Raw genomic sequence first — 117864 nt, forward strand, 5'->3', positions numbered from 1 at the left:
TGGTTACAAGATTCGGTGCTCTTTTTGAGCTCTGTCAAAGAAAGTGAAAGTGACATGATGTGTCTTTTACCCATCCAACACATGCACAGAGCTAGTGTGCAATGCCCGGGGAGCGATTGGTGCCTTGCACCTCAATTGCAGGTAATAAAAGTGGAATAGAACACTGTTCATTCACTCCCCCACCTACATTTTCCTGCCATTAGGTTACAACTAGGCCACACAAAAGCAGGCATGTGACCTATCAAAGCAATGGGCATCAGAAGTCTGCTGTATTAAATTAAGTCTGAGCATCCTTATATAACAAGCCACGTGATAAGTGGCCTTACAATGGCAGTCAAATTAAATGTAACTCAATCAATCTGAAAAGGTCAACTACAGTGCATCCGGAAAGTATTCACAGCACTTCTCTTTTTCCACATTTTATGTTATGTTACAGCCTTATTCCAAAATGGATCACATTTTTTCCCTCAATTCTACAAACAATATACCATAATGACAACATTAAAGAAGTGTATTTGAAATATTTGCAAATTTATACAAAATAAAAAACTGACTAAACTTTGTTGCACCTTTGGCACCAACTACAGCCTCAAATCTTTTTGAGTATGATGCTACAAGCTTGGCACACCTATTATTGGGCAATTTCTTCCATTCTTCTTTGCAGAACTTCTAAAGCTCCATCAGGTTGGGTGGGGAACGTCAGTGCACAGCCATTTTCAGATCTCTACAGAGCTGTTCAGTCGTTTTCAAGTCTGGGCTCTGGCTGGGCCACTCAAGCACATTGGAAGATGAACCTTCACCCTAGTCTGAGGTCCAGCGAGCTCTAGAGCAGGTTTTCATCAAGGATGTCTCTGTACATTGATGCATTCATCTTTCCCTTGATCCTGACCAGTCTCCCAGTTCCTGCTGCTGAAAAACATCCCCACAGCATGATGCTGCCACCACCATCCTTCACTGTATGGATGGTATTGGCCAGGTGATGAGCGGTGCCTGGTTTCTTCCAGACATGATGCTTGCCATTCAGGCCAAAAAGTTCAATCTTTGTTTCATCAGACCAGAGAATTATTTTTTTTTCATGATCTCAGTCCATTAGACCTTATATAGACAGGAGTGTGCCTTTCCAAATGATGTCCAATCAACTGAACTTACCACAGGTGGACTCCAAACAAGTTGTAGAAACATCTCAACGGTAATCAGTGGAAACAGGATGCACCTGAGCTCATGTCGCCTGAGTTCATGGGAAAGGCTGTGAATACGTATGTACATGTGATTTTTTTGTTTTTTGTGTGTTTTTTATTATTTATAAATTTGCAAAGATTTCAAGCAAACTTCTTTCACAATGTCATTATCAAGTATTGTTTGTAGAATTGAGGGAAACAATTAGGAACAATCTATTTTAGGATGCTGTAACAACAAAATGTGGAAAAAGTGAAGCGCTGTGAATTCTTTCCTGATGCTTTGTATAATACCAATTCTGTTACAGTAAACTGATCGTGAACTTTTCCCAGAAAAAAATTCTGCCATTTATGCAGTACAAAATGCATTACTGTTTATACATTACTACAGTAAATACTTGCTTCACAATTCTTACAGTATCATTTAAAGAGCTGACTCTGTTATAAGCTGCGTTTCCACCACAGGAACTTTCCCCAGGAACTAGGAGCTTTGGGGTGGTACTCAGTGTGTTTCGACTGCAGGAACTAGGGTCTGAATGAAGTTCCAGGTAAATATTTCCCCCTCCAACCGGCCCTGCTCGCGAGGTAGTACTTTTTCAAAGTTTAGGAACTTTCGAGGGTGGGACTTGGCCGCTGAACATGCTGATTGGTTTAGCTCATGCAGCATTTTATTTCAACCAGCAATTTTAAAAGTCTTTTGCGAGGTTTGTTCTGCGTTCAATAAAAATCAGTCTTGCTCTTTCTTTCTGATGGTACACGTTCGACTCCATCTCACGGTCAATGTCCATACAGCTGATAATAACACATTGTCAATTTACATCTAGCTTTACAAGCTTTCAGAATATGCTTTAGTATCAGTTTTATTTAAATTTGCTTGGGTAAGTGTATGTGATTGTTGTAGAAATCACTGTTACTGTTCACAGTAACAAAGCTAAATAGACTGTAATAGCAGGGTTTAAAGACAGTATATTCCTGGAACATTGCCAGGTCGCCTTCTGTGTGAAAGCAACCACGTCCCGGAATTGATTACCAAATTGAACCCGGGTCGGGGACCTAGTAACATTGCGGGATTCAACCCGGGGCGAGTGCTGTGTGAACAAAAGCCAAAACTAATGCCGCAACGTGTACGTAGTTATCGTGCGACTCCTAGAGCTTGTTTTTTCAATACTACAACCCTGCAGTGCCAGAAGAGCTAGTCGGTGTTTTAAACGCAGAGAGTGTTCGTATACAAAAGACACTAAAATTAAACAAACAGAAATGTGCGCAAACTGGACACAAGTCGAGACCACGGAGCTCCTTACTATCCGCGCTGAAGCTGAGATCGCTCGCCGTTATACGTCACATCCGGGACCGTTACGGGTTGTGTGTGAAAGCGCACATATTACGATATTTCGCTGGCAGTGTGAATGGACCAAATCTAGCGGCCCGGGAACAAATGCCGGGTCGCATTATCCGTGTATTTGTCGGAATCGCTGTGTGAAAGGGGCTTCTGAAATGGAAATTGTGATAGTCTTTTCTTCTCTATTCCTAAATGTACTCCAGTGAAACGGCTTCTAACTACAATTGTAGAGTGGTACTTGATTTTGTCCATCATTGGTTTTGCTATTGCTGTAACCTCATGTGAGTGACAGGTGGCCTCTCCCCCACACCAGTATACACATCATCAGAGAAGAGATGTTGCGATTACGGAGCGCATGAATTAAAAAATTGGGCACATGAATAATAATGATTGATTTAAAAGACTGCAATATTCCATTAAAATTTGTAATGGTCAATTTTGATTTCATTTTGAAATAAATGGCTAGAAATGCAATCAGTTCGTCATTAATTTAGTGAACCCAGGATCTGGGTCTCACCAATCCTGTCAGCAGTTCTCCACCCACCTTATACAGTTGTAGTGCTTGAATGTGCTGGCGGCCTTTTGGCATTCTAAACACAGCTGGATAGCGCCTGGATAGTCCTCCTCCTGTAAAGTTAAATGCTGCATTTTACCTGAATATCTTTATCTAGACAATTTTTACAGGACCAAAATAGAAAAACTAAGCCAAGAGTTGACGTTTGATTTCTATCATTACCCTCACGCTGACAGAAAAAAGCTAATATTACATGTGAAATTTACATTAAGAGGACATAAACAGACTAGACACTTCAATTAGAGGGTGTAAGAGACAATCTTATAGCAAAGCATCTAATACCTGCTCAGTTGTTTATGAGTTCTCTTTCAAATATGAGGTGTATTTGTGCATTGCACATTTGGACACATTATTGTGCCAACTTACCTCCAGCATTTCACTCAGTCGAACATCGGTTCTTTGCTGTAAGAAAAGCAAAAAGAAGAAGGAAAGTGTGTCTGTGAAACTGAGCACCTGGAAATGAACATGCAGCATATAGAAACTCTCTATTTAGCCATTAGCTATGTTGATGAAGTGATTACCAGAGTCTTTATGGTCCTTAAAGACTTCAGCAATCCTGTTAACAACTGTCTGCGTCTCTGATTGGCCAACAGCCCAAGACTGGCTTCGGTGAAGCCTTCTTTAGCAGAACGAAGCTGCCTGGAAGCACAATTAAAACATTTGCGACAACTCTAGTTTCAGCTCATAAAAACTTAAAAGTAACAGTTGGCCTAAAACATTTAAGTTAATTTTCACCATTTAGTCATTTTAAACTAGTTTTGACACTTTCTTTTAAGGAATAAAAAAATAAAGTTATCCATGTTCTTTTTTAAACAACTACAATGTGTAAATGAACAAAAAAAATATTAATAATGTAATTGTACATTTAAAGTAGTCCGTACAACTTGTGTGCTGTATTCCATGATTCATGAAGTCATATGATAGATATTTGAGCAGAGAGAGAGAAATGCAAGTTGTTATTCATCAAAGAACTTAAAATCATTTCTAACTCTAATGGAGTCTATGCAGGTCTATATTTTCCACCAAAATCTCAGTGGTACAGCATTCACCCATAGCAAACTCTTTCTATCATTTTACAATAATTAGAGCTAATTTTATTATAATATAATATATTACACATATTTTTATAAGAAACATTTCTTTCAAAAATGAAAAGTTCTTAATAAAAATTCTTAATAAATCCAATAATTCCAAATTCCATTAGAGTTTTTCTATGAAAACAACAGCAAAAAAAAACAACAACAACTTATATATAGCCAACAGAAGTTGCGTATAAGATTTATTCAGCAACCACAATAGCAAACAATATTGAGATCCATGTTTGGATTTATTACGCATCAGTCTGATGCAGATATGCGCATACAACGTTGTTATTTTTTGTACGAGAAGACAATGCGGAAGGCAGTCACAGCGCTCGCAGGATTTTTCAGGCCTTCTAAGAAGTCCAAATCTGAGGTATGGTCATATTCTGGCTTTTACAAAAGTCCTGAGGATAATTTAATCTGCAGAACAGGCAGTCGTCTTCATGTATTTTGTGTTGTGAACGCAAAACTAAGATGGGAAAATAATTGGACAAAATATTGTTTTGAGTAGAAATGTTTTATCATCTCACTTGCAATTAACGCGACGCTTGCACAAAGAACAGTTTGCAGCAAGTGACTTTGAGCCAAGACAAATTAAGTTAAAAAAAGACTATTACGGGTGACATTTAAAGGGGTGGTTGCATGCGATTTCACTTTTTTAACTTTAGTTAGTGTTTAATGTCGCTGCTTGAGCATAAACAGTATCTGCACAGTTACAGTGCTGAATGCTCAATGCAAACGGAGATATTGTCTTTTAAAGTTATGTCAGTTTGCCTACAAAAAAATGGCCAGTTTGGACTACATCGAGGTTCTTCCCGGGTCGTGACATCATATACCCTTGCTAGTCTCCGCAGATGTGACTTCTGCCTGTAATGGTAAGGGGCGTGGCGTTTCCGGACAACCTGTGCTTGGCACGTCAGCCAATAAAAATACAGGAAACTACATTTGGCCATGTAACCAATCGAAGACCATTGCATTTTTCAGAGGGATGGGCTTCATAGAAGCAGGAAGCAAACGAGCCATACAAAGGACAGTGGAGACAGCGGTGTGGAATAAAGGTCAAATATAAGAAAAATATGGCGTTTTTATAAAAAACAAAAGTATTAAGACATGTTATACTGCACCCCATAAAAACAAACAAGCCTAAAAAAAAAAAACACAGAACCACCCCTTTAAGAGATAATGTATATTCGTTGTACACTTATTAGACAGATTTTCTTTCTGAATTTAGATTATTGTTTTAAAATCTTACCCATTTATAAATACATTTTGTACAGTGTAAAAAAAAAAAATCATCCAGACAAGATGATCGCTACAACAATATTATTAGTAGTATAATTACTCTTAATTTTCAATAAAATAACAAACAGATACAAGACCTCAAGTTGCATTTAAACGAAAGAGCGTTACCATTGACAACGGTCATATAATTTAATATTTATGCTTAAAGTGCATAGAGCTGCTAATTTTTTTATTTTTGAACATTTTATCTCATATTAACAAAACTGTGATAATATTGATAATCGTGATAATTTTGGTCACTATGATAGTGATATGAAATGTTCATACCGTTTCATGTCTAGTATAAATGAAGACATAAGATTTTAGTAATGAGTTCCAGTTAGGGATGCACGATATTATCGGCACGACATCGGAATCGGCCGATAAACGCTTAAAATATAAAAATCGGCATCGGTCGATATGAAAACATTATGCCGATATGCCTTGCCGATATGATAACGTGTTGATATGCGCCTGCAATAACTCACGTGTGCAAGGAGTGCTACAGCGATAAGACCATGTCAGCACTGCGGTCATTCTTCAAGTGAAAACAAGAAAATACATTGCATGTACAGTGATTTATATTGACTGTTTTTAAATGCTGCCTTGAATTTCTGAATGCACGTACAGAAGGACGTGACCGTCAGCAGCAGATTTGCCACGTTTTCACAACAAAACTAGCCCAAAACAAGCCCAATCGCGTCTCCCCAGTCCCACTCTCTAGCGCGTGCGGCAGCCTCCACAGCAGCAGAAGCTCCTCCAGGTCCTAGTGCCCTCCCCAGCCCGCTATATATTTATACATGTAGTGGGGGCGCTGTTGTTACACTAATACAATGAAAAGTAGAATACACAAATAAATTGAAGTTACTTCTTGTTCTGAATAAAAAAATCAGTAATGATGTAATAAATCACAAGCATGACACTTGTAAATTAAATACTTTTATATACAGTGTATTAATCTGTAATAAAATTTTACGAAATGGATGATGAAAAATAATCCAAGGAGCTCTACAATAATTGTAGAATTAAAAGACAGCATCAACGGATGTCATGCCACCCCCACTTCATGTGCACAAACGTTAAATCCAAAAATACAATATTTAGGTTACAGCTGCATCTGGGGTGAAAAATTACTGACTTTATTATTGTTATTTTCAGAGCTTTTAATAGACTCTTATCATAAAAAGAACTTTATTAACATTTATTTATCTTCAACAAGAATCCTTTTAGTAAGGATACCTCAGAAATCTGAAACCAGAATGAAAAAAAATAGTTTTTGCTCAAAATGGTGTTGTTTCCAAACAAAGGGAAAAAATAAACATATATCGGCATCGGTATCGGCATCGGCCAAAATGAGCTGAAAAATATCGGCATATCGGATATCGGCAAAAATCCAATATCGTGCATCCCTAGTTCCAGTGGCTTTAAAAACCTTTAGCGTAAACGTGGATCATATCCATATTGCTTTGTCCGGTTGTAGGATTCTTCCTCATTCTCAATGTGTTTAATTTTCTTACAGGTTCCATACACATACTGCACCAGAATTTGCAATAAAAGGCTAAATGGAGAAACGATCGTGCATTGGTGGCTTTTTGAGCATTCATGAGGGAAGTGAAGATGTTACGTTCACAGAGAAACTCTTTTACCAAGCCAGTCTGAAAGATTTGTTCTGGCTGATCCACTTCTCAAGATCAACTCCCCGATAGAACTGGAGTGAATAATGATGTAAATCTCTTGCATGCCTGTTTTTCACACAAAGCTATCGTGCAACTTCAGACATCTTGGAATATTGTGCATGGGTTGTATGGAAGATTTTTTGAGACTTTTATAGACCTTTTTAAAACTTGGAAACTTTAATCCCAATTCTAGACATTTGTTTCTCTTTTTTTAGTTCCACTAAAGAAAGAAAGTCATTTTGGAACAACATATGGGTGAGAACATAACATAACTTCATTATATTAGGTGTACCATTCCATAAACTTGATTTTCAACACTTCACAGCAATAAAAGCTCTCTGACCTTCGTGCATTGGTGCAGATGACTGCCGCCAGCTGTAGGTTGGTCTGCAGAGATGTCACTCTCTCGAGCTCCTACAAAAACAATGATTTTCAAGTTTTTTGACAGGGTTTATCCAGAACATTAGGCAACCATTACTTTAGCATCCTTTGAAGTAGACGAGACAATTGAGACAATGGCTATGACCTTCCTTTCATATAGCTGGATATTACCTCTCTCTGATAACTGTGATTCTAACCTCTGTGCTTAATGGGTTCAGGCCAGAAACACTCTTCTATTAGGCATGTTTTTCAGGCCCGTTATGAACAATAAAGCAAGAGAGATGATAATGGCGACAAGCTTCCATTATGAGAATGAGAATAGCAGCACAATGAGAAAGAATGTGCTCCTTTAACCCACACCGGCATGTCCACAAACTAATAGACAGTTGAAGTTCATGGCTTTTCGCAAGGTTTTTTCTTCCCCCCTCATACAATCACGGTTTTGAAGAGCGCAGCTGTCACAGCCTGAGGTGAGCTCACACTGAGTAGCCCAGTCTTTCGACGCACATTAGGTCTGGCCAACAGAGCCAGCCTTCAGCGCTGAAACATCATCCCACTGTCACGTTAAAGATAATTATTTGACCAAAGAATACGAAGTGGAAAAAATCGATTCCACAGAGAGGGAACAGAGGCTCCTTATGCAAAGCATCACAAGGAGAACAGTTCATTCTTCGAAAGGCTATCAGTAGCAAATACCCTGAAGAGCGCTGGAAGGTTTCTGGGAGATGAACAGGCCGTATTGAACTTGTGCCTTGAGACGTTCCTGCAGACTCAAAAATTCAGTTGAATAAATGACAGCACAAATAGGAATAAAACAAAAGTGTAGTGTTTAATTTGTTCTGCCGTTCGGTCTACTGACAAACACATGGAAGGCGTGAGGTTAGCGGAGTGTCTGTGCCGAGGAAACACAGGCTGGTGGTTTAGCCAGACATGTGCAGAATATATCGGAGCAATTTATTCTGCGGAATCGCTGTCTCTGTGAGACAGAGAGCTTTTGAAGTGCCCTTGGAGCTGCCCTCCCTAGAACAGGAAGCTGAACTCAGCCATATCCCTACTGAGTCATAGGGTCCTTAAGGGATCCAGTGGGCTTCGGAGCTCAAACAAGAGTGACTCACTGTCTCCGCATACACACCGCACCTAAACACACTTGTTACTCCTCTTCTGAGCGATAAATCCTGCTGAGTTTGTTAAATCTCAAAGATTTTGGCACTTAAAACACCCATTACAATTAAATTCACTCCCTGATGCAATTAAATATAACCAATAGATACAACTGTCAAATACAACTAAAATCAAACAGCTTAAACTGCTGGCATAAACCTTGCTTATTGGCACCTGCAATGAACCAAATGTTGCCTCAATCACTGTAATTTCGGAATTTAATCATGCACTGCAAAAAGATCATCTTGTTAATCATTACATTCCCAGAATTACACAAGCAATTTCATCTGAATTTGTCATGTTTATACAAATATATGGTTCCATGGCTTTGAGTGACAAGTTAAAAATAATTAAACATCTCGAGTTCTAATACATTTTTCCACCATCAGGCCAACCCACTCGTTGCTTAACTGTTCCATTCCGTACCAATCCGTTACAGATATTATGTATATGGTTTTGCTCCAGCACCAAAAATGAAAGAATCCTGTTGTCATTTTTGTGTAAATGCATTTATGCCACCTCTGAGCAGCATTAAAACATGTAAAGCAACATATAAAGACGCCTAAACACTGCTTCAGTAACACTTCTGTACCAACTTTTCAACTTAAATGCTATTGTTAAAGGGTTAGTTCACCCAAATAATGAATAATTACTTACCCTAATGTCGTTCGACACCCGTAAGACCTCCGTTATCTTCAGAACACAAATGAAGATATTTTTATTGAAATCCGATGGCTCAGACAGGCCTTCACTGACACCAATGTCATTTCCTCTCTCAAGACCCATAAAGGCACTAAAGACGTCGTTACAAAGCCCATCTCACTACAGCGGCTCTACAATCATTTTATGAAGCGACAAGAATTGTTTTTGTATGAAAAAAACCCCGAAATAACTTATATGACTTATATCATGATGGGCCAAATTCAAAACAAGGATTCGAATGGTTATGAATCAGTTTATCGATTCATGTTTCAGATCACCAATGTCACGTGATTTCAGCAGTTTGGCACACTATTCGAATCATGAATCGATGCGCTGATTCATGACTGTTTAAAACTTTGTTTTGAAATCGGCCATCACTAAATAAGTCGTTATTTAGTTTTTTTCAAAAACGAATTCTCGTCCCTTCATGAAATTAGAAACACTGTAGTGAGATGGGCTTTGTAACGACGTCTTTAGTGCCTTTATGGGTCTTGAGAGAGGAAATGACATTGATGTCAATGAAGGCCTTTCTGAGCCATCGGATTTCAACAAAAATATCTTCATTTGTGTTCCGAAGACGAAGGTCTTACAGGTGTCGAACGGCATTAGAGTAAGTAATTATTGACAGAATTTTAATTTGGGTGAACTAACCCTTTAAGTATGAATTGTAACATCAACATTATTGAAATCAACTGTGAACAGTTACGGCCTAAAGGTTTTATTTCAGTCAGGACGCGGTCTTAGAAGTTGACATATGCTGCCAGTGTATGCTGTACATCAAGGTTTTAGAAAAAATCCCAAGTGATGTGATACACCACTCTTTGACTATTTGTGTGATAGGCACAACAAAATGTATCAAGATATCTAAAAGCATGGGCAGCCTTTAATACACCACAAAAGCATGGCTGAAATCCCATCTTATCTCTAAAAGGCCTGGGACAAATGCAGGCTGCTGAGGTGTAAAATGGCTTGTAGCAAAGCACCAGCAGACTTAAAAGCTCTTCAAATGGAGGAACACAAATAACCATACTTCTCTCTACATCCATCTGCCGCATTGTTGTCCGTTGTTTAAGACATCAAGCGTTTAGCGCTTTCTATTCACATGTGTGCGTATGAGACCCACTGACTCCTAGTCTTTGACTATGTATGAGTGGGTATCCAGAAGCGTTTTCTTGTTAAGGTTACAAGACTAAGTCTATACTTAGAACTTCAAAACATCAACTTCAGCTATAAATAGGTAAAAGGATTTATTCCAGTGATGTGAATGTTTTTTTGACGGTGTGTCTATTTACACCAAGTGCAAACAACATGTCTTGTTGGCAATTGCTATTCGCACTAGCTCAGCCTAACAATGCCTGGTTGGCCCAAACAAGATAGCTATATATATATAGCTATATATATATATATATATATATATATATATATATATATATATATATATATATATATATATATATATATATATATATATATATATATATATATAACAAAATATATATATATATATATATATATATATATATATATATATATAAATATATATATCCTATATCGCTAAGAACATATGCTATTTTCACTTAGTGTAAATAGAATCTAGTTGCTGCTTACATTTAGTGTAGACAGCATATATTGTTATTTGCACAGTGCAAATAGCTACTGCCTTTTTTTTATTAAACGTGCAGTCTCAATGTTGTATAAAAACATCTGAGAAAGTATAAAATGTGTTAATGTCCACTTCAAGGACTGCTGCAAGACGAATATCTAATGTTTATGCTGGTTTGGTAGAGGCGTGTTTCGTCGCGCAGTCACGTCAGTATGAAGCACAGGACCGTTTGCTGAGCCTGGTGTCTATAAAAGCTTTTCTTTGACTAACAAGGAAGTTTCCAACTCTGAAACCAAGAGGATATTATTATATCACCATGACTTTTTAAATATCAAAAGCTCAAGGGAAAGTTGATTTCTCAATTCATCCCCCCTTTAATGTGGCGTTTTACGTCTTTAGCAGGATATACAAGCAATGCGTGTGGAGCAGAAATGGCTTGAATCAAGCGTGTTTGGCGCTAGATAAAAATATTAGATCATGCATCACCGAAAGATCATTACCATAAACAACCCAGAGCGCTTGTGGCGTGAACCGCTGCCTTGTTTTGATGCTTTGCTCGCTTTAAACAGTAGAAACTGTAAAATGGGACAATTATGTTCCCGGATGGAACCAAGCCAGGGCCCGGAAATGGACTGCGGCCTGCCATTGGAATACCACTGACTAAAGAATAATTGTATATCTCCCATTGTATGGACAAACTATTCAACTCACAGTAAACAGCAAAACCAGAACTTGAGCTATTTTACAGTATGACAAACATTTGAACTGCAAGTGGACCAAATAGAAAAATGAATCTGTAGTTTCTTAAGGACAGTTGAGAAAAGAAGTCGCATTAAAAGTCTTTCCTCCACCAACTTCTTAGAGAATGTAAAACATCCTTCAAGTTTAAATGATGATTTAAAACATTAAAAGGATCACATATTCTTTAGGCTTTTGTCCAATCCAATATTTGTAAAACAAAAGCATGGACTCAATTTGACCCTCTGATGTTATAATTAAATTATTAAATCAAGAAACAAAATTGACTATTGCCTCAATCAATGAACACGATACATTATTCAGTCAATCAGGCTTCATCAAGAAGGATTCGAAACACGCCACACAATTCCACACAACGGCTGAGAGTGAAAATCCTGGCACAGGATCAAAGCAGAGCATTTCAGGATGTGAATATCTTTAAGAGAAATTTCAAAAGGGTCCAAAGTGATCCATTTTCAAAGGGATTCACAGTGATTAAAAATGTAAGAGAAATATGACCGCAGGCCATAGAGGACATGGTGCGTTGACTCTTCCTTTTACTTCCACTTTGATCCCAAATTGTGATAGTGATAAAAAGCACACATTATTCTCAGCCTATCTGTCAGTATCATCTGCTAAGTGCACTGCACAAATATTATTTTAAGAAATATATATTTAGAGAGTTTAATGGTTCAACAAGCAAGTTAACAAGGACGCAGTTACAGTCATCATAAAACAAAAATCAAGGTTAAAGCGTGGCAATTACAGTGGGAGCAAATGGGGCACATTTTTGGATGAATTAAAAGCAGTAATAGGAAGATTATAATTTTATGAATGCACTCTTCTTAAAAACTCCCCCCACTAAATAATGCACTAAAATGTATTAACATACACCGATCAGGCAACAATGACCATTGATAGGTCAAATGAATAACACTGATTATCTCTTCATTACAGCACCTGTTAGTGGGTGGGATATATTTGGCAGCAAGTTAATATTTTGTCCTCAAAGTTGATGTGTTAGAAGCAGGAAAAATGGGCAAGTGTAAGGATTTGGGCAAGTTTGACAAAAGCCAAATTGTGATGGCTAGATGACTGGGTCAGAGCATCTCCAAAACTGCAGCTCTTGTGGGGTGTTCCCGGTCTGCAGTGGTCAGTATCTATCAAAAGTGCTCCATGGAAGGAACAGTGGTGAACGGGCCACAGGGTTATGGGCGACTAAGGCTCAATGATGCACATGGGGAGTGAAGGCTGGCCCGTGTGGTCCCATCAAACAGGCGAGCTACTGTAGCTCAAATTGCTCAAGAAGTTAATTCTGGTACTTATAGAACGGTTTCAGAATACAAGGTCCATCGCAGATGGTTGTGTATGGAGCTGCATAGCGGCAGACCAGTCAGGTTGACAAGGCTGACCCCTGTCCACTGCTGAAAATGGCAAAAGTGGGCACATGAACATCAGAACTGGACCACGAAGCAATGGAAGAAGGTGGCAAGCCGGCGGAGTCAATGTGATGACCTTGGGTCCTGCCATGTTACTTTGACACGCACCCCCTACTTAAGCATTTTTGAAGACCATTTACACACTTTCATGGAATCCCTGGTGGCTTCCCTGGATAATGCGTCCTGCCACAAAGCAAAACAACATTCCTGAACCATTTGTGCTTCTCAAATCAAGTTTGAGGTGTTGACTTGACCTCCAAATTCGCCAGATCTCAATCCAACCGAGCATCTGTGGGATGCGCTGAACAAACAAGTCAAATCCATGGAGGCCACCTCGCAACTTACAGGACTTAAAGGATCTACTCCTAACATCTTGGTGCCAGATAACACACCAGAGCACACCTTCAGTTACTAGTGGAGTCCATGCCTTGACGGCTTTGGCACCAAAAGGTGGACCAACACAATATTAGGACAAAATGTTATGCCTGATTGGTGTCCATATTGTTTTTGTCTTGTGAATATACTATTGAAAACACATGTACGGATTGGCTCCATTCACTTATATCCTAAATTCTGTGAAAAAGGAACAAGCCAGCAGTCATAGTTCATTGAACCCATCCTACAGACCCAATTTTCCCGGATGTGACAGACTGCTTACCTTAACATAGGAAGGCTGTTTCTCCAAAATGAGGTCTGCCACTCTTTTAGATACCTGTAAGATGAGAACACAAGCTAAAGGTTAACATCTGTTCAACATGTCCAAGCTTCACAAGACTACATAATCTGTTTGTGCATTTAACGGCTCTTTTTTTAATCATTTCTGGCATTAGCTGAGGCTTTAAAAGGAGGAAAAGGAAAAACAACATAAAATGTGAGGCTTCTAATTGAATTTAACTATTTTATGCTTTTCATCTCTTCCACATCTGCAACAATTAGTCTGTAATAATAAAATAAATAATGTTTTCTTGGCACATTCAGTGGGTAATAATGGCTCTGTGGAAGGTCAGGCCATAAATATAAGGCATACTGTGGCACGCTCCAATCGATATGTGCGTCACACGGTGGGGCTGTCAGGAACGAGAGGGAGGAGCGGCTGTGAAGTGTTAGCGTGTCGATGAGAGCCGAACAGATGGCAGACTCAGCTGAGCAGCGGCGTATGTTAGCAGATCTCACTGTGCGAAAAGCTGAGACCGACTGGCAGGAGAGCGCTGGGATGTGTGTATGTGTATGTGTGATAAAGACAACTGAAAGAGACATTTTCAAGAGCACCTCAACTTCTCTCCTGGCTCTTAAAGGGATAGTTCACCCAAAAATTACAATTCTGTCATCAATACCTTCATGCCGTTCTTAAACTGCATGATTTTCATAAAAGAAAACGTGTTGCATTTGTTGCTTGAAATAAAATATATGTTAACTGAAATAAAATATTTTTTAAACATTTTTAAATTATATTTCAAATAGATTTTCTCATTTAGATCAAATTGATGTACTAAAAAACATACTAAAAGTGAAAAAAATGCTTTGATAAAAACTGTATAGACTAAAGACTCAATTATACTAAAATAACACTCATAAAGGTTTAACAGGAACCTATTATGTCCTTTTTTTAAAGTTTTGATTTTGTTTTTGGGGTCTGCTGCAATATATTTTCATGCTTGAATGTAAAAAAAATATATATATATTGTTGCAGCACCTCTCTTCCCAGTCTGTCAGTAACGCTCTGTTTAGTTCCTGTCTCAATTAAGCCCCTCCATCTGAAAAGCGATGTGTGCTTTGATTGGCCGGCTGGACCAGTGTTTCGTGATTGGTCAACTGCTTTGAGCGTGTTAGGGAAATGTCACGCCCCTTACCAGAACTACTATGAGGCAACCTCCCCCAGTTTCTGTTGAAGCCAATACAGAAGTAACTTAAACTGTAATTCCTCGACTGGCCACTAGGGACAGACTCCAGAATGGAGCAGAATCTCATTGAGCCCAATGTTAAAATGCCCAACTTTACAGCAGAAAATAACATGTTTACAGACTGGTACAAATTGTGGTCTTGGTCTATATGGCTAATTTTCCCTTCATGACAACTGTGAGCGGGTGAATTTTTGTATAACTCATTTGTTTATATTATATAAAGACTTACAGTTCTGCATAATTAAAGGCGTGGCCACTTTGAGTGACTAGGTAAATGGTAAATGGTAGCTAGCCATTTATCAGTTGTCTGTCAGTTATCATGTCACCTCAGCTCCGCCCACATCTTTGCCCATTTTCTGTTATCCGTGACACATTGCCAAGATGACAACGGCCAGCTCGTCTCTACTTTACGCTTCAGAACTGCTCTTCAGAACTCTATGGGTGACGTCACGGACACTACATCCATTTTTTTTTTTTTTTTTACAGTCTATGGTTTCAACACACTACTAAAGCAACTCAAGCAACTCAATCCCGTGGGCAAGAATTATTTAAATGAGGAATACTGTTTGTTCCCAGAAGAAAACTCTAGCCTACAGTGCTCACTGATATAGTGAATAACAACCTTTAGAGTGACTTGTCGATTTGTAACTTCAACATTACACACTAAGAAAAGTTGAAAACGTAAAAAAAAGCATAATAGGTCCTCTTTGAAACAACATTATTGTGAGTAAATTATGCTAGAAGTGTCATTTTTGGGTATCCTTTTAAGCCAAATTTTACAAACTGATTATTAAAATCACAAGCAATAAAAAATAAGATATAGTTTTAGTAACATCAAGTGAACCTGCAATTTACTTATGGAATGAATATTTTCACATTGTGCAAATATGACCAAAGAAGACCTCGACTCAGGAGGAGAACATGATTTTCACAAATCTCATTGCTCCACCTATTGGTCATTTATTTCAGTTAAAGACCCCACAGAACGGATCGACGGCAGAATGAGAAAACAAGCTGTGAGGGGCCATCCGGTGTGCTATTTCCAAAACCGAAAAGACAGAGCCTTTCAAAACAGGTGGCCAAAACACTCTCTCTGACTTCAACAGACCGAACACGATGACAACCGGCAAAGCTGTCTGTCAGCGAGGCACAAGACTCGCTCTCTATGCCTTCCGGCAGCCAACTGTGAGTGATTCCTGCATGGGTAATAACTCTAATTAGAAATCTATTAACCAGTGCCTGCACCAGAGCAGTAAACAGCCTGCAATTTTCTCTACCGCTGGTTCCACAAATCCAAATAGACTAACTTACAATTCCACGTTATTTTCCAATTATGGCAATCTCTCTTACAATGACAAACAAATATTACTCAATTAATAAAATTCTTTATTAATATGGTTCATTTTAGCTAATGACTACAAGCAAAGCCTTTCCCACTCATCTAATCAGCTAAAACAGCACCACATTAAATTAGGACGGGAAAGAAAAACTTCATTACAGAGAAGAGTGAACACAAAGGCCTGCCGTAAACAAGATATTTGTTGGGCCTGGTCAATACAGATTTATTCATATTACAAGTGAATCAATTGACTTTCATTGCCAGATGTAACAAGACAATGAAAGGCTCATTTAAAAGCATGCTTTTAAGAATTCATCATCTGATGAATTGCCCTATCGTGTTCTTTAAAGGGTACATAACACACAAAGTTTCAGTCAATCTCACGTTAATCTTGAGTGCCTATAGAGTAGAATTGCATCCTTCATATCTCCGAAGAGTCTTTAGTTTTATTATATTTATAAAAGACATATAAGCTGTACCAATTCTTTCAGAAAACAGCCAAGCTTGTGCAGGCTTGCAGTGGGCGGAGCTAAAGTGTCACAAGCGCACACACACACATACACACAAAATACATGGCATTATCCCTGGATATCTGTCGATTCACTATACGTCTGTTTTGCTTACATATTATACACTTAAGCACCGATTGCCAACAAAACACAGACAAACAAACGCACTTGCAGAACTCCGTTGCCGCACCAGAAAAACAAACTGCATCCACTGTTCCCTTAATGCTGGATTATTTGGAACAATGTTTTTATTTAGTGTAAAAACTGTCGCTTTCAAAACATTTATCTTTAGAAAACTTTATCCTAGCCACAACCTATAGTGTGTGTGTGTGTGTGTGTGTGGGGGGGGGGGGGGTGTCACAAAAAAAGTATTGTTTTTTTTTCTTCCCCAAAATATTTTCATTAAATATCTTAAAGGTCCCGTTCTTCGCGTGTTTTCGAAGCTTTGATTATGTTTACAGTGTGCAATATAACATGAGTTCATGTTTCGCGTGTAAAAAAAATTATTTTTCACACAATTGACTTATCTGTACAGCGCTGTTTCCTCTGTCCTAAAAACGGCCTGATGATTTCCTTGTTCTATGAAGTCCCTCCTTCAGAAACACGTAACGAGTTCTGATTAGGCCAGCGCTTACCGTGTTGTGATTGGACAGCAGCTTAGCGCACTTTGCCCGGAAAGGTCCCGCCTCTTACCATAAAGGGGAGATGCAAGCGCTGAATGTGCGCTCTTCTCCACGTGGGAGAGCAACAAGACCACGCCCCCTATTTTGCGTGTTCTTGTGGGCGGAGGGTTAGTCAACAAACGGGTCTAGTGACGTCATACCTGAAGGAAGTGCAGGGCTGTAGCTTAAACCGGCTGTTCGCTGAAGGCTTTGAAAGGGAACTTCTGTTAAATAAAATATCTCGCTTGGCATTGAACTTTGAGCTTTATAATTTTACAGGTATTATTTATGCTCTAACAGCAACATTTCACACTAACTTAAGTTTGAAAGATGGAATCGCGAAGAACGGGACCTTTAATGTGAAGAAAAATAATTACATTTCAAAATGTTGAAGATTTTTTTATGCTTCTTGAAAGAAAGCCTCTTATGCTCACCAAGGCAACATTTTTTTTGTTAAAAAATATAATAAAATGTAAAATAGCTGGTTTCTATGTTAATATACACAGTATTTTAAAATGTAATTTATTCCTTTTAAGTAATGATGCTAAAAACTCAGCTTTGCATCAGTGTCTTTAGCGGAATGTGTTCTGAAGACATTTTGTAAATTTCATATTTCAAATGTAATATTGTCCTATCCTAACAAACCATACATCAATGGAAAGCGTATTTATTCAGCTTTCAGACAATGTATACATCTCCATTTTTAAAAATGTACCCTTATGACCTTAGTTTTGTTGTCCAGGGTGATTTTCTGCTTACGAAACATTTCTTGTAAGTATCAATGTTGAAAACTATGGAAGCTTGTTTCCGCAACGACACAAAATTCAAAAGATAAATGAGACTTCTCATAATTTTGACCTTTTTCTCAGACAGCGAGTTAATATCTCACAATTCTGACTTTGACTTTATAACTCGCAATTGTACGTTTATATCAAGCAATTCTGAGAAAAAGATTCAGAATTTCAAAAACAAGAACAATGTTCAAACTAAATATCTTTACTTTTCAATTTTTTATATGAATTTTTGAATGGGTGCCTTTTTTATGAATAAATTGGACAGGATAGTAGAGTACAGTTTTATGGACACATATCTAAGAAGAAAGTTGATTTAACCTTTATTGTTACCTCCATTTGTAGTACAATTTCATAATTCCAATGACTTATAATTATTGTAAAACCTGTAGTAGTAAAGAATGAGTAGGTGTTTCCAAACCTCCAAAGACTAAAATCACCCTGCTGAGAATGTTATCAGCACTGAAAACTTCTTCCAGCTCCCCAAAAAAGATACAGAAAGGCAAAGGGAAAAGACAGGCTTATTCTGAAACACACTTGCACTGCAGACAAGCAATTAGCTCAGTGATGAGTTAGTGCCAAAGAAGTGTCAGAGCTGCATGTTAGCAGAAGAATAGGCTGCCACCTCCAATAGACCAGATGGATTTCTCTTCCACTGACCCAGCACACCCACAATAACCTACATCTGCCAACGACACATTCAGAGACTGTGCATATGGGCATTCCAGAGGAATCCAAAATAATTGTATTTAAGCTGAGGGAGAAAACGCATCATTACTGTCCATAATGCCACACACTCTTATGTAAATGACACTGGAGGAGCTTGTGTAAATCATGATTAAAATACCACGCCATGTGAGCGTGCAGAGCGAGAAGTAATGGCATTCAGCGGGAAGCTGGCCTCACACAGGGCTCATCCTCTGATGCCTGCAGCTGTCTGTCATGACACGGGATCAGTGTTTGGGGACAGGGCCCCTGTGGTGACCTCAGGGCCACTGCGATGCCGGCGAATGGTCTACTCGTGGCAGACCACAACAGATAGCGTCAGACTGAGTCATCGGGTACCCCCGAGGATCCCGGGGGCCGCAGCTTTCACCCTGAACTGGGCCGATAGGACAGCTGTGTGTAAGCAAGTATCTTAAGCAAGAAACAACAAAGACAGAGGGTGACATTCCTCTTTAAAAATGTGTTTTTAAGGCTGCAGTGAACTGAAGATTACCCCGGATCAAGACAGAATGTACTCACACTTTCACAAGCACGCTACACCATGCACCAAGATTTGGTAAACACGCTAAAATATTATGTTTGCAGCAGGAATTTATATGAGCTCTGAAATGGGTCAAATATGGGAATTAATTATAATTCACTGAACAATTCAAAAAAAAAATATTGTCCCCCCGATATATATTCATCAATTATCTAAAAGTTCAAAAAAAATTACTCAATTTAAAAGAACTGATTTCTGTTTTTATTTTAAATACATTTTTATTAAAATATTAAATATTAAAATATATTAATTTATTCATACATTCCTGCAATTGCAAATCAGCTATTACTCCAGTATAAGTAATAAGGGATTAATAATTTCTTTGGTCATGGAAAACATGAAATATACAAGAAATCCAACAATCATAATTTTATAACCTAACATTAACTTTTTTTAAATGCAACGGTTTGACTCAATATTGGTTCAAATTATTTTATTATTATATTTATTATTATATTTATATTGTATTATTATTGATGTTATCATTATTATTACTCAAATGTACCCCTTTCATCAAGAATATCAATTGTAAGATATTTAGTGATTCTTTTTTTAAGTAATTTATTAGTATAAAGTCATAACAAAAATAATAATAAAATAATTGCAAATTACTCAAAAAACTCAAAGTTTGAAAGAATAAAAAGTGTTTAAAAATTGATGATTTCCCCAACACATTGAAAAAGTTTATTTATCTTTAAAATTCATTTTATGTTCTTTAAAATTTGTGCTACAAAGTTTGATCAAAAACTTTAGTCTGATCAGTTTTTGATAATAATAATTAAATCAATCAATCAAAAGATAAATTGATACTTTACTTATTTATCAGATAAAAGTCAAATAAAATAATGTTAAAAAATAAGATGGATTCCAAGTAAGTTTCGCTTCTTAATAATTTCAACATATACTTACAATCAACTTTAATGAGAGGAAACTAAACTATGACTTGATCTAAAGTTTTGAATTGAGTGAAACATTTGTATTTATCTATGATAAAGCAGTATCAGTTATGATGCAAAAGAAGCAGTGATATCAGTATGTGTCACTGCAAGCAGCCTCTGAGAGAGCAGACCGTTTCTTAGGATTTCTCTGAATGTGATACTTACAGCTGCTTGTTGTCTCTTCAGCTTATCTCTGTACTCCTCAAGCTCCAGAAGGTTCAGGTCCGGAGGGAGTTTCTGTTGGCCAAGAATACACAAATAGAGAAAGATCTGATATTTAAGAATGTCTTTTATATTTTGATGGTACAATGCAAATTCTTGAGTTTGAACATGATGGCATATATCACTCACACAGACGCTAGCATTATCTACAGTTCTTAGAGCACAATAAACAAGCTCAAACTAACTTTTTACTCTGATTAAAATAGCTGACGCAGACCAACTTTATCATAGAGGAATAAACAAATAACACCTAACCAACAAACCAACAAAAACCCAAATGTTTGGATTTGAAAGTAGTTATTTTCCTCTATAAGAAATATAGTCTATAATTCTCATTCCATGCAGCTTTTGAAATGCACACCCAAATCTAATGAGATTTCATAGTATGTGAATAATCCATCAACTGGGGTGGGCTGTAACCTGGCTGTCTGCACGGACCCTGCGCCCTGATTCTCAGTTTCTCAGTCAGAGAAGAACCAGAAGAGGTATCAGAACATACACTGTACAGTGGACAGCAGTGCTGCGGTGTCTGATTCACTGATGCACTGACATTTTTACTCAATTCATAATCAGAATTTTAAATTACTTTGGTTTGAAAAATCATACAAAATACAAAACTATACAGGTAAAGCTGTCCACATTAATAATAAATTTAAAAAAACATCCAGGCCCTATAAAGTCTTTTTTATAAAGCCCAGCATGCTCTGCAATATAGGACTCATACACAACACACACACACAAAACTATTTCTCAAAATACAAATACTAACACTTAAACATGAAATACTACACAAAATAAATTCAGTAAAACCTTTAAAAAAAATTAAAAGATGCCTCTCATGCTCACCACGGCTGCATTTATTTCGTTAAAATAAAAAAATATTTTTTTATTTGAATATATTATAAAATGTACTTTATTCATGTGACCCAAGCTGAATTTCCAGCATCATTACCATAGTTTTCAATGTCAAATGATCCTTCAGATATAATTCTAATATACTGATTTGAAGAAACATTTATTTTAATTATAATTAATCACTACCATTCAAAAGTTTGTTTGATTGTTTTTTAAATAAATGATTTAATTTTCAAGGAATGATGCATTAAATTAATTAAGTGACATTAAAGACGCATGTGTGTCTGCGCGCCCTTGTTCACATTGTGGGGACCAAATGTCCCCATAAGGATAGTAAAACCTTAGATCACCTACATTGTGGGAACCAGCCAGCAGTCCCCACTTTTCCAAAAGGCTAATAAATCATACAGGAGGAGTTTTTTTGAGAAAGTAAAAATGCAGAATGTTTCCTGTGATGGGTAGGTTTTGGGGCAGGGGCAGTGTGTGTGTGTGTCTGTGTATGTGTGTGTGTGATGGGTAGGTTTAGGGGCAGGGGCAGTGTAAGGGGATAGAAAATACGGTTTGTGCGGTATAAAAACCATTACGTCTATGGAGAGTCCCCACAAAGATAGTGAACCAGACCTGTGTGTGTGTGTGTGTGTGCGTGTGTGCGCGCTTGTACTCATTAGGGGTGACCCCTAATAGTCGAAGATTCGATGCATCGATATGCAGGACCGGATTCGACCACTGATCTCATGGTCGAATCTTCGCAGGTGTTATGAAACGAGGATTATACCATTTTGGCAATATGGGTGTGCTCAATATTAGTGTTATAAAGACGTGTCGCGGCGCTGAGCGATCGCCCCTTTATGGGCACTGAGCTTCGCACCGGACGCGCCGCGGCTTTAAAATTCGAACACATATAGCCTACACCAACGGAGGCATTCGATGCCTGTCCGCGGCGATTAAATGTATATTTCCCTCAAATCGTGAATGTACTGATTTCACCGTGTACTACAAGATACACTCATCGTGCAGCTCTTCTGTCAGAAGTCGATTCAAAATTGAGCTTGCGCGCGGCGCGTTATGTTCACCTCTGCCTGGTGTGAGATCCCTGAGACACGGCGCTGAGCTTCAGTCCGGTGTGCGACCTCCTTCAGGCACAATCGGCTTAAGAACGTGCATATAAACGCACTCAAAGTGTTCTTTTCCTCTCTAGGCAGGTATTTTTTTAGGTTTATTTATCAAAATGTTCTTTTATATATTTGTGTGATGTTCTGTGTTTCGATCGCGGCTTTTAAATGTTATGAGAGAACGGTTCATTTACGAATGTGTAGTGTATAGTTTTGATCACTTTATTAAAAGTGGTGGCTGTGTGCCGTGTCTAAAGTAAAATAAAAATAGTCTTAGCCTCCTGCTGACTAGTGTCCTGCCCTTCCCAACCCGTTTATACCGTTTATTTTTTTCTGGTCTGTGGTTTACACAAACACAGATGATTCGACTATCGGTCGACCATAGAGAGATTCGAAAATTCTGATTCGAATGTGTAAATGCTTAGTCAGGGACACCCCTAGTACTTATAATAATAATTTCTTACCATCTGTATATTTTTCATATGCTTAACATCTTACAGATTCTGCAAGTGGTCTGTTGACATATGGGAACATTAAGAATGTTTCTCGTACACACACCTCAAGCTCATATTGCACCATGTCAAAGGAGTCACAGGAGAAGTACACTTCCTCTATGCTGTCAATGATTTCCTGTTGTACCAGTGGATCGGTGGGCTGCTCCCTCAGTTCCCTCAGCTCTTCCTGTAGGGAGAGAAAGAGAAATGAGAATGAGTATCGGCAGGGAAATATCACTGCTTCTGGGACATCATCGTGGGGAAGCTTGCTTCGCACCTAAAAACGGGGTCTGAGCATTGATTATTTCTCCCGTATGACTTCTAGCCAAGCTGAGAGCAAAGATTAAGTGGACTTAGCACCCATCCCTGAGGAACACCCTTCATGAACCTTAACGAGGATCAGCACAGGAACATCAATTTCACTCAAAACAGCTTGAAGAAACAAAGTAGTCCTCTTTTCTTTGAAGAGAGATGCTGAGAGACTAATTATGCATGATTCACAAGACGTGATGCAATGTGTTTAAACCAGCTCTGTGACCAGATAAACTTACTGAGCCATGCAGATGCTGAGGCAACCCTTAAAAACCCTTTAATTACAACCGTCAGACAAATTCACATAAAGCGATCCGCATCAATGAACCACTTATTCATGTTTGACACTACTGAAAGAGCCCAGAGTTGGACACTTGGTAATATATGAAGGATCTTCCTATAAAGACTGCAATTCGATGTCATTGAGATAGAAGCAGAGGAATGATTTGGCCTGAAAGCCTTTAATCTCCTCAAAGACACACGATGCGGCGTGTGCGCGATGCAGGCTGATGTAGGCAGCGCTGTGAGGGAGCGTGGGTGAACTCAGTGAGGGACGGCATCGGCATCAGCATCAGCATCCGCAGGGGTGGGGTGGAATGAGTCACTCCACTGGTACACGCACAGCAAGAACAAAAGACACAATCCTTGGGCTCACTGGTTACCATTAAGCCTTAAAACACTCTGAAATCAAACGGGACTTTTGCAACTTTGAGTCCAAGTCAATTATCTTTGAGGTCATCTATAGACTTTCAAGTGTATTCGTAAGCAATGACAAAATTAACTTTCAGCAGAGGGCCTCTTAATTCAAGGAATTTTTCTGTCCTTTACAGAAATTAAGAACCCATTTTTATTTCCGAATTTAAAAGGAGCTTTAAACACATGCATTGTATCCCCATAATTCACTTTTAACTCTTTCCTTGCCAAACACAATTTTCTGATATTTGTGAGAAAACGCTTCCAGGCCAAAAACTGATTTTTTTATGTGTTTTCACTGTCGGACGCTAGGGGGCGCTATTATGCATCTGCTGAATGAGTACTGAATCTCCTGATCAAAACCAAGGGGGTACTCTAGCACTCGGAAAGCGTTCCACCCATAGGGGCGGCCATTGCTAACCAAGCCATCACCTGCTGTTAGCATCCCATTGACTCCCATTCATTTCTGAGGCGTTTAAAGACTCCATTTGTCCATTGTTTATTTATAAAGAAACACGACAATGCATAAAAGGCTCCATTACCTTGTATCTTACACTATCGCCCCGTAGAAGCTGTTTTTGTAAAAGTAGGCTAACGATTGCGTCAAAACCAACGCGACTGTCGCACAGTTGAGAAATTACCGTATAGACAGGAGGAGACGTTCGGAAGCAATCTTTTACTGTCTATGAGGCAGTCGGGGGGACGTGGAGACAAAGTCTGATAAAGTCAAGGGGGAAGAATGGGGAGAAGCCGATGGTGAGCCAAAAGCAACGGGAGAAAATATTTAAACAACGTGATTCAGATTTCCCTTTCCACAACTACTAGAAGACCTACAACTGTCAGACAGGTTGCTTACGTCACATCTACGTCGTCCAGCTCAGTCTGAGCCTGCGCTCAGCCATCAGGAATTGAGTGCCTGTAATTGACCTCATTTTCCGCCGTTGACGTCTATGGGATCGCTCTGTCCATTTCTTTTACTGTCTATGATCAAAACACACGCAAGTAAGACGCAGTAAAACGAGCGATCGTATGTAATCATATGCATATGTAAAATAACGTGATCATCATTCAACAGCATATGAATCCAAACTGCCTACTGTTAGTGAATGAAACGTGGACCCAAGACGAGCTACAGGACTGTGTAAGCATTAGAAGTGCTGATGGACTCGATCTTCTCCATCTGTGTTTGATCATCGCTCTGAATCTGATCTGGAAACAGTCTTTCACAAAAACGTTATTTTTCTCAGCTTTTTGTTCAAAATGTTGCTTTTTTTAATGAAACTTACCCATATTCAAGTGTTGATAAAAAAGGAATGCATGTTTTTTTTTATTAGAGGGTCAGCTCTTTCTTTTGATATACTGCATGCTCAGATATACATTACATGTTGGTGAAAATGGTCAAAAACCCTGGCGGTGGCTGGCATTTTTCTCTTTTAAATGCTGGGACACAACTAAAGCAAAGTCTGTCCCATTTGCCATTTCCCCCCCTTTAAAATCCGTTTTTAATGTTGTTTATAAGTCTATGTGGTGTTAATATGCTTTAAACAAACCATGTGCAAATTTATAAGTCACCACCATTGCTGAGTATTTTCTACTTAAAACTGCAGTGAGCCAAAGACCTTGTCAAAAACCACTGGTGTCACAAAATATGTCAACGAGTGGATCTCTGAGCTGGTTTGTGTGAGTGGAGGTGGGTAAAATTAGCATATTCATAGAACCGTGTATACTAAATGAGGCAAGGATGTAGCTATTTTAAGGCATGAAGAATTTTTCTTCAAGGAAAAAACATTTAAATATGTAATATTGGTGATCAACAATGAGTTTTAAAGGTGCACTATGCAACTTTTCGTCCACTGGAAGGTGCCTATTCTAAACGGCTCGGCTCGCGAAAACAGCTATTTTTATCATATCAGATACATTCAAGGGGCCAAGGGGCTTCGGCCATCCGTCTGCTCTCTTCCCTGAACTAAAATGAAGTAGTGGGCTGTACTTTCTACAGGATTGACATCAGGTTCAAGTACGCCAGGTTGGCTGGTGTTTAAGTTGCCCGCATACCGCCTCCCATGGCCGAGACTGGTATTACGACAGCTGTCGGGCCGGGGCTAGTAATGCTACTGCTAATTAAGGTTGATCTCTCTGCAGCACTATAACTTGACATTTTTTAATGACATCATCGCCCTTATTTCTTCTCATTCTTTTGATTCGTGTAGGTCATTTTTTGGATCTTTTTACTTCAATTTTTACAGATCGCACCTTTAAGGGATAAAAATTACTACGGGGGACTTTAATAATTTTTGGCTTATAAAGGCCCAAAAAAGTGAATTGAAACCTTTCCCAATGAAAAGTATATTTGCACTGTCTGAATCGTTCCCTATTCCCTATATAGTGCATTCGAAAATAGTGAACATGTCTATGTGTAAAAAAAACCTTTAATTTCTATCACAGGCACAATGAAACAAGGTCTACTTTCCCACTGAATAAAAAGTATAGTGACAAATCAGGTGGGAATGAAGTCCACGATCCGATCGGATGAGACTCAAAACATCAATCAGTTTCCACCCAAACGGTCACTTGGAAAATAAAACAAAAACTCTGCCACACTAATTAAAATGGTCGCCAAGCCTTTGTTCAATTATCTTTCCATCCCATGTAGACTGACAATGTTTACCAAAATTAACACCTCTCGTCCTTTTATTCCCTGCGTGCAGACGAAGACGAACGCGAGTCTATTTGCACATAAAAGTGTGATTTGATGTGCTATACAGCAATCAAAGCTTGGGATGAGTGAACTGAAGGGTTATTGACTGATGCTGATCAAACGCAGGCCAGAGTGTGATTTAGAGGCGTATTATAAATAACAATAAGCATTTGTTCACATGGACCGAGATGAGAGGAAAAAGACGGACAGCTGCTGCAAGATTCAAGCTTTGCCAGAACACTCTTTACCTACACCAGCTTTCATTTGTGACATCCTTACTATCAGACTCCATGAAAAATAAGGATAAATTCAGGATATGGGAGGGAAAGAAAGTTGCTGATTATGAATTGAGATGTGGTTTTAACTTAAAAGCACACCCACGCCTGAGAATGAATCATCTTATGAATAAGATTTCAAATATTACAATATATTCTGCCTAATATGATGAAGGTGATGACGATATTAGACTAATGACGTAAACAATCTGAATAAACGTCCATTAATTTTCACAGCAATTCATCAAGAGGCATTCAAGGCTGTCTGATGTCTTAATTATGTGATTACAGTGCCACCTAGAGGACACGAGAGACTGCTCTGTGCAAGAGAAGTGGGTCCTTTCAATGGTTCTGCCCAAGCAAAACATCCCAAAGCACATTTTACCATATTCAATTGGTAAAACTTCTTCAGTGTAAACCACAAAAAGGCAAAGAAAAATGACAGAGCATTTGTCAGGCACACCAAAAGCTAAATGAGAATACAAAATAGGCAAGAAAATAAAATATAGGCCAGTTAGCCAGACACATTTTTATGAAGCACAAAATAACACACGATTTAAAATCACAATATAAAAGTAACTGCAACGTTTTACGGTCTAATTTCTTAATGTCCACATGAAATCAAAAAAGGAAGTTTTTTGGCTTTTAGTATGAATATTAACTGCAGCTTTACCAAGATCAACGGCTTTGGCTGTTTGATATGTCAAAGATAGTTTGTCCTTTTAGGTAGCTCGTATCCCGCTGATATATATTTAAGAGTTTGTTTATCTAAGTTTGGAGACTCGGGCTCTAAATAACATCAACGGCACAACATATGTTTCAACAGTCTATAGTTTTACAGACTAGAACAAATCAAACAGATAAATGGTCCAATAAATATATAAATATTTGTTGTTGGTCTTGGCAAATAAAACTGAACGTAAGTACTGAAGAAGTAAATCTTTCTTGATGTGTCTTGAAAAATAATGAGGATGAAAATAAATTGTTTCCTCATTAAAAAAAACTGTTAAAAAGCATGCTTCACAGCATGCTCGCCTAGAACTTTCACTTTCAAGAAACTGATAATCTTGGGATAATGAAGGCCAACTTTCAAGTTCAACTTTTCCGACACACAATGCTCATTAACGGCACAGAATCGCTTGGTGGCGATTTGAGAAGCCTAATCCATCATTTTCCTCTACATGCTCTGGTCAGACTGTTCATTTAAATGATCAAACACTTTTACAATGCTCCTGTTGTTTCAGAAAACTGTCAAACTGTCTGTTGAAACAATGCCCACCAGAGATCCAGGCCAGATGGTTCTGAAAAGTATGTCTAAAAGAAAACAAATGATACAGAGTAACATCACTTTCAGATGCTAGGAATGAGTCTGTTTGATTTGGTAGCTAATAACTAGGGACTACAATAAAAGTAAAAAGTCTTGGCAAAAGATACCAGAGCTGAGGTCGAGAGTGCTTAAAATTACCGTAGAAACCTAGAGCTAGAACTTCTGAAAGGGCCAACTGATTTAATGGACCTGTGAGGTAGTGCTAGAATCAGTGCACTGGACCATGACCAACTTCCATTTATCTGACTGAATGAGGGTCATAATACAACTCTGTGGCACTGCTACACTAAAGCTCAGTCGGAGTAACTTTTTTATACTCTCTCCTAGAGCTGCATGAACTTGTTAAAAGATTGATTCCATCGCGATTGAAACACCCATCTTTCATCTGTCTACAAGTACCATCACGACGAACATTCAAATCTGTGTTGGTGCTCCTGCTGAGCCAGAGAGAGCAGTTGGCAAGTAGAAATATAAAACAGCTTCACAAACATTTTTTTCAAACATGCAGTATCATTATTTTTGTCTTATAATAATTCAAACGATCACAGAGGTGCTAGGATATAAGTTTATAGGTCAGATAAACACTGACGTTTACAGTAGCACAAATCTACTTTTGAAAGTAAGGAAGTGTCAAATAAAGATTGTATCAATTACATTTTTACACCAGTAGGTTTAAAAAAAAAGGGATTTATTTGTCATTGAATCATTCCTTCAAGAGGTTCAATCAAAACATGCTGATTCATCCAGATGGATAAAAAAATAATTCAAGTGAAACATTTTTAAATAGACAGCAATTCACATTTTGTCAGAACCTCTAGTAATTATGTTATTTCGCTTAGTTGTCTATTCAGAATCGTGATTTCCATTTTAAAAAATAACTTGTGATTTTCAATTTATCCAGAATCATGCAGCTCTACTTTCTACGTTATTTGTAAATATTTCAGAATCATGGAAGTTGTTACATGTGAATAAAAAGGCATGTCTGGTTGCATGAAAGGTCATCATAAGGTACATTTATTAAAATAGTCTAATATTTTTTTAATCACGCTGTGATTAAAGGGGTCCTATAATGCCCTTTTCATAAAGACGTTATAAGTCTCAGTTGTCCCCAGAATGTGTGAAGTTTCAGCTCAAAATACACCAAGGATTATTTAATATAGGATGTTTTGAAAGTGCCTATTTGGGTTGCATAAGATGAAGCTGTTTTTGCGTGTCTCTTTTAATGCAAATGAGCAGCTGCTACCCGCCCCCTTTTCAGAATAAGGCGGAGCATTTACAAATGACAACTGCAGTGTGAAAAACCTCACACAGTGAGAAGAATTCACAAAGATGGATAAATACCAACTGTTTGACCGAATTCATTTTCAGAACATGTAAGTACCACGCGTTATATTTTGTAAATGTATCGCCTTTGTGAATGAGCTGGCTAGGACACTACACAGTGGCTAAGGTTAACATTGTCTCTGTATACACAGAGATCAGAGCCATGTCATGTTTTATTTTTAAGAAGTAATAAAGGTGCGCTTCTGAATTGTACAGGCGGTGGGCATTTTTGGGTTAAAATATCAAGCACTTGATTTAACCACATTAGCAAATTCAGAAAGGCAATCAGCAAACACATGCTGTATTATGAAGTGTGATACTTGCGTGCTCAGAATATGAGGTTGGATCACGAAGAGTGGGATTTGAGGAGTATCTTTTGTGCAAATTCAGTGTTTACTGATTACAAAGCAGTCCAGTGTACAATGATTCACACAAACATGAATTTAGCTCATTTTTGGGCACATTTCCTTCACAAATTAAATGAATCCACTGCATCCTCAGTGGCTCAGACCCTGGGAGTTTATTATCACAGCCAGAAACAGAACACTTGATTAAATAGATGAGACATTTTATGACTAGCTGCTCTAGCGAGAATGTATAAACATGGCGGACTGTGTAAGAATAGTAACAGCATTTCGATGCCATGCCAGCGACTCAAGGCCTTACCCCCTTTGTTGCGTGTTCCCATGGGGAAGGGTTTATGCACATTTTAGGGTTAGTGATGTCACCAACCCGGGAAGAAGCTTGTTGTAGTCCCTACCAGGCATTTGTTGTAGTCCTTAAAGGGGACATATTATGCCCCTTTTGACTAGATGTTAAATATGTCTCTGATGTCCCCGAGTGTGTATGTGAATATTTAGCTCAAATCAGATCATGTTTTATAGCCACAATTTTGGGGTGAGCAAAAACACTGTTTTGTGTATGTCCTTTTAAATGCAAATGAGCTGCTGCTCCCGGACAGACAATAATGCCTAAAGAGCCAGGGAGTAAATGCTATTATCCACTATCTGTACAAGCCTGTTGTAGCGGACCCTGTCCGAATGATGGCTGAAAATGTACTGATGTATTTAGTTTATAATTCATCACACAAAAGATGAAGCTTCGTTCACTCCAGAAAATCAATGTAAGAGATGAATAAAACACAGTACAAGAATTGCACATTAAAGGGTTAGTTCACCCAAAAATGAAATTTCTTTCATTAATGACTCACCCCGATGTCGTTTCACACCCGTAAGACCTCTGTTCATCCTCGGAACACAGTTTAAGATATTTTAGATTTAGTCCGAGGCCTTTCTGTCCTTTGAATGTGTATGCCCACTTGCTGTCCACGTCCAGAAGGTAGTGAAAACATCATCAAAGTAGTCCATATGTGACATCAGTTGGTTAGTTAGACTCTTTTAAAGCGTCAACAATACATTTAGGTCCAAAAATAACTAAAAATATGACTTTATTCAGCATTGTCTTCTCTTCCGTGTTTGTTTTTGCAGATAATATTGTGCATCCCTAGAAGGAAGCTTATGCAGCGAACTGTGTTCTTCCACAACCAGGAATAGCGCCATATCTTGCTATCTTCTTTGGCATGATTATTGCTGCTGGCTAGCGCGATCCGAACAGCTCCATGAGTCGGTGAGTGGGGCTACTGAATTAGAAGTGCTTATTATTCTGTGGCGGCGTATTGCACAACAGATGACATCAAGGTGTGGCACATTCTGAGATCGATAGATTTCTGGGCCTAGTGTCTATAAAAGCTTTTCTTCTACTAATAAGGAACTTTTCAGCTCTGAAACTTACAGGTTATTCTTATATTACCATACTTTTATATATCAAAAGCTCAAGGGAAAGTTGATTTCTCAATTCATCACCCCTTTAATACCCAGGTGGATAGAACCACTCACACCTTCAGTGCACAGGACAAAATTCAATGAGGTTATCAGATGGTCTTGAGAAGAGCGTTGGAACCCCCAAAATATACAGCGGGATTGGATCATCTAGTCGGTAAAGACATTTTACAGCACTCATTATTCGACAAGCGTCCTCATTGAATGCTGAGACGGGCTGCTGTGATTTTTTTTTTTGGCATAATAAAATCTGTTCACAAATGTGAGGCTTAATTCAGTAACAGTGCAGGTTTGGTTTGAGAACATGAACTGACCTGGCTAGGGCTCCTGAAGCTCTCCACGGGGCTCATGTCAACCACACTCTCCTGGGGGCTTTTCAGACCCTGGCAATGAAAATAAACAATAAGGTATAAATATTAGCCATCAATATATGGGGTGTTTCAAATGCTGCAGAGTGTAGACCTCTAATATGCTCGTCCTCATTAGCAATAACAATACAATTGAGCAATAATCCACCTGAAAATGCTGGGACCAAACTGCACAAAGACACAAAAAAAAGTTTAACGACACATATGTTTGTGGATAAACGTCTATATAGGACAGGTTTAAAAGGAAGTGTGTTTATTGATTTGATTCTTTTAAACTCAATAAAAGTAGGCTAACGTTACATCTTAGCAGCATCTCTGAAGATCTTAAGCTACTGTCCAAGAGCTCGTATTAGATTTTTACATTACTCATTACGTTACTTTCGCTAATGATTCTAGATGCATTGATTGAATGCGTTATGATACTGTGAGGTGCATAAGCTGTTTTTCTGTTTATTTGTATTTGAGCTAGCAGCTAGCTTATTAAAATGCTTCCGGATTTGTCAATGAAATCAAGAAGCAGACTGATGTAAGAGAATAAATAACCCACCTGACGGGACATCAAAGACTTGATTTTCTGCATCGTATGGTTGAAGACACTAGCAGTAAAATCCACAAAAATCCAGTGGTGTTTTTCTGTCAAACGGCGATTCAGTTCCTGCAGTTCTAGACAGGTGCCATGTTTCACTGTTGGGCTCACGTGACAGGTCGCCAGTGCAGCATGGGATATGTAGTTCCTCGGCAGAAATAGTTATTTTGAGTATGGAATGATGGATTAGACTAGATAATTGTTTTTGCCTTATTGTAAACGTTTTGTCATAATTACAACTCTTATGGCATAATTATGTAGACAAAAAAAGTCAACATTATGACAAAAAGTAATAATTATGTCACGAGTTAGACTTTTAGATTGTTTTTACCTAAATGTGAACTTTGTGCGTGCGTGCGTGCGTGCGTGCGTGCGTGTGCGTGTGCGTGTGCGTGTGTGTGTGTGTGTGTGTGTGTGTGTGTGTGTGTGTTGGGGGGGGGGGGGGGTTAGGTGTGTTTTTGTGACATATGAGGAGGTAGGTATTAAAAAGGAGAGGGTGAAATATGAGGACAATATTGTCCACTTTTCACTTTTGGACATTTTTTTTTAGAAAGTAAAAGTGCAGAATGTTTCCTGTGATGGGTAGGTTTAGGGTCAGGGGCAGTACGGGGATATACAATACGGTATTGCGGTACATTATAAAAACCATTAGGCTACGCCTGTGTGTGTGTTCGTGTGTTCTGTTTTTTCAAATGAGCGTTCATGTTAGCCTAGTAGGTTACTATTATTGTGATGTTATTGTCAGCACTTTCTGCAGACAAAACTTGGTTCTCATGCTTATTTGTTTAATACGTTTTAAATTTAAAGCAAATAAAAAAATCTGGCATGCCTCTGAGAAAGCTATTAGGCCTATATTTGTATAATGCTTTGTCACGCTTATTAGAAATGTCCCTATTTTGCAATTCCATTTTTTGAAAGATAAATAGCCTATAAAGACAGTGTTTTCTGACTTTTCTAACCATTTCTACACAAAAATTATTAATGCTGCCTTATATAGAGGTCTGCGTTTGTTGTGCACTTGAGTATCAACAGAGACAGGCTAGGCTAAAATGAATCAAGGATTCTTGGAAAAAGCGACGACCTCATGTTGTTTTGGGTGTTTACATCTCACAGCTCAAAGAATAGTTTACAGCAAATACATGTGCTACCTGAAATAAATATTCTTAGCGTGGGTGTTTGAGTCGAGCCCCTCTAACTGGCAGTTCGTGCTGATATGAGCACACATAAGAGATAAGAGCATAGAGCGGTCTTCCGTCAATAAAACACCTGATATCACTGATGATTTCCCTGTCAAATGAGGGAGTGGCACCTACCCCAGGCTTCAGAGCTGTTGGTATAATACTACTGCTGCTCTTCCCGCGAAATAGAGAAAATAAACACAAAGTCATACTATATCTTCCTTTATGAAACACTACCTGTTTGTTCGGGTAATACTGTATAGCCTACTTATCAGACAGTCGAACTGCCGTAGGCCTACTCACCAAAATTCTAATGATCACATTTTTTTTAACCTAGTTTAGTCTCAGTTTTAACCTAGTTTAGTGTCAGCCTATGTAGGCACACTATACTGTCTCAGCCTACACGCCCACAGACCGCTGGCTGAACGTCTGATGCACTTTTTTCCAGTTTTTTAAAGACATCTTCTGATTGGTTGAATTCTACAGGATTTCTGGGAGACGTTTGTGTGGCGTTCATTCGGTGAAGTTGAACCCCCTCATGGAAGAAGTATGCTGTTTACAACTGTGACAATCAGTGCTTATCAGGATCAACAACACACTTGATTTTCAAATCAAATCATAGACTTTAAAATATGTCTAAGAGTTTTACACACTGGTTAGTTTACCCAAAAATTAAATTGATGTCTCTTGTCGTTCCACACCCGTAAGACCTCCGTTTATCTTTATAACACAGTTTAAGATATTTTATATTTAGTCCGACAGCGTATCTAAGTGTATGCACACTATACTGTCCATGTCCAGAAAGGGAATAAAAACATCATCAGATTAGTCCATATGAGACATCAGTTAGTTCATTAGAATCTCTTGAAGCATCGAAAATACATTTTGGTCCAAAAATAACAAAAACTACGACTTTATTCAGCATTGTCTTTTCTTCCTTGTTTGTGTTCAATCCTCAACTTAAGATTCAAACTGTTGTCAGCGAATCGATCAATGATTCGGATCGCCAATGTCACGTGATTTCTGCAGTTTGGCACACGATACGAATCATTGATCGATGATAAAACGGTACAAACTGTAACTTATCGTGTTACTTTTTATGGCAAGTAATGCATATACATTACTTTTTCTCAACACCTTTGCCTTTACTCCCAATTTCTCTCATCATGAGAATAGGAGAGCTGTCAGTGAATAAATATGAGAACAAAGTGAATTAGATATTTTCTTGTAAATTTAAAAGTAATGCACTACTTTACTAGATACTTGAAAAAAGTAATCTGATTAACTCCCATTACTTGTATTGCGTTACCTCCTTTATCTTATTATATCTTATATGTAATTAAAAACAAAAAGAATGCAAAAATATTTCTAAAAACCTTTATTTTCAAAATACGAAGCATCCATCTGTGTTTAAAATGAACCGGTGCAACACAGAAAACAAAACAGAAGATGACTGTTTTACATTCGAAAACGTGAAATGTGGCATCTTTAAATGAGCAATATCACAGAATACACTGCAGTGTGCAAAAAAATACAGTTTCAAAGTACAAAATGCATACATATTTACATTCATAATGCAAGAAAAACAACATTAGATGATGACTGTATTTATATATAAATACTCTTAGCTTTTCACTAAGCATGTTGCAACATAATAAAATCTCATAGTTCTCTTTCTTATATATTTTTAAGACATAAAACTCAAGTGCTCAGCACAAGCTTATGTTTTTCAGATTTAAGGAAGTATAAAAAGGAAGTATAAAAATGAATAACTGTAAAGCAAAAGAGTGCTTAAATGTGACACAAAAATTGGCAGAAAAACCCAGTAAAATGCCTTTCGTCTTATCATCTGAGCACACGTGACTGTCCACCTCTCTCATTTCAAAAGACTCAGTGTTGGAGTTTCAGGCACATGTTTGATGACATCATAGATGGTGGTATGCAAATCTCTGACTGAATCCAGCCGTGCCAAAGACCTGCAGGATGCCTGGAAAACAGAGGGAAGAAATAATAAACTGTTCTGAGGCAAAACTGCTCATGCAAAATAGTACTTTTTTATACCTGTGTTGACTCCATTTTCCCAGGTACAGAGACAAATTCATAGATGCCAAAGTCTTCAGTTGCATCTTCATGACCTGAAAAAAATTATTCAGATTACCATAATACGTAGCTAAAATTAGTCAAGTAATATATTCAATTGTATTTGTTTACTTCATTTGCCATTAACTTCTATTGAGATCCATATTACATCATGTTTTAAAAGATTTTTGTTTCCATGAATCATTTTATCCATCTTCACTTTTACTTCACTAGACCATAAGTTTACTTTAGACAGTAAGTACTTAGTATATCCTATTTATTTTCGAAAGGGAGTGACTGTGTACGTGGCCAAGTAAAGCCAAACCAGCAAGGTGGAAAGAATATTTAAAGCGTGCTGACAGAAAACAAGCAGATATGATTATAGCTGTAATGTTTAATGGGGCTGGGGAGTTTGTTTGTACAGAGAGGCAGTGTACACATCACTGCTTAACAACAAAGGTATATTATGGTCCGAGGCGTGCAGTAAACGTACCGGAGCGGTGCAGTCCTCGCTGCTCTGTCATAGGCCTGGAGGACAGGATCAGTCCATCAATGATGTCACAGAAATAAATGAAATGTGTTGAAAATGAGAATTATTTTCTTACCGCTTGTAGATGGACTTTATCCCTGTAGAAAAATAAAAAGTAAATTAAAAATTATTTCTGTGTCTCAGTAACTGTGGCTAATTCAAATAAATTAAAGATTAAAAAACCCTTGAAATCATTAGAGCCTGTTTTCTGTCCTGTGCTGACATTTGTTTTTGTTTAAGACCATCTGTATATTTGTAAGCCTTTAGTTTAAATTACAACCATTAATCATGATTTTCTATGTGCTAATTGGTTGATGTTCTATTAGGGGGAGGGGCTCATTCTCAGGATCTTTTGATTGGACAATAATCTGTGTAGTGCAGGATGAGTCATCAATATTTCTTATTTGTATTTTCATAAGATAATGACTTTTTTTTTACACATGTATATCTGCCAAAAGGGATTTTTGACCATTTAAGAGTGCCCTAAAAGCCAAAGATCTCACATTTCTTGGGGACTTTAAACAAATACACTACCCAGCCAAAAAAAGTCACTGTTTGTATTTAAAGAGGCAAATACTCTTTAAAAAATTCATCACAACATTTATTTTCATTAAGAGGTGCATACATTTTTGGTTTAAGATCTTGTATTGAAAAATTGAAAAAATTGAAAATGATTCTTCATGCTCCCTCACAACCATACTTTCACAGTCTGAGCTGATGAATCTTGACATATAACATGCTAGATATAACATAAAAATCCCTCCAATAATGATCCAATCATTGACTTTTAAATATTTATCTATTTAAATTTAAACAGCGACTTTTTTTGGACAGGCAGTGTATTAACCATCAAAGTGATGTCATGAATAATTGACTTAATAATTATTAAAGTGATGCCTGAAAATCGTTAAAAAGCAGCATATCATACTTCGTGGATGGCAGGTCTTCCTTAGGAGCACAAACATCATACACACTATGATGAGGACTGAGAAGATTGTAACGAAAGTCAGTGAAGACAGCACACTCCCTTCCTGGATATATTTCGCTTTTCCTGGAAACAGATCAATATCTCAGTGTTATATTTTATAATAAATCATTTCTGGTGTGTGATCTTCATCTTTAATCAACCAAGAACTTGCATTGCATGCTTGCATTTACAGTACACACTGAAATAAAAAGCAATGATGTAAACAATAAGAACAGGTGCTGGCCCCTATTTACTTTCCAGTGGAACAGCAAGACTTAATCACAGGTGGGACAGATTTACTTAGCAACTGGAGAGAGAAAAAACAGCTTTTCATGACCATGAAGTGTGACAATGGATGGAACAAAGGAATAAAAAAAACCCAGGACAGATTAACTGAAAACACGAAAGCCAGTGACCATTTTTGTAATAGGCTATGTACAAAATATATTATGTATTCATCCATCAGTGTTTAAAAAAAAAAAAGTTGCCAGCTACCGCCTGCGTTTTTGATCATTTATTCACCCCCAAAGAAAGATCACAGCCTCTAAACAAAAAGCTTCATTTGTTCTAGCTTCATGGATTTTTTATCAACAATTCAATGTGGTAAGTTTCACAAAAACAGCAACATTCTGAGTAAAAAAAACCTGAGAAAATCGTGTATTTTTCAAATACTACGTCTGGTTTGGATTCAGAGCGATGATCAACACACAGATGGGGTAGATCGAGTCCATCTGCACCCCCAAAGCTTCACAGTCATATAGCTCGCCCTGGGTCGTCATTTCAGTCGACATTAGGCAGTTTTGATTTATATGTTTATGTTAATGATTGCGGTAGTTTACAAATACATCTGTTTACATATACTAGCGCTTGTTTCTGCTTCTTTTTCGCCTGTGTTTTGATCAGGAGATTCAGTACTTTTTCAGAATATGTGTCATACCGTCCCCTACAGTATAACAGTGAAAGCATGGATAGCTGGACATTTACGTTCATGGTAGGGAAGCACTGTTCATAAATGGCAGAAAGAGTTATTATTCAATTATTCAAAGCTTCAAAAATGTCTGTTTTGGTTTGATTCGGTCATAAGAATAAAAAAAGATATCAAAAGATTAATCAATCAATCGATCAATCGATCATTCGATCAGTCAATCAATCAATCCATCCATCCATCCATCCATCCATCAACCAACCAACCAACCAACCAACCAACCAATCTATCCATCCATCAACCAATCCATCCATCCATCCATCCATCCATCCATCCATCCATCCATCCATCCATCCATCCATCCATCCATCAATCAATCAATCAATCATACACACACTCAGGACATCTGCTGTTGGCGGGTTATTGTACAGTATATTGAATGACACATTTTGACAGTGGTGTGTGCATTAATGTGTGTTAAATGTCTGTTAATTACATTGCTTTTTCCGATCTCTTATTTTTGGCAATTTTTGCACTTAAATTGACTTATTCTTACTGTTGACATTTAAAAAGATGCATGTGTTCTTCTGAGGGATTATCATTTTGACAGTTTCCACCTGAACATTTTAGTAATATTTGCTAATTATCTTTAATGTATTTGCCCTGTTTTGATCTGTTTTCCTGGGAATTTTTGGTTTGTCTTTCATTAACATTATGTTTTAAGGAGATAAAAATGGTATGTATCAACCTAGATTGGTATGGCAATAGCAATATATCACATTATTTTGGCAAATAAAGTTTTTTTTTTTTTTTGGCAGGTTTTAATGAGCTTTTGGGCTGGAAATCGTCGACCCAACCTGGCAACAATGTCTCCAAAGCCATGGCTCTATTAAAACACACAAACGCATACAGCCAAAGCAGCGCAAACCGTCATAAGAGACAAACTTAAAAAACAACCTTATGTCTGAAAGCACATAATATCAGTAATTATAAACGTAAACAGCTTACAAAGCTCTAGTTGCACCACCTGACTGCTGCAGATTCCTTTTGCCGTTTGATAGTGTTGCCAGAGAAATGTATAAATCTGAGTATGAGGACGTGATCAGCTCTGAGTAATGTCACGGGTTGCCATCTCAAAATTACAGTTATGACATGCCATGAACATTGAACACAGCATAAGCTGGTCTTTCGGTTGTGCTGTTCGGTGACTCACGTCTGTCTAATTAGGACCAAATAATTGGACAAACATTTATTGGTCCTGAATCTTCCACAATATATATATATAGTTTTAATATTTAGACAGTTTCTGTTATTCTGTTACAATCATACCTGTGCCAAGTGTGGCCACCACCAGTGTGAACTTGGTCTCGTCCTGCTTCTTCGTCATATTGTTGAATGCTCTACACAAGAACTCTTTACCCTGAGGTAACTCATACGGCTTCACTTCAAACCGTGGTCCCGTCATGAGAACCTCCGTGCCGTTCTTTGTTTTAGAGATCCAGACGCAGGTGTTGGGAGGGTTCGAGTCCGCAATACACTCAAAAAAGACCATTTCCCCAGGGTTCACTGTGAACACGCCTTCAGTCTTCAGACATTGGTCAGAATTTACTGCCAGGTTATATGGCCCATCTGAAAGATTTGGTAAAGTAAAAAAACAACAAAAAAAAAAACATTATTATTAGTGGTCTGTTTTTCAGCATTCAATTTTCTATTATTTAGTTCTAGTACTACTTTTAACTCTTTCCAAGTCTGATTTTTTGTTTTTTTTTGTTTTTTTGTTAAGTTGCCAGCCACTGCCAATGTTTTTCTTGTCTGGCTATATTTAAGATTGAACATTGGTCTGGGGAGTCTGCTCTGTATTTTCTACTGCACAAGAGGAGTGCTCACCGAGCATTATTCAAATGACTCCGTATGCAATTAGATAGTCCTTCAACCAATCAGACCACAAAAGGCGTGATCAACGGGCAATGACCCATCACTTCTCTAGCTGTCATCATGTTAAACCGGCCAATAGCGCGGCAGGTGGATAAGCCAGTCTGCGATTGGTTCCCGCAAAAGTACAGAAGCAGTAGAAATGAATGTACAGGTTTCCAGGCTAAGTTGCAGGGCGAAATCAAATCGCCAGCAGATCAGACTGGGTTTACCCTGTGTAGCGTTTTTCAATAATTTTCACAAAATTCTCATTTATGAATATCAGAACATGCAATATATCAAAAGCAATGCTAACACTATTTCACGGCCAATTCGTACGTGTTTTACTGAATTTGTACGACCTCACTCGTACGAATTCGTACATTTTGTCTAAACCCCAGTGAAGGGTAATATTAGGGGCAGGGTTTGAGGTAGGTAATTCCTACAAATTTGGCAACTTAACAAATACATACAATTTAGCAAAAATCTTATAAATTCGTACGAAATGGCAACCTTGTAAAATATGCACGATTTGCTTGTGAGATTGGGTTGGGACAAAAAAATATGCACGATTTTTTTGTGAGATTGGGTTGGGACAAATAAAATATTCCTGTTTTCTCCTTTAGTACTTGCTTTTGTTTATTGACATATTATTTCTTAAAAAAAGGTAAAACCACTTTTATAATTGACTTTTATATTTATATTACATTTATATTTAATACATAATTAGTTTACTAGATTTTTTTCTGATTGTAAAATATATATATAAATTAACGAAAATAGAATTTAAGTGTCATTAAGTTGTCTCTGGATATACAAATTATGTATCTGAAGTTTGAGAAAAAAACTGTATGACTAATTTGTAATGACTCATTCTTTTTTTAATGTAGTAACATTTATAAAACGTTCCACTAACAATGTAAAAATAACGTTTTATAGCTAACGTTTTTAGAACGTTACTCAATAGCAAATAACGTTGGCACAACGTTCTAATAACGTTACTGCAAGAACGTTTTTTGATAACTTTGAGAGAACGTTCAGAGAACATTCCCTGTTAGCTTCTCTTAGAATATATATGCTCTTTATTTTATTTGTTGTCATAAAATGACTGGTTTCTTGATATGTTGTAGGCTAATTGTAAAATCTTGAAAATGTTTTAATTAGTCATTATTTTCATATTGTAATTTAGAAGAATGCAAATCTGCAAGAAAGTTGTATTACTTCCATATGCCATAAAATATGCTGTTGAAATAGGCTCTAATGTAGGCCTAAGTATCAGAGTTTCCCATACATTTATTTATCTGTGGTGCCCTGCCACAATACCAACACTGACTGCCACAAATTGATATCAGAGCTCGATAAGGTTTGTGTCCTCATTAAATGGAATGTCTTTTTGCGCTGTGCAAAGAGAAGTGCGCGATCAGCTCCGCATCTCAGTTAACCAATATCATCCGACTGCGGCCACAAATGGGCGTTATCGTGCTGGTTGGGGTTACCGTTTTTGCAGAAGCTGTCAACATCCGGATTAATATGTTCAACATTTGCTAGTTAGTTTTTCTCAAACAGAAGCTTCAAAATAAGATCTAGCATCTTGCAACATTTCATCATGACTTTGTGTAAACATATACGTCACTTTCTAAAGCCAAGTGGCGTGTTTTCTGTGCGTATTTTGAGCTATGCGCGTGTAGGCTATGTCTACGCCGTGTGATTCCGCGTGAATCTCTACCAAGCCTGCAGTCTCCCTCTCATTTACTGAAGCTTTCGCGCCTCGATCGCCCCCCGGTGACCGGTCCCAGTATAGCCGCTCCTCTGTGTTTTCTAATGGACGCGAGGCAAACTAAATAATAAAATTACACTTTAAAAAATGTTCCCCAAAGTTAGTTTATGTCACTGAAGGCAGTTATCATCACGATGATTTCATTTCAGGTGTTCGTTTTAAAAATAAGTTTAGTTTGAGTTAGTTATTTGATGCTATAAAACGGGGGGTGTGACGTCATGATTGACAGCTGAGACTGACGGCTTCTCTGAGTGAAGTTGTCACTGAGGCACTAACGGACTTTTTTCGAAATTTTTGGGAGCAGATTAGAGCTTTAGCTTTAATTTCTACATTTCCATAACTGTTTATTTCACACCAACATAATTAATTGTTCTGCATCTGCGAGAGTGTGGGCGGGCTTTTGATATCGCGACTGTACTTCCTGCTCTACTTCCTGCGCTCTACTGCGCAACTCCGGTCCCGAAATCGCTACTGCGCAGACTCGGTCCCAAGATGTCCGCGCCGTGCAAGGCCGCCTGAAAGCTTCAAATATGGCAAGCGGAAACGGATGATGTCGAGTCGTCCATATTTTTTTACGGTCTATGATCTCTACGCCTAAACGAACCATTGTGTGTGTTGGTGTGTGTGTCCACACAATGTAAATGGATTTATAAACGTACTAAATGTTTTTTGAAAATGTAAAAATGCAATTTCATATCTGCACAGTTGTCCATTACCGCATTTTACTGGATTTGTAATGAGCGTTAGTAAACATATTTTCCACCAAAATAAATGCTTGACTGCAGTTTACATCAAAATAAAAGCTCACTCATTTATTTCCAGTGCATTCGTTTTACAATATATTTCTATTGCTCTAATAGGATTTATATTATTTATTATAATTATTACTATTATGTAAGTGTCCCTTTAAAGTTGAGGTTCAAGTTCGAGACTTTTTCTTTGCTCAATTTGCACACTGAATATGTGTTTGAGCTCTGAATTTTGAACTCTTAAAGTTTACCAAATTAATGAATTTAACATTAAAATGCACAACATTTTCCTCCAGGCCGGGGCATGCCCCCCAACCCCCCTAGAGGGACAGAGGTCTACCCACAGTTTCACTAAATCTTCACTAAAAATGTAGAAGATACTTAGATCAATATTTTTTATAAATAGGCCTATTAACAGGCTACCTCTACACGTTTAGCCTACATCCCCCAGTACTTGTTGCAGTGAACGAATATTGGGTTAAGCAAAAGAAAACGTGTATAGTGCATTGTGTGGCACACTTCTTGCTTTCAAAAAAAATAATGAGGGGCCTGTGCCCCGGACCGGCTTCATGACTAGCAACAGTCAATGTAATGACTTCATTACAGCGCAAACAGCAGTTCTTTCTCAGGCTGCAGGAGGAACCTGCTGGACAGTCTGCAATAACGAACGATGCAATGATTTACACATGTGATGATAACACGTAATAAATGAGCTTAGGAAAGAATGACAGATACTCACAGAACACACTGAGGGCAGCCTGTTTGCTTTGACTATTGCTAATGTGGTTTCGGGCTTTACAAATGTAATGGCCGATGTCTTCTTTCTTGACAGGGTTTATTACAAGCGTCCCGTGATCCTGTGAGAATGTATGCCGGTCACTTGGACCAACCAACATGTCGTCCTTTAGCCATTCGAATTGAACATTTGTCCCACGTTCAATAGAGCAAGTCAGCGTCACATTGTCCCTGTCTTCCACAAGTTCTGATTCTGGGGTCATACTAATCACAGGGATGGACACGGGCACTGGAAGCAGACAAGACATCAAAACTGAGTGCTTATTTCACTTAAATTAGCTTAAATTCACTTAACGGCAAGTTTTCATTTTGACTTTTTATCTTATAATTCTGACTTCTTAAATCATCATGTCTGATTTAGTAGGCCTATGTCATGATTAAAACATTTTAAGTCATAATTTTGGTTGGCAATTGATCTTTTAAGTCATGATCGATTCATTTTGACTTTTTAAATCATAATTTAGACTTTTTTTAAGGATTCAGATTTCTTTTTAAATACATTTTTATAATATTGTATATATATATATATATATATATATATATATATATATATATATATATATATATATATATATATATATATATATATTGTATATATATATATATATATATATATATATATATATATATATATATATATTTTTTTTTTTTTTTTTTTTTTAAGTCATAATTTTAATTTAGTATGCCATAATTCTGACTTTTGATGTTAATTAAAAAAAATTCATTTTCATTAAGTGTCAATTTTGACTTTTAAGCCATAATATTGACTTTTTAAGTCAACATTTCGATTTAGTGTGTACATTTTTTCTTAAGTCAAAATATTGATTTGACATTTAAAATCATAATTTTAATTTGGTGTCATAATTTAAACTTTTTTATATCATAATGACAGCTTTTAAAGTCAATTTTGATTAAAAATGTCATCATTTTGACTTTTTAAATATTTTTTTAAATTTATTATGTCATCATTTTGACTTTTTATGTCATAATTTCAATTTAGGTTGTCATAATTCCAACCTTTTAAGTTATAATTTTGATTTATTATGTCATAATTCAGACTTTTTAAGTCATCATTTAGATTTGATGTGTCAATTTTGACTTTTAAGGCAATATTGATTTAAGCCATAATTTTGACTTTTTAAATCATACTTTTGGTTTGTCACAATCCAACTTTGTATCCCTTAATTATGACTTAGGCTACCACAGCATTATTTGTTTTATTATGCAGAAGACATTCTAATAGGAAACATGAGAGACCCAGAAGCACTCAAGCGCTCTTACCGCTGACTGTGACCGTCACTGTTTTAGTGACAGCCACTGGACTGGAGCTTCCTGGGAAGATAAAGTTAATCTGCAGCTCGTATTCCCCCTGTGTGTCCTCATCCAGACGCTCAAAATAAAGTGAGCAATCAGGCAATTTGAGCACTGAATTATTCTTTAGGCGCAGATTTGGAATGAAATTGGTCTCTGTGAAAGTGACCAAATGAGTGAAAACCGGTTTAGTTTTATACCAGCCCCCCTGGAACTTAACACCCTGAACATCAAAATGAGTCTCAACTCTGAGGAGCAGCGAGTCGTTGATTCTCCCATGCTGTGTGCGTGGCAGTGAGATGTATTCAGAGTCTCTACCTGTTCAAAAGAGAGAGTAAAATGCTGTTTAATGACTTGCACTGTCAAAAATATTTAAAATATACACATATAAACAGTTTTATGTAATGTCATTAGAGCTGTTCAGTCATGACCATTGGGCTAAGTCATCATGGATGTAGAATTGCAATATAAACTCGTATTTGCAAGAATGATTAAAATAAGGTCAAGAGGCTTTCATATTTTGTTCTACAGCATAAATGAAAGAGTCACAATTAAAATTTAAAAAAGTTTAAAAGTGTGTGTTCACGTTAATTAGCTACTTAGCATCTTACTTTTCTCTTAGGTTTTTAGTAGTAACAAACTAAACAACTATACTCTCTCTCTTGTGATGAGAACTTGATTTTTGAAACAGAACGTACTGCTTTTAGACACTTAATTGATTGTTGTCCTGTATTATAATTTACATTTAAACACAATTAGTTGAGAAGTTGAACTTTGACCCAAGTACATCTTTATAATGCAAAGATTTTTCTAAAGTCATTTGCACCGCAGAACATTAACATAATGTTTTCAAATAAAACTTTATATGTAAAACTTTTAATTTAGCTTAAGCGTGTTAAGAAACAAAGACATGGATGTGTGCCCTTCATTTCATTAATATTATATTACCCGCACAAGTCTTTATTAGCACATGTTTTTACTAGCACAAGGGGCCTGCAATGTTTCTCATTAACAGTGACATCGCTGATTAAAACATCAGTTGAAATCCGTGGCTAATCTGAGCAGTTTTCCTTCTCCTTTGGTTCACGTGGACACTTCAATGTACAAAAAGAAATCTGCATAATAAGACACAACTCACATGAACTGCAACTCCAGCATTACACTGGATTAATGCATCATTACTTGGTCATACACACTGATCTGCCTTTGCCCTTGCCGCTTGATTGTGCCTACACAAGCAAATATTGACCAGCTTCTCCGAATGATAGTGATCAAACATCAAGTCCTCTCTAATTTGTCTGAACTGGTCCGTGAGCAAACACTCAGGCAGTGAGGAACTATCATGCATTGCATGAAGTCATAGAGACTGCCGTATCACTGAAGGCAATAGCAACGCTCCAGTAATGCTGTAAAGATAACGTCCTGCACTCTACTGAACTCTAAACTCATGTATCTCATTTACTTAAGGATAAGATTTCTTTTGCATGGACGAAGTGTTGGCAGGCTTCAGAGGCCCTGCTTTAACTGACAGCTGTTAATCTGCATTGCGTTGCTAGGCAAGGCCGTGTGACAGCCGGCAGGTAGGCAGTAAGCAGGTAAACAGTCTCGTACTCCTCCCTCGCTGTCGCTCTCAGGCCCCTTAACTACCCGGACACGGCCATCTTCTCCGCCCCCTACTCCTTTATCGGCCTGCTGACAGCCAGTGTTGTGCATTACAATAGATGTCTGTGTGTGGTTTGTGTTGTGCGCTAAATAATAAATAAAGACACCCCTATTGCACGCACAGAGAACCAGAGGGCAGGTTCAATGGAAGTGAAAAGTGTGCATGCATTAAAGCCACACTAATCGCTAAAAAGTGTGCTTGGCCTGTTCTGGTCTTATTGTCTCCAAACAAGGATTATTTCTGGGATAGCAACAGTGCACTTAGACCTCCACGACAATAGGCATTAGGCATTGAGCTATGTTCACACCAACAAGCAAACGATCAACTCCTTATGCATCCCAAAACACAAACACACACTTCTATTTGTAATTCACACCCCGTGATAATCCAGTACAGCCATTTGAGCTGCAACCGAACTGCACAAACAAACATGTGAACAAAAGCCTGACTGTGAAGAATCCACTAAAACTCGAATGTTTCTCCGTGTGTATTTTTAAAGCTCCATGTGACACAAAAAGCAAAATGTAGGAAGCATCTGCCATTAGAGTATGAGTCACATTTATATATATATATATATGTATATATATATATATATATATATATATATATATATATATATATATATATATATATATATATATATATATTAACCTTGAAATATAATATTACATATTTGTAACTATACAATCAGTAAAAATATTGTGAATATTTTAAAAAGTGCATTTAAAAAAGCATGTATATCTTATATCTGTACACTTAAATCTATATTCTTATATCAGATGCTTCCTACATTTTCCTTTTTGTGCCACATGATGCTCTAAAAATACATATGCATATTATAATTAATATACTGTATATTTGTGTATTTATTGAAATGGATTTATAAAAACTATTATAAGACAACAGTAACACATGCCACAAATATTAAGAGTATGATAAGAGAATTTGTGTTTATGTTAAAGTTATGCTAAAATGTTCAAAAATGTACTAAGCACACAATAATAAAACTATAATAACTCATTTAGAAACATTAAAGTCTGTTTGTGTGAAATCATACAGATTTGTTTATATTAAAAAATCTATTTTCTTATCTTAATCTTGAAATATAATATTGTAATTTTATTTTATATATATATATATATATATATATATATATATATATGATGCTCTAAAAATATATATACAGGGCTCGACATTAACGCTTGTCCGCTTGTCAGCTTGTCCGGGACAAGTGGGTTTTTTGAAGGGACAAGTGAAAGAGAATTTTACTTGCCTGGCGGACAAGAGCCGGATTAAAACAAAAAATAACTAGCGAATCACCAAAATGCAAGAATGATTGTGCATTAATTTAGTGTAAGTGGCGATCGATAGTGGTGGATAATAATATAATGAACTGACGATAACAAGGTCGCGCTGTTGACGGTTGTGCAGCCTCTTTTTTAAAAAAAAATATTTTTCCTGAACACCATCACAACTGAAAATGACACTGATTTCATATGACAGCTCCATAAACAATTAATTAACATTCACTAACATTCACTTAACGTCACTTACATTGTAGATGCAATATGAGTGTTTTGTTCTATTTTAGCAGCGAAAATCGTTCATTTGCAGAACCGTAACGCGTCCCACAGCAACAAGTGTGTTACTGAACGATTCAGCGTTTGAATGAATCGTTTACATGAACGACTCAATGACTCGCTCATTAAGACGGCCACCTGCTGCCACCTACTGGAGGTTTAGTTTCATGTTTAAACATTTCTTTCCAACATTTCTTTTTTTGTCTACTCAAAACTACAAATCTCTAAATATTATTTAACGCTGCTGTTATTTTTCAGTGTTAATTATTTAATTTGATTGTTAACAGCCCTTATAATGTCTTATTTTAATTTAATGTATTTATCAAATTTAACAATATAAAATGAAACCAGAAGCCTAACCTATATTTAATAATATTAGCGGGAAATGCCATTTATAAAAGATAAAAATATCACAATTTTGAAATGATAAAAAAATAAATAATAATTTATTATATATATATTTTTTTATACAACATATATATTCACACAAATTTAAAAATAATATAAAAATCAAACTTTTTTCCGGACAAGCACATTTTTTACTTGGACAAGAGAATGAACGATTTGAACACATGCTTAATGTCAAGCCCTGTGTATATATATGCATGTATATATTTATGAAATATAGTATATACTGTATGTTTAATTTATCTTATATATAAATTATTTTTTAATAAAATAAATCTGAAATATATGCATATTTATTTATTACTTTTGTCCTATACTATACTGACAGTCACAGTGGGAATATATTTCAGTGAAAATTTCACAATGGAAGTGAAAACATCTGAATGCAGGAAGTAAAGCCACACTATTTCAGAATAACAGAATTAAAATCAAACCACAGTTTTATTCTTCTAGGTTCTAGGATTTCATATCATAAACTTGACATTGACATAATCCTAATGTGCAGAGAAGGATGGTTTTTGCTGAAAGTCATCAGTCATCATCATAATAAATAATAATAAAAGGTATCCGTCCTTCTTCCTTAAGTATAAATATCATGCATGCACAACTTTGAATGACATTTTAATTAAAATTATAAACATTTAGTACACTGCAAATTTAAATAAAACAAAACAAAACCAAAAACATGTAATTAATTAGATGATGTCCCAACGAATTGTCCTTCTCTTAATGGCTCAGTGTCAAATTTTGGGCCCCCCAAAAAAGTTTTGGTGTGTGACATCACTGCTGCCATAGTCATTGAAACGGCAAAAAAAAAAGTCTTACCTGGAACGATGAGAAATAAGATGCACAGCAGCAGAAACATGTTAACTCCAACACATTCCATCTCTGCTGTATAATCTCTAGAAGCTGTGTGACAAGAAAAGGGAACTGGTGACAGTATTTGCCAGGGAAATGAGAGAAGAGGCCCCGCCCACGTGCCATTAGGACACATACACCTGGCCGAGCTTCCAAAACACTGCCGTCACCCTGAGGGCCAGAGACAGTCTCACCGATACACATTCACTAGAATCACTACACATGTACACACACACACAGCTTAAACACACAGTGTCAGATCACAGAGGAGAACTTATCTTAAACAGTTGTGGTCACACACACACACACACACACACACATTCTGACACGGGTGTGAAACCAGCGCAGGTGACATTCAAGTACGAGACAGACATAGGGACATTCAGTGCAGGGACATGCAAAGTTTCGTCTGAAACCAAGCATGACTCAAGAAGACACAATGTTTTCAAGCACCATCTCACACACGGATAGCCAGAATTGACCTACAAGTCCACAGAAACGATTAAAACAGAGCGTCTCAAGGTCATGTGTGGAAAGTCTACCAAAGAAATAGGTACATAAACCTCAGATTAAGACTATCATTGAATACTTTTGCACAGTTAAGGACAAATTCATTTGAAAGTGTAACTCCAAAATTTCCAAGTCAAATGTATTCTTTATAAGATTCATTATTTTGGTTACTTTCTGAATAACTCGATTCTATTCAACAGAGAATCCTGAGTTACGGTTTCCGCAAAAATATCTGCTTTCTTTGATAATAAAAAAGAGAAAAGTTGCTGTTTGGATTTAAATATGCAAATACTTATAAGAGTCTATGATAGAGGCACACAGTTCAAAGGTTTTTACCAGCCAGAGCCAACTCTTCCTCATTGTTCACTTTGGAAGACCGTTTGAACTCCCAAAACAAACTCAAACCTTCTTTTGGCCTGATTTTGTTGGGAGCTGTCATTGAAAGTCTTTCGGATGTGCTGGACTCTTGTAATGCCAATACAAGACAAAAATGTATACACCTCACATTTATTTCCATCAGTTTTTGGTCAAGATCTTGTATTGACAATGCAAGTTAAATTTACTCCAGCACATCATAAAGACTTCCAATGAATTTAATCTCTGGACTCTCCTTTGTTAATTAGTGTGTGAAAATGATCCTTCATGCTCCATCACAAGTTCACAACCATTCTTTCAGTTTGAGCTGATGAATCTGCACATTGTTATTCTGGAATATGGCCATGATGTTAGAAGAACTGATGCCAAACATAATAGAAACATAAAAAGCACTGCAATAATGATCCAATCATAGACCAATCTTAAGTATTTAAATCTAAAATGTGATTTTTTTTAAATATTTCACACAGCCTTGGTGAGTATGAGACTTTTATGACAGTTCAATGAATAACTGGTATGTTTGTAAGCCTTTTCCAACTACTTATTAAAAGATCTGGCTCATCATTTGTGCCATTTTGCGCAGTATACACACTCTTTATTGTATCTAGGGCTGGGCGATAAAACGATAACGATAATTATCACGATATAATTTTCCTCGATAAAACGATAACAACAGTTCGATAAATTCTCGATATAATGCTTACGCGCTATGCGTAATGCTGGGCATGCGCATTGCAGATCGGGCTTCTGGGTGCTGCATGCTGTAATGTTTACAGTCAGTGAGTGACAGGCTTGGAGGATCGGAGTGAAGTGGAGCAAGAAAAATGAGAGATAGTGAAGAAAACTCAGAGCCCACGACCAGCTCGGCGGACACAGATATCATTGACAAGTTAGTTCGCTCAACTTCAGTGGTTTGCAGATATTTTGGCGATCCCATCCGACATAAAACAGCAACGTAACGTTAGGTGGACTGCATGGTTATCATAGGTTCACGTTCACCACACGGAATTTAATTATTAAATGATCGTGCTTCTTCTAAGTTCTTCCATATAACATTGAGCCCAACACAGAGGTAAATCTACATTAACTACATTCACACACAGGCTTATTACCTTGTTAGTTGCGGTGGGTGACTTACAACAAGCTAACGCTACCAAACTATAATCACTAAAACATCGGACTTGTACATGATCGCTATCATAATTGTTTGTCTTTGGTGATGTATTAATGACTCAGCATCGCCTGTATCAAAAGAGAAATAATTTCATACGATGTTTAAAATGAATAAAAAAGACTAGACAGCCTAGCCTGACAAGCCAGACCCACATCAAGATGTTTGATCATCACACTTGCGGGCAAATTAAATTTGCTGCCGCTAGGGTGCGTCTAGATTTCTAGGCTATAGACAGCCCTTACTGGAGAACTTTGCTCTCTCGCGACCAGCCCACTGTCGGTGAGGTGTGTGTCGTCGAGATGCGCGCGCGCGCGTCGGTGAGGGAGAGAGATGCACAGTGGACCTTTTTTTCTTTTTTTTTCTTTGCGTTTTTAGTGTTTTACTTACACAAGAAGTAATGATATTATTGATATACAGTGTAGAGTAAAAAAATGCTGACCACATTTAAGATTTTAATAAATAAATCTACCTCAGTTTTAATAAATTGCTCACCTGTTTGGGAAATGTTTGTCATGTTTTGACAATAAAGGATAGTTTAAAACTACAGTTAGCTGTCTGTTTTCTACATATTTTACTCAGGAGCAAAAATATGCCTTTAAACTTTAAAGAAATAAAGATTTGACATTTATCGTGATATTTATCGATATCGACTGATATGGAAAATGATATCGTGATTTTTTTGGGGCTATATCGCCCAGCCCTAATTGTACCACAGACTGCAAACTGACATTCACAACCTGTCTAAAATGATTTGTTTATCTGTGCTGCTAAAGATAGGTCCAGGAAACACTGGTTCATTCTGACATCACAGAAAGAAATCAACTGTCAGTTCATAAGGAAAAACAGAAGCAAGAATTTTCTGAAAATATTTAATGCAAATCAAATGCAATCATCCACATCAGCACAAACATACTGTACACAGGGCCGGCGGTAGTGTAAATGACCTTTATTTGGACTGAGAATCCAATCATCTGCTTTAAAAACAAACACAAAGCTAGCATAATGAACCCCAAACCCCTGTCCAGACTCTCACCACTGGATCCTCTTATCAACCTCGGCCACACAGCCGCACGGAGCTAAGAAGCACCGGCATTCACGAGTCACTTGAACAGATATCCAAAGGGTTTTTCCCTCAGTCTGGCAAGAGCTCCGCCTCCATTCATACTCAATTCCTGCCGCGCGTCACGCAGGACGTCACACCAGCCCTTCAGTCCAACTCAGAGCCAGAAGTCTTCCTCTTTTTCTTTTTGCTGTGTTTCTTGTGCTTCTTCTTTTTCTTTTTCTTCTTGGACTTGTCCTATAAATATAAAGGCACAAAACAGTCATCATTAAAGTGCCCCGTTGTGCTTTTGAAACATCCCCTTTCATGCAGTGTGAAATGTCGCCGTTTGTAAATGTAAAAGGTCTGCAAAGTGCGCACCAAATAGTTGTCTCCAAAACAAAAGATCGATTCTGAACTGCTGAAATGAGTCACTTCCTGTTACATACCTGCGTGACAATTTAACACATTTGCATAATGCCAGCCTATGGCCTTCATTGGTGGCCAGTAAATGACAAAGTGAATGACACTTTGCCCTACCCTCTAACTCTGTAGTTGTAGCTGAGACAGGAAGAGTTTGGTTCGTGTTGTTGACACGGTGAGATGATGTTTTCAGTGCTGCAAATCCACTTTGCTGCACTTTAAAAGGATGAGGACTCGCACTAGAACTGATACAGATATACCGACATGATATTTACAGTGCGTATCACTGTGTATCAAGTGCTGAGGAAGCCTCCGCAGCTGAAATTCAGAAATGGTGATGGGGGTATTTCGTTTCTGACACGCGCTGGTTGACCAATCACAACAGACTTTGCGGTCTGACCAATCAGAGCAGAATAGGCTCCCAGAAAAGAGGGGTTTAAAGAGAATCTTTAAACAAACTATTTTCAGAATCTTCTGAGAAAAGAGGTGATGTGCAATGTATATATAATGAGAAAATGTAAGTGTTTTTTGACCTTGGATGCATGTTAACCTAATGTAGTAGACCTTCTGAAACTAAATTAGGAACTTTGAAAACAGCATAATAGGGGTGAAGTTTAAGTTCTGTTTTGCGAATCCACTTTGTATAACATTTCTGTGAGTGATGCGGGTAGCATGTTTCCTCATAAGGGCAAAAACAAGACAAACAAGACAAAACCAAGGCGCTTTACACTGAAGACTTACTGTAATTTTCTCCTTCTCGTCACTACTGTGTTTCTTTTTTTTGTGCTCAGCCTAAAAAAAAAAACATTCACGGATGACTATTCCATGTCACATGGTATTTCCTGCACTAAAACATTTGACTCATTTTAAGAGGGTTTAAAAACACACTTACGTCTCTGTCTGCATCAGACTCGTCTGAAGACTCAGAGTGACTCCTTTCAGCTTTCCTCTTCCTTCGAACATCCTTTTCATCCTTTTAAACAAAACATTTGTTTAAATTGAGTCTGTAAGATTTTTTTAAAGTAAAAAATGAGCCTTAGTTGATCTAAAATACAGTAAATATAGAAATAGTATTACAATTTAAAAAATAATACTTTTCTATATGAATATACACTATATTGGCAAAAGTTTTGGGACATCTGCCTTTATATGCAGACTAATTTGAATGACATCATATTCTTAATCTGTAGGGTTTATTATGGAATTGGCCCACCCTTTGCAGCTCTAACAGCTTCAACTTTTCTGGGCAGGCTTTCCACAAGGTTTAGGAGTTTGTTTATGGGAATTTTTGACCATTCTTCTAGAAGCTCAATTGTGAGGTCCGGCACTGATGTTGGATGAGAAGGCCTGGCTGTCAGTCTCTGCTCTTATTCATCCCAAAGCTGTTCTATCGGGTTGAGATCAGGACTCTGTGCAGGCCAGTTAAGTTCCTCCACACCAAACTCGCTCATCAATGTCTTTATGGACCGACGCTTTGGGCACTGGTGCGCAGTCATGTTGGAAGATGAAGGGGTCATCCCCAAACTATTCTCATAAATTTGAGAGCATGAAATTGTCTAAAATGTCTTGGTATTCATTAAGAGTTTCTTTCACATCAACTAAGGAAAAACAACCCCACACCATAATCCCCCCTCCACTAAACTTTACATTTGGCACAATGGAGTCATGGCAAGTACATTATTTACATTTACATTCATGCATTTGGCAGACACTTTTATCCTAAGTAATTTACAGTGCACTTATTATAGCGGCAATACCCCTGGAGCAACATGGACTAAAGTGCCTTGCTCAAGGACATTTTACATTGCTGTTGTTTCCAACTACTTCCACTTGTTATAATACCAGTAACAGTTGACCATATAATATAAGTAGTAGTGAGGAAATTTCACGAATGGACCTATTGCACAGGTGGCAACCTATCACGGTATCACGCTTGAGTTCACTGAGCTCCTGAGAGCGACCCATTCTTTCACAAATATTTTTAGAAGCGTCTGAATGCCTAGGTGCTTGATTTTATACACCGGTGGCCATGAAGGGATTGGAACATTTGAATTCAATGATTTGGAGGGGTGTCCCAGTCCTTTGGCAATATAGTGCATTTTATATTGTCATTTATTCCTGTGGTAACAAGGCTGAATTTTTAGCATCATTACTCCAGTCTTCAGTGTCACATGCTCATTCAGAAAACATTCTCATCAAATACATATGCTGGATATGGTACTATGAACTGTTGTTTTACTGGAAAAAGTTTTTTTCAGTACCTTGACTTTTTCTCCATCCATTTTCTTCCTTTTTTTCTTGGATGATTCCTAGAGATAAAAGACATCAGGACTCAAGTCTTGACAAATATCTTCATTATCACCAGCAATTTAGCTTCTATGTTATTTCAGCAGTGGAAATTGATATTCATGATGACAAATCAACAGCAATTTCTACAAAGAACTGCCAATCTAGAATAATGTTATACATTGTGGATAGTTAAGGCCCCGATATACTCACTGCAAAGTTATTTCTCGTCCTTCACTTAGATGTAAAAAGAAATTAGAAATACCTTTGACACAGTATACTGTTAGTGAACATCCTGACACCGCCAGCGTTGGGAATGTTACTTTAAAAAAAGTAATTAGTTATAGTTACTCACTACTTGTTCCAAAAAGTAACTGAGTTAGTAACTAAATTACTCTATAATAAAAGTAACTTGTTATCAGGGAAAATAACTATTTGCGTTACTGGAAAAAGAAAAGTTGCTATAAGAAATATATATATATATATATATATATATTATATATATATATATATATATATATATATATATATATATATATATATATATATATATATATATATATATATATATATATATATATATATATATATATATATATATATTAGCCTAACGTACATAACCTAGACTCTTTGTAGTGCACATTAAAATTCTAAAACTGTCACAACTTTACAACTGGTAGACATACTGTAGCCTGCTTGGAGTATTTTCTTCCTCACAAAAGTAAACAGTTTAAGAAGTGCTCTCAAGTCTTGTTTGTATGGCGGGCTTACCTACTCTCTCTCGCGTGGGTATTTTCGCAATGATTGCCTGGAAAAAATCCGACTCAACTGCCGATAACGGCAGCATGTCCTCAACTATTTATCTAAATATTATTTTGTTAAATTCTGTCTGGGTGATAAGAGTTTACGGTGGAGAAAAACCTAGTTTTGGTTGCTTTAATATCGTGGCTCCGTCTCCTTGGTAGCGGAGCTCACGTTATCTTTTTGCGTTCACCGGGAGACTCTTCCTGGGCATAAGTTACACGTTACATAAAAATTTTTACCTTTCACCTCAACGAGGGAAAAGTAGTGCTTAATACTTCCAGTTTGTGAAAGCTACCTTTGCAGTCATTGGACGATATTGCTCGGACTCCTGGACCTGATTGCTGTGTCTCATGCGCGCGCACATGTACGCACATGCACGCACACACACAAAGCTGCAGGTCAGCTGACAGAGCGCACGCCTGTTCAGATGAAAGCCGCTTCAGTGAGCTCAATTATAGTAATGCCGCATTTTATTCTCAGTAACGGTAACGGCGTTGTAACAGGGGAAACAGTAATTTGTTTCATTACTCACTACTGAAAAAATGAACGCAGTTAGTAATGCCGTTTATCTATAACGCCGTTATTCCCATCACTGGACACCGCCCACACTGTTGAGAGCAATGTTTAGAAAGTATATAGTATGGAAATATATGCTGCGCGTTTTCCTCTCAATAACAAAACGAACAACAAAAATGACAACAAAAGTTAAGAAAGCATCTGATAATAGCAATGTGGATGTTTGCACCAAGCAAACTTCTTTTGGCCTGAATTAGTTTGAAATGACAACGTGAACATGACGTTCTTCGATTTAGCTTGAAGTATATCGGGGCCTTTACGGTTATGCCAGACACTTCCATAACTGACAAGAACAATCCTTTTAAACTATGTTTTTCCTTGCAGATATAAACCAACAATACCCTGCTATCAGTCTCCGACTCCGTGTCAGTGTCATCAGATACTCTGCGGGAAGAGGATCTTTTTCTCTTTTTCTTCTTTTTCATATTTTTCTTATCATCCTGAAAAGACAGTAAACAGGAGAATATTCAGGGATAATGCATGGTCATTTGAATTAACAATGCATGCAAATAAACGAGCATATATGAGATCATCTTACATCATCTTCAGAATCTGAAAGGGAACTGGAGGAGGAATCAGAACTCGATGAGGAGGAGGAGGAAGATGAGGAATGCTTGACCAAACACAACAGAAGCAAAATTTGTTAGATTTGAAGTCACTTTTAAACTGACCCTGTGAGAGGTGGACAACAGACCAGATAGATCCTGAATACTCTACAAAAGCAAATGCCTCCCAGTATGGAACATTATAACATTCCACTTTTCCCTTATCAATTCATTACTAGTTTACAGTTGCTCAAGATATTAAAATGGAGAGCTCTCCTCACCCTACTGGACTTTTTCCTCTCCTTCTTCTTCTTCTGGAAATCAAAAAGATAAATATCAGATAATCACTGGCAAGCTTTTTTAAATACAACAAACCAGGGGCCTCATTTATAAAAATGTTCATAGACCGACCCTAAAAACGAACGTACGAGACATTACGAAATGTTCCTCTAAACGATTTATAGAATGTGTGTATGCAAAAAAAGTACCTAAATGCATCCCTGTTTGCAAGTCTCCATGAAATAAACACAGACATTTTTTTTGTTTTTTAGTATATAATAAGCCTTACTGTTATCTATAGGCTAGCAAGCTCTAAAACGATGACAAAATTCACATTTAGAAGATATAAGCATTCAAAAATTTCAGTCTCTCACTTCTGCCATTATGGTTTTTGATTTTTGATTGATCACTCTGCACTTCAGCTTCTCATCAGATTGTCTGTCCAATCAAATGCTCTCTAGAATCTGAAGCATCCCGCCCCTTACATTATAAATAGACGCTGAAGCTGTGACTGAAACTGATCATGTGTTCACACATTTACCGTTTTCTACATGGAGAATGGCATAGTGCAATATATAGGGGATAGGGAATGATTCAGATAGTGTAAATATGCATTCTGTTGGTATGAATGAAATCAGATTTGAACGTTAGGGTTAGTGGCTGTGTGGTGTGTGTTTATTTTAAGCATGTGCTGCAGTGCCCTCTAAGGGCCCAAAGATCACGGGCATCCAGTGTGGTTTACCAGCCTTGATCCTTACGCACAGAGATTGTTCCAGATTCTGTGAATCTTTGGATGACATTACACGCTATACATGATGATAACTTCAAGCTCTTTGCAGTTTTTTTCTGAATTAGTGATTCTCTGCCCATCTTGACTTTTGAGAATATTTTAATGTGATTAGGAGGAGTAATGGTTAGAGATTAGGAGGACACTACGGCTTTACCAAGCTCAACAGCTCTGGCTGAGCTGTGATAGAAACAAAACGCTATTGGCCATTTCGAAAAAAGGGAAGGAGCTGTTCGATACGTCCAGCCCTGTCTTCCTGATGGATGAAATCCATTGAAATTGGGATCAAATCTGACTGTACATTTTATAAAAGAGGTCCCAGTTGACTTCACCAACTCTTACCTCCTTCTTTTCCCTCTCTTTGTCTTTTTCTTTCTTTTCACCTCCACCAAGTACCTTCTCCCTGTTTTTCTCCAGTTCCTTCTTCCATCGCTGAGAAAAGAGAGAGAGAGAGAGAGAGAGAGAGAGAGAGAGAGAGAGAGAGAGAGAGAGAGAGAGAGAGAGAGAGAGAGAGAGAGAGAGAGAGAGATGAATATGATCCAAACAGTAGATCTAGGTCTAATGTAAATCCTCTGACTTATAAAATACAGAAACATAACATAATGTGTCTACCTCATTCATTCTGTCCTCAAAATCAGCTAGGGCTCTGGAGCCTTTCTTCTTCTTTTCCAGTTGTTCTTTTACCTCCTCCCTGATATACAGAACAAACAGATATATGCATTAAGAAATATCACAACAATCAGCTTTGATCATAATTTATGCCTCTGTTTGTACCATGATGGTCGTGGTCTGCTGAGATAATCCTGAATGGTGGTTCCGGTGTTGGGTGCAGGTCCCCTGGCTCTGGCAGCAGCTATTGGATTCAAGTATGCCTGAAACACAATCATATTTTAACATCCATAATCCAGCACACCCTTGAAAATATCAAAACAGAAGCAACAGAGGCACTCTTCAGTAACAACGTCACACTTACAGGCTGCTAAAATAACTGCATACTACATATCATCATTTCACTTTTGATCCATTTAAAGTACGAATTCATTACTTTTCACATGCTCAACAGAAAGACAGCTGTCTAAAAGGACATTTAAGTGGAATATGTGCTAGCTGATTTAGCATTTCTGAGCCAAATAGCCACATACCTTAGCCATAACTAGCCTGCTCCCTAAGCAATAGCCACATTCAAGCGGTGTCAGACTGCAAAATTCAAACACTATATGAACTGTCTAAAGAGCTTGTTCATTCATCTGCCAATGGACATGGCTAATCTGTTTGGCTAAGTGTTTTGACGCGTTAGCATTTCGGCTTAAAGGCCTCTTGATAATTTGACTTTAATTATTAGAAAGTTGCGAGTCCCTAAACTACCTTTACTTACCACTCTGTTATCTCGCTTGCCCATTTCTGCAGATTTTGCCTAAAATCTAAAGGCCAAAATCTATGCAATTCGCCTTCTGTTTACATGTCTCTGGTGCTGGCGGTGGCTCCCAGTGTGAGAGAGAAATTCTGTAATATAGTTGCCCACTAGCGGCTCAGCAACATGATCACTAGAGGGCGCTTTCTCCTCTTATTTGGTAATATAGCTCTGAATCCGAAATCGAGGCTATTGGTGGACTAATGTAGGGAAAAGTGAATCAGGGTTAAGGGGGCGATTTCGGATTCAGCCTGATTTGGTTTTTATGGAATATAAGAGAGCGAGGCAACGTTTACTTTCTCACTGTGAAAGCACTTGGGGTTCAAAATATTTATGGATTTAAGAGATATTTTCTAATGGAATGAGAGATTTTTGTAACATCTGATCTAAGAAATGTTTGTGATGTCATAAGACATTTTAGTCCATAATTATAATTTTATGTCATGTAGTAAAAATACTAGATATAATATGTTGTTAAAATATGATCTGGAAAAATCTTTTTTGAAACAAACACTTTTATTCAGCAAGGATGCACTGAACTAATCATAATACCCTAAATGATGTACTTTCTATCTATTCAAGTCCTGAAAACTTTTTTTAATCATGACTGTTTCAACATCGGTAATAATAATACATGTTTCTTGAGCAGCAAATCATCATATGAGAATGATTTCTGAAGGATCTTGTGACACTGAAGACTGGAGTAATGATGCTGAAAATTCAGCTTTGACATTAACGGAATAATAAAGGAAATCAAAGACAGTTATTTAAAATTGTAATATTTGACAAAAGTAAATTGTTTATCAAATAAATGCAGCCTTAAACCCAAAACTTTTGAACAGTATCATATGTCTGAAAATAAGTTACTCACTCGAATTGTGCTGTGGTATTCTGCTAACACTGAACATCTACAGGAATGGATTCAGTTTCATATACCCCTCAGCCAAAATGACACAGACTCTTCAGACGGTTGATCTTAGTCCTGCTTTCATAAAAGCCCTCAGAGAGGCTTTAAGTTAGCAAAAAAACAAAGTATGAAACCACAAAAGAAAAACTACTGAAGACTGGACAGTCCCTAAACAGCTAGGGCTGTGTATTGCCAAGAATCTGGCGATACAATACGTATCACGATACAGGGGTTACGATGCGATATATTGCAATATATTGCGATATTGTAAGAGAGGCAATATATTGCAATATATTGCGATATTGTAAGAGAGGCAATATATTGCAATATTTCTTTTTTGTGTGTTTTTGTTTTTTATAATTTAAAAGAATAAAGAACACAACCATAAGCCTAAAACACGAGACAAAGTATTTTATTTAATTAATACAGTATCATTTATATCACTAATCATATGCTATGTGCAATCTAAATTAAGGGAAATGTAAAGTGACTGCAGGATTCTTTATGTGTATATGTTTTAAAGGTTCACAGTATAGCAGTGGCTATTTAACAACAGAAAGTGCAGTCCATTCCATGACTGAATGACTGTTTGTTTTATATTTAACACAGTAGCCCCGATCACACAGAATGCGTTTTTGCAGCGAGAAGCCTTTTTTGAATGGATTTCGGTTGGCAGAGAGCGTTATGCGCGCTGCTTATGCGCCCTGGGCGCCTCGCGTTTAAACCGCTTGCTGCGCCTCGCGTTTTTGAAGGAGCGCTCCGAGCGCATGAAGTTGAAAAAAAAGTCAACTCTGAGCAGAAAAGCGTGCAACATAATCGCGCTTATGTTCTGTTGTCCAATCGAATGAATGAAGAGGCGGGCCTTCCGTTGTGTTGACCGTTACATTGATTTGACTGACAGTACAGGTGATTCGGGGGTTGCCTAGAAACATTAAAGCTTACTGCTCATTTTTGAATGAAAAAACGCCGACCAAAAAAGGCAGTGCAGTGCGCCTCGCGTTTTCGAACCTGAAAAACGCGTTCTGTGTGATCGGACCCTAAAGCTGTTTTCTATAAAGCAGTCTATGGTATAAAGTGCTATTTCAAGTAACGTTACTGAGCTGCAGAGCTGGTGCATCCATATCCACATCGCTATTATCTTTCGTTCTCCTGCCACCGCTGTCAGTTTTGGAGTGTGTTTATTTTGTTACTGAGAGGAAAACGTGCGGGACATTCTATCGAAACGCTTCTCAGCAGCGCGGGTGACATCAGGATTCAATGTGTTTCAATGAGTTTCAATGTGTTTCCCGAGTATTAGATTATAACTTGGCCTATTTTGCAAACAAAATGATTCTTGTCGATTTCCTTAGTGGCTTCTTTATAGCTGAAGCCAACGTGAGTCCACACTTCAGCTCTGTATACTGCAAGAGCGGAATAATTCTATCGTCTTGAGAGCTGGGCTTCACCTTGCGCTTCTCCGGCTCCGCGTCCGTTATGCGTTCTGAGATAACACTGCCATCTAGCGGTTGGGTGTTATACAGTCTGTGGTTTAAACCGAACACAAAGCCACGAAACTTGGATGTAAATAAATAAATATATAAATATCGATACAGCGTTTTTGAGAATCGATACAATATCGCCAAACATAATATCGCGATATTCACGTGTATCGATATTTTCTTATACCCCTATAAACAGCCCGACCGCACGGAAAGCCCCATGCTGGACATTCTTCCCACTGCATGAACAATTCTTATAATTACTTATGAATAATGATTTTCACTTTGTAATTGATTGTTGTTTATATCATCATTTAAAGGGACACTTCACCCAAAAATGTAAATTCTGTTATCATTTACTGGCCAAGTTCTTCCAAGAGTGTCTTTTTTCTGCTGAGCACAAAGGAAGATATTTTGAAGAATGTTGGTAATTAAACTGTGGACCATAGCCACTGACTTCCATAGTAGGAAAAACAATACTGGCTATACCGTCAACTGGCTACCAACTTTCTTCAAAATATCTTTTGCGTTCAAAACAAAAACTCATACAGGTTTAGATCTTGAGGATGAATAAATTATGACATTTTTTACTTTTGGGCGAACTATCCCTTTAAGATGATTAATAGACTTGTCCTGGCTGTGAATGATCAAATTGCCTCCCATTTCATTAGAAGAGTTGAAGTAAAATAATAAAACAAGGAATTGTGGGAGATTTAGGGGAGCATTTTGTTTGCTTTCATCACAGAAGTCAATTTTACAACCCAGTTTTAAACACTGTAATATTTATTTTACAAAAATATGAAAACGTCAGGCAGATACAGATATAAAACAAATGCAAAAGCAGCTTTTTTCTCTCTCTCAATGGCAGCAAATTGGAATCTTTAGGTGGGCCAGTTTAATAAAACTCAAAGGAGCCAGAGCCTAAGACGAACATTAGCAGCAGAACCAGTCCAAAAAAAAAAAAAAAACAAAGATACAAAATACTACCATATCTCATTCAATCTTTTGCAAAAACAAAACAACTAATATGCTTCTATAAGGGCACAATGACCAACACTCATTTCAATTTGGTTCTTGCAAAATCATACAATTGTTTGCACTTTACAGACAAGAGTAGCTCAATGAATGAATTCAGCAAACTAAACATTTAAGAATGTGAAATTATTGAAATTGAATTACAGAATTTCATAAAAGGAGATACATTCTACTTATTGTTTGATTAGCCATCATTACTAGACTGATCATGAATACATAACCAGACAAAATCAATGATGCGTCACATGCACGTGATCTAAGGTACGTCCATATGCGGTTTCTCTCACACACACACACACACACACACACACACACACACACACACACACACACACACACACACACACACACACACACACACACACACACACACACACACACACACACACACAAACAAAAAGCAGAATGCAGAACGATTTAGAAATAGAATTACATACAATTGAAACAGACCTTGAAATCAAATTATAGATAAAGAAAGAAAAGTTACAAATATCTCCATGTTTATGCTTTCTAATATGAATAATTTACACCACAAACTGGGTGCGAACAAAAAAAAGGAAACGTCACTCTCCAGCCAATGTAAAGTAAAGAAAACCCTGACCAAAACTTCCCACTTCTAATCAATGTGCACAGTTTAAAGGCTACTTATTTTTTAAAATGATTACATAAATCCATAAAACAGAGAGCAACATATGAGAAATTATAAGATATACTTATGACTATAAAATGAAAGATACATTAGAAATCATTCCACACAGTAAAAAAAGAAAGAAAAAAAGAAAGTAGAATGAGTAGAATGGACTACACGTAGAATAAACTACATGGACTACATAGAATGTAGTCTACAAGATTCGAAATTATCCATTCATAAAATAATGACGCTGCTGATAAAAGAACATTAAAGAGTCGTATTATAATGGTAATAATTTTCATACACATTGACAGTGTCTGTGCAGCAGCGAAATTGTGCACATTGATTAGAATATGAATTCCTTATTGATGATTTAGAATATTAGTTTAAGGTGATTTAATGATTGATTTTCCAGCTTAATGATTTTTAAATTCAAAGTAGGCTATTTCCTGTGTGGGACGCATTATACATAAGTAATGGGAGAACATTTTAGATCAAACTAAATCATGTAAAAACAGTAAAATATAATACATATAAAATACAATAAAAAAAAACCAAAATAAAATATTAGAATATATTTAAAAAGACACTTTTATTGTTGCTTTTCTCTTCAGAACGGGTTTGCCTAATTGATTACAGTTGTTCAAGTCTGGTGTAGCACCATTAGTTCGTCACCGTCCAATCAGATACAAATTTGACGATTAAGCCCTCTTAAACGTCGGCCATCTTAAAAAGACGAAATGTCAATAAATAAGAACGAAATGTATAGGGAGCAAAACATTATGTACCAAACGTCCAGCAATTTAAAAAAAAAAGGAATTCGCTTAAAAGGATATCCGTTAACCAAATGACTAACTAAAGAAAATCATTTCAAACAACAAGACATTTTCTTAAACGTTCCACAACAGATTGTTCCAAAAAAAAGCCTTTTCAACGGGAAAAGCACAGAGATGGGTAAATATCAAAGGTGCTATTTTTTTTCTCAGCATGACAAAATTCAAATTTCATCACTAACAAGAACGGGTCGTACATTCGAACGCCTAACGTTTAATACATTTATAATTGTTAAAACACTATGAATTATTCACCAGACCAACCAAGATAAAAAACAGATTAGTTCTATACAAGACCCACAAACATTTAAGGCATACAGTTACATTGTTTGATATCTAATGCCCTCAGAAATCACCAAAAGCCAATCACAGACCTGTTTAAAAGAGGGTAAAGCTGTGCCAGCGTAACATTAAAAAAATGCTGCTGTTACACACCAGTGATCAATTGAAATCATTTGTTAGATTGAGACCATGAATAGCTGATAACAGAAGATTTGAAAAAGTCAACAGTACAAAAGTCGCCACACAACAGTGATCTAATGCATAAAATATAATATTAATAATAATAATAATAATAATATTATATAAATAAAAAATAATTGCTGAAATTACCACCTGTATGTTTTGTTATCTGCTCAAAAATTAATTTATGGACATGTAAGTTACTGACATAAATAACCCAACACTATTCTATCCAGATACGTAGCTTGGAGACCATAATTGATAAGTATTACTGTGAGATTAATGGTTAAGCTAAAACCTGAACCCTTGTTGAATCTAAAACTAGTCATAAATAGACCTGAGCATGGAATGTGACAGAATGAGTAAACTGATCCTGAGAGAATGAATCGAGCAACCAGTGCTTAAAGGGACAGTTCACCCAAGAATGATCATTCACTCGCCCAAGAGAGTCGTTCCAAACCAGAGTTTCTTTCTTCGCTTGAACACAAAAGAATGTTTGGGAGCCACACATAATATTTTTTCCTACTATGGAAGCCAATGGCTTCCGTCAACTGTTTGATTGCCAATTTTCTTTCAAATATCTTCGTTTGTGTTCAATAGAAGAAACTCATGCAGGTTTGGAACAACCTGAGGGTGAGTAAGTTCGGACTTAATGTTCCATTTTAGGGTAAATTATCCATTTTAAGGGATAGTCCACCCACAAATGATCATTCTGATATCATTTACTTGCCCTCATGTCGCTCCAAACCTGCATGACACACACACACTGTTTGGAGAAATGTCTCAGTGTTTGTTTTTGTCCATACATTGGAAATCGAATGTAACCTGTTTGGTCACCAACATTCTTCAGAATATCTTCTTTTGTGTTTGGTTTGGACCAACATGAGAGTGAGTAAATGATGCGACGGCTGAACTATCCCTTTAACCGTGTGAATGTTTTGTAGTACTACAGTGCCTGCCTATAGCTCCTCATTCCTCATCAAACAGCTTCACCTGAAATCACCAGGCTAAATGCTAAAATCTGAAGCAGCGTCCTTCCTTCCCTCCACTTTTTCACCACATGCTAAACACAAAGGCACTGAATGGGCTACGGTAACCCATCTATTATGCGGATTGGTACATGTTTTGTGATGATCTATCCAGACAATTAAGTGAAATGGGAAACGGAAGGATGTAGCGTGGCGTGGATATATATAAAGGACCTCAATTATAGGATAACACATCACTCTCCGAGCCTCGAACGATTCTCGCAACCTGACCTCGAACGTAACACTCACCAACTCTACAGCTACTTTAACTAGACTTTCATATCTACGTGTTAACGTGTATTTCTGTTACCCATCTCGGCTTATTTCTGCTCTAAACCCTAAAATCGACATGCACGGGTCATCCTTCTACTACGCAAGTCTCAGCGCTAAATCCCTGATGACAGGGTGCAGACTGTTTGGTATTCATCAACGAGTCTTCTACAACAACCTACACCTTCAAGTTCACTAAAATTAAGACGAAACATAACCAAAAAAAATGTCAACAATCAACACTGACATAATAAAATAAGTGAACAGGACGTGGAATTTATGTTGAAGAAAAAAAATACAAGTAGAATAACGTTATAATGTCAAGGAAAGTTTGTGTTAAATAGTGCTTCAAAGCGTTTGGTAGCTCTGTCCTGGCGACAACATTAGGATGCTTATGACAAAATACCATATTAAATAGAGCACTAAACGATTCTGCGTGTCCGTGGTCATAGAGTCACACGAGGAGACGTATCCACACACTCCTGCTTGAACTGCAGAGTAACGACATGGCAGAGGACTCTACAGAAACCTTCAGAGTGAGCTCAAAACTAGGCCGATTGCCGACTGTGTAAAATAAGAGGTTCCGTTCAACGGGCCTGAAATTGCAGTAGTTGTGGTCCTACGTTTGCTCGATCCGAGTGAGACTGACGCGGACCTTGCTGGTTTCGTGGCAGTGATATGCAGCTGAGACTTAGTTACTGTGCATTGCATTCATGCAAACAGACCGATCCCTGGCAGTGTTGAGATGCGGCTTCTAGATCGAGAAGCACGTTTTCCTCTGAGCAGATGAACTTCCTTTGAGGAAGGTGGGTGGGAGATGAGAGCAGCTTCTGATATTGTAAAAAACATAAATCAAGGCAGGATATTGTTGTTTTGTATTAGCTGGCAGTAGTGAGGGCAAAGAAAAACGCGATCGACCAATAGTTGCGGTGATATTTCTAAAAGCAGCACATGAAGTTATGCAATGGAAGACTAGTTCAAAGGGAGGGAGGGGGGCCGGATGGGGGTCTTTCAAGCAGCTCTCTCCTCCAGGGAGGGCTTTTTGCTGGGCAAGGGTTGGGCGTACAGACTCTTGCTGGTGCTGTCGAGACTCTGGAAGTATGGGTGAGACAGTGCATCATAAGCTGATATCCTTCTGGAGGGGTTGAATGACAGGAAACGCTGTGCAGGGGGGAAACGAGAAGAGAAAACATTATGTAAACACACTCAAGGGTCATACGAAAAAAAGTTGTCAATGACATCATGAAATTAAATCTTCAATGACAAGTTAAAGTGGCCCTTTTATGCTATTTTGTTTTGGAGTCTCCTACAATATCTTTACATGCATCCAAGGTCAAAAAACACTTGAATTCTCTCATAACACATTGCAGCTGTTTTCTCACAGTGTCTGAAATGGTTTGATGAAGGATTCAGTCTCTAAACCCTCTTTTCTAAGAGCCTACTCAGCTCTGATTGCTCAGACGGCCCAGTCTGTTGTGATCGGATGCTTTTCTTGGGACAGTGACGTGAGCAGTGGTTTTACCACAAGTATCGGTTTTAGCGCATTTATCCAAGTCAAAACAATGGAAGTAGCAGCTGATCAACCCAAACCACCATTGCAAGAACAAGCAGGTTGTTTGGTTAAAGCTGTAAGATTTCATTTAGTGTAATGACACTGTAGATGAGACATTCATCCGTTCGCAGTACTCAAACACTGAACCAAACTTTTCCACTCTCATCTACAACTACAGTGTTTGAGGGTCAAATCAGATGTTGTTCATGGCAGCCAATGAAGTCCATAGGCTGACATTATGCAAATTCGTTAAAAATCTATATAGGTTTGTGCAGGAAATAAGATTGGAACTACTGAAGACTCATTTCAGGCAGTTCAGAATTGATTCTTTCTTTCGCTTTGGAGTGGCTTTGTGCACCTTATCGGAGCACTTCTAATTATAGTCCTCTTTTTTAACTTTCTTTTATTATAATGATTGTACCCTATAGCAGGTGACTGAAGATTATTTAAAAAATATTAAAAGTCTATTTTCTTGAACGCATAACTGCATTAAAAAAAACTAAAAAGGATTTAAGAAGATTAATATAATATAATATATCATAATATAATATATCTTCTTAAATAATTTCAGTATTTTTGGGGGGATGCAATTATGCCTTCAAGAAAATAATGACTTTTACAGTGTAAATATTACAATATTATATATATATATATATATACACACACACACACACACACACACACACACACACACACACACACACACACACTGTAATAGTCAATATTTTCTTGAAGGCATCATTTCTTGAAGAAATAAGATATCTCCATCTTAAATGAAGATGATATCAACTCAAGCTTTATCAATGACTTACCAGTAAAAGTGACTTGCCCAGCTCCTCCATGTCAGGCACCAGGTCCTCTATGGGCTGGGGAGGTCTAGGGGAAAAGGCACTCTGGGGCAAACCCACCTCCTGTGGCCAGTCCTCTGGAGAAGGGACCCCCACCACACTGCAATATCAGAGTCCAAACAATCACTTACTGCAATCTCAATTACATCTCAAACAAGAACAACAATTATTAAAGCATTATATTATTTTCAATAAATATTACTTACTCAAAAATCTTGCCTAACTGGTCAACATCAGAGCTTCCACGGAAAAGAGGGCTGAAGAAAGAGAAAGGTGAAAGACTGCAATTAATTGCATGATTTTAAACTAAAATAAATAGATAAATCAAAAATAAATCATTTTGAACAAATGAAACTTAATGGAAAAAAAAGAAATAAAGATGTATTAATGAAATTAATAAAACAAAAACCAGAGTAATTATAGTTAAACTTAAACCAAAGCCAATAAATAAAACAGTTATGTTGCTTGGAATAAAAGATGGCTTAATAAGCTTCAACTTATCTTATTTCAGCTAGTTGCAATGGAAACATTTCTCATTTTCTCAACTTGTACTAAACATTTATTAACGCTGAAATGAAAAATAATAAAAAAAACTATATATATATATATATATATATATTATATTTTTTAAACTATATATATATATATATATATATATATATATATATATATATATATATATATATATATAATTAAAATAAAATAAATATGCAAATGAACAGATTAAAACATCATATGCAGGGCTGCAGGCCAGTGACAGTTATAAAACAAACAAAGGTTGTGTTTAGATGTTCGCTCCTAATTCTCCTATAATCATGAACGTCTCCTGCCAGTCTGCCAGAGGCAAAGAGAAAGAAAATCCTTATAGGCTGCACTGTATAAATAAGGTCCTAAAGCCACATAACAGACATTGGTCTACTGTATATGCGTTGTTTCCTGGCCAGCCCGAGGCTGAGAAGATCTGAGGGCTTTTTCAGCACATGCTGGAGTCCACCCGCCTGGACTGCTACTGGTGCCTGAGGCTTCAGGCCAGTTAGGACACCCGTGGGCGGGCATGCTTCCCTTGGCATGCACATAAATTCCAGGAGCCACAAGCACAGGGCTCAGTCTCCAAAACATACCACACCGAATAAAAAAAGAGAGAAAAAAGCTATTCATCCCTGCCGTCTGCTTTCGCTCTCCACAAACCTCTGTATGAGAGAGCAAATATTAAACGTGTGAAAGAACAAAACCAAAGTACAGAAACAAAGACATATGTGAATTATTAACTAAATTTGGCTCACTATTACACCAATCATTTTCATAGTCAAGTCTTTGACCAAGCTGCAAAAACTGAGATTGCAATTTCCCCTGCCACCACCAGATGTCGGCCTACAGCAGGACAAGCGACAAACTGCACAGCCATCAGAGCGTCAACTTGATCGCAACTGTAATCAGACAAAGGGCCAGAACTGAGCACGTGCACAATTTCCTTAGGCCTCCATTTTTGCATGATGAGTCTCAAAAGCCCTCAAGACTTTATTTTAAGATTAGTGTGAAACAGACAGACAAAAGTCTGCCTATCTTTCAGAAATAACGTTACCACAGGTCAGTTCACACCAAGAATGATAAATATAACGACCTGTTTATCCTAAGCATGAAATGCAGTTTTGTCATTCATTATATATATATATATATATATATATGAACACAAAAGAAGATATTTTGAAGAATGTTGGTAACCAGGCAGTTGACGGTAGCTATTGACTTAGAAAGAAAAAAATACTACGAAAGTCAATGGCTACCGTCCCGTCTGGTTACCAAGAAATTATACGGGTTTGGAATGACTTGAGGGCAAGTGAATGACAGATTTCAAATTTTTGGGCGAACTGTCCCTTTAAAGTAGGATGGATTCATTCATCAGCTGGAAAAAAATCTTTAAAAAAAAAAATATCCCAACGATATCGTTCCTCTGTGCTGTTATTGTTATAGTTGTAGTGTGGACTCTGCTATCCTTTAAAGGGTTAGTTCACCCAAAAATGAAAATTCTCTTATTAATTACTTTACCCTCATGTCGTTCGACACCCGTAAGACCCCCGTTCATCTTCAGAACACAAATTAAGATATTTTTGATGAAATCCAATGGCTCAGAAAGGCCTTCATTGACACCAATGTTATGACGTCTTTAGTGTCTTTATGGGTCTTTAGAGGAAATGACATTGTGTCAAACAAGATTAGGGTAAGTAATTAATGAGATAACTTTCATTTTTGGGTGAACTAACCCTTTAAATTTATAATAATTTTTTTAAACTATCATTAGCTAGCTACTACTATAGGGTTAAGATGCTAAAGATTCTTCGCAGGTGAGGCGGATACGTCAGATGCTCGTGTTCCTTTTCACTTTGAACTTGCTTGTTAAAAAGAAAATTGCCTTTATTTGTGCCTTTTTCACATACTGCATCAACTGCTGAAAACCTCAAAGGCAAAGTCAGTCCCGAGCAGATAAATCAGACAAAAGCTGTTCTATTTTCTAACAGGGGGGGGGGGGGGGGGGGGGGGGGGGCATATCCAAAACAAGTATGGCTGATATCTCTAGAGCCAATTCTGCCTTCCCTTGGGCTACTTGGTAGTTTGAACGAATTAGTGGCTTTTTGCACAAGGCAGACATTATGCCGGGGCAGAGGCTTCCTGAGTGAGTGGGCACAGCACACACGGCGCTCACACCAGGACGGTCCGCGGAGTTGGGTCGCGCTCCAAGGGCCAGTCTCGAGCCACATTCCACCCGCGCGACCTCTGGAATGCATCTGTGCATCTGAATCTGTGAAAACTGGTTTGCCAGAAAAGGTGCGAGCCAATTACGAATAAGCGCGTCCATGATGGAGGAAAGGCAAATCTAGTCTAAAGCACACATGCCTGTTTCTTAGAAAAGCACTGCTTTTAAAAAACCTTTATATACAATTTCAAGAAAAGTATCACAAATAAATCTGAAACAAATCTTCTAATCTAATCTGCCGCGTGTGTCATCTAGCAACTCTCAAAACACTTCTGAGCTGTAAAAGCCAAACACTGGTCAGGCCAATCACATTGCGTGGGCGGGGCTTAACATAATGACGTCCGAGTTGCGCTTGTGTGCTTCTAGTAAACACAGAAACTGGCGAACGGCAGTCTTTCGAATCAGCTTTGACTGCGACTCTGGAAGACTTGGAGTTAAGCTTTTCTCTTAAAAGAAAAAAGAGCGGCACTGAAGTCATTCTTAAAAAGGGAAGATGTGTTCTGAGTTTTGCCGACCGGATACAGCGAATGTTTAATCAGTCAGCGAGCTCTGCTTCACCTTCGTTGCTCTGGTTGGTTGTAGCGCTATCCTATCGCGTGCAGAGGGAGTTTGAAAGACAACCCTTTATCCCGCCCCTCGGATTGAGCTGTCGATGGTGAGTTTCCAGACCAAACATCTTGATGTGGGTCTGGCTTGTCAGGCTACCACCCTTCGCCTATCGACCAATCATGAAGTCAGTAGTGTTTCGTCATCTGGGTTGCCAGCTCGGCTCTATTTACCACAGCTGCAGCTACAAACGTTCCTTCTGGATCCCTGGGTTGGGGGGGATACACCACTCTACAGTCATTTGAAAGTGATTGCAGTACCAGTTTTGGCCACAATCTTACATACACTTCCTTAAGTAATCTGCACATCTGCAGGGGTCTCTGTATGGTGTCATTTCCTGTTTTTTTTCATGACCAGTTTCTGATTTGGTGAACCAAATGCTTTCAGATAATATGCCATTGAATTTTTTTTTTTTAAATCAAAAAAATATATTCATCTGAAACACAAAATAAACTAATTTTTATAAGTAATAAATAATGCAATGTATATACTCATATATTTACTAACATTAAAAAAATGAACATTGAATAAATAGTTCAAAATTATGCAATGCAATTCTGCATCCTACGACAAACTAAATATTTAGGGAGGTGTTTGCTGGAATAAATTAAATAATAATAAATGATGCATAGTTGGTAGTTGGTACCTCTATTTTTGAGAGAGCAGCTTTAGGTTGTGAGAGCATAAATAAGGATCTGAAAGCCATTGCATGTTGTTGACTCTTCACGCAATATGTTCAACCTTTGGAAAAGCAGAATTTTATTCAGAAACACACTGACTGATCACTGCATCATCCAGATGCAGACTTACAGGATGCATATCTGACTCCTTGCACATTGTGAGCGTCAGAAAAGTAAACCACACCACAACTGACGCAGAGCAAACAACGTCACACAATCCTCTCCAGGAAAACGCTGTCCCCTCGAACGGTTAAAAGTTCCATCTTAAACAAAGCCATACAATATGTTACTGGCTGAGCTGCACCACATCTTTATAACTCTCAGGTGAATCAAAAACATCCATTACAGGGTTTGGCGCTTACAGCGCGGTGCACTTCTCAGACATCAGAGGAGAAACCTGGTCCCAGGTGCCCTTTAATCTGCAACAGGTGGCCTTTTAAAAAGCATTCTTAATCACCTGCAGGAGGAGAAAAGGTGTGCTGGTAGCAGCAATGAAAGCCCCCCTTTACCCTCCCACCCTCAGGCACTAATGGAGGCATGCCAGGAGCCCAGCACAGTGGCGTTTTATGGCACACGGCCGTAGAGAGTGGAAACCAAACACTTGAATGGATATTACTGATGTTTTAATGTTTCTATATAGCAATTAACAAATGAAAAGCCACTATTTAAACAGATAGTTATGTGCTCGAAACTTAACATAACTTACCTATCTGAACTATAGGATTATTGTATTACGCAATGAGCTAATGTTTATCTACCGTGCCTGCAAAGCAAACACCATCAATTGATGCCGGAAGGGGCGGACAGGTGGGCCCGTTAGAATGTGAAACACAGGATGTGTGTGAAAGTGTGTCCCAGCTCGTGCGTGTCTGATCTTTCCATTAGAAATCTCCCTGTTCATCCGATTATGCACTTGTTATGGCGCGTCAGGAGAGGAAAACATCAGCCCACGCAATCACCCCGAGCGGGTAATTCAACATCACCGACAGGCTGGAATCAAATGGGTCAACAATCTCAAACTAAAACTAATAAAAACCTTTCTGATAATTGAAAGGGAAAAAAGCAGCAGAAATATTAGTTTATTAATAATAATAAATATTAAAGAAATATTAAGACTTCAACTAAACAAAAAATTGAAATGTTGCCAATACACTAAAGTTGAAGCTTTAAAACGATTTCGGAGCGTTTCGCATGGTAATGGATATGACAATGTTAATATGTCTGGTCTTGGCTGAATAAATCTACGCGTAGTGTTGGTAATCGAAAGAAATTCTCTGGTTCCGATTTCGGGTCTATAAAAATAAAAAATAAAATAGTGATAAGGAAAAACGCACAATACTAGGGTATCGTTTTAATTTGAACGATTCTGATTCTGCTTATCGATTCCTAATTTCGATTAGAAAAAGGTAAAGAAACCTTAGATATTTCACATTTATTCTTATTGCAAAACATTGTAGCTGAATACCATGAACAACAGGCTAGAAACTTTCGCCTTTATTCATCATTCATCATTTCGCCTTTATTAGCATCATTAAAGATGAGTAAACACACAAAGAACAAATAAACAAATGAGCGATTACACAAATAGTTGAACATTTTCAGGTATTCAGGGACAGAAACTGTAATCAAATGTAAAATAACACTGCACTTTATTAATAAAATATAGGCTATATATATTACTATAGCCTATGTTATTAATATAGTATTAATTAATTTTATTTAATATAGTAGGGCAAGGCAAGTTTATTTGTATTTCATAGACATTGACAATGGCAATTCAAAGTGCTTTACATAGAAATGAATTAAAATAGTGATAAATTATGCATAAGAAATAGGAATACCATGTGTAGGAATTAAAAATAAAAACAAGGTGATAAATAGATCGCTATCTGCCTGATTCTCTAAATCCGGGTACCCTATCTGAGATGGAAGAGATGGAGAAGGTTCGCAAACTCCTGGACCTTACAAGTCTGTCCAAGTCATAGCAATTTCTTTAGTTAGAAAAGTTATTCTGTCTAGATCAGCGAGTGAATTGAACCATTACACATCCGTTTAGTCTTTTCTTTTAAACATTCTTAAAACATAACTGACTGTGTTTACGAGAATGTTTAGACATTATTTGTGTGTACGTGTCTGTTCATGTGCTGTCCAAAAGGACGAGGAAGAGAACTCATTATAGTGGACTATACAATATGAAGAGCTGTTCTGTGTGCGTGTGTGTGTGTGTGTGTGTCTGCAGCACAGAAAACAGAATGTCTTTTAAGCTTCAATGGTTTAAAAATCACATAAATCAGAAGCGGAACCGGAATGTGCATTTCTTAACGAATCCCCAGTTCTGGGGAAATTTGGAACCGGTTTTAAAACGGAACTGGTTCTCGATACCCTTTCATAGCTACTGCTGTATGGGACTTGCTACTGCCAATACATACATGACATGCTGCTGTGAGCATGTAAAGGCCCTGATATACTTCAACCGAAATCAGAGAGCAAACTGATCAAGTTCTTTGTAGTTTGTTTTGGGAGTTCGAAACAGCTTGCCAAGTGTACTTACTAGGAAAAGTTTGCTATGGCTAGTAAACACCTTTGTACTCCCATTGGTCCGTGGCGATTATTTAATAAATAGGTGTGAGCGGAGGCGCCGCCTTCTTCCACACAGAACATTTTCCCAGTTAATTTCTCCTGTTCAGTCCGTCGAGTTCAGATGTTCACGAACGGAAAAAAATAAACACACTTGGAGAGCTATATAGTAGAAAATGAAGTTGTACTTCCGATGAAACGAGACACTGACACAGTTTTTGATACTTGTTCATGTTGCTATGACGCCAAGATGCTTTTCTTATTAATTTGGTTGTGTTCATTTTGTTATTGAGAGGAAAGCATGCTGCACATATTTACATTTTCATCTAAACTTCGCTCTCCACGGTGTGGCTGGTGTGAGATGTTTGGTAACAGTATATCGCAGGTCACATATTTCGAACTTTGTTTTACCACTAAGTGAAGAACAAAAAATAACTTTGTTGTGAGTATATCGCTAAAATACTAGTAAATAGTAAATATTAAAAGCTCATGAAACTGTCAAATAGTGTACTTAAGTTACAATAACTCTCTCACACACGCGCAGCCTGGCGCACACACACATGCACACACTGTAAACACATTTTTTTATTATTCAATTTTGTTTCGTTAGTGTGAGAAACACGTATGTGATGAATAATGTCAGGGAAACGACAGTAGGCTATAGTCTATTATGGTCTATTATTGCATCAATGCAGAATCGTCGACATCCACACTGCAATGCAACGGAAATTTCAGCACCCATAATATCAGGGTCTGAAAAAAACCCGCTGCAAATGCTACAGAGAATGCTGACCGAGTATTTAAAGATTGAGGAGCGAGCTCATCGGCTACTGATACAGCAGGAACCAATCAGATGTGCCCTATAGAAAATGATGTGATTCAAGTTTGCAGATTGAGTTAAAGGTCCAGTTCTTCGCGATTCCATCTTTCAAACTTTAGTTACTGTGAAATGTTGCTGTTAGAGCATAAATAATACCTGTAAAATTATAAAGCTCAAAGTTCAATGCCAGAAGTTCCCTTTCAAAGCCTACAGCGAACGGCCGGTTTGGACTACAGCAGGAAGTGCAGGGATGTAATGACGTCACTAGAACCGTTTGTTGACTAACCCTCCGCCCACAAGAACACGCAAAATAGGGGGCGTGGTCTTGTTGCTCTCCCACGTGGAGAAGAGCGCGCATTCAGCGCTTGCATCTCCCCGTTATGGTAAGAGGCGGGACCTTTCCGGGCAAAGTGCGCTAAGCTGCTGTCCAATCACAACACGGGAAGCGCTGGCCCAATCAGAACTCGTTACGTGTTTCTGAAGGAGGGACTTCATAGAACAAGGAAATCATCTGGCTGTTTTTAGGACAGAGAAAACAGCGCTGTACAGATAAGTAAATTGTGAGAAAAATACTGTGTTTTTTTACACACGAAACATGAACTCATGTTATATTGCACACTGTAAACAATCAAAGCTTCGAAAACACGCGAAGAACGGGACCTTTAAGATGTGTCAGCCTGTGCCATCTAAAGTTTCATAACACAGAACTTTGTATTAACTAAATAATAATAAATAAAAACTGAAAACAAAGAAATTAAACCTAAATAATCCATCATTTAAAAAGAATGATAAAATGACAAAAAGCACATAACAAAATTAAATGAATTAAACTAAAATATTAACCAAGCTAATTCAAATCAATATTAAATTCACAAGTTTAAATTCATAAGCTACACTGCATACACTTGTTTCAATGCATAACTATATCGATATTGCCTTTCTGTCAGTTTAGATGGGGTTTCTTACATTTGAATTTAATGAGAAATTGCTTCATGAACCTCATTCTAGATATTAGCATCTCATATACAGTATTCTCATTGAAGAAAGAAATCATTTGTAAAACTTAAACTTTATCTCTATCTCTTTTAAAAGCCTAAAGAAAATAGAACCATAAATAATTATAATATGCTACAAGCAGTTAAAGTACATTAGAAGCCACAAAGAAAGAACCGTTGAAGCGTTAAATCCTGCTGTCACTGGATTGAGCAGTTTTAATAAATGTGCCAGCGTTGAGTTGAGCAGTTGGAAAGATTCGTTAAACCGCACACAGATGAACGGATCACTCCAGGTCTGCAGTGTCTGTCACAACCACAGTGACGGTTTTTTATATGTCTGTTTTAATAACCTCAACCTCCTGCAAAAATGTGGTCAGAAGCAGTGTGGCCTTACAAAATCCTATTTATTAGTTTATTTTCAAAATTTAGATTTTTCTTTTCGTTTTGGGGTTTTGATCAAATATAATATAATACCATAAAATACAACATCAAAACAGAAGTTCATAAAACTAAAAAAAGGGGAAAAAAAATCTAATTTCTATCTTGTAAAAAAAAAAAAAAAAAAAAAATTAATTTTACACATTTTTAATTGTATGTGTGTAATAAATAAATAAATTTCAGTGTGAATGGAACCTAGAGGGCCCTGTCACTAAGAAAAAGAAACAAAAAATTGATTGTTACACAAAAAAACGTGTAAAAAGTACAAAAAACATAAATAAAATAAATATTTTGCATTTAGAATATTTTAATGTTAAGCATTATTATTCTTCAAGACACACCCAGGGCAAGATTTACAGACTCAAGGGAAATCATAACTTGTTGCTCCCTGTGTGCCAGACACATGCAAGCAATCAGGTCATCCATGCTTGACTTGTTTAACTGATAATTACTCGCCTGAATCCACCATCTTTCTTCATTTTATAGTCAGCTAGTCAGGATTATTAGTAAGCGAGTTAGACAATGATGATGTGCACTTACCGGCGTCTGAACATCTCAGCAAAGATGCAGCCGACACTCCACAGATCCACGGGAGTAGCATAGCTGGACTGAAGCAGCACCTCGGGAGCTCGATACCATAACGTCACAACCTACACACAAACACAAAAAGAATTAAAGCTGCGAGCAGCATTTAGCGGGGTTCAAGCCATCTAAGGTCTTTAAGTATTTGACACCTTTTGCATGAAAGGCTTTTAAGCACTGAATGAATTTGAGAGATATCAGGTGAAATGAAGTGATTAACTGACAAAATGTGATTTTAAATATTATAATAGTGACTTTAAAAAGTCTAAATATGAATTGATTAGGAGAGTGCAGAGAATCATACTGCTGTGGTTTGGTTCCGATCAGGCAAAAAACCTAGGACTAGTTTGCAAAACGAGGTTTTTAACATAATTGTGTATATTTAAATAAAGATTTGATTGACAGTATTGGTTATAGAGGCAAAGTTGTTCAGTATGAGAAGATCTATCATAATATATGCATATTATGTGGCTGTTTTAACCCCACATGATTACAGAGATGGAAAATACAATTTACAGGCAATTCACCATAGGGAATACATGGTTTTCAAAGCTTTTTAACACTTATAGCGCCCCCTATACTCCGATCTCCATAAAACTTTGCATGTGTCTTCAACATGTTATGCCACATATAACCAACAATTTTCGTGAAGTTTTGAGTTTCCCCTTAGGATTTATAGGCTTTTGAGTGTATTTTGCCACGCCTCTTTTCTAATTGGCCCTTTTATAGCCATCCAAATGCAAAAAATAAACTTTTTTTGATAATTATTGATCTAGAGAGTCCAGAGAATTGTCCTAGACTGGTTTGGTTCTGATTGGGCAAAAAACCAGAGACTAGTTCGCAAAAGTAGGTTTTTAACATAATTGCAAATATTTATTTAACGATTTGATTGACATCAATGGTTCTAGAGGCAAAGTTGTTCAACATGAGGAGATCTATGATATGATATGCATATTTTGGCGATGTGTGCAACAACACGTGATTGCAGAGCCATAAAACTCGTTAGCGCCAACTAGTGGCCGATTTCTTTCAAAATTCTTACAGACTTCTAAGACCATGAGTCAAACATGTCCACTGAGTTTCGTTCCGATCGACCTCCGTTAACCCTGTCTAATAGGTGCTCAAATTTCATTGGCCGATGGCGGCCATGTTTTTTGAGATGCGCCAATGTTCTCATAGACAGACATGGTACCTTGGGCCAAGAAACTGCATACCAATTTTCAAGTCAATCAGACTAGCGGTCGCGTGGTTATAGCCGTTTTTGTGTTTTTTCCATGTTATAGCGCCACCAAGTGGCCAATCGTCGCGATTTTTTTATCGTGACCAAAGACTGAGCCCATAAACATGTGTACCAAGTTTGGTTAAGATATGTCATTTCTTGCTGGAGTTATAGCCTCTTTAGTAAAAAAGGCTCCGCCTTAAATGTACATTTCCACGCCCCTTTTCGTCCTTGAGTCAAAATTTCAACTTTTTTTTGATAATTATTGATGTTCAGACTAGACAGAACATTTTGGCACTGGTTTGGTTCCGATATGTCAAAAAACCAGGGACTAGTTCGCAAAAGTAGGTTTTTGACAAAATTCAAAATGGCGGAAAAATTTTCATGACGGAAATGAAATCGGAGATATACGTTTTGTTCGCCAAGGTCTCAGCTTTCCAATGATATAAGACACTTGAGTGTGGACCAAACGGTTTAGGAGTTATGAGCCCTTTCGCGCAATTGATTGCTATAGCGCCACCTATAGGCCAATCTGGCTCATAATTTGATAACCTTTCCTCGATTTTTGGACTACCTATTGACCAAGTTTCAAGTCTCTAGCCCTTACGGTTTGGTCTGCACGATGAGTTTTACGGCAGAATAATAAACCGGCACAAATACAATAGGTTTTCAAGCACTTCGTGCTTGAACCCCTAATAACAGAGGCGTAAAAGGGCCTAAAAAGGCTTATAAAAAAAAAACTATAGGGTCTCAGCGCCTGATTTTTGAGCTGCTGGTTACAAAAACTTTATCAAGCGTTCTGACATGGCCGGCAGAGAGGAACACGGTAGATTTTTGCATTTTCAGCTCATTTATCTTGGAAATGATTTTTATTTTTTATTTAAATTTTTTCCCTTTTAAACTTTAATACCTCTACCGACGGCCCGATCTCCATAAAAGTTTGCACGCTGCTTTACAATAATAGGGTGCACATGCTCAGCTAATTTGGTGAAGTTCTGCGCAGAACAGACATTTTTTAGTCATTTAAATGTCATTTTGCATAGGATAATGTAGTTGACCTTTCTAACAGTTAAAGCGCCACCAAGAGGCCAGTTGCCACGTCCTTTTTCAGGTGACCACAGAATGAGCTCTTACATAGCTGTGCTGAGTCTGGTGAAAATATCTCGTTCCGTTGACGAGCTATAGCCAATTAAGTCGAAAGGGGCTCCTCCCACCTCAAACTTGGCGGCCCTTAGGAACCCTGAACCCAAATTTCCACTTTTTTTCAATGATTATTGACATTCAGACTCCAGAGAATCTGCCTGCACTGGTTTGGTCCCGGTTTGGCCAAAAACCAGGGACTAGTTCGCAAGAGTAGGTTTTTGGAAAAAGCCAAAATAGCCGGACATTTTCCCAGGTCACGAGCCAACCCGAGGCATGCGTCTGGTCCGTCTCGAGCCAAGGATTCCAACGGTACAAGGCACTTGAGGCTACGGCCAACGGTCTAGGAGTTATGAGCAGTTTTGCGCAATTGATCGCTATAGCGCCACCTATGGGCCAATCTGGCTCATAATTTGATAACCTCTCCTCGATTTTTGTACTACCTATTGGGCAAGTTTCAAGTCTCTAGCCCTTATGGTTTGGTCTGCACGATGCGTTTTACGGCAGAATAATAAACCGGCACAAATACAATAGGTTTTCAAGCACTTCGTGCTTGAACCCCTAATTACACAAATGTGATCTCCTTATTTACAGGACCTCACTAACCACTGAAGTATAATGGCAGTAGATGCTCTTATCTATATAATCAGTGACAATTCGTTTAGATAAAAATAGTCCAAATACAATATAATACCAACATAAAATCAGATTTTAAAATTATACATATCATATTTCGATTTTAGACATTAATAATAATAATTATACATTTTGTTTGTAACTCACTTTATATTAAACAAAATCTCAAAGTACTACAGATTTAAAACAATCAACAACAACAAAATAAATGAATAAATAAAACTGAAAAATTAAGAAGTAACAAATCAAATCAATCAAAAGCTCTGCTAAAAATGTGGGTTTTATGAACACGTTTAAAAGCATCTACACACAGAAAAATAGGATGTCAAAATTGTACCTTTAGGGGTACAACAGCTTGTCGCTGGGGCAGTACCCTTAAAAGAACAACGTTGTACCATTTTTTACCACAAAAAGGTTCATAGTAGTACCTTAAGGTACGTATTTGTACTCAAAGGTACTAATATGCACCTTTTAGGAGTAAAACAGGTACAAAGATGTCCTTTTAAGGGTACTGCCCCAGCAACAAGCTAAAGGTACAATTTTGACACCCTATTTTTTTGTGTGTACAGTCTGTGGGGTCCGCAAGTGGTCAGGGTCAGGTGTAAGTTACTTATACTTACATTCTACTAAGTATAGGTAACCTTGCAACTACATGTTAACTAACCAGTAGAATAAGTTGACGTAGTTACTGAATGTCTGTTGGGGCACATCAAGATAAAGTGTCATTAGTAGATATTAAGCATACAGTCTCTAATGACGGCTAGTTGTCATGTAAGCAATCAGGTACAAGAGGTTGTGCTGTATTGTGAATAAGTCATGGCTGAAGGGCTCTGTTAGGGTACTGATAAAATGGTTACCACACAATACAAATATCAAAGCCAAACAATATGTATCAATGCAACTTTCATGAAGTAAAATCACTAAAAAAATAGGCCTTCCTTCCACTGAAAAAAATAGTCCATGCCCATGAACAGCAACAGAAGTTACGTTATTACGCCATTAGATAGTGGCAAAGACTGAGTTGGTCAGAAGCGAAGACTTTTATATTGAAAGGACTGAAACTGAAACTTGTGAACACGGAGCAAGCCACAACCGACAAATGCTCTGACTAGCGTTGCCGCTGTCAGGAATGGGAAAACCCCTTAACAGTGGACATTCAAAACGATATTTTATTATGAACATAAGACTGAGGGAAAGTGCTCTATATAAATGCAGGTAATACACTTGAATAATACCGTAAGCTTCATTGAACTATCAGTGTTGCTATGAGTGGTGGCGGCTAAGGGTGTTGTGTTGTGATACACATTGGACGAAGTGGGCATATCCGTGTTTTATTGTTAATAATCAGAATCAAGGACTGCAACTACTTATAAAAGGATGTTTTTATAAGTTGCTGCAAAATGACTTATACTTAGTTACTTATGTCTACAGTGGACTATCAAAAATTGTTACCAATTGTTTTTAAAACATCAAAATAAATAAAACACTATTTATATTATATACAATTATTTTGTCTTTTATGGTTTTATTTGGTTACACTATTTTGATGGTACACATTAGACATTCTACTAAGTAACTTAACTAATTCTCAGTGTATTAGTAGACTTAGGGTTTGAGTAAGCAGAATAATTTGACATGTAGTAGCAAAGTTACTTCAAGTTAGTAGAATGTCTAAAGAGGACCATTGAAATAAAGTGTTACCTTATATTTTTTAAATAACATGCTCATTTTACAATTTCTTAATTGTAATGAATAATCGATTGGAATCACGTTAGAATGAAATAACAGTTGGAAATGTCCACACACAAGCATTTGCTCGGGCTATATTGTATCTACCTCTAAACAGACCCCACCGATTAATCGAAGGCCTTATACAGACTGCAGGAGCCCTGAATACTTAGTTTGCAGTTTGATTCTGCTGTTTACAGCTACAGTAGGGACAGCCTCCAGACAAAACTCAGTGACCCTGCTCCAGGGTGGACGGCTTCCAGGTGCTTTCCCTCCTTAGTGCTCTCTCGCTCCCTTCCCTGTAGGCTCTAGGCCCAGAAACCCCCAGGCTTATCAGCCAAATCAGTCAGGCCTGTGTTTGTAAGCAAAGCCTGGAGCGAATATCAGTGACTCGAGGGTATGCCAGAAGAATTAAAGGAAAAAGAAACCGAGGGTCATCCTTACAGCAAAACACACTGACACTGACTTGGGTAATAAATACAAGATGCATCAAGGACTGGTTTAACTGTGGTAACTTGGACAACTAAGTTACCTTTACATACAGTAAAAAACTGTAAATGGTTTAACATTGTATTATACACTGTCTGGCCCAAAAAGAAGTCGTCACTGTTCAGATTTACATAGGTAAATGCTTAAAAGTTAGTGACTGGATCATTATTGCTGCGATAGTTATGTTTCTAGCATGTTATATATTTAGGAACAGTTCGTCAAACACTTATGCTTTTCATCACATAAACATCCATGTAGGAAGACACAGCATGGCCATATTCCAGGATGAAAATGTCAAGATTCATCAGCTCATGCTGTGAAATAATGGTTGTGAGGGAGCATGAAGGATCATTTTCACACATGAATCGGCACCTCTTGAGTCCAGACCTTAAATGTATTTAAAGTCTTTGGGATGTGCTGGAGGAGACTTTACAGAGTGCTGGACTCTTGCATTGTCAATACAAGATCATGACCAAAAAAGATGCACTTCTTGAAGGACATATGTTGTGGTGTTATTTCCATCAAGAGGTGCATAAATTCTCGGTCAAGATATTGACAATTCAAGAGTCAAGTAAGAAGTTGTCTATTTAAATCCAAACAGAAATGTTTTTTTTGGCTGGAAAGTATGTAATTTGACCATAAAACACTGTCGAATTCATTGTTTCGGCAAAAAACAAAAGGACATTCCCAAAAATCCCAGCCTGACAGATCATATAATTATACTTTATATAAATAGATTTTTTTCCTACTTATTTTTGGGATCCTTTATTCATGTGCTACCATGATGATGTTTTGTGACCTTGTGTGTCGTCCCTATAGCAGTATTGGCCGTGTTTTACAGATATGCTACTCACAATAAACTCTGATTCATCATGTGGTTTTCTAGCCAATGCAGAAGTAAGCTATTTTCTGTGTATGTGCAAGACTTCCGATTCATTAGCCGCTACAGGTGAATAAATAGAAGAAAACAAAGTGCAGTAAATGTGACTATTTGAACTACAACTCAGTTTGTTAATGACTGCGCTAAAATAAATATCACAACAAATACTAGATGGCAATGTCAAGCAGCATGACGGACAGTTTTTGTAGAGCTAAAATAACTGGAAGTGGATGATAACGGAAACCCTGCACATTCAAGTTACAAATTCTGGACTGCATTCATTGCTATGTTAAAAATAAGGTGGATTTTACCGTCTGTATTATCATGGTGGTGAAAATATAAGATATTGTTGCCTCCAACTGTTTTCTTTAAATGGCAAAGGCCACCTCTGGTGGCTATCAGTACATTTTAAAGTGAAAAGCAGGTTTTAGTGCTTCAAGTACTATCAAGTGGTATTATTAACATTGTCACTTATTAAAAGCTCCCACTTCAGATTAGGGTCCAATTCTCACTATTAACTACCACTTTAGCCTCAATAAACTTATAATTTCTGCTTGTTAATATTAATTATGGTAGTTAAGTTTATGTATTGGATATAAATTAGTGATGTAGAACATGGTCATGCAGAATAAAGCATTCATATGTTCTTCATAAATACTAATAAACAGCCGGTATCCTAGTAATATGCATACTACTAAGCAATTACTTAACAGTGAGAATTGGACCCAAAACTAGTGTTACATAACATAAATATATGATATACAAGTTGTAAAATACACAGGCAACAATATGCCATCACATAATAAACATTGTCACCATATTTTTTAATGGTAAATTTCTAGCAATTACAAGCTGTCGTTTGTTTTTACCATAAATGTAATGGGTGTATTGTTTAATATTAAGCCTAATCCAGAATTAAAATGTAATTTCAATATAATGTCTTTAGGCATCTAGAAAAATGGCCAACAACCATCAGGACAGTGAATTCATTCTAGATGACAGCTACATCCTCAGCTCCAATTCATTTGAATTGAATGCAAAGCATGGGTCTGTAAATCATTCTTATTATAACAGCAAATGACTTATTCATGTTACAATGGTCATGGTGTGAAAAGCGTTCACGTTTTTCTTATGTATAACAGACTATATTTAGTGAGGGGACCGCATGTGCTGTGTTGACGCTTTCTTGTTTGAGTCTTCCTGGTTTAGTGGAAATGGGGAGGAAGTTGAAGGTGAAATAAAAAGAATGAAACATTTTGGCCTCTTTGTTGTCATGTGACCAAAGCAAAAGCACATAACATACTCTAAATTAGATTCCTCTGTCGAATTTCACTTCAATAAGCAGCGCTTTTTTATTATTTATATGACTTTGAGTCAAACCATTTCAGTCAAACTTGGACTCAAATTTGTTTATTTTTATATATATTTATATATATTATATATAAAAGTTAAACGTGACCAACCATCTCAGAAGACAAGTTTGCAGGGCCACCTGACATGTTGGATATTGAGTTTTTTTTTAACTGCAATGAAACAAACCCTAAGCTGTTGTCTTATCTAAACTTACACTACTAAAGTAGAAAAAATGAGGGTACACATTGCATGACTTCTAGGAAGAACCACATGCTCAAGCTGATGTATATCCGCTTGTATGAGTGTGTTAATAAAAGGCCACACCACAAACATAGGCATGCACTCGATGGCTCACACAGCATCTCGCTAGTTGGCTTGCAGCTCTCTTAGCACCGGTGAAGATACACTGCCGTGATTAAACACTGTAAACCCTCACAGGTACAAGATGAACCAACTGATAGCACTACAGATGAATTATCGTCACAAGAGGCATTATAAAACTTAAATGCACTCTGAAAATGTCAGAATGATACGCAAGAGCTGTGTTTTCTTCGATGTTTCTCTCATGGGTAATGCTCAAAGATGGCAAAAGCCACTGTGACATTTCGAGTTCCTCTGTCAAACTGCACATGCCACAGTTTGCATCACGACACCAATGCAAAATGTGGCAAACTGCGGTGGAAGCGAACACCGCAGGGTCCTCACATTATTCAAGCTCATGTCAAACACTAGATAGACATTTATACTCTATGAACTCAATGAATCCCATGTAGCTTCTGACGTAAATGAGCAAAAAAGGGACCAGTTTTATCATCATACTGTTTAAATAAGATAGCAAGCTGTAGTATGCAATTTAATAAACGTCTTTGGGGAAGATTAATTCATTTAATTCTGTTCAACTACATTTAAAGTGCTCCTATTATGCTATTTTAAAGGATCCTAATTCTATTTTAGAGGTCTCCCATAGGTTTACATACATCAAAGATCAAACGTACACTTGAAACGCCATTACCATTTCTGAATTTCAGCTCCGGTAGCGTCCTCAGCACTTGATACACAGTGATACAAACAATAATGATGGTGTCGGTTTTACTGTATCAATTAGAGGCCGAGTCTTCATCCTTTTGAATAGTGGATTCACAGCACTTAAAACAGAGTCTTCTCCACATGAACCAAACTCTTCCAGTCTCAGCTACAACTACAGTGTTTGTGGGCGGGTCAAAGTAGACGTTCACAGCAGTCAATGAAGTCCATAGGCTGGCATTATGGAAATTTGTTACAATGTTTCGCAGGTATGACACTTCAGGGTCATCATCTAATTGGTTGAATTCCGGGAGACGTGCATGTCGTGTTCTGTAATGGTTCACCTGGAAACATAGCCATCATGATGCCTAAAACCCTTGTGTTTACAACTGTGACACATGAAGATCAAGTGAATGCTGGATTTTCAAAAGTATGTAACGTACACGGCATAGACTCTTTAAAAGATTTCCAAGAGTTTTACATGCCAATGTGTTATTGTAGGGACAGTGACTTTACATTTTCACACACTTAAACATGATTCTGAACAAAACAAACTGTGATTGTTTGCTTTTTGTCAGTCAGATGAACGCTGCTATGGAATCCAGAACTTCTACGATCAGTCTGACGGTCTGGCTCTCCGCGAGACTAAAGGTGTGTTAAAGTCAACTTACATCCTTTGAAAGCTTTTGTATAAGTTGCTGAAAAATGTGGTTTTGTTTAATTAATGCTACAATGTTATGCTGTCACAACTGGCATATTTAGTGACCAGTGAGCAAATTAAAATTATCGTCAAATTACGTCAAATTATCTTAACGTCTGCATAATTTCCAATGGGAGTTCCTATATAGAAATATGTGCTCATCGGCTACTAATGTTGCCAAATTTAAATCATCTTAATTGCATGAGAACTGTACAATATATCTAAATGGAGCATGGCAGAACAGAATACAGGAGTTATAAGAAATGTATTAAAAATAAATAACTTACGTTCAAAAGTTTGGGTCAGTATGTTGTCATCACAGGAATAAATTACATTTCAAAACATATTCAAATAGAAAACAGTTGTTTTAAATTGTAAAGATTACTATTTTTACCATGGTTACTTTTGATAAAATAAATGAAGCCTTGCATTCAAAAACAATTAAAATCGTACCCCCGAACTTATAGCAAATAGCATAGATTTACTAGTCAATCTTATTAATTGATTGTTGGGTGTTAGTTAAATAGTCAGCATCATGAGTGTGAACATTAAAGGATTAACATTTTGAAAATATTTCATCTTTGGATATGGTTTGTTTTTTATTTGATCGCATATAGCAGTTGCTTTTGAAGGAATGTCCTTTCAGTGAAAAGATTCCAGTGTGTGTCCTTATTTAAAGTCTTTCTTTCTTCCTCTAAATTTTGAACCATGCTAGTGTTTGTTTGACAGTGTAGCCTACAGAGGTTTTTCTGAAATTGGCCGCTAATAAAAGGGTCAGATAAAGCAGCTATGGCTGACTCCAGATTAAAAGAGAGCATTCTGTGCATTCCTATCTGGTGAGACAGTCCGGGCCCTCTCAGCACGAGGGAAACCAAGAAACTCTTCTCAGCGCCACTGACCAAGCATATCCACAACGGCCCAGCGGCTCAACTCTTGCACTGGGCCACCCTGCACTTCTCCATACCCCACTCCAGCTAATGCACTCTAGCCCCTAAACCCCTCCTTTTGATTCGCCCCAATAGATTTAAAACAATAGAGACACAATGTGATTCAGAATAAGCCTGGCTGATGGAGTTGGCTAGGAGCCTCTGTTTACATTGTCTCTCTCAAAGGAAGCGAAGGATGAAAGGGCCCTTCAACACAAGACGTTCATCCGCATTCTTTCAGGCCGCCCACGGACACTTTTAAAGGGGCAAGTCCACCAACTTGGCAGAGCACAATGCCGTTCGGTAAAAATGAGCCTCGGTGATAGCCCATTATTCAGCTGATAATGGATCAGTGAGTGATATCATTAGCTAGCTCCTGAAAGTCCTCTGAACACTAGCCATGTGCAAAGCAAAAAACATCCAAAAATGACTAGTTGGTTGATTGCATGAATGAATAGCTAGTCAACTAACCAGACTATGAAATTCTTGCATATTTATACATTTCTTATTACATTCAAAACAGCTAGGCGCACTGGAATAATAAATAGTATATATATGAATTTATATGATTTATTTAAATCAAGGATTGTGGCAAGTGTGTGTGTGTCTATATATTATATATATATATATATATATATATATATATATATATATATATATATATATATATATATAATTATAGAAATCAGTTATATTGAATTATAATTGAATTATATTGAGAAATCTATGTTAAGTGGTCTCTTAATTTTTTCTCCAGAGTTGTATATTGTATATATAGTGTATTAAATTAATATAATATACTAAAAATATAATAAATATTTAACATTTATGACTTGTTATAATAATTATAATTATTTATTTATATTATATATATATTTTTTACTAAATTTTATATATTATATTATATTATATTATATATTATATTATATTATATTGCCAAGATAAACTAGCTTCTCACTAATCAGTGATCCATTCCCGTAGACTACTGTATATTGCGCTCTTTACATATATATCCGTATCAAGATTAGGTGCATTTTTGCATGCTTTTTATCATAATTTAGTAGTTATGATGGTAAAATAGCAACGATTAGCTATTTTTAGGTACAGAAAGTTTCAGTAATAAAATATTTGAATTATACACTCACGGTTGGTCTGAGAGAACAGGCTATTTTTGTGTTTGCTGTGCTTGCACATTGCAGTCGTACTGAACAAGCCTCCCTCCTCACCTCCAGCCATGTTTTGTCCTCGGACAAGCCATTCTTTCCCTCCCAGTCAAACGGGCTGTAAACACAGTTATTGTGAAGCCCAAGGGTTTTCCCCTAAAAATCCATTTAAAATGGCAACAATACTACCAGGTTTGGAGATTGGAGAAAGATATATGAAGGCTCAAGTAAGCAGCATTCATAAACTGTATACAGTAAAGAGAGAAAAAAAACTCCACAACTGTTGCCAAAGTATGCAGAGCTTACAGGAATGCTGTATGGGGCCCTCTCTGAGCGAACAAAGAAAGCACAGTCAGACTCCTTTTCCCCAGCGCTACCACATCCGCACATCATTAGTTGGAAAATTCCTGATATATGCTGTAATTTTTTTATTTTTTTGCTCCGGTACAGGCAAGGCTTTAATATCCAGATGCCATTGGATCCTGCAATGTACCCCCAAATCAGTTCTCTTTTCCTGGTTGGCCTGCAGCCATCGGCCCGTCAACAAATAATCCTGACAAGGTCCGGGAGCAAGGGTTCAGCACTCACTGCGGACCGCTAGCAAACGAGGTCACACAGGAAATACCAAATAAGACGCTCCCCGTGCATTGTGCTGCTGCACTCTTTGTGTATCTGTTGGTGTTTGGAGGCCCCCCCTGCTTTTTTCCGCTGGAGTTTTTTTTCTTTCTTTCTTCCTTTCTCCTTTTTGGAATACCGGGGGAGATATCTAAACATTCCCAAAGTGTGCCGCACGTGCTCTCCTGCGTGCCATGTTTTCCTTTTTCCAGACATGCCGCTGCCTCCGAGTCTGTCCAAAGCAGAAGCACATTGTCTGGCAACGAACAAGCTGCTGCGCTCAGCTCAAACCAGGACTGGTCTAAAAAAATTTGGATGGATTCATCTGAACCTAAACAATTTTTCATAATTAAGATTTATGATTTGGACAGAATGTCTTGCTAAGAAACACAACTATTTGGAAACTCAACATACCAACCCCCCGTGTGCTTTTCAAAACTTGTTTCAATGGCAAACACCCATAGCTTGTTTCAGCCTGGCTGCATTTTTGCTAAACCTAAGTATTATGGTCACATGAAAGGTAGGGATAGTTTACCCAAAAATGAAAATTCTGTAATCTCACACTTATGTTGTTCTTTTTCGAAACACAAATTAAGATCTTTTTGATGAAATCTGAAAGCTTTCTTTTCCTCCATTGACAGATACACTACTACCACTTTGATGCTTCAAAAAATTCACAAAGAGATTGCAAAACTAATCCATATGAATTTAGCGGTTTAGTCCAAATTTTCTGAATCGTCTCGATCGCTTAATATGATGAACAGATCGAATTTAGGCTTTTATTAACATATAACATTCATCAACTCACACATCAAATGTGCCAAAAGGAAGCTCAAGCATGTTTTTTCATGTGCAAGAACCAATGAGATTAATTATTGTGTTATGCAGCACGTTTGAGCTTCCTCAAGAACTAATACGATTAATTGGCGTGTTACGCAGCATGTTAGAGCTTCTTCAAGAACTAATGAGGTTCATTCTTGTGTTACGCATTATGTTTGAGCTTCCTCAAGAACCAATGAAGTTAATCTGCATATTACGCATCACGTTTGAGCTTCAGCAATAACCATTGAGGTTTGTTCTCACACCAAGCATGTTCAGTTTAGCTTCTGTTTATGTTCGCTGATCAATGTTTATATGTGAATAAAAGGCAAAATTTTATCTGTTCATCATATGAAGTTATCATGTCTCTGCAGAAAATTTGGACTAAACCGCTCAATTCATATGGATTAGTTTTACTAACTCTTCATGAACATTTTAAAAGTGTCAAAGGAACATTTTTTAAAGAAACTTTTTCCCCCTAGACCTGCTACTGTCTGCGTTTCCTCTGCGCTCTAAAGTACCGTGAAGATTAGGCAAATTTTAGTCCAGTGATGTAAGAATTCTCGCGACTGCTCCTCCCAGTCAGCGACGGACAGTAATCATTTTTGCGCGACACTGTCTGCAACAATAACAAGTATGGAGGAGAATCAAGCTGTGCTGCTTTTGCTGGTTATGTACTGGTTTACTAAAGAGGTAATTCACAAAACGGCAGAAAAGAGCACTGATACTAAAGCGTATTATGAAAACTTGTAAAGCTAGATTTAAAATGACAATGTGTTATTATCAGCTATACGGACATTGACCGTGAGATGGCCGAGACAAACGCGAGCCATCAGAAAGAGCAAGACTGATATTTACTAAACAAAAAACGAACTTCGCAAAAGACTTTTAAAAAAGCTGGTTGAAATAAAATGTGCATGAGCCAAACCAATCAGCATGTTCAGCGCCCAAGTCCCACCCTCGAAAGTTCCTAAACTTTGAAAAAGTACTACCTCACGAGCAGGGCCGGTTGGAGGGGGAAATATTTACCTGGAACTTCTCTCAGGTTTCATCAAAAGGATCTTAATTTGTGTTTCGAAGATGAACGAAAGTCTTACGGGTTTGGAACGACATGAGGGTGAGTAATTAATGACAGAACTTTAGCTCTTTAATACAAACAAAACTCTTTCAGACAAGTAGAAACAATAAAGTACATGTGTCTGTGTATCTCCTGCAAAAGTGTCGCCTCTTTTGAAGTGCAGGAATAGGACAGGGGGTGCTGCCAAACAATGATGAGAATGTCATCTCGTTCCAAACTTGTATCACTTACTATTCTTCTGTAGAACACAAAAGATGATGTGTCTGTTTTTTTATTGTCCCTAAAATTAAAGTAAATGTAGACCAATGTTATCTTGGACCCCACTGACTTTCATTGTGTGGACAACAACAGTTAAAACCTTCTTCTTCTGTGTTCCATAGAAGAACATTATACAGGTTAGTAATGACATTACATTTTGGGGAACTATCCCTTTAAGAAATATTTAATTAAGTATAACTGGCTTACGTTGTCATGACACACAACAAACGTTCCAAACACAAAGCTAAAATAGAAGTACACTGTTTAAACATGTTTAAACTATTAATTTTCTCTCGGACTTCCGTGAGCAAGCTTCAGACTAGTTCAAAAGGGAAGATCTGATTGGATATGCAGTTGGTTTGCACTGGACAGTAAAGCTCAGCTTAAAATGGAAATCCCATTAAGCAGATTCATTTCTTAAAAGGGGCTGAATAATTTCTTCTGTCGAACAATGAGTCATTTCCTCTGCCCACACGTGTACTGAAACAACTACAGGCTCATTTAAGGATGCCAAGCTTCATTTTCAGTCAGAGCAGGGACTTTTAAACAACAGGTTGTCTGTGCGCCTCTTCCTATTCATGCTCACATCACAATGATTATCATCTGCAACAGCCTGCACCCAGGACAGATTAGAAGAGGCGTGAGTCTCTGACTGCAAATCTGACCAGACGTGCTTAATGAGAGGACAGATGGAGTTGACCGTTAATTGCATTATCAGTTTGTTGGACTGTGGCCATTCTCGGTCAAGCTGTTTGGATAGCCAAAAAAGCTTTGCTCATCTCATTGATCTGTTGTATTGAACTGTACATTGTTACAGTTGTCATAAAAGGATTAAGTGCCCATCAATTTGTGTGTAAGTTGATCAAAACTCAAATATAAACAAATAAATTATATTTTTCAAAACTTGCTTACATCACTAGCTACGTCCAAAATCTTAGGCAGCTTACTAAACAGATTCTGTGAGTTTACTCACTATTCATACTAATTCAGATTGTAACTTGTGAGTCCTTTAGAACTTATTTTCAAGTGCCATTTCGATACACAAAAGGAATTGGTTCATACGATCATTTGTTTGCGAATTAAACCACATTATTTGCATAATGTAATCAGGCAGAATGATTTAAACTTGCTTCAAAGTCTTGAGTTTGAATCTTTAAGAACGATTCTGGCTAGTAAAAATTTGTTTGTGCGAATATATCAGTCAGAAGAAAGCTGTAAGTCATGAGTTGGCAAGTCTTTGAGAACAATTATTTAAAAGAACTGGATCAAAAGAGTCATTTGTTCCTGAAATCAAAAAGCCATGTGTTAGTGTGATTCAGTCAGAATCATCAGTTTGGGTCTTTTTTGGACCATTAAGAACTAACTCATAGGAGTCATTCATTTGTGAATCAGCTCAAACGGTCTGATTCAAACCGGTTGCTTGAGCCTTGTATGATTCCTTAAAAAGAAATCACCTCATAAGAGTCATTTATTCGTGAATCAGGCTATACATGGTCACACCAGGTTAAAGGAATTAGTACATCATATAATTTGTTTGTGAATTGAACCACATTATTTGCATGATTTGATCAGGTTGAATGATTCAACCTTGTAAGTCCTGAGTTTGAATCTTCAAAAATTATTCATTAAAACAAATGGCTCATAAATATTTGTTTTGAAACCTTAAAAACATTGGCTCAATCATGTATTTGTAAACTAAAGCCCCAACTTCATTAGATGTCAAATGAAACAATCAGCATCATATTTCAATGTATCCATTATCCACATATGTTCACTGAAACTCAATCAGCATTGAATTGTGGGATGGTTGGGGTTAGAGGACGAGAGTCTAGCAAGCTTTGGGTGCTAGGTGATACAAACATAAGGGATTCATTCTACCATCAGAGGGGAAGGAAGTGACAGGGCCCACAGGACTCCCACAGCACAAACTGTTATGAAGTTTGCGGTATGCCGAAAACGGTTGCAGGAAAAGAGGGATTCTTTTTTATCTTAGCATAATTTGCGCCATGACAGCCACTTGTTCACCAAATCTACACAACCCACCGAAAGCAGCTTGGCCTTGCAGGATTCTAGTGTGCTTTTGGATCACTTCTGCAGATGGCAACCACTTCAGAAAGGCATATAAATATGTTTTATAAGACGATAAATGGCCAAGGGAAGCCCATTCACTTTGTTTAATGCAAAAATGTTTGAAGGTCTTGCAGAAGAAGCATAGCAATAGATTCAAGTATGCTTGCTTAACACTTAAAAGATGTAAAGATTGTACAACAATCAGTCGGAATAATGATCTGAGGCATTTGCCTGCTGTTCTGTAAATCCAATTTCATGAGCAATGCGGTGCACATGATGTTTGCTTGAGCGGGATCCTAATCGCTTTCATGGGACAATCCCAGCTGCCTCCATTTTTACAATCACTCCATTTGGTAGAAAGGAAGAGGTCGCAATTGATCGCTAGATTACAGTTTGCATGCATCGTAGTGTCAAGCACAGCTTCTGACTGTACATGAGCTGAAATAAAATCAACCCATGTAAGAAAACCTATATTTAGGGTGAATTCAGGTTGATTGTGACACTTTGATATGACATTGACATGACATGGAAAAAGTGTCCCAATCACCCTATATCTGTACCTATATTTTATAAAACATATAAAACTCCAAAACATACATAAAACAATTCGCTGCAGTTTCCATCTGAAAAGAACATTAGTGTCAGTGACACACCAACTCCCCCCCCATTTCACACAAATTGTGATTTCAGAGGCAGATTATCGATTAATAAAAAAAAAAAAAATTCCACACAGTTCCTTGCACAATACTAAGTTATGACCTGCAAACTCTTTCACCATAGTGCATGATTTGTAAACAAACGCATTTTGACATTTGCATCACAACCACGTCGAGCGGCTTTTCTGAAGTAGAAAACTTGCTCGAAAGCTCACCTGGTACAACATTGCACTTGCCATGTGAAGTGCTCACTCAGGTACAAATCCATAGACATACGCGTCACGATAATCTTTAAAAGACACTGACTAGACAATTCATACACTCTCAGAAAAAAGGTAGTGCCATCACTAGGGCAGTAACCTAAGGTACAACAGTGAAAAGGCACATCTTTGTACCTTACTCACACCTAAATGGTACATATTAGTACCTTAAAAGTGCGTATTAGTACCTTTTCGGTTTTGCACCTTAGGGTAATGCCCCAGTGAAAGCAATGTTCCTTTTTTCTGACAGTGTACAACCACCAACATAATAAATGTAGCCATAATCAAGTTTATCTTTACACTGGATATTTCGCTTTAAAAGTGTTGCAAAAACATGCCAAAAGCAATGTAATAGGCATGTTTTCCAATGAGTCTGTTTTGGGGGGGAAATGCATCTAAATAATGCACTCAAAAAGATAAAAGGGGGGAAATAAACGTTACCATCTTTTGTGTTTGTGCTTTAGACTGTCAATCAGAGATGGACAAAAGCAGAGTCGTTCTAACAATCAACAATGGTACGAACCCATGAGATTTGTAGGGTCAGGCTAATCTCCACCTCTCGGGACACCCAATGGGTGGTCCATCCAGCCAAAGTCTACTTGCATTGGATGTGGTGCACATGCGATTCACAACTACCAGCTAATGCACACATTTAAAGTAGCCTTGTTGACAAGTTTAGGTAAACAAGGGCAAAACATATAGTTCCTTCAACAGCCTGTAGATTCTGATATTGCTTCTTTTGTAGCAGAAATAAACTGCTGGAGAAAAGTTTGGCGCAAAATGTAGCGACTAATTGCACTAGTCATCACAAATATAATTGGAGTAAACAGCAACTTTTACTCTGTGTTTGACTACATTTTTGAATAAGTATATGTATTAAAATATTTTGAAAGTAGCTAAAAAGATACTTGAGCACACCAACTAATTACATTACTCAAATACTTTTACCGCCTGTTTCTCATCTACAATGCGGGAGCAGATGTACTAAAGACGAGTAAAGCCACTAAAGCCTGGTTTCATAGTCCTTAATATTATCTCTTTACCCGCCATTGATGGAAAAATGTCTGGCTTTCCGTGTTTTCGCTATATGGTAGGGGGTGCTATGACATCATCTCAAAGACTACAGAATCCCCAGATCAAAACACAGGTGAAGAAGCAGCAAAACAAGTGATAGCATATGCAGACACATACATATGTTGAATAACGCAATCATCAACAGCATTTAAATCGAAACTGCCTAATGTTACTGAATAAAATATCACCCCAGGACAAGCTATAGGACCGGAGCATTGAGGGTGTTGATGAACTTGATCTACTTCATCTGTGTTTTGATCATCGCTCTGAATCCGATCTAGATATAGTCATAGACAAAAACATGTTTTTCTCAGCTTTTTGCCCAAAATGCTGCTTTGTTTTAGTGAAATGTATCCCCATTCAAGTGTTGATAAAAAATTGAATGCATGAACCTGTAATAAAATTTTGTTTTTAAAGCAGAGGCTCTGTTCCTTCTTTTGATATATTAAATGTTCAGATATTCATACAACATGAACGTTTTGTGAAAATGATAAAATATGCTGATGGTGGCTGGAAACTTTTCAAAAAATGCTGGCAAGGAAAGCGTTAACATCTTTAACAACGATAAAAGTGCATTTAAATATTTTGTAAAGCACTGTGAAATATATACATATAATATTAGCTAATAAGTGACAAACAGCACAAAAAAAACCCCAAAGGGGATATTCCTTTATGCTTTATGCAAAACAGATATAGTTTACTTTATACAAACTGCCTGATTCAACCTCTTTGAGCTGAGAATGGCGGAAAGGTCTGTTTTGAATCATCATAATTCCGTAAGAGTTCTGGTGGGCAGTTATGACTCAGCTAACTGTGTTTGGTCCATTCAGCACTTCTCAAGTCTTCTAATGTACAGTTTATGTCAGCATGGCAAACTAGTAGCTAACACTGAGTGTTGTCATAGAATGAGGAGCCAAAAGCCATAACAGCACGTCTTGCTTTTGCATACACAATAACGACATTCCTGTAACTGCCAAGAGAGAGGAAATGGATTTTTTTAGCTGCTTGAAGGGCGTATGATAGGGGGATTCCAGGCACTGGAACATTAATCAAGAGAGCCAGAGAGTCCATGCTCACTGTAAAGCACCCCCCGCCTTATCTCTCGCACGTTTTTTTTGGTTTCTTAGTATGTTTGGGGTGGGGTGAAACGGAGGGGATATTTTGTAGTGGTAGATTCCCAGGTGAACTCACAGTGTCACCCGCCCTAACAGTCTAACAGCCAGCAGGCTCTTATTAAAGAACTGAAACAACGTTATTTTGCACAGCAACCAAAACCAGCAAAACCACACATACGCTGGCAGTCATTCAGAATCAGCAAACTGAATGAGATGTGAAAAAAATGGGTTAATGTAGCAAACTCTTGCACTCTGTTGTGCATGATACAGCCATGGTAACGACTATAATTAGATAGCATAAATTCAATATTCATATTGACATAACTAAAGAATGTGATAAATCAGCCATGTAAAATGTATACAGAAAAAATATCCAAGCATATAGTAAAAAAAATAAACACCATGTCGGTTCAAAAACAAAATGTGTATCTTTTGACATCAGAGCCATCCTCAAGAGAATGCAACTTCAAAGAGTGGTAGGAGGGAAAAGATGGGACTCAATTTAATCTCGGTTTAGGCCACTTTGTGAGGCCAAAGACACGGGACAGCCTCTGCAGGGATCACTTTACACATTATACGCTACCACATCAGATTGGACATCACCCATATTTGTCTCAGGGGATCTTTTTGTCTGTATGATGGCACATCACACTCCTAAAACTCCTAAAGAAGACATCAAATACATTGAAGATGTCAAGAATGTACTAGAGTAGACAATGTTTGCGGTTTGTCATCTGCATACGTGAAAAGGGAGTTAAGGAACAGAGGGATGAAACGGTGGAAAAAGATGACACTTAAACTTAGGTCACATCCATCAATTATTGCGCAAGCTGCATGCTTTCATAGACAAGGTCATATACTATAAAATGCATACAAAATTTTAAAAATAATAATGTATAAACATATTTTATATTTCGTAAAAGTACAATCGGAGTAAGGACAAAGAGTAAAGCGAGGATATTTTGGCCAGTCCTCACTTTAAAGGCCTGTTTGGGGGTCAAGAGTTGGGTTTTAGGGATAAGGTTATAATTAGGTTTAGTGTAGGTGTAGGGTAAGGCAGTTATTTGTGATGGGGGTAGGGTACGGTTAAGAAGCTAGAGATTGCATAGTGTCATTGAATGGCCTCATCAACAAAGATTTATGTACAAGACTGTATGTGTGTGTACTTGAGAAGGACAAATGTCCTTACTTATATAGTGAAACATTATGACAACCAACTAAGGAGGGCATTTTACTGGCCCTTACTAGTTACAATGTTAAAATACACATTTATTTGAGGGCTAGGTTTAGGGGTAGGTGTTGGGTTAGGTTATAGAAAATATCATTAACATCAAATATGATGAGTGAAAACTGGGTTTGAAGGGAAATAGAAAGTTTGACAAAAAAGTGTGAGTATGTGGAAATCCGTGGAAAGGTATGATGAGTGAAAATGGGTTTAACAAGAAGGGTCTTGTTAAAACTAGGGAATAGGGATTAAAATGGATGTTATGAACGTGTTTGAGAAAGAAATTAAGGAGAGGTGTTCTAAATAAGATGGTACATGTATGTAGACTGTGACCTGAAGAATGTTTTATATTTATTTCAGACCACTATTGTGTATCTGACCATTTTATCTTGACCAACTGTTTTAATTATCCTTTTTTTTCATTTTTAATTTGTACACATTGTATTCTTTCTCTCATGCATATGTTACCACTATTTTAATTAATTTCTATGTAAAGCACTTTGAATTGCCATTGGATACGAAATGTGCTATACAAATAAACTTGCCTTGATATAAAAATCAATGAAAGTATGCAGTGCCCTCACTATGAGTGTGCGCGTGTGTGTGTGTCACCCTATACAATTTTTAACATATAGTACGGCTACATTCACTACAGCAGACACTTGTGCAACTCCGTTACTTACCACAGAAGTAAGAGCCATCTGAAAGCTGTAGATTCGCGCCAGACCAAAGTCAGCCAGCTTGATCTGTCCTCCGCTGGTGACTAGAATGTTTTGAGGCTTAAGATCTCGATGAACCACACGGTGAGAGTGGAGGAAATCCAGACCCTGCAGCAGCTGGTACATCATATCCTGCCAAAACACGACCAGAAGACCTGAACCATTACAAATGTACAAGTCCAAAATATATTTTAATAACTGAATACATTTACATTTGTGCATTTTAATGAATAACTGAAGTGGATCAAATAAAAATTAAAACAGTACGAAACAGATGGAACAGAACTAATATCAAAACTACTTTATGAATGTGGAGGGGAAAAAGGTGAGCATGTCCCTTTAAAGTTCAAGTTAGGCAGATGTTGATAACAAACATGACGCAGAGCAGGAAAGACACGCTGCCGTAAGTCTCCATCCCTGTAGGCCTCTGCTTTCCTGCAGCTGTCCCGGGATCACAGCTAAATGTGAATAGTCTCGTTCTGCCAATATGAAATCAGACCATGATACTGAAACTGAAAAGAAGGTGGGGAAAAGACAGCAACCGAACTGCCATTTCCTTTGGTAGAATTTGGCAATAAAGGCCATGAAACGTCTAACTGACAAATAGATAAGAAAAAAGGGGTCTGCGTATAAGGAAAAGAAGTGGGGTTGGAGTGCCGAGCAGGCAGCATTTGCTCACAGTTGCTGCTTGACTTGTTCCAAAGCAAAGGTATCAAGCAGTGGCAGCCTACCCCTGAGAAACCCGCTGCCAAGACCTCACAAGTGACATGGATCTGAGCCCACAGCACTGTTCATTCCCCGACCAGCTGGTGAGTGATTAAAACCACTGAAACAATGGGGTGCACACTCAAGCAGAAAACAGCAAACGGCGCGAGTCAGAGCGGGCGAGGGGAAGGGGACGAGAGTCCTCACAATGCGTGCGCTGGGGGCCTGCACTAGGGAACGCGTGTGTTAGAGTCAGGCGGCCAGCATAAACAAGGAGCCTTTCTGAATGCCCATCCAGCCATGACCTCGCAGACCTTCAGGCACAGGCAGTTATTCTGGGAGCTCCTAAAACGGCATCACCCCCCACTAGCTCCTCAGTCTTGGCCTAAAATGGCCCACTTTTGCTCGAGACAAAAGTGAAAAGAAAAGGAAAGGTACACAACCACATCGGAAGCGGGACCCAAGGATAAACACTGATATCGACTCCTCCGAATACTTAAGTAATCTTTTATGGACGTGTGACAAACTCTCTGTGTGCATTTTCAGGACTGTTTTTGGAGGGAAGTCTGCAGATTATGTCATTTAAATGCATAAAGTTGTGGCAGAATATAATATTATATAATGAATAGGCACTACTGTTCAAATGTTTGGGGTCAAGAAATGTAATACTTTTACTCAGCAAGGATGCAGAGAGACAGTAAAGTCACAGAAATGTTGGAAATTTTTATCAATTTCAAATAAATGCTGTTCTTTTTATCTTTCTACTCATTTAAAAATATATCATTAAAAAATATATATATATATATATTAAGCAGCAACTGTTTTCAACATTGACAATAAATGTATTACATTATTATAATGTTACATATTATAATGATTTCTGAAGGATGATGTGACACTGAAGACTGAAGCAGCGACATCACAGGAATAAATTGCACTTTAAAATATATTAAAATAGATAGAAGTTATTTTAAATTGTAGTGTTTTTCATAATATTACTGTATTTTTGATTAAATAAACGCAGCCTTGGTAAGTATAAGAAAAACTTTTTTTTTCTTTATCTTACAGACCCAAAACTTTTGTGTGAACAAGCTTCATTTGCAAATGAAGGCCGTTTGAATCCTGGAGAATTTTCCAGGTGCAGTAATTTTATTTAAGGGTTATTATTATTAGATTGATCTGCTTTAGAGATGCTTAGAAAAACACTTTAGTTAAATGGAAGATCAAGCTCGATTTACCTGTCACACAATCTCTCATTAGAATCTCAAAAGGAGTAACCTAACAGGTGGAACGTGGATGATTCTTCGGGAGAAGGTTCTTTGTTGCAACATGCCATTCACACAACAGACAGAGGCGCTGTAATTTACATTCAAAACATTAACGCCATAAATTAAAAACCAACACTTCTAACCTGAAATAACCAGGCTTTGTTGAGAAGCATTCAGAATCGAAACAAAGGAAAGATTTGATAGCACCTGTCCTAAAGTACCTCTTCTCAGAAAAAGAGAGGAAATAAAGCAAAGAAGGAATGATTGGGGGGGAAAACCTCCCCAAAACCAGCAGTCAAAACAGAGCTTCCAGAAGGCACCCCCCTTTCTCATGCTAATTCATGAGAGGCAGCCATATTGTTTATTGTACCCCGGCACAATGCAGGACATCTGCCAGTTAGCGTTAGTGTAATTCCTTCCCCATGCTTCATTAGGCTCTCCTTTATGGGCCAGAGACAGGCTTCGGGAAGGCGCGGGGCCGGAGAGCCTAGCCGCACTCCCCAACGCAGGGCCAGCCGCTTGATCTCCTTCCAGCTCATTTGATTCCCGGGGCCTCTCTCATCAATTAGCATGCGGTGGGTCTGAAATGGGGCAGGAGTGGGCAGTTTGGGGGCTGGAATGGGGTGGAGGCTGGGACTTCTGCAATCTGGTGTCCCGAGGAGGGTGGTGAATAAGGTTGCCGGGCATCTTTGGGAGGGCGGCACAGTCTGCAACTGATGTCTGTTATCTGATGTCTGTGTGGCCTGACAAAATGAAATCTAACTAATGCATATTCACAAGCTCTTAGGTTAAAATATTCAGGATCTGGAAGCCTGTGGATTGCATAAATCAACTATAAATGGCTACTTATTTATAAAAACAAAATAAAAAAAGATGCATATTATCTGTTAATTTTAATTTCATGAGAGGAAACTACACATTTTTTATTGTATGAAGAAATGAAAGAAGTCTCATACTCACATATTATGCTTTTTTTAAATTAAAAAAATAACGGTTAAAGCTGTAAAATTGTGAAATTCAATTTAAAAATAACTTTTCTATTTTATTATATTATAAAATGTAATTTATTCCTGTGATCAAAGCTGAATTTTCAGCGTCATTACTCCAGTCTTCAGTGTCACATGATCCATCAGAAATCATTCTGATATGATTTGCAGCTCAAGAAACATTTAATATTATTATGAATGTTGTAAAGCCTAATTTTTTTGTAGAGACTATTAGAGAGACTTTTTGGGGAACTTTTTGGGATTCTTTGATGAATAGAAAAATATAAAAGTACAGATTTTGAAAATTATTTGTAACAATGTAAAATTCATTCATCAGTCCCTTTTAGGTACTAGTACTAATACTAAGTACTAATTTCCATATTAAAACAATCTTAATGACCCCAAACTTTAATGTAAATTAAGTTAGAACTAAAAAAGTCAAACATTTTTCACTCTAAATAATTCATATATATCAGATAGTCACTGGGGGGAAATACAAAGAAACCACACATTTATCTCTCACATGCAAACCAGAGACTCAAACCAAGACTGCGTTATGTTCAAAAGTCCCTCTCGATACACAATCCTTTCTAACTGATACACAAAACTTGTGAAGGAAACCCCTTAGGTGTCACTTTTTAACTTTTCAAATGTTTCATAGCTTCTGTTTCTATTTCATTTTGGCACAAATGACAAAGAGAGAGATACGGTTCGTTCCAGCACTCCATGTAAGATGTCCTGGGGGAGAGGTAGCGAAATATGATGAATGGATTTGTAAAACTACCATGTGGGAAAAAGTCTAAATAGATTGCAGGAGAGTAGATGATCAGGACCAAAAAAAAAAATCCAACATTTCCGCTCAGACCTTTCTGGATGAACGTAAGAGGACACTGACACGCAGCAGGATTATTTCTAGAGTAATGAAAACGATATCTGGCCTGAATGACTTAAGGAAGCCCCTTGCAGTCCAAAAGTTTATTCTAGTGAAAGGCTGACAGGAAGGCCACTACACAGACATACATACTTACATAAACCCTTCGCATGCACACATGCACTGAAGGAACATTCCTCTGGCCAATTTTTGGTGAAAGCCAGAGCTGAATGAAAATAGAGGCACACAGGCACCCAGCCCTTTAATTAGAAGCCCATCCACCACATGCACTGCCCATCAAAAGGACAAGACTCTGTGATCTGAGGGAGCGCCATCCTTCATCTGCTGACTTAGAAGGCCAAAACAATCATTTTTTGCTCACAGGCCTCAAAGTACAAATTACCCCCCCCCCAAAAAGTGCTTATTTGTTTTGTTTTTTTGTTTTTAATAAAACCGCTGTTTGAAGATACAGAGAATGGATATAAAATCGGCAACACTCATTAATTAACGCAGTTTTTGAATTCAAGTTGCCCTCACTTCGTAGCTTTCTTTTTATATACAGCTTAAAGAGATAGTTCACCCAAAATGATAATTCTTTCATTAATTACTTTCATCATGTCGTTCCACACTTTCATTCTTTCATTCATTCGTCTTTGGAACACAAATGAAGATCTTTTTGTTGAAATCTGAGAGCTTTCTGTTCCTCTATTGACAGCTACACAACTATCACTGATGCTTCAAAAAGTGCATAAAGAGATCATAAAACTAATCCATATGATTTGAGCGGTTTAGGTCAAATTCAAAGAGACTCAATAACTGTATATGATGAACAGATTTAATTTAGGCTTTTATTCACATCATTAATTTAAACTCACACATCAGATCAGCTGTCACTGGAGGAACGGAAAGCTCTCAAAAATATCTTCATTCGTGTTCCGAAGAAGGATGAAAGTCTTACTGATTTGGAAGTAATACAGTGGGGCAAAAAAGTATTTAGTCAGCCACCAATTGTGCAAGTTCTCCCACTAAAAAAGATGAGAGATGCCTGCAATTTTCATCATAGGTACAGTTCAACTATAAGAGACAGAATGAGAAAAAAAAGATTTTTAAAGATTTTATTTGCAAATGATGGTGGAAAAGAATCATTTGGTCAATAAGAAAATTTAATCTCAATACTCTGTTATATACCCTTTGTTGGCAATGACAGAGGTCAAACGTTTTTTTGTAAGTCGCCACAAGGTTTGGACGCACTGTTGCTGGTAGTTTGGCCCATTCCTCCATGCAGATCTCCTCTAAAGCAGTGATGTTTTGGGGCTGTTGCTGGGCAACACAGATTTTCAACTCCCTCCAAAGATTTTCTATGGGGTTGAGATTTGGAGACCCCAGGACCTTGAAATGCTTCTTATGAAGCCACTTCGTTGCCCAGGCGGTGTGTTTGGGATCATTGTCATGCTGAAAGACCTAGCCACTTTTCATCTTCAATGCCCTTGCTGATGGAAGGAGGTTTTTGCTCAAAATCTCACGATACATGGCCTCATTCATTCTTTCCTTTACACGGATCAGTCGTCCTGGTCCCTTTGCAGGAAACAGCCCCAAAGCATGATGTTTCCACCCCTATGCTTCACAGTAGGTATGGTGCAACTCAGCGTTCTTTTTCCTCCAAACACGACAAATTGAGTTTTTACCAAAAGTAAGTTCTATTTTGGTTACATCTGAAATTCTCCCAATCCTCTTCTGGATCATCCAAATGCTCTCTAGCAAACTTCAGACGGGCCAGGATATGTAGTGGCTTAAGCAGGGGGACACGTCTGGCACTGCGTAGTGTGTTACTGATGGTAGCCTTTGTAACTTTGGTCCCAGCTCTCTGCAGGTCATTCACTAGGTCCCCCCTTGTGATCATTTTTACCCCACGGGGTGAGATCTTGAGTGGAGCCCACCATTATCAGTGGTCTTGTCTTTCATTTTCGAATAATTACTCCCACAGTTGATCTCCTCACACCAAGCTGCTTACCTATTGCAGATTCAGTTTTCCCCAGCCTGGTACAGGCAACGAGTGGAGGACAGAGAAGCCTCTTAAAGAAGAAGTTACAGGTCTGTGAGTGCCAGAAATCTGGCTTTTTTTAAGTGATTAAATGCTTATATTCAACCATGATTTGCAAATAAATTATTTGAAAATCAGACAGTGTGATTTTCTGGATTTTTTCTTCTCATTCCGTCTCTTATATTTGAAGTGTACCTATGATGAAAATAACAGGCCTCATCTTTTTAAGTGGGAGAACTTGCACAATTGGTGACTGACTAAATACTTTTTTGCCCCACTGTAAATGACAGAATATAAATTTGGGGGCAAACTATCTATAACATACCTAATAGCTATGTTAAAGTTGCAAAATTAACTTATGCGCAAAATTGGAATATCGCATATTTTTTTATCGTTTTTAGCGTTTCCATCCAGTGTGTTAAATGTAAAATTGGGTTAAAACATCTGTAATAAAATAGCTCTTTTTTTCCTCTATCATAAATGAGATGCACCTCAGAGCAAGCAGACGAAATGCAATAAATGCTGTCATGTGATCTTCCGTTGGATGCCTGGTGTTTGGGAAGGCAATCATGTGAGACACTTCTGGGAGATCACTATACCAAATCATTCTCATGACAGACTTTGGCCCAGGCATTTCAGAATAATCAAACCAATATTTGAGATGCTGTGCAATGAAATTGGTCCACTGGTTAGTCCAGCTATCCAATCACATTCAGTGATTGTAAATGTATTTTCATCCATGTCTTATCGAATAAAATAATTCATAAAAAAATGCACAAACGTTTTTTGCACTTTTTTGTAGAATTTATCTATATCTTTGCTTTTCTATCTAATATTTTTTTCATGTGATATCCCAAAATGTGCTTAAAAATAGGTGGATGGAAATGTTTTAGTTCTGTAATCAGACTTAAATGTAAGAGGACATTATTTTATCCATCACAGTTGACAAAGTATGTGGATGAGAGGAGGTGAAAAGAGAAATTCATGACACCCACAGAAGAAAAAAAAAAAAAGAAAAAAAGAAAAAAAAAAAAAAAAAAAATTTATATATATATATATATATATATATATATATATATATATATATATATATATATATATATATATATATATATATATATATATATATATATTCAAGTTTAGATTTATGTTAAAGGGTTAGTTAACACAAAAATTCTCTCATTAATTAGATCATCTTCAGAACACAAATGAAGATATTTTTGTTGAAATCCGATTGCTCAGAGGCCTATAAAGGCCTTCATAAAATGATTGTAGAATCACTGTAGTGAGATGGGCTTTGTAACGACGTCTTTAGTGCCTTTATGGGTTTTGAGAGAGGAAATGACATTGGTGTCAATGAAGGCCGGTCTGAGCCATCGGATTTCAACAAAAATATCTTCATTTGTGTTCTGAATATGAACGGAGGTCTTCCGGTGTCGAACGACATTAGGGTAAGAAATTAATGAGAGAATTTAAATTTTTAGGCAAACTAGCCCTTTAAATATGTGTATAAAAAGTAATGTTTTTTAATGCACATAATGGTCCATTTGATGATACAGTTCTAGGCTAAAAGCATCAGGTTACAACAGTTTTTTTGCCTGATCAGAAGTGTTGAGATAAACCTGCTGATGTGAAGGTACCTTTATGGTTTCAGGTGGCACTCCTGGATCAGGTGCTTTCTCCAAATATGTGGTTAAATCTTGGTCCACGTGTTCAAAGACCAAAGTTAGTTTGGTTTCCCGGTCAGTCCTGGAAACTGTGCATACGTCAAACAACCTAGATGAAGAAAAGGCATAATCAAGAACACTCATTAAAAGCTGTTTGAGTGACAAGTATTTTAAGTATAAATTTTGACATGGTCATATAATACAATCAAATGAATTATCATATGTATAGTGTATTTATTGTTTGTTTTATGTATTGTTGTAGTTAATTAAATGTCACATTCCCAATTCTGCATTGTTGCTAGGATCTTTGCAAAAACTCCTTGTGTCAATGATGTGACAAAGTAAAGTATGTACATTTTACAGGAATGAAGAGTTTACCAGAGCAGAAACCCTCTAAAAAAAAAGGCAAGATCTCATTTCAATGCAAGAGGGTCAAAACCCAAAAATTACAACAAGGACATGGATACATGCTTTATCACAAGATAAGATATTTGACAAGGGTAGGAGTTTTCTAATTGCCTGACATAATTCGCAAAGATAATGAATTATCCCTAACTTTAAGTGAAAGACAAAGTAAAATATCCATAATCTACGAAAAGATTCTTTTATGGCAAGTTACCCTATCCCATGACATCATAAACTGAACTTCTCCAGGAAAAGCTTCTGCTGGAATCCAGATTGTGCCTCCACAATGAAGCCTCTTAACCAACAAAACATATGGCATGAATAATATTCTCATTATAAGCATTGAGAGGTTGCCTGCACTTTCACAGCGTTCCAAACACGGCCCTATAGGAGTCCCTACATCCGTTAATACTGTTTAGCATTTCATTTGAAACAGGTTTCCTGCATTCTCTTCTCCACTACTCAAAAATGCATTGGGGTCCAAAAGTCGGGAACCCCAATGAAAGAACAGTTTTAAGGGGATGAGAAATACTTCAGATTCTGAACTGTTTTCTAGGTCACTAATCAGATATGCTAATTTATGTCACTAATCAATCTTCCACTGAACCTCAAGATGCCCTTTGGATCATTTTGAATTATGCTGGAGAACATGATCATCAGGTTTTTAACAAAATTGTGGAGTTCATGCACCTTTCGATACACTGTAGACTCGAAAAAGTTGGCAAAAAATAAAAGAGGTAACAGTTACATCAAAGACATTTAAAGTTTAAGTAAGCAGCACTTGCGTATTTTTATTTTGTACTCATGCATTTTAATTGCTCTTAACTAGAAATATTTGAGTAAGCCAATTCATACATTTAGCTTAAAATTAGCATCTTTTATTTAGTAACTTTAACTAGCTAATTGATTAAATGATTCCTTGCTAATTACTAACGATAGCATTAGCACTTGCTGAAAGAGTACAGCAATATAAAACATTTAATCTGTTCTCAATCTAAGTTCATGCTCATACAGAAACGCTTCTAAACTAGCATAACAAAACTTTAAACACAACCAAATCTCCCAGTTATCATTATATAACATCATTTTTGCATTTACTCTCCCTTTTGAGTGTCATGACAAAGTATGCTGGAAAATAGAAATCCCAGCCCAGTTTCAGTTAAATTTAAGTTAGTCTAAATTAAAAGGAACTAGTTTTTATTAGCATTATACTTTATGCCCATGTCTTACTGAATTTTAAAAAATGCACATACGATTTTTATCCACATTTTTAAAATGTATGTGCATCTTTGCTTTCCATCCAATGTTTTTAATGTGATATTCCAACAAACAAAAGGAAATCCCACACACTATCAATACTTGCAAAATATCTAAAACGTTTTATACCAGCAAGTGTGCGATGGTTATTGTGTACTAATGTGATATTCCAAAATGTGCGTAAAAATATGTGGATTCACTACGAAATCTCTCAGATAACATTATAAAACACAATTTTAGCATTTATTCACCCTTTTGAGTGGCATTACAAAGCATGCTGGGAAACAGAAATGGCAGCTCAGTTTCAGTTAAATTTAAGTTTGTCTAAATGAAAAGAAACAACTTCATGGAACTCAACACAAATGACTTAAAATATGTCAGTTTTGTGAACTTAAAAGAAAGTTATAAATACTCTGCTCTACTAAGCTGTTATTTATAAGTTATAAATAGTTATAAAATTAATTTGAACTAATTGGCTTAATTTGAGTTGGCTCTATTCAAACCAATTAAAAAGAGGACGTAACACAGCAACAGGAACGCTGTACAGATTCTTTCTGAAAACAGTGGGCGGAGCTAAAGAGTCACAAACACACACACACACACACACACACACACACACACACACACAGCATTATTCCTGGATAGTGCAGTCAGTGGCTTTCATAACCTGAGCAAAGCTCATTAATAGAAGCTCTCTTGCTCGCGCTCTGGTTGACGTGCACACATGCTTATCCGGGAGAAGTGCCCATACAAGGAATTATGCCCTTTATGAAGTCATACAGGGCCATACTAAGAAAAAAAACTTTCTGAAACTTGTTTCTGAAGGACTGTAAAATCCTGAAGAACTGTACGTGTGTGCCAAATAGCAGAAATAGCAGTTTTAATACAGAAAAAATACAATTTGGCCATGTTTGGCATGAGAATCCAAATCTTTATCAGTGTAAAGAGGTAAGAATGCATGAAATAGCATTAGACCCCCTTTCTTATTTTGAGCATTAGGGTGTACAGTGTGCAAACGAGGAAAACAAACTGGCAAACAATATGAAAAATATCCATCTGCATCTATGGACAAATTACAAACCCCCAAAATGTGCATTTGCAATCCAGACCTTGACTGGTCTAGTCAAAAGAATGAAGTGCACATGTTCAGCAGCTTTTAGTGCGCAATACTCCATAGCAAGGTTGAGGCCTTGAGTAAGGCCAGCCAATGATGCGAGTTCTGTCATCAATTGAATTAAGTAGATAAGCCCTTGAAACCGAGCCATCAATCCATTAGCTGCAAGAACTCCCAATAGAGACGGCGGTGATTTTCCACCTACCCATTTTGACATTTATAAGCTTCCAAGCTAAAAAAAAAAATCAACACACATTACCAAAACAATACAAAACGACCTTGATGCCAGACACAGACAATGAGGAATTAAAATGCATCTTTTGAGAAAGACGGCCGACTGCTCACAGTTATATGCGCATCAATGGTTTCACATCTGCACATAAAGGTCAACAATGGATATCGCTTCAGTTGACCAGGAAAGGCGAATTGTCAGAGAGGTGCTTGCGTCAATGGTACCATTTGCATTTGACAAGCTAATTATCAAAACAATAGGACCTGCAAAGCTGTTCCTCGAAGACATCCTCTACTAAATGTTTAGGTTGACTAGATGATCTTTTATAAAACAGTTAGTTCCAGTTCTTGATTATGATTATTCACAATAAAACACTGCTATTACTGCTTTACCCAACGGTTCTCTATAACAGTAAACTAAGGCTTCTTGGGACTTATTGCTTTCTTTGCCGAGATGTTTACTCATCGAATCATTTTATCATCACGGCTCGTAATTGATAGATATGGTTACATCAGGGGCCAGTACTGATAATATTGCAAAAGACTTGCAAAACACTCAAATTAAAGTAACAGTCATTTGAGCAATAACAGCATATTTTCTGAAAATTCTATAAAAAAAATCCTGAAAACTACACATCGGTCTTAATTGGCTTAAGTTACAATGACTATCATCCAATGCCAGTAATCTCAAATTGGCTAATAAATCAACATATTACTAACTGAATTACAATTTACCCACATTTGAGCAATTTCAGTACCTGAGAAAACCCTGTAGGTGTATTGCTCCATAATAAAATAGTTGAATCAACCAAATTTTTGCAGTTCAATTGGAAGAAGAAAAAAATGCTTTTCTCAAAGTTCTTAGGGGACCTCCCTTAAACATGGGTCGCTGAGGGCAAAATGACGTGACAGGAAATAATGTGTGTGAAATGCCTACACACTAGATATCATTCAGCCAAAGCGCTTTATGGATAGGAGCTTGTGACAGCTGCAACCCTATTGCCAGATCTCGCGTTGACATGTATTAAAAATCGGCATGAAACGGAAGTTGCAATAGTCTTTTCTTCCCTATACTGTGACGTATATCTGAAGGAAACAGCTTCTGGAACAAGAAAAAAAATTGTAGGACAGGATTTGATTTTGGCCATTTGGGGATTGATTGGATCCTTGGGGTTTGGTTAGATGCCATTTTGATGAAAACAAGGCGGAGAGGGATGAACTTGCAGTCTTTACAATGGCAAAGGTCCTAGATCACATAATTTCAAAACTGGAGTTTTGACATTTCATCAGCTGAAACGTATGTTGTAAACCACAGTACAATTAATTGAACGCACTGTAATTCTATCCATCACAGCCTCGGTTTCACTCCTGTCAGAACTTCAAGGGACAGCTCACCTTAAAATGAAAATTTGATGTTTATCTGCTTACCCCCAGGGCATCCAAGATGTAGATGTGTTTGTTTCTTCAGTAAAACACAGATGAAGATTTTTAACTCCAACCGTTGCTCGTATAATGCATGTCAATGGGGTGTTTTTCTATGTGTGTGCCACTATAGGAGTAAAAAACACATACATACGAATCCATATTAAACCCCGCGGCTTGTGACAACACATTGATGTATTAAAACAAGAAACGATTGGTTTCTGCGAGAAACTGAACAGTACATGTTATTTTTTTAACTCATATCATATGAGAGGGAGAGAGAGATTCCTCATTAGCTCATTAGTGCCTGTGCGGATCGTTTGAAGGAGGCATCTGTGTACATAGATGATAGCGCTGTCATTTTGACCTTCTCTGGCAGAAGTAATGGCATTGGGAATACTGGATGAGATTTGTCTGATATAAGGTAAAAAAAATACCATAAATACTGTTCGGTTTTTAGCAGAAACCGATCATTTAGTGTCTTAAGACATCAATGTGTCTCCACAAGTCACAGGGTTTAATATGGATTTGTATGTCTGTGTGTTTTTTACTCTCATAGTGACACTCATAGAAAAAAAAAAAACATTGGCATGCATTATACGAGCAAAGTTTGTTGTCAAAAATCTTCCATTTGTGTTCTACTGAAGAAACAAACAAACCTACATCTTGGATGCCCTGTGGGTAACAGATAAACATTTCATTTTTGGGTGAACTATCCCTTTAAATATGGCGCTCCCCTGAATAAGTTCTATTGCTGTGATGTCATGTGAGTGACAGGTCTTCCCACCCAGACATTTTGATTAAAGATTATGAGGAAATAGGAATTTTAAAGAAACAATGATGTGTACAGATTAAAATAATTTATAATAAATACTGTGATATTCCATAAAAATAAAAAAAAACATTTAACAGGAAAAGGGTAAGTCAGCAATCATATTTTATATTGAGGGACAGAAAAAGGTGCAGGAAATGAAACTTCTGATATGAGGAATAAAGTTATTTTCATTATAAAACCACACTTTTCTTTGCAAAACACTATTCTGGATGTAACAATGCCCTCTGCCTCAGTTCTTTAATCCCTGTTTTTTTATAATATCAGGATTGTCTCCCTGCAATATGTCCAACTTTCAAACAAACCTACACCCTAGCAGGAAACATATTACAAGAGGCAGTATGTGACGTTATCATCCTCAAAGAAAAATCAGGACCCCCTGCTCCCCCTTTTTCTTACCTGACCACATTGGGATGCTCAAAGGACTCCAGCTGCCTCAGCACCGCCACCTCGCGGATAGTTGACAACGGCATTCCCTCTTCCTCGGTCTGCACCCGAACTCTTTTCAGGGCTACAAAGCGGCCCCCGTTCTTCAAATCCCGTGCTTTGTACACCTTTCCGTATGCACCTTCGCCGATCTCAGCCACCGGCTCATATTGTTGGGTTAAGCTCTCTTTGTCCATTTTTTCACACGGCGAGGTACTGCGGGGAATCCCGAAACGTGACGAGTGCGCGGATATTTCACAAAGGCATTATTGGGAGAGCGGCGCTGGCACGTGCACTGCCTGTAGAGCGCGAGCACAAAAGCAGGCAGAGGTAAACACCAATGTGTGTGATCAGAGTTGAATCAAATCTTATCTACACACTGAAGATAACATATATGGATCATAAACCATACTACAGCATACACAAAGCTAGCTTAGCCGCTTTTATAGGCAAATATAAAAGAAAGTTCAGTTAATAACTCAACATCTGGAGTCCACAGTAATAAAGAATGTGGGTGAATGATAATGGTACGAATGATATAAAAGAGAAAAGGGTCACGTTTCAGCATTTGTTGTATTCACGTTGGTTTCACATATTTTACAGCACACAGGCTGTAAGTATCTTAAGCTAATGACACATGTCAAGTGGTGAGACCACCAAGCAAAAAATATAGGCAATTTGGAGCTTGAATGTGTGATTTTATACAACTTGGTCATTGTTTTCAACATGTTTTCTATTTTTGTTTTGTTTTCCCACAAACATTTTTCAAGTCAAAAATATGTGAAGGTTATTTGTGTTATTCAATAGGCTATGAATTGAACAAAACATGCTTTTTCGTTAAAAAGTCAATATGATATTTATATGATATTACCTTGACACAGTTATGCAGGTCTACAGAAGACCTCACTGTAACATCATTTTCTGTTTTATAGTTTTTTCATGTCACATGACAACAAAATGGCTTCCTACATGCTGGTTAGACTCAGGTTAGACCACATTGACATACAGTTTTAAAAATAATATTACAAATAATAAAACCTACTTTAAAATCACAAATGCAAATAAATACAATTTAATAAATAGTTAAAAACACAAAAAAATAAAATAAAGTAAAATTAGTGTCTTTATTAAGACCCCCAGCAGAAGTTAGACCACCCTGACAGATTTTTTAAAATTTATTTTAGGCCCCACAAACACATATATTGTATAAAAATTATAATAATTAAAATAAAATAAAATAGCCTACAAATAAAATGTAGCCTATGCATAACATTTTTTAAATAATTTAAATATCACCACATCGTTTAATTCAGAAGTTGAAAAATATATCCAATTAATGATTTGCTTTTTAAAAAAATTAAAAACTTCACGTCACTAACACAGAATTACTCGGTAACCTTATACATAACATAACTCATTTCTGCACATTACCGAGGTGATTGCCTTGAGATCTGAATCAAGCACGTGCGCATATTGCCAATAAAATATAAACGATTTGAGGTTTACTAATGACAAGTCCTGCTCTTCTTTGTGCCACGAGCACGTGGTTGTCTACTGATTGCATTGTTTAGCTGTGCATATCAATAAACGCTGGAACTAAAGCGCATACTTTTGCTTCCGCACTCGAATAAAGCATCTAGCTTGCATGCATATCCCCAGATGTACCCTACCTATGCGCAATGAACCTACACAAATCTACAAGTGAATGAGAGTTTGCCCAGTATAGTTACCCCGTTTGCTAGCCTGTATTCCGCACGGAGAGTCGCGTCATTCATAAACTTCAGTAACTTTCCCAGCGTCTCCACACGCATCACAGCTCGTGCAGTGTCCTCGCAAAGGGCCACACAGGTAGTCGGATGGTGCACGCGCTAAGCCCCATCCCAGCAGTACCACATACACTGCAACTGCAGATCAAGAGAAAGATCGTCTGATCAGTCCCTCGAGAAAGCACAACGGATCGAAAAGTGACTGATTTTCATCGATCTGCCGCGGCCGTCCTTCCCCCTTTATGTTTTTCCCATCTATGCAGGAATATGCAGCGTGTGTGTGTGCTCGGTCTCCTCCTCGCTTTCCCACGCTGGCTGAATGTGCCTTGACCCCCTTCAGAGCAGTTTGACACAGAGCAGGAGCGTTTCCGCATTCCTCACCGACTACAAAGACTAACCGCCTCCTCTTGCTTTCTCCCTGCCTGCTCGCTCCTTCACCATTCATACTGCTTTTTTGTTTTTGTCTCGGTGTCAAAACGGGATCACCGCGGGGAAAGAGCTGGGACGCGGAAAGGTTATTGGATGCATCTAATTGAAACTTTGTGGATCTGCGTAAATCCACATTTGTTAGGCAACAGATTAGCCTATCTCTTCTAAATAATGCATACTGTAAATGTACCTTATCGGTAACTGGTTGTTAAAAAGACTGCGGATGGATAAGCTGAGATCTCACTGTGCAAAATGTGCATAATTTTATAGGGGGTAATGCAAAAATAAACAATACAATTGTTCATTTGGTAATACTTTCACTATGGCCTTTACAGTGAAAATTTATAGTCATTTAACAGGACATTGCATGCAATTTTGCTAAGGGTTATGAATAGCATTGTTTCTTTGTAAATTAAATTTTATGGTAAAAATTATTTTAGCAGATATGTACATTCACTGATTCATGTTACATGTTAATGCATTATTTTAGTGTCACTTGTTTTTAGTGTTATGAGCCATTTTGTCATCTGTAATAACCCTGCAAGTTCAGTTAAACCATCAAAATATGAGAAGATATTTTATATTTTTTAAATATGAGGGAAGAACAAAACACTAAACTTGATTAAGGTATTATCTGACAAAATAAAAGCAAACAGCTACAGGTTCCATTTGACAAAAATGCAAAGCAAAAAGCTCACAGGAAAAAGTTAGAACATAATCAGTTATTCATTTTTCATTGGCTCTTGTTTTTGCATGTGTTGCCTGGCATGGGAGCAACTCAATGCTAATGTATTTAAACATGTACACGTGGTCAAGATGATCTGCTGAAGTTCAAACTGAGCATCAGAATGGGGAAGAAAGGTGATTTAAGTGACTTTTAACATGGCATAGTTGATGCCAGACTGGTCTGAGTATTTCAGAAACTGCTGATCTACTGGGATTTTCATGCACAACCATCTCTAGGGTTTACAGAGAATGGTCCAAAAAAGGGAAAATATCCAGTGAGAGGCAGTTCTGTGGATGAAAATTGCCTTGTTGGTGCCAGAGGTCAGAGGAGAATGGCCAGTCTGGTTTGAGCTGATAGAAAGGCAACACTAACTCAAACATTACAACAGAGGACTGCAGAAGAGCATCTCTGAACACACCACTCGTCAAACCTTGAAGCAGATAAGAAGACACGTCACACTCCTGCCAGCTGAGAACAGCAAACTGAGGCTACAATTCGCAAGGGCTCACCAAAATTTGACAACAGGAGATTGGAAAAACAGCTGTCTGATGAGTCTCAACTTCTGCTGTGATATTCAGATGGTAGGAATTTAACATAATTTGACAAAACAACACGAAAGCATGGATTCATCCTTCCATCTATCAATGGTTTAGGCTGGTGCTGGTGGTGTAATGGTGTGGCACATATCTCTTTGGACACGTTACGACCAACTGGACATTGTTTAAACACCAAAACCCGCCTGAGTATTGATGCGATTAATGCTGACCACCTCCATCTCTTTATGACCACAGAGGAACATCTTTTAATGGCTACTTCCAGCAGGATGACTTGCCATGTCACAACGGTCAAATCATCTCAAATTGGTTTCTTGAACATGACAATGAGTTCACTAAACTCAAATGGCTTTACAGTCACCGGACCTCAATCCAACAGAGCATATCTGCGATGTGTTGGAACAGGAGATTTACATCATGGATGTGTGTGATGCTCTTATGTCAATATGGACCAGAATCTCTGAGAAATGTTTCCAGCACCTTTTTGAATCTATGCCTTGGAAAATTAAGACAGTTCTGAAGGAAAAAGGGGGAATTAACATCACAACATTTATGTCTAAGAAGTGCATACATTTTTGGTCAAGATCTTGTATTGACAATGCAAGAGTCCAGCACTCTGTAAAGTCTCCTCCAGCACATCCCAAAGACTTTCAAAGAATTTAAGGTCTGGACTCAAGAGGTGCCGATTCATGAATCTTAACATTGTCATCCTGAAATATGGCCATCTGTCTTCCTACATGGATGTTTAAGTAAAGAAAATCTACACACTCAATCAATTTGGTTAGAAGAACTGATGCCAAACATACAACATAAAAATCACTGTCATAATGATACAATCATTGACTCTAAGGGATAGTTCACCCAAAAATGAAAATGTTATGTTTATCTGCTTACCCCCAGTGAATCCAACAAGTAGATGTTTTTGTTTCTTCGGTAGAACAGAAATTAAGATGTTAAAAAGATTTATCGCGTTGTATTTTAGGTAAAGCAATGATCTAAATACAGCTCGATTTCTCACACAATCTGATCGTTTTGTGTCTTAAGATATCAATATGTTGTCATGGTTCAGTCATCATGATTGTTGTTGTTTTTTTGCTCTCATAGAATTGTTACCCATTCACTTGCATTATATGACTGGCACAGCAATGGTTGAAGTTAAAAATCTTAATTTGTGTTCGACTGAATAAACAAAGACACCTACATGTTGGATTCACTATGGGTAAGCAGGTAATTATAAAATTTTATTTTGGGGTGAACTATCCCTTTAAGCATTTGCCTTAAGGTAACATAAATGTTATCTTTTGCCATGAAGTTGAATTAAACGTGATAGTGGTAGGTATGTGCATGTTTTTAAACACTATTTCACCAAAATACTTTTAGCTGTTCATTTTATAATTTATTTAAAAGCCACATGAAATCACAGTTAAGCCTGTTCCTCTATTGCACTTGTGTTAAAAAAGTAAATGGATGATAATCAGGCAAAGAATATGGGTGTATCTTCCTAAATGAATTGTATGGCAGGGGGGCTTTGTAGTTCGGTGAGGTGAATGAATCTGCTCGTCTTCAGTATTCAGAGAAACTGAACGCTCGTTGATTTGAGAGAGAGCAGTTCGGCATGGGGGCAGATGATGAGTTTGAAGTAGGTTTGTCTGCCAGTACAGTTTCCCAATGCGTGCCCCCTCTTGTCAACTTAAAATTCAACTTTTTTGCATCACAAAGCACACTTTACACACAATGGCCTCTAAACCAATAACTGCAAAGGCTTCCCTGTACATTTATGCATCATGATTGTTCATTTTAAATGAGCCCTGAGAGCCATTTCCCAGATTGAATACATTACCATGCATACACATGCTTATTAGGCAGTGAAAAACAAAACAATTATATTGGTTTGTGTGTGGTATGCTCACTGTCCTTTGAGTA

General features: G+C 37.5%; 3 protein-coding genes across 4 annotated transcripts; all 3 read right to left on the reverse strand.

The window, feature by feature from the left end:
- Positions 1 to 35221: 35221 nt before the first annotated feature.
- Positions 35222 to 49545, reverse strand: hepacam2 (HEPACAM family member 2). Its single transcript, XM_067426560.1, has 9 exons — positions 49359 to 49545; positions 44853 to 45200; positions 43516 to 43800; positions 39669 to 39968; positions 37376 to 37498; positions 36524 to 36545; positions 36412 to 36446; positions 35901 to 35974; positions 35222 to 35826 (listed from the first exon to the last, which is right to left on the reverse strand). Exons 1-9 carry the CDS (start codon positions 49525 to 49527, stop codon positions 35716 to 35718), a joined length of 1467 nt encoding a protein of 488 aa, XP_067282661.1. The 5' UTR covers positions 49528 to 49545; the 3' UTR covers positions 35222 to 35715.
- Positions 49546 to 52307: 2762 nt separating this feature from the next.
- On the reverse strand, positions 52308 to 59727 carry fam133b (family with sequence similarity 133 member B). Of its 2 annotated transcripts, none has more exons than XM_067425115.1 (11): positions 59565 to 59727; positions 58964 to 59061; positions 58802 to 58880; positions 58532 to 58621; positions 57405 to 57434; positions 57117 to 57191; positions 56920 to 57018; positions 55174 to 55221; positions 53805 to 53885; positions 53654 to 53704; positions 52308 to 52747 (listed from the first exon to the last, which is right to left on the reverse strand). In XM_067425115.1, the coding sequence occupies exons 1-11, from the start codon at positions 59586 to 59588 to the stop codon at positions 52658 to 52660; spliced, it is 765 nt and encodes a 254-aa protein (XP_067281216.1). In that variant the 5' UTR covers positions 59589 to 59727; the 3' UTR covers positions 52308 to 52657. The 2 variants fall into 2 exon arrangements, with proteins under 2 accessions (XP_067281216.1, XP_067281215.1); XM_067425114.1 differs by having other exon boundaries at positions 57405 to 57437; positions 59565 to 59726.
- Positions 59728 to 62756: 3029 nt separating this feature from the next.
- Positions 62757 to 114606, reverse strand: cdk6 (cyclin dependent kinase 6). The gene is made up of 8 exons (XM_067425497.1): positions 114196 to 114606; positions 112439 to 112764; positions 106752 to 106887; positions 99205 to 99372; positions 78053 to 78162; positions 68851 to 68901; positions 68609 to 68744; positions 62757 to 67405 (listed from the first exon to the last, which is right to left on the reverse strand). The coding sequence occupies exons 2-8, from the start codon at positions 112660 to 112662 to the stop codon at positions 67256 to 67258; spliced, it is 975 nt and encodes a 324-aa protein (XP_067281598.1). The 5' UTR covers positions 112663 to 112764; positions 114196 to 114606; the 3' UTR covers positions 62757 to 67255.
- Positions 114607 to 117864: the final 3258 nt, after the last annotated feature.

This window comes from Pseudorasbora parva, chromosome 19 (genome assembly GCF_024679245.1).
Source record: "Pseudorasbora parva isolate DD20220531a chromosome 19, ASM2467924v1, whole genome shotgun sequence".
NCBI classification, from domain to species: domain Eukaryota; kingdom Metazoa; phylum Chordata; class Actinopteri; order Cypriniformes; family Gobionidae; genus Pseudorasbora; species Pseudorasbora parva.

Excerpts from the sequence above, each read along its gene's own strand:
- hepacam2 (XM_067426560.1), bottom strand. The coding sequence starts at position 49,527 with ATGTGTCCTAATGGCACGTGGGCGGGGCCTCTTCTCTCATTTCCCTGG. Across the intron at positions 45,201-49,358 it reads CTTATTTCTCATCGTTCCAG|GTAGAGACTCTGAATACATC; the intron begins GTAAGACTTTTT and ends TCTTTTGAACAG. Across the intron at positions 39,969-43,515 it reads GGCTGCCCTCAGTGTGTTCT|ATGGGCCATATAACCTGGCA; the intron begins GTGAGTATCTGT and ends CAAATCTTTCAG.
- fam133b (XM_067425114.1), bottom strand. The coding sequence starts at position 59,588 with ATGGGCAAGCGAGATAACAGAGTG. Across the intron at positions 58,881-58,963 it reads AGCAGACCACGACCATCATG|GGAGGAGGTAAAAGAACAAC; the intron begins GTACAAACAGAG and ends TCTGTATATCAG. Across the intron at positions 53,886-55,173 it reads TGGATGGAGAAAAAGTCAAG|GATGAAAAGGATGTTCGAAG; the intron begins GTACTGAAAAAA and ends TTTGTTTAAAAG.
- cdk6 (XM_067425497.1), bottom strand. The coding sequence starts at position 112,662 with ATGGACAAAGAGAGCTTAACCCAACAATATGAGCCGGTGGCTGAGATC. Across the intron at positions 106,888-112,438 it reads GAGCATCCCAATGTGGTCAG|GTTGTTTGACGTATGCACAG; the intron begins GTAAGAAAAAGG and ends TTCTTCATCTAG. Across the intron at positions 67,406-68,608 it reads TGGGCAAGTCACTTTTACTG|CGTTTCCTGTCATTCAACCC; the intron begins GTAAGTCATTGA and ends CCCCCTGCACAG.